Source organism: Conger conger, chromosome 7 (genome assembly GCF_963514075.1).
Source record: "Conger conger chromosome 7, fConCon1.1, whole genome shotgun sequence".
NCBI classification, from domain to species: domain Eukaryota; kingdom Metazoa; phylum Chordata; class Actinopteri; order Anguilliformes; family Congridae; genus Conger; species Conger conger.
The window spans coordinates 29,603,934-29,724,179 of record NC_083766.1 but is presented as its reverse complement, the minus strand read 5'-3'; the positions used below and the strand labels follow the sequence as shown (position 1 = coordinate 29,724,179).

At 41.9% G+C, this 120,246-nt stretch overlaps 5 protein-coding genes, 1 long non-coding RNA gene and 8 other non-coding genes across 34 annotated transcripts in view; 2 read left to right on the top strand and 12 right to left on the bottom strand.

Annotated features, from left to right (window-relative positions):
* Positions 1 to 17,350: 17,350 nt before the first annotated feature.
* LOC133133955 (uncharacterized) lies at positions 17,351 to 21,847 on the bottom strand. Its single transcript, XR_009709226.1, has 11 exons — positions 21,817 to 21,847; positions 21,211 to 21,245; positions 20,233 to 20,293; positions 20,015 to 20,053; positions 19,697 to 19,737; positions 19,152 to 19,212; positions 18,933 to 18,971; positions 18,700 to 18,742; positions 18,262 to 18,356; positions 18,009 to 18,072; positions 17,351 to 17,563 (listed from the first exon to the last, which is right to left on the bottom strand). It is a non-coding gene; the product is annotated as an uncharacterized LOC133133955 (long non-coding RNA).
* LOC133134184 (small nucleolar RNA SNORD31) lies at positions 17,641 to 17,713 on the bottom strand. Its single transcript, XR_009709293.1, has one exon. It is a non-coding gene; the product is annotated as a small nucleolar RNA SNORD31 (small nucleolar RNA).
* LOC133134182 (small nucleolar RNA SNORD31) lies at positions 18,524 to 18,596 on the bottom strand. The gene has a single exon (XR_009709291.1). It is a non-coding gene; the product is annotated as a small nucleolar RNA SNORD31 (small nucleolar RNA).
* Positions 18,810 to 18,879, bottom strand: LOC133134180 (small nucleolar RNA SNORD30). Its single transcript, XR_009709289.1, has one exon. It is a non-coding gene; the product is annotated as a small nucleolar RNA SNORD30 (small nucleolar RNA).
* Positions 19,040 to 19,103, bottom strand: LOC133134179 (small nucleolar RNA SNORD29). The gene has a single exon (XR_009709288.1). It is a non-coding gene; the product is annotated as a small nucleolar RNA SNORD29 (small nucleolar RNA).
* LOC133134185 (small nucleolar RNA SNORD31) lies at positions 19,509 to 19,581 on the bottom strand. The gene has a single exon (XR_009709294.1). It is a non-coding gene; the product is annotated as a small nucleolar RNA SNORD31 (small nucleolar RNA).
* On the bottom strand, positions 19,805 to 19,874 carry LOC133134181 (small nucleolar RNA SNORD30). Its single transcript, XR_009709290.1, has one exon. It is a non-coding gene; the product is annotated as a small nucleolar RNA SNORD30 (small nucleolar RNA).
* LOC133134178 (small nucleolar RNA SNORD29) lies at positions 20,125 to 20,188 on the bottom strand. Its single transcript, XR_009709287.1, has one exon. It is a non-coding gene; the product is annotated as a small nucleolar RNA SNORD29 (small nucleolar RNA).
* LOC133134183 (small nucleolar RNA SNORD31) lies at positions 20,621 to 20,693 on the bottom strand. The gene has a single exon (XR_009709292.1). It is a non-coding gene; the product is annotated as a small nucleolar RNA SNORD31 (small nucleolar RNA).
* Positions 21,848 to 24,877: 3,030 nt separating the features above from the next.
* LOC133133008 (N-alpha-acetyltransferase 40-like) lies at positions 24,878 to 32,885 on the bottom strand. Its single transcript, XM_061248897.1, has 8 exons — positions 32,516 to 32,885; positions 29,925 to 30,020; positions 29,057 to 29,109; positions 27,242 to 27,337; positions 26,857 to 27,015; positions 26,339 to 26,422; positions 26,093 to 26,170; positions 24,878 to 25,940 (listed from the first exon to the last, which is right to left on the bottom strand). Exons 1-8 carry the CDS (start codon positions 32,519 to 32,521, stop codon positions 25,796 to 25,798), a joined length of 717 nt encoding a protein of 238 aa, XP_061104881.1. The 5' UTR covers positions 32,522 to 32,885; the 3' UTR covers positions 24,878 to 25,795.
* A 3,902-nt stretch (positions 32,886 to 36,787) lies between these two features.
* On the top strand, positions 36,788 to 52,727 carry LOC133133013 (REST corepressor 2-like). Its single transcript, XM_061248904.1, has 13 exons — positions 36,788 to 37,132; positions 38,909 to 39,035; positions 39,458 to 39,514; positions 40,756 to 40,836; positions 40,930 to 40,982; positions 42,046 to 42,207; positions 42,802 to 42,926; positions 43,165 to 43,231; positions 46,705 to 46,944; positions 48,088 to 48,165; positions 49,988 to 50,045; positions 50,322 to 50,569; positions 51,348 to 52,727. The coding sequence occupies exons 2-13, from the start codon at positions 38,915 to 38,917 to the stop codon at positions 51,720 to 51,722; spliced, it is 1,665 nt and encodes a 554-aa protein (XP_061104888.1). The 5' UTR covers positions 36,788 to 37,132; positions 38,909 to 38,914; the 3' UTR covers positions 51,723 to 52,727.
* Positions 52,728 to 59,484: 6,757 nt separating this feature from the next.
* On the bottom strand, positions 59,485 to 99,837 carry LOC133133025 (serine/threonine-protein kinase MARK2-like). Of its 18 annotated transcripts, none has more exons than XM_061248957.1 (20): positions 98,602 to 99,836; positions 85,574 to 85,666; positions 82,065 to 82,238; positions 80,731 to 80,784; positions 80,126 to 80,174; positions 79,623 to 79,688; positions 78,745 to 78,815; positions 78,223 to 78,279; positions 77,720 to 77,956; positions 77,050 to 77,169; positions 76,036 to 76,174; positions 75,523 to 75,635; positions 74,117 to 74,249; positions 73,772 to 73,911; positions 72,495 to 72,583; positions 70,768 to 70,914; positions 67,968 to 68,231; positions 64,929 to 64,955; positions 61,409 to 61,447; positions 59,485 to 59,943 (listed from the first exon to the last, which is right to left on the bottom strand). In XM_061248957.1, exons 2-20 carry the CDS (start codon positions 85,577 to 85,579, stop codon positions 59,487 to 59,489), a joined length of 2,382 nt encoding a protein of 793 aa, XP_061104941.1. In that variant the 5' UTR covers positions 85,580 to 85,666; positions 98,602 to 99,836; the 3' UTR covers positions 59,485 to 59,486. The 18 variants fall into 18 exon arrangements, with proteins under 18 accessions (XP_061104941.1, XP_061104943.1, XP_061104942.1 ...); XM_061248959.1 differs by having other exon boundaries at positions 99,132 to 99,836; XM_061248958.1 differs by lacking the exon at positions 98,602 to 99,836 and adding an exon at positions 93,248 to 93,450.
* si:ch211-284e13.6 (uncharacterized) lies at positions 99,404 to 113,584 on the top strand. 4 transcript variants are annotated; one of them, XM_061248966.1, is made up of 3 exons: positions 99,404 to 99,733; positions 108,107 to 109,089; positions 111,187 to 113,584. In XM_061248966.1, the coding sequence occupies exons 2-3, from the start codon at positions 108,136 to 108,138 to the stop codon at positions 111,196 to 111,198; spliced, it is 966 nt and encodes a 321-aa protein (XP_061104950.1). In that variant the 5' UTR covers positions 99,404 to 99,733; positions 108,107 to 108,135; the 3' UTR covers positions 111,199 to 113,584. The 4 variants fall into 4 exon arrangements, with proteins under 4 accessions (XP_061104950.1, XP_061104949.1, XP_061104951.1 ...); XM_061248965.1 differs by having other exon boundaries at positions 99,404 to 99,793; XM_061248967.1 differs by lacking the exon at positions 99,404 to 99,733 and adding an exon at positions 105,727 to 106,020 and having other exon boundaries at positions 111,190 to 113,584.
* Positions 113,585 to 120,128: 6,544 nt separating this feature from the next.
* LOC133132983 (zinc finger protein 184-like) overlaps positions 120,129 to 120,246 on the bottom strand; it is a 3,135-nt gene continuing 3,017 nt past the window's right edge. Inside the window, exon 3 of the mRNA XM_061248844.1 lies at positions 120,129 to 120,246. This exon is cut by the window's right edge and continues 847 nt beyond it. The gene's annotated coding sequence lies outside the window, so the exon portion shown is untranslated.

Below are 120,246 nucleotides of genomic sequence, written 5' to 3'. Positions count from 1 at the left end.
GTACACGGTCTTAGAAAACACACAGAAGAATTGTTGCAAAATTTCTGTCCAGAAAAACTCAATTGTAGGAAAAAATGCACTGTATTTTCATTACAATTTTCATTTAAATTATGTATTTAGCAAGCTCTTATTCAGAGCAATGTATACATACAATGTATAAAATATGCTTTTATGATTACCACTGTAGACAAAAATACGAACAAAAAGCATTTTCATAAGAAAAATCAAATACAATATATTACTTAATGTGAACAATAATACTCGGACACACAAGTTTAATCAAATAAAACATTTGAGTGCATGGAAACCATGGGGCAGCTCAAATTTGGTGTGCTGATATTGGTTCATTAGAATGCTCTGTACACGACATGCTGTGCATATGTGGTTCAGGGCTCAAATCTGGGGTGTCCTGGTTCATTTGGGACAATTAGCAACCCATATGACACTGAATTACAGGCATTTAGAAATACATTTTGATAGATTTATATAAACTATTTTTCCGTGAAAAAAGCTGTTCTATTATATTTTAAACCAAGCCTGTTGTCCCCTCTCTCCCAACAAGATTTACACCTTGATGCAATTTACCATTCCACCTTGATGCAAAATTGTTTTAGGATTTGTTTGATTGTAGCCGGCTTCTCTAAGCTTACTGTTCAGGACGTTTATGGTTTCCTTCAAGGGTTATGTTTGTAAACTGCTGCCTCAAATTCAAACTCCCTCTTTCTCCCTTATGACATCCAAGCCCCAATATGATTGTTTTGGTTTTATGGTTTGTCCATACTCTGTATAGTTGATATAGCTATCTTATATATGCTGAAATAGAATAAAATAAGTCATTTTGCTGCAGTTGCAGAAACTGGGGCTGCATGAACCTGTGACTCATTGGTGAAGGATTCAGAGCATCGTAAGCTGGAGGTTTCTCTCCAATCCAGAAGAATCCGTGAGCAGGATACAACGTGTTCAGCTTCACAAAGTTGGGAATGCGTGGGTTTCCTCCAGATACTCCGGTTTCCTCCCACAGTCCAAAGACATGCAGGTTAGGCTGATTGGAGAGTCTAAATTGCCCGTAGGTATGAGTGTGTGAGTGAATGGTGTGTGTGCCCTGCGATGGACTGGCAACCTGTCCAGGGTGTATTCCTGCCTTTCGCCCAATGTATGCTGGGATAGGCTCCAGCCCCCCTGCGACCCTGTTCAGGATAAGCGGGTTAAGATAATGGATGGATGGATGGATGGATGGATGTTGTAGTGTAATAGAAAAACAACAGACCCAACTGTCATGCATGCTGCTTGTTCTGAGTAATTGATTCATTCATTGAAAGGGGCGTGTTCTGTGAAGAAACAGGTGTCATTAGTTGTCCTTTATTAAGGAAGAAGAGAAGCAAATGTTTCACACATTGTTATAAAATATATTTCCTTCTGAATTGCTAAGTAAAATGGGCCGTTACATTGTTTGGATGAACACCGTCATTTGATTAAAAAGTTGATTGGAGAGGGGAAAACTTATAGGATCCTCAGCTAAAATGATCTCAAATGCTTTAAAATGGCAACAAAAACCTGAAACAAGCAGAATAAAACGAGCAACTACTGTTAAAATGGATCGAAGAATAGTCAGAATGGCAAAGATTCAGCCATGCATCAGTTCCAGAAAGATCAAAGATGATCAAAAAATTACCTGTAAGTAATATTGTTCTGTTTGGCTCTAGTGGTCGTCGACAGTACATCAGACGACCCCGGGTTCTGAATTCAAGCCACAGTACACTGTGAAGACAGTGAAGCATGGTGCCGTATTAATCATGGTATGGGGATGTTTTTCATATTACGTGTTGGGTTCGTATACATACTTGAAGAGATTATGTTGCCATATGCTGAAGAGGAAATGCCCCTGAAATGGGTGTTTCAACAAGACAACGACCGCAAACACACGAGTAAGCGAGCAACATCTTGGTTCCAGACAAAAAGGATTGAGGTAATGGAGTGGTCAGCTCAATCCCCTGACCTCAATCCCATTGAAAACTTATGGGGTGACATTAAAAAAGCAGTTTCTGAAGCAAAACCCAAAAATTCACAGGAACTTTGGAATGTAGTTTGTTCATCCTGGGCTGAAATACCTGTTTCTAGGTGCCAGAAGTTGGTTGACTCGATGCAACGCAGATGCGCAGCAGTTAAAAAAACAATGGTTATGCAACAAAATATTCGTTCATAATTTAAAGTGAAGTTAAATCTTGAAAAATTCCTTCAGATTATACAGATTGAAGAGAGTTTGAAGAGAAAAATGTCAACACTGCCATTTTTTTAAAACAGATTAATATTCCTTTTCTTTGCTCCCTGTAAAAGAATAATGCAGACTTGATAAAAATTTGCTAATGCTTTGATTTGGAATAAATTTGTAATGTTTCCACGACACTTTAAATATTGAACTGAAAGATATCAAAAGCTAATAAAAGCAAAAAAAGATTTGCACTTTATTCACTCTTTTTAACGCACTGCTGTTTATATGAACACAACTGTATATGTGAAGATTTTTTAAATGAAGATTTCACTGTGTTGCCATGATACTGTGGTACGATGTGATATTCACAATAGAATTACATATTTTTCATTAATAGCTAATACTGTACACAGCAGCAAGCATGAAATGGCACAACCTGCCATTTTCCAGTCCCTATGTGGGCTCTTTTTTATTATCTACTTAATTAAGACCTTTTGTTTGGAGTTTATATGTGAAGAGCATATATTGACACTTCAAATGTCGGTATAAAATAACATATTTTGTACTCGATAGAATTTTAGTGATGTTAATTTTATTATTAGCACATTAAAGATGCATTTCAGATGTTTTTCATTCTGGGGGTTTTAACAAATATTCAGTAATTTATTAACTTTACAGAAAAGAATGCAGAAATGTTTTTGAAGCACATGGTCAAATCAAAGGAGATCAGTTCTTTCAGTCAACTCATTCAGAAAAGCGTGTGTGCTGTATTAGCCGCTAGCATTGCTTCTATCCTGACAGCACATGGAAAAGAGTATTTATTTCTCTCTGTGGAAAATCACATTCGGAAGGAAATCCTGCAGCTCGGTGGGAGTACATGGTTGCGATGTGGTCACGGCTGTGCTCACACCTATTCCTCCTGCCCCGGGACTGCCACACTGGGTTCATATTGGGTGAACAGGGAAACCAGGCCTTCCCATTCACAATGTTCAATCATGTTGAACCGTCATCAATTGTGTGATCATATATTGAACTTATTCAGCAATGTCACAAAAAACAACTTTTATAGTTGCCTTTCATTGGTTCTCTCTCAAGCTGGCACTGAGAAATTGATGCACGTTTTAATCATCAGTACCAGGTTGGACTACTGCAATGCCCTCTTCTCTGGTCTATCCAAGGTACACTAGGTCAGCCTCAGCTTACTGCATAGAGCACTGCTGTCAGTGTTTAAACTGGGACCGAAAGAAGCATTACAAGATCTATTACAATCCATGTACTGGCTTCCTGTCATTTCCGGAATTGACTTTAAGATTATTTTATTTATTTTAAGTCTACATGGCCTTGCCCCATGATTGTTTTCAAGGTATCTTCCTTGCAGATCAATTTGGTTCTCTAGTTCCAGCTTTTAGTCATTACCAAAACCAGAACCAAAGCATACAGCAAGGTAGCTTTTTGTTCTTCCAAGGCTGTAGAACATTCTACCTGAAGACTTACGATATTTATATTTTATATTGGATGATATTTTCATGATGTAAAATATGCATTGTAGCATGTAGCCTAATAATTAAGGTACATGACTGGGACCCTGAAGGTTGGTGGTTCAAGCCCCGGTGTAGCCATGATAAGGTCCAAGCTGGACCCTTCAGCAAGGCCCTTAACCCCACATTTCTCCAGGCTTGTCCCTTGTCTAATCTACTGTGAGTCGCTTTGGGTGAAGCGTCAGATAAATAACAAAGTGTTATTACAAGTAAGTCTATTTTGATTTGTTTATATAGTGTTGCACTGTGAAGGATATATCAATAGATTGTGCAGTCTCCATTCATATTATATTGGAGCCCTTATTCCAACCTCCAACAGATTGATAACCAATATTCATAACAAATCACATGAAATATTTGAAGGTGGTTCTCAAGTGATTCAAACATAAACCACGAACTATACTGAAGCGGTTAAATTCCGGGAGGATGTGTGTGTCAAATACATCAAACTAGCCCGAATGACCCCTCGGAGAAGCTGACCTTATGTCTAAGCTGCCATGTCCCTGGTGTGCCCTCTTGCTGCTACAGTAAATGCTGTTCCCAGATGGTGAGGCAATGCACTGTGCTGCTCCCCACATCTGTGCAGGACTCTCCACATTCAACATGTAAGGTTGAATTGTGACATGTGGGGTGTGTTTCATATTTTTGGAGCCCCTGACAGACCTATGTCTGTGGCCTCACAGTGCATCTTTGCACTTCAACATCACTTCTACATCATACGTGACTCTTATGGTATCAGAGCCCATAGATGAAATAGTAAAGGTAAATTCTTATGACAAAGTTTTTTTTAGTTTTTTTCAGCAAAGCTGCTCATTCATGGAACAGCTTGCTATTATGTAGCCATTCAGGTATTCAAGTTTAATGCAGTGCTGTATACTCTCTAGTCTGTAAGTAAATTAGCTAGCTGGGCTGAATAGGCAGTTCTCATGATTACATATTGTTACTGTATTTTTCTAAGGCTTGGCGGACTTGATTTATTTAACTGATGTCCAATAGTGTCTGACAACCCTAGACATTCATATTTTTGTATCCAAGCTTCCTCCATTCTGCATTAGAGCAGTCATGATTTCATTTTCCTAGTCATAAATAAGCAAAGCTTTATATGCCTGTTAATTCCCTGCCCACTATTAGAGGTCCATAAAAATGCCAGCAATAAAAAATATTTACATTTGTTCATGGATTTGTAAGACAGGACTTTGGTGAAATTATTTTTTTAAATAAATAATGAATATGTATTATTTTCAGGAAATATTGAATCTTAAATGTTAGTTGTTAAAACAGGCATAGCCAAAACAGTAGAATCTAGAGGTAGGTGCATCCAACTTTCTTCTTAGCCATATATTAAAGGTAAATTTATTTACATGCTTTATCAGTTATGACATTACCCATGATCTGTTGCCAATTTGCACGTCTGCTGAACTGGGATATTACACAACTCTTACACAATTTGACTTAGAGGTCCATGTTGTAACATAGATTATAGTCTTAGAATATTATGAATTGTAGAAACAAACCTAAAAGTTCCTGCCTTCCTTTGTTAGTAAGCAAATACATTTTATGTGAAGCTTACCTTATGGCATTTTGAAACTGAGTTCAGCAATGCACTACTTAAATTCTGGCCACTGAGGCTCAGTTCAGTATTTCACTTATCCTCTCGAGGAACTCCTTCTGTTCAGCCAGAGAGGGAAGAAGATATCCCTCATTTCAGACTATGCTGGTTGTGACTCCCCGGGGCAGCAAGCAAAGATAAACATATAAAGGAAGTGGGAAGTCTATCAACTGGAACGTTTGGTTACATAACAGGCTAGTGGCTTCATGCTGGGGGTGAGGGTCACTGCCTGTACAGTGCAATAATTTACAATGCACGTGTTTCTGCTAATGAGAAAAGCCCGGTAGCCATCAAACTACGGTTGTCAGATAGTACAATACGACCCTCAGAGACCCTGGGAAGCTCCAGCCATATCAGGTCTCTGTAGCTCTGGCCCCTGTTGCGTTCATAATTGGCACCATTCAAAGGTATGCCTGGCATTCTTACCTGTACCTTTACTTGACATTGATTTAGTGGGAGACGAGTGAGAAATTGTAAGCTTTTGCTCTGGCTTTGTAGTAATGGATCTCCATCATCCCCCCGGCAGCAGGAATGTGCTTCACCTTTCCAGCGTTGCGCCTGGGGAAAGAAATCAGCAATGCTACAGGACATGTGAGCCTCCAAACAGCCGCCATTTTGTACTATGTGCTGCTGGACATCATCCCGAAAGAGCCCCCCCCCCCCCCAGTACAATAGCATTACATGAAAGCACACATCTGAGAAGCATTGCATCCAGTGTGCCTTAATGTAAATGCACATATGGTTAGCACATGTGTGCGTATTCACTTTACTGCATGTATCACTGTGGCTCAGGAGTCCACTGACAGACCCTGTTGAAAACTGTTGAAAACCAAGTCCAACTGAAATATTTCAGCTGTGACGTATACTGCCATATTCTGAGCTTCTTCCTGTTTTCAAATATTGTGACACAGTGAAAAAATGTGACATGCGTGGAAGTAGTATTTTTTAGCCATATTAAATTGTAATTTTGTCACATTTAATATTTGTTGATATCCACTCATAATTGTATTCCTGTTGAAAGGAATACTGAGACGACATTTCAGTAAAACATTTGTCAGCTCATGGAAATTTTCCGTCAGTCTACGAAAACCTCCATGGGTGTATGAAAACAGTCCTCGGTTTATGGAAAACAGCTATCATTTGAATGGAAAACGGCCCTCAGTTAAAGGAAAACAGCCCTCAATGGAAGGAAAATGGCCCTCAGTGGAAGGACAACAGCCCAACAGACATCGGATTTCTTGAGCGTTTTATTAACATTGCCAATTGTGATTATAGGGACAGTAAAGTTATATTTGTACCTGAAACCATGTATTTGTTTATTTCCCAATGAAGCACATTTTCATTGAAATAAGTTAGTGAAAGCTTTACCTTCAAAACCTTTTATGTCAGGTCAATCAGCCAATTATGGCAAGTAATTTAGAAAAACTGAACAAAAATTAATTACAATGTACAGGGTATAAAACAGGATAATTCCCAGTAATAAAGATATTGATTTTCCTGAGAGATAACAAAGGTGGATTAATTCTATTGAAAAGGGAATGATGACTGTCATTGTAATTATATACTGTTCATCATTGATACAGAAGGAAAATAACATTTTCTAGCAAATATTCAAAGAAGTACAGTATAAGTATTGTTAAATGTTAACATTACCATAACTTATTCCAGGAGATGTTACAACAACATTTCAAATGAATGAGGTCATCTTCAATTAATTTGGTACACGCCTGCCTGTCATTCTGATTGAAATTAACTGGTAATAAAAACAAGTGAGTGATTGAGTCATCATGAACTTGTTGATATTGAATTATGTCAGTGACAGTTACTAGCAACATTCAAATTTGTCTTCATATTTCTCAGAAATCAAAAATTGAGCTGAATTTGTTGAAGGAAGGCTTTGACCCCCCTTTTGTAAACTGATGTGAAATAGACTGTGAACGGTGAAAGGGAGAGCAGAGCTGCACAGACAAACAGATCTAGCAAACCTGATAAGGTTTGATTCCCTATTAAAAAGAGAGAGAAATTGTAGTTTTTTTCTACCTGAATGTGCTTTGAGCAACAATGAAACGGCTTCTTTAAAACCAAAGTGCTGTGTTCTATCTGCTCCAGCTGCTTGCCCATATGGTAAGGTTAAAGTGCACTCATATTTTACTTTGCAGGCATCTTCCAAACACAGAGACATTCTCATGAAATGCTTTACGAGGGCCAGTAAATGCAGAATTTGAGTGCTTATGTAACTCTATAGATTCCTGGAAGAGTCAATTATGTTTGACTTTATGTTGTAGCTTACAGGCAGTTGACAAAAAAAAAAAAATGTAAAGAAAGAGTCATTCGCATGTAATCCATCTACCAACATCCGTATTTTTTAAAGTCAAACTCAGAATTAGGAACACCTCCCTCTATACAAATGAAAAAGAGACATCTATATTCATTGATGTCTGAGTGGAGGGTAACAACATCATCCTATGGCTAGCTTCCAGCTCCCTGTCCATGATAAAAAATACATTAGATGTCCCTAAAGTAATGTACAGCCTGAGGAATTTAAATAAAACAATGTTCTATTATTTTGTGATATTGTATGAAAATTATATTCTCCATAATGAGTACATTGTTGGAGGTTTGTTTCTGAATGGTGTTAAATACTGTAAGCATTGTCTCCAGTCTTCCAGATAAATGGTTCTTTGACCATTGATCTTGCCTGGTGCAATTGAGCCAATCAACAGGACCAGAAGGGGTTTGCACTTTGAGAGTGTTTCTCCAATACACCAGGCTCAGTAAAGTACAGAAAAGTATTTGAATCCAAGACATTTACACATTTGACCAAGGACTGGTTAGGACCTAAATATTTGCCTTTCCAATATTAAATCATTTCAATATTTATATCAGGGATCTAGTGGAAAAGGGTGATCTTAAAATTATATTTGTAACTTTTTACACATTATTATGACATAAAAAGAATATCTCATGTTTTACGTTCATTTGTTTTTTATAAAAGTATATATTTTTATTTCTGATATAATTAGTTCACTTTTTGTCAATCTGTGATGAGTCACCAGAGGGCACTGATTTTTTACTGGGGTTCTGGGGCTACAAGTTTAAGGACCACTGACTCAGACTTATGGCTGGCCATGGCTGTCTGTTATTGTGCCTGTGTGGATTGAAGGCCTGACTGCCTGCTTTAGCATTCAGGATCCACTGGGATCCACCAAGCTGCTGTAAAAAAATGGTCATTAGAAACGTGACCAAGGAAATTTGCAGAATGTTTTATTCATTGCAAAGCACTTTGCAGTGCTAAACACAGGCAGTGTACCTCCAAAGAGCTGTTAGAACCCATCTGCTGTTCCTGCTGAGTCACGTTTCTGAGCATGCACTGAAGCACCAGAGAATTTTGCAGAATTTAACAAACATTTTAAAAAACTTGGTAGAAACTTGAAAGACCTTAAGAATAATTTGGCTTTACAGTGACAAATTAACCTATTTTATAAGCCAAACGTTTAGGGCCCCCAAAAGCTCAGGTGCACATAAATTGAGTTCCTGGATGGTGTATCCAGGAAGAGTTTCATGATTTTGAGGTAGTCCAGACTAAACTAATACTAACTATCACGAAGGGCGGTTCCAAACAGAGATAAAATAAGGGCTGAATAAAACAGTGGTAATTCACCTATACATTGAATATATCTCATTGGAAATATCTACATGTTTCCATATATTTATTTTGCTTACAGGGCACAGCTGACAGGATTAATAATAGACCTTTCTTTTAAATATATCTTGTAAATGTGCCCCTCTACTCATGCACTATATACTCAATGGCCAGTCTATTAGGTACAGCCATAAATTCTTCACATCATGGATTCACCAACATGCTGGAAACATCATCAATGCTGATTCAATAGCACCCTGCAGACCTCCCATTCTACATAATCACACAGGTGCTCTATTGGATTGAGATATGGGGGACACTGGAGTCACTATCAAGTTTGTGAACCACATTGAGATGATGCAGGGTAATTATATCTTACCAGAAGTATCCATTTGAAAAAGGGTAGACTGTGGCCATAAAGGGATGGTCAGCAACAATGCTTAGGTATGCAATAGTCAAAAGATGCTCACTTGGTATTAAGGGGCCTAATATGCGCCAAAGAAACATTTCCCACACCATTACACCACTGCCAACCTGCACCATTGAGGCAAGGCATAATAAACAATCGCACCATGGGCAACAGATTCACTTACAGTAGATTACATGTTTTGCCCATTCCATTGCTTGGCCAGACAAGTAAATCTCTCCACCATGTCTGCATGCTTTATTTGAGTTGCAGGCACATAATTCACTGTTTGGATGAACAAGCTATTTGCATTAATAAGTATACATCATAAAGTGCCCAGTGTATATGTACACACAAAAAGTACAAAATAAGTGCTGAAAACATACAAAGCATGTTAAATGAGAAATGTATTTAAAAGAAAATGAAATGTATAAAAGAAAACAGGCCAATATCGTCTTTAGATATGAACTTTGTAAAGAAATGTCCGATAACTGCAACACAACAGCAGCAACTTGATTGTGAATAATTCTGACAGGCACTCCCCTCCTCCCCAACAGTCATTGCTTGGCTTGATAAATATGATATTTATGGAATTTGTTTAAGCATGTCCTGGATTTTGTTGTGATAACACAACACAACAGCACCCAGACTGAACGTGTGTGCTTTAAAAAAACAAGCACTTGTAGAGGCCAACCTCAAATCAGCCCAAATTCCTGCTGTTCACATAGCTGGTGGCCACAGAGGTCAGTGCCATAACAACCATAAATATTCTCTGGCAGTCTTCTGAGCACCAGCGCCGTCATTTCTCTAGCAATGTGTACTCGTAGCTAGAAAACCTTTAATAAATCTAATCCACTATTTCAAAATGAAAAAGCATAACAGATCAATAAAAACTGTTTCAGAAAGCATTTTCCATCTATAAAAGCATACCTTTGTGAGGACTAAAGCAGGAGATGTGGCAGGCATGTGGAGTCACACATAAGCCAGACCAGTTTGAGGTAGCCATCTCCCCCCATGACAAGCTAAATCACACAGTGAACACCTGCAGAACACATTTCTTTAGCAAAAGTGTTTTTTAATCAACTGTGAGTCTTTTGATCTACATTAGTATTGAATACTTTTTTTATTTCATCAATATGTTTCATCTTTTGTTGTGGCTGACCTTAAAAAATAAGAACCCAAATAGGAATAAATATTTGTATCGTGATTTTCATGCTGACTGCCTCTCAAAAGGTTTTTGTAATCAATAAGGAAAGAAATTGAAAGCAAATTAAGTCAAAAGAACAACACTAAAAATAGAGATGAACATATATGAAATATGAGTTTTAAGAGCTCCATTGATTGGGGAATCCACAGGTGGTCCAACACAGCATTCTGGAGACAAGGGAACAGAAAGGATGACCCGCTATATGGACACTAGTCTGAGATGCAGGAATCTGGAATCTAGAGCTGCTAGAGTTGCACAGATCCATTCTGGTAGGGCTTTCCTGTAGCAGGGCCTGGTTTTGTTCAAACTAACCATTCTGCCTATATCTATCTACATGGCTTTATACATCAAAAGTAGTTAATCCTTTGACCAGTCTGCTGCTCAATCTCATTACTTTATTATAAATGTAGTTGAGTGATGATGAAATCATTAAGAACAGAAGTTGAAATCCCCCAAAAAGACATCAGTTTATTTTGTGCATGCCTGACCTGGGTGAGTGTGGGTTCTGAGACTAGTTCTAGGTAGTTAGGGTTCAGTGCTTTTCAAGCTTCACAGTACAAGAGAAAAATATTTTAAAAATCAAAGCATTTTGACTCACAGCCTGTGCATTTATTTTAGGATCTTGGTAGTACTGCTTGTACAAGATGTATAATTTGTATCATGCATAGATATTTGGTGTAGAGAGTACTCAGATGTGCACAGCAATAATCAGCCCTAGAGAAGAAAATAGCATGGACAGGTTTCTCAAAACTAGGTATTACGTTTTGTGGGTCTAATTAATGCAAATGTCAAAGGATTAAAGTAAATAGGGCACAACGGATTAAAAGTGCATGTCCAAAGAAGCAAATTTCCACAGTTGAATTAGCAAGCTGTGAAGTTCCTGCTATCAATATTGCAGTTTTACTGCCATTTCACTGGAAAAATATATACTTCCTAGTTTATCTCTTCCAGGAATTCATCTAGGTCATGTGCAAGTAATATATAATTCATATAAAACAGTCATCTTTAGTAGTGGAACAGAATTTCACATTGACTGATTAACAGGCCGAGGGGAGTAACAAGATTTAACTAATAAAAAAATATGAGTAGACAGTCTCACAGGATTCCAAGTTACCAATGTCGTTATGAAGGTAGACACAGCCTCTTAAAAGGTACCGCAATGCTTTCTATTTGAAATGTGGGAGAAGAATCATTTAAGATGTCCCCACAGAGACCTGCACGTTCTCATAGGCGAGTGGAGAGGTTTGAGTGATCTATGGGGCTAAAAGCAGCTCTAAAGTCAGGAAGGAATAGCACACAAGGGCATGCAGAGCCAGCGGCCAATCATATGTCATTTGCAACCTTTTCCAGAGACATCTCAGTGCTGTGCACGCGGTACACAGGGGTACATTGCTCCAGTCCCGGAAGACCAGTGTGTACACTGTTTTTTTATTCTTCTGGCAATGTATGCAACAATGATGTTTCATTCTTTCTGTATCTCAGACCACACTAAAGCCTTTTAAAGTATGCATGTGCAATCTGCAGCTACATCTCCCCTAATGTACAATTATGGACCCGAAAATAAATAGCAAAAAGTGAAGGCAATAAAAAGGCACAGTATATCTCCATCAGTATTGAGCCCAATAGTCACTTATAAGTGATTCAGCTTTGAGGTTAGACAATGTCTTTTACAACAACTAAGGCACTAGTTTCTACCATTCATGTTCTTAATAATAATAATAATAATAATAATAATAATAATAATATTCTCTAATAACTAATGTTTAATGTGAGATATGCTCTGAGTAAATATGCTCTAAGTGCATGAACACTGGACAAACGTTGTATAAGGCATAGCAAAAAAACAGTTTTTGTTAAAACTCAAAATGGTGGGAATCTCAATATGGCAGTTACGTTAGTTATTGGAAGAGCTCACCATGAACCAAGGATTATGGGCATTTTTGCAGTTGAATTCATAAGTGCAATTTTGGCGCCTCTTTTTGATAATTAAGTCCTTCATCAATTTTAATTGGCTGTTTATTCATCCCTTTTGTAACATCAATCATTGCCAAACAATTATTAAAATATACCACTCTGTGCAAGTTTGCTTAATTACTGTAGTGCACCTTATCGGCTAATTCTCACCAAATTTAGCAAGTTTTGCCAGTATCACACATGGACCAAATTTCAAGATGAGAGGAAAAACATTTTTTATTTCTACACCAAATGAGTGAAATGTTATGACCACAAATGCACATTTGACCTGTTGGCGGTGCTAGAGAGCTTGGGTTGCAGGACCCAAAATAGGCGATAAGATTGACTGGGCTGACTGGACTGAAACTCTTTACCATATGGTTCTATGGGCTGCCATAGAGTCCCATGGCGGAAGAAGAAAAAAGTAACGATTCCAATAGGTGCCTATGCATCTTCAGTGCTTGGCACTAATACTAATAATAATAATAATAATAATAAATCAATAATCATAATAAAAATATTATTATTATTATTATTATTATTGTTGTTGTTGTTGTTGTTATTGCTATTATTATTATAATAGTCAGTTATTATCAATTATACTGTATTTAATTTAAGTAGCATTTTTTGTAATTAATTCTAAAAATATTACTAATAATCAGAATTATTATAATAATATCCAAAAAGAACGTTTTGAAATAATACTATTATGTTATTGTATACTTCAGCATTTCTAAGCGCTGTCGTTTCCAGGAAAGGAATGTACTGTCTGAGTAATTATAACATTACATTTTGTTCACTGAAAGCTGTGTACAGTGAACTGTTTTGTCCTCATTATTTCACATGGTTGCATTTTTCAGAAACCGCAGGACAATTAGTGCAGCAGATGCCTCTCGGTGAGCTGGATAAAGATCAGAGATAATCAAGTTTAATTGGCTGTCATTTCTGCATAGAAATTTAGATTTCATCAAAAGTATTAGTAAAGCCCTTCAGAGACTGGGAAACAAGCCAACACATCAATAAACCTGCAGACTGGAAATATCATGTTTAAGGTAGGTGGGCATATACCCACCATGCCTTTAAAACTTAACTGACTGTGAAATTAATAAAAAATATTACATAAATATCTTACGAATATAATGATTTATTTTTCCTTCTCAGAACAGATGCTATCCTAACAGCTGGACTCCTCTTTCCTGCTGTAAATATGGCATCTTCTGATGTTACTTAACTGAGAATCTGGTGTACAGAGGAAAGGTATGGATATTGTACCCATATATATTATGTAATCTTTGAAAGCATTACAGTTTGTCTGTTTCTTATTTTAAAAATGTCCCCACAATATGTTGTCCATAAATAGGGATTTGCTGTTGGCATGCCTGTCCACAGTTGACTGTTTTATCATTATATTGCTGGGTAAGTCAAATAAGAAGGGAACTCACTTTTAGACTCTTGACCAGAGGAATCAAAGCCGGTACAGAATGCAAAAGAGACATAGGGCAATGATGAGGCATCCAGATGTGGTGGACCGGTTCTGTGGGAATTTGAGCAGGACACCAGGGTTAAAACCACTGCCATTTTGAACAGTGCCATGGGATCTTGAATGACCACAGTGAGGCAGGGCCTTGGTTTAGCATCTTAGCCAAAGAAAGGTTCCTTAACAGAGCAGGGTCCCATTATTGTGCTTGGACAATGGATTACCATTTTCGTCTCAAGGGAAGACTGCCTCCTTCTGGCCAAATATAACATTTTCCTGGACAAAGTCTGATTGAGCAAGTGTTGACCAAGCCAACCTATACTTACCTTCAGTAGTTTGAGTTTAGGTTACAGGGTGGTATTCAATATTCTATTGTGTAGAGAGTAAATCAACTATGTTAATTTTGCACTTACTCGCCCTGTTATCAAATTTCCAGTGATTTTCACCATGTTAACCAGCCTCCACGAATGTCGGGAAAATGTGCATAACAGTTGAGCAAGAGGTGTTTGTCATGAAGCTCTAAGTAAGCCCAGCTTTTCTTCTTTAAAGAAATGAACAGCTTGAGGCGGTAGCAGTGATTCCATCCCAGACACCAGGACGTGACACAAGTCTCTTTCAACTGTGACATTCTGTAAACTTCTGTAACACCTGTTCTGGAACAATAGGCCAATTGTACTACTCTACTATATATTCCTTTAGTGGGAAGTATCAAGTGAAATGAAAGCCTCACATCTTTGAGTACTCATGTCTTCAGTTCAGCTTCCTTTGTCCACAAACAGTCCAGTGACACTGGGGCTGGTGTTTGTCATCAGCTGGGTTTGGGTCTGGGCCTGGGCCTGGTCCTGACCTCCAGATGAAACAAAGTGGAAGTTTCTGTTCGCTAGTTTCACTGCTTGTATGAGTTGAATGGGTAGATAGAGACATCTGGTGGAAGTATAACTTTCGGAACTCCATTTCGGAACAGGTAACACTGCTTTTTCGGTAGCTGTGTCCAAAGGGTTGTCAACCAGTCATCTTCCACTTTAATAAGGGGACCAGGGAGGTCTCATATGAAAGGCAACAACATAAACAGCAATAATGCTAACATAATTGTTCAATCTACACTGTAAATGAGCATTTGATTTTCAAGTCAAAGTCAACACCAATAATTACATTTCAATTTGATTCAGTTTTAGCTCTTTGTACAGAAGACTGTCAAGATGTTTTAGAGTAGCAGAAGCACAGTAGTAAAAGAGCAAACAGATTGCAAAATACATCTTAGTTTTTGTATATTTAACAATACATATACAAGTATAATAAAGTAGTGACATCACATTCAAAAATATCCATCCATCCATTATCTTAACCCGCTTATCCTGAACAGGGTCGCAGGGGGGCGGGAGCCTATCCCAGCGTACATTGGGCAAAAGGCAGGAATACACCCTGGACAGGTCGCCAGTCCATCGCAGGGCACACACATCATTCACTCACACATTCATACCTATGGGCAATTTAGACTCTCCAATCAGCCTAACCTGCATGTCTTTGGACTGTGGGAGGAAACCGGAGTACCTGGAGGAAACCCACGCAGACACAGGGAGAACATGCAAACTCCGCACAGAGAGGCCCCGGCCGACGGGGATTCAAACCCAGGACCTCCTTGCTGTGAGGTGGCAGTGCTACCCACTGCACCATCCATGCCATCCCCATTCAAAAATATAAAGATTGTAAAAAGAAACTATTCTACTATTATGCAACAGAAGGATAAGATGTTACAACACTAAATCAAATCATATCAAAACAGAATGAAAAATAAAATAATTTATTGGGACTGAGGATAAAAATAATTTTCCAAAGAACTGCATTTCTCCTTCCTCCAGAACTGTGCACTGATCTTGCAACATAAATTAAAGGCTTATGGAAGTCTCATCTCAGAATACAAATCATACCACTGGCAGCTACCACAAATCCAGAGACAAAAATGTTTCTATAAAGTATATGTGAACTCCTTTCAGATACACGTTTCAAACTGAAATTTCTCTGAAGGAATTATGACTTTGTGTTGTATACTTCTATAAAAGCAATTTTACATATGAATGCCATCTACATTTTCTATAGAACACAGTACACGTGCAAGCTTCTTTGACCATTAACTGTAATGCAATTGATAAGTATAGGCATTCACCCGAAGAGCACAATCGATTACAGTAAAAACCAACTGTGTGCAAGTTACTGAAGTGACTGAATAGCATTTTAGCTAATGACCTAACATTTAGTGGCATGTTAGGGTTGCATAAAAAAAAAAAAAGTTGCCTGTGTGACGAAACATTTTCACTGTAGCGCTTCAGCAAGAAGTTTGAGATTTTGCCAAAAAAGGTTGACATTTGGCAAGAAAATTATTTTTGCAATGCCCCTGTATTAAAAGGACTTCCAAAGAACATTTGAGGAAGACACCTTTGACTCAAGAGGGCATTTTCAGTGATGCAACCCCATTTTGTGTAGGGTGAGTATCTAAATAGTCAATATTGCATTATTACTTTTGAATAATAAACAGCACGCAAAGTTGCGGAATGGGTTTCCCGTGCCGATGGGGGTTGTGTATTCAATCAATGGACCACAATGGTTTGATTAGTATACAAAATGTTATTGCACTCATTTTATGATTGGGGGGGGGGGGGGGGGGGGGGGGGGAATGCATCTTTTCAGTCTCCAAATGTCCTTTGGAAAACAGCCTAGACAGCTTGGGGGTAATTGGCACTTGCAGAGGCCAGGCCTGTAGTCAAAAGGGTTCAAGAATACAGTAGGAACCATTTTAGTATTATATTTTCCAAAACAAATTATAGGAATAATCTGCCACTGCTAACTGCAAGCAGATATTTACTGCCCTCTTGTGGCCTGTATAAGCAATGGACTAAACAGGGCACCAATGCATTACCATGCCAGCATGAAACATGGGGTACCCATAACCCCCATTTCGGCTAACGTGCCATTACTAGTGCTTTATACTATATAAGGTTCAGGTTCCCTCCCACCCCAAGTCACTTTAACAAGTTCCCAAGCCACCAATCCAATTGCATTACAAAGGCTCAAACCAAATACTAACTAAACATTCAGGTTTGCTTAAGCCAACCAGCCGATTCAAGCATGGACTCCAGGCCTGGCATGAAGCCATGCACCGTCACTGCAACAATGATCAAGGACTACCGACCCCCTGAAGTCCAAGGACTGTGCATACAAACAGAACAAAATTGTCATTATGAATCCCACAACACGCTTTGGGTAGCTCCTGTAATTCAGATATTAGAAAAGCAATCATGAGCCAAAGTCAATTTTAACGAGTGAACAGCTTTGCATAAAATTGACTTTATTTTAGTTGATGCACATTGGTACACTTAAAGTACACTGCGAGAGCAGACTAGTAACCAGGGTGAAGCAAACGTACATGCCATGTGGCAACTATCAAACGGGTTACAGCCAATGCATTTGTTGCATGGTTCATTTCATTAGACGCAGTTCCTGATCTTCCACACACATCTGAGGTCCTGGAGAAAGAGAACAAGCCATTTTATTAAATGTATTAAAGAAACATCCCTAAAGCCCTGAACTAACAGCATTTACATGTAGATCAGAGGGGTACCACTCAGTCACCTGACATCAGACTGGGGCGGTAATCACAACTCATCACCTTTACACCAGAATGCCAAGAGCATAATCACCTAGCTGTATTGCATTTCAGGGACAGTGCACACTGCATTTCAGTTAAATCAGTGTAAATGCAGTAGAGTTAGCTAGTGAGCTTGAGCCATCTAAGCATTTCTTGTTTAACCCAGAGGCATGACTGGAGTTTGGCATATAGGCCTATAGTCAACTTGTGGATTACTCAATTTCTTAATTATCAAGAACATGCATTCCTTGGGTTCACATGTTAAATCCACAGAACTACTAGAAATCTAAATTTAGATGTAGCACTTGATTTGAGAAACTTACCGACAAGTCTGAACAGCACAGACTAATGGACAAGGAATTGTCAGGCAAATATCCTTCAGCACACCTAGGGAAATGGACAAAGCAAGCCATAAGTACAACAGTATACAAGACTGCAGTCCACTACAATTTTAGATTTGAGGTTCAGATTTTCAATTAACATCACCAAATTCAGGCATATGCTTGTCTTTTGAAAATTCATCATTTACCCTCAAATGACTGCCATTAAATGACTAGCCATTGCTGGAGGTCTTACCTGGAATTAGGACAGCAGGGAGGGACTGTCGTGCTAGCAGCCATCCAACCATTAGGTTCAATGGTTCACCCACCTCCCACACTGCATCTGTAACCCTGTAGATTAAGCACACTCATACAATGAGCTTGGAAAAGTAGTCAAATCAAGCCCATCACTGGCCACCTGCAAGTTAAGGTACCAGCAAAGGCAAGCCACCAATATTTACAGCCTATCAGGAAGCCACACTTTTGGCTGCTGTATTCTGTGGCTAACAATGTGCAGGTGTAGATCAGAGGGGTACCACTCAGTCACCTGAAATCAGACTGGGGCGGTAATCACAACTCATCATTTATACACAGAAATGACCAGCTGTGGGTAGGAAACTAAAATCTACTTTTAATGCAGTGTAGTCACTAGTATAGGGCAGTTTGCTCAGAAATTAGCTAACATTTTACTCACCATTGCTACACCACAGCTGTTTTCAGTGGAGACAACAGGGTCCCTGTGAATACAAGATGATGGTTAGACAATAAATGTCACCATGTTAATTCTACCATCTACTGCACTCAGCAAGTCAGAAATACAATTCTCATCAAGAGTTCAGACGAACGAGATTCCAAAAGGTTGATCATCATTTGCAGAGGACTAATGCCAAAGCTTACACCCATATCTGCATTAGAAACTAGGCTTACCATGAATACAATTTTCCATGCAGCCTTCCAGTCAGACACCTGCAAATCAAGCCAGTAGTCAAGATAACAGCAATTTCCCAGAGCACAGTGGAGTTGTGTAATGTGCAGTCACTCAGTTGTTCATCTCGTTTCACATTGGTTCAAAGTGAGCTAGTTTTTTAATCATTGAGACTGTACACTATTAGCAACAGGCCTACAAAGAGGGTGGTAGTTCCTTACCTTTCAGCTACATGGTCTTTAGTACACCACTGAAGTTCATTTAGGGTGTGCTGGAGCAAGCCTGGAAAATAACAGCCATTATAGATGGTGCAGTCAGCTATTTAACTTAAATGAATACGCTGCCACACAACCCAACCAAATAAGGTGCATTCAGAGCACAAGTCAGCAGGCTCAAGAAGCCTGTGCAAATCATACATGAAGTATTTACATAATCTAGACTCATGCAGAAAGTTCATTTAGATTTTAATTTTTTTAATTTTTTTTTTTTTTAAAGGTTCCTCTCAGCCATCAACCACAGGCATTAGTCACTAAATTTGGGCAGTAGTGCATTACAGTTGCTGTATTCTGCACCAAACATGTAGATCAGAGGGGTACCACTCAGTCACCTGACATCAGACTGGGGCGGTAATCACAACTCATCACTTCTGCACAATAAAGAAAATTGCAGGTAGGAAAACCCCCCATAAACCCCTACTTTTAAAGTAGTACTACATTCTATAGTACAGGGCAGTTTGCCTTGAAATGGAAGCTTCCATTTTACTTACCATTGCTACACCACTGCAATCCTCAGCCGAGAACAGGGTCCCTGTGAATACAAGATGAGTTAGACCATAAATGTCACCATGTTACAATTCTACCATCTACTGCACTCTGCAAGTCAGAAATTAAAATCTCATCAAGAGTTCAGACGAACGAGATTCCAAAAGGTTGATCATCATTTGCAGAGGACTAATGCCACAGGGAGCAGTCTGGTCTATCCCAGGCTTACAGCCAAGGTTGAGAAACCCTGCACAACTGCCGTTTCAGGGCCAGTGTTGCTGAAGCTGGATATTTGCTGACAGTGCATTAGAAACTTTACTTACCGTGAATACAATTTTCCATGCCGCCTTCCAGTCAGACACCTGCAAAAAAAAAAAAAAAGTCAGGAGTCAAAACCAATTTCCCAGAGCACAGTGGAGTTGTGTAATGTGCAGTCACTCAGTTGTTCATCTCGTTTCACATTGGTTCAAAGTGAGCTAGTTTTTTAATCATTGAGACTGCACATTAATTTATGAACAGGCCAACAAAAAGAGGGTGGTACCTTTCAGCCACATGGTCTTTAGCACACCCCTGAAATTCATTTAGGGTGTGCTGGAGAAACCCTGAAAAAAAGAATTTATACATTTAAAAAGCCATTAGATGGTGCAGTCAGGCTCAGATTCCATTTAGCTGAAATTACTAATAAATTATATTCAGCAACACAACCCAACTGGACCGAATCAGGTGAATTCAGAGCACAAGTCAGCAGGCCTGAGAACCATGCACAAACCATACATGAACAGCCCTTGCATAATCTAGCTCCCTTTCAGACAGTCAAAATTGGGCAAATAATTTAAAATCCTGATACAGCCATGAACCAGAGGCATTAAAGACACTGAATTTGGGCAGCAGTGCATGAGGGTTGCTGTATTCAGCACCAAATAAACACACGTAGATCAGAGGGGTACCACTCAGTCACCTGACATCAGACTGGGGCGGTAATCACAACTCATCACTTCTACACACAATGTGAACAGAATTGTGGGTAGGAAGCCCAAAACCTAATTGTAATGCAATACTATATTTTCTCCAAGTACTGCAAAATTCTGTAGCTGCAGAAGCTCCTGTTCGGGACACATGTGGTTTCAGGACAACTCCAAGTTGTTAATTTTGTCATTGATAAGGGATTTACCCTCAAATCATGCCATGGCAGATAACTACAAATAATTCCCATGTTGATATTGCATTTGCGCTATATTGCAAGCCATTACCTAAAGGCAACTTAAACTAGAGGCCAAGGCGAATCTGAAATTGTGAACACAGGACCACTGAACCAACCATTCAAAGACCTGCATTGTGCTTATCAATTTTCAGCAACCTATTTGGTGCCCATCGGTGTTTGCAATATAGCGCACTAAACATGGCCATTTTATTCTTCATGGCAAGGAGGGGGCCCCCAGGACCAAGTTTGGGAACCACTGCCCTAAGGACAATGCCACAAAGTGCTTACATTTGCTTAAAGAAAAAGCAGCGTACTTACTTGCCTTTCCCGTTCCAATCGGCAAGGTCACCTCCCTGAAAGAAAACCGTATTAAAAATGAGCATGGCAGCATAGGTGGATTAGCTTGAACCGCACGTTTTTAAACTTTCTACGCGGTCCTTAAATGAGCTTGCCACGCATAGCGGTTTCTCTTCAGAAAAAATACTTTACAGTCACAGAAATTCAGAACAGGTCTGTGAAAGTTCTCATCACCGAGAAACGTTTATTGCGAACACGTGGAAGCTGCATGTCGCGCACTGAGGGCGATCGGGGTGGCTACTCCACGCATTTCAATTCTATTTTCCATACCACACCCTTAAAATAAAAATGACGACAAGATCCAACTTATCGAAATAATTAAACACGGTCGCAACAAAAAAGGGACAAACTGAAAGTGCAATATCATTGGATGGGTTTAGATTGAGTTCACTTCCGTGTATGCATGGTAGTATGTAGCTGATCACTTACGTACATTACGTTTGTAATTTCGCGAATGTTAGTTAGAGACCATAATTACGAATTACACCAAGAAATTAAGGTTTAACCGCATGACACAGACAATAAAATATTTTTAGCGTAAGGCCTGCAGCACGACAGCACACTTACCATATGTAGAGCGCGGCACAAAATGAATGACCGTCGCAACAAAAATCGTTTTTATCGTGCCTGTAAGACTTAACCCGGAAAGGTTCAAGAAAACTGGGCCAATCAGAGGCACGGGTAGTGCGAGAGTTCCGTCTAGATGGATTTTCTGACCGGTGGATTTTCTGACTTCGAACAAAAACTGACTGACTGACTTGCATGAATGAATGAATGAATGAATGTAGATGATGCAAAGGCTTTTGAATGGAAATCAGATTCTTTCCCCACCAACCTTGCCACAAGTTTAGGTAATTTATGATCTTTTTATATTGGTCATGGCAACGTGGTCAATAACATACTCTGCTGAAATTGGAGACCTGCCAGTAGTCCTTTTTCGATTTAATTTCATCTGGCACTAACTTCGCTGTGCACCATGCTTCCTCCGGCATAATAATGTACTCATGAGCATCGTTCAAAATACAAGTGGGTTGTGTATCCGACCCTGCTTTAAACCAGAGACAGTGCTGCATTTTAGTCCTCTGCATTATTTGCAGAAATAAAGAAGCAGAAAAAGCTATCCAACTATAAATGGTTTTATTGCTAGCAATGGAACTGGAGATAACTGATTATTATTTTACTTCAATTGCATTTAAATCTTATTTCAGTGTATAATTGTTATCATATGCATAAATAGTATGACAATAATTAACTCATGTGCAGTGTTGGGGAGTAGTTTACCACCTCTCTCCTTTCCCTCTAATTGGTGTGAAAACTATAATAGGCAATGGCCAACTGCCAATAGCAAGACATTGCTGATTCTCCCTGTGTGCAAAATGAAAGCATTGCTTACATGTGCATTATGTCTGGGGAACATGGCAATTTCAAAGTGTGAAGTAATTGGTAGTTTGCATATCTACACTTTCAGAGTAGTTTCCCCAACACTGCTTGTACACCCAGTGAGCACTTTATTGGGTATTTATTACTTCTTTTTTAGACTTATTGGTCTTGGTTGGCATTTATATAGCGCCTTTATCCAAAGCGCTGTACAATTGATGCTTCTCATTCACCCATTCATACACACACTCACACACCAACGGCGATTGGCTGCCATGCAAGGCGCCGACCAGCTCGTCAGGAGCATTTAGGGGTTAGGTGTCTTGCACAGGGACACTTCGACACAGCCCAGGCGGGGATCGAACCAGCAACCCTCCGACTGCTCTTACTGCCTGAGCCATGCCGCCCTCTTCTGCTGCTGTAGCCTATCCACTTAGAGGTTTGACATGTTGTGTGCTCAGAGATGCTCTTCTGCATACCACTGTTGTATTGTATGGTTATTTGTATTATTGTCACTTTCCTGTCAGCATTGACCAGTCTCACCCTTCTCTACTGACCTCGGTCATTACCAAGGTGTTTCTGCCCACAGAAACACTGGATGTTTTATTGTTTTTTGCACCATTCTCTGAAAACTCTGTTTGCATGAAAATCTTTGGAGATCAGAAGTTATTGAGATATTAAAATTACTCTGTCTGGCATCAATAATCATTCCAAGTAAATTAGATCACATGTCTTCCCTGTTCTGATGGTTGATGTGAACATTAACTGAAGCTCCTGACATGTATCAGCATGATTTTATGCATTGCACTGCTGACACATGATTGGCTGATTAGATAATCGTATGAATAAGTAGGTATATAGGTGATCCTAATAAAGTGCTCAGTGAGAACATACATAGCCTCCGGAAACATGATTGTACAAACAGCTTACTGTATTTTCTTGCTTTAGACCACAAATACCTGAATGTCCTGATACCAGCCATTGTAAAGCTCAGAGGTTGTCAAAATTCTTTCTAAAATATCCTTAATTGCACACAAAATCTTGGCCAATCAAAACATATACCAAAACTAAAATAAATGTAAAAAATAAAAAATAAAAAAATTTAAACTACACAAACCAAAGACATATCAGTCGCTGAGATAGATACAGAAGGCTTCAGAATTAGTGACATCCTTAAATATACACAAGAAGTGCTGTAAACTAAAAAAGTAATTGATCATAGTTCATATCACGGTTATTGATATAAGCTTTATTGTCCAACATGTGTAAAGTAATGTGCTTTATTAAAGATTCAGTGGAATCAACCAAAGCCTTACATTTCTTATTTAAAAAAATAAAATATTTCCACAAAAAAAGTTTCCACAAATATTGGCACCCCTGGCAAAGATGACAGCCATGAGTTTTTTTCTTTTCAGAATCATAGATATTCTTGGGATACCCCCCATTTCAGTTCAGACCACATGTTTTTCATGGGATTTAAGTCTGGAGACTGAGATGGCCATTGCAGAAGATGGTTGTTGTTTTCACTCACCATTTCTGTGTGGATTTTGACATATGCCGGGAGTATATTATTATTATATATACTTGGAGTTCTGCTGGACATATGGACAAGATGCTGGGTTTTGTTTATTGTGCTCAGTAAGGGCTGTCTTCGTGCCACCCTTCCAAAGTGTTTGTTGGTATAGAGATGCCTTTTTCTTTTGGAGACTTGGTGACCCAGTTGGTGACAAGACACAATCAATCTCTGCAATTCCTAAACTGTGATGCTTGGGTTACTTATGGCCTCACTCACCGTCAGTTCAGATCATGTGAACTGGCATCCTCTTCCTGGCAACCATTCCATGTTTTACACCTTTTCCTTATTGCCCTTCCATGCTGGTTACCTCATTTTTTTATACATTTTTATAGTGGAACAGGAAGTGAAGGATTGACACAATGTAGTTCCTTTGGACTGAGATGAACTAAATTGAAATAAAATGATCCATGTTTTTTTATATGCAACATTTTTTCTCCATTTTCATTAAGGGTTCCAATCATTCTGGAGCCCACTGTACGTAGATGAACAGGTCTCATCCAAAAGAACAGTTACGTATATGCCCCTCAATTACAACGACCCTCTGCCTTAAACAATTCACAGTAGCCCCATTCTCAAAGAATAAATGCAGATTTTATCTGAATGGAACACATATGTCACAATGCATTATAAGAATGCATGCATGTTAGGGGAATCCTATTTAAGACAGTAAGCCAGTTAGTTAAACAAGTTTTCTTTTATTTGTAACATACAAATAAAACACCTACAAGGCAGACATATTTCTGGTTCCCTTCATTTTTACATGAAATCTAACAAGCACATGACTGGAAGAATTGTAAACATTTCTCGCTGTAAATGTTTCATTTTTGCAGTCAATTGTTCATGTACAAAGGCAAATCAGATAAGAGATTCTTTCTATACTGTACACACCAAAAACTGAGTAGGCAGTTAGAAAAAGAATAAAAAGGTGAAACAAGGGACAAGGGTTCACAAAATAAGAAATAGTTTGCATGATTATAAAAATATAAAATGGAGGGAAAAAAATGTAACAGGCCCTTTTCTAAACCTCTCATGACACCCAACCACTTCACTGAATCACCCCCTTCCCCAATAGCTATGAACCCCCAAACTCTGCTTTCCCCCCTTTTTTCCAAAAACCTTTTTAAAATGTATATCCTGCATTTTCTTAACCTGAGAGATGAATTGTATCTGTAAAAATAGGCACAGGAATAAGGTTTCATTCCTGACATAAGATCCAGTTCTGGCTGTACTTACCTAGAAGCAATAAAAAGATTTTTGTGAAAAATTCTCTGTAAAATCCAAAGGGCATCTTCTTACTATAGTAAGAGAACGTTACCTCTTTTTTAATGAACTGCCAATCATACGTTTCCTGTTGTAATGCATGAAACTAGCAACTATTGCAGACTTAAAAATTCCACATTTAAAGGGATCAAACATCATTCCTTGGAAGGTGTAACATTTCTACATGTATTACAGGGGATGTAAGCGTGTTTTTTTGGGAACACAATTATCACAGAAGTTGGGAGAATTTATAAAGAAAAAATAAGAAGGTTATGGTTTGGTCTGAGGTGGGGTTGTTTCTATTTGAGAAATAAGGCACACCCTTCCCCTCACTCAATGGCAGCACCCCCCACAGTGCCCTCCAGCGTGCCCATGACCTGCGGCCTCCCCAAATTTTGTCCGTCGGCTCAGAATCTCGTAAGTGCAGTCATCCCCACAGCAGCCAGACATACTGGGCGAGGTGTCGTCAATCTCAAACCTAAGGTAGAGAGATGGGGCAGGGAGGCCTTTAATGACCCTAATGATGCAGATCATCCAAAAGAGCCAGATGAGGAGAGAGAGTACAATGAAGAGGAAGAGACGGGAAAGAGCCAGTGGTGGGGAAGGTGGTGAAATATGTGAAAGACTCACTGTAAGGCTTCTCTGAAGAACTGGTATGCACCATGGTTGTGTTTAAAGACCGTCAATGTCACCTTCCTCATCTGTGTGCTGGAGGGAGACAACAGAAAATGGCTCAGTCCTTCTGTGAATCTGCATGTTACTGTGTGAACTATGCTCCATTTGCTTGTGTAGACCTTTACATTACATTGCACTACTTTACGCCGCTCTTATCCAGTTGAGCTAGGTCACTGATACTGGGAGGTGTAGAGGTCATACCTGTTGGCTATGAGCTGCAGTATCTGGATCAGGAACTTTCCAAGGCCTTTCCTCCTCACTCGGCTCTCCAACTGAACCTCATAACTGAAACACAATGGTTGCAGCTCAACCACATGATCAAGGCTTATGGCAGAATGTATATACTACTGCTCTACACCTGCATTATATCCAAAATTCCAGCAGGTCAAGCCGGTTTAGGCTGTTTTCAATAGTTTTAGCTGGTCAACCAGCTAGTCAACCAGTTGTCCACCAGCTTATTCTACCAGCTTTCAGCAGCTTTGTCTAACTAGAGACTCGTCTCAACCAGCTTTGACCTACAAGTGTCAAAAACACATCTTAAACTAGCACAGACTCCCAGAATTTTCAGCAGGGGTGTCACCTCATTGGTTCAGCCTTCCAAATCTGTTACCTCAAGTGCTTCCATGCATTTAGCCTACCCAAGGATTTTGGTATCCCAACTCCTTAATATTGCTTTCAGAAAGAAACACATTAACTTGCGGAGCTGCCTTCGCACTCACCAGTACAGCACTTCCTCCCCACACTCCACGTCGAACCGAAAGTGAGAGAATGCAATAAGGGCAGAGTCAGGGTCTCGAGCAATGAGGTACCATGCTCTCTCGTCTTTCATCTCTTCCCTCTTCTCCCTTTCTTTCCACCCCCACTCACTCTGTTCATAACTAAGGAGAAGGGGCAAAGAGGTTGGATAAACAGACAGAAACCTGCACATTCCCAAATGTAACATTCCAGAGCATTCAAACAGACAAGGCAAATAAAGTTAAAAGTCTTGTTTGTTTTCTTGCTTGATCAGACATTCACTTGTTTGCTTTCAAACTTCTCTGCCTTTAACAACTCTCAGTCATTTCCTTCCTCTCTGTGTCTCCCCCCTGCCGTCTCATTTCTTACAGAGTCTGCATGTTAGCTCTGGTCAGTTCATAGGCCCACTCCACTGTAACGGCATCCAAAGACGAGACACGCTTGCATTCTATATGAAGGTTTAACCTGAAAATACAAGAACAACAAGGGATCAAGTGGATCAAGTTTGTGTCTTCTCCAAATGTCAAAGGGGTGTTGGTTCTGGAGTTCAGGGAACATCAAGAAACCCTCCACATACCGTCTCCTCCAAAAGTATTGGAACAGCAAGGTCAATTTCATTGTTTTTGCTATACACTGAAGACAATTGAGTTTGAGGTCAAAAGATGAGATGACAGATCCAAATTCCAGCTTTTATTTCCTGGCATTTTTATCTAGATTTGTTAAACAACTTAGACCTTTTGTATAAGACCACCCAAGTGGAATTTTAACATGTGACTGACAGGTGTTTCTTGTTGCCCAGATATGTCCAGTTAGATTGACTGGTTAAACAATGAATAGTTCTGAATGTCTACTCTTGGTTTTAACCTTGGGTTCTGCTTGTGAAGACTGCATTTGTGTCTTAAAATAAGACCAACATGAAGACCAGAGAGCTGTCTTTGGGAGAAAAGCAAGCCATTTTGAAGCTTAGAAAAGAGGGGAAATCAGAGCCATTGCACAAGGATTGGGGAATAGCATGTACAACAACTTGTAATGTCCTGAAAAAGAAAGAAACTGCTAGTATACTGAGCAACAGATATCGAACAGGTCGACCAAGGAAAACAACAGCAGTTGATGACAGAAACATTGTGAGAGCTGTGAAGAAAACCCCAAAACATCAGTCAGTGACATCACAAACAATCTCTATCCACCGTTCAAATAACATTTAGAGAGCAGAAATATAGAGGCTATACCACAAGATGCAAATCACTCATCAGTAGTAAGAATCGGAAGGCGAGATTATAATTTGCAAAGAAGAACAGAGATGAGCCACAAAAGTTTGGGAACAAAGTTTTATGGACTGATGAGACCAAGATTAGCCTGAGTGATGGAAAGGTCAAAGTGCGGAGAAAGAAGGGATCTGCTCATGATCCAAAACATACAAGCTCATCTGTGAAGCACAGTGGAGGAAGTGTCATGGCTTGGGCTTGCATGGCTGCTTCTGAAGAGAGCTCACTAATCTTTATTGATGATGTAACTCATGATGAATTCAGAAGTCTACAAACACATTCTGTCTGCCAATTTATTTCCAAACTAACTGGGAGGAACTTGATCATGCAACAAGACAATTACTCAAAACACATTGCCAACACAACAAAGGACTTCATTAGGGAAAGTGGAAGGTTTTAGACTGGCCAAGTCAATCACCAGACCTTAACCCAATAGAGTATGTATTTCACCTTCTCGAAAGGAGATTCAAAAGATTCAAAAGATTCAAAAGAGGCTGCAGTAAATGCCTGGAAAAGCATCACAAAAGAAGAATGCAAGTTTGGTGATGTCAATGGGTCACAGGCGTGATGCAGTTATTGCAAGCAAGGCATATGCTACCAAATATTAAGTGTTATTTACTTTAATTTACTTTAATCTGTGTTCCAATACTTTTGCTCACCTAGAAATTGTGTGGTCTGACACCAAAGGTTCTAAGTACTGTAGTTCCTGGTAGGTGTAAATACCAGGAAATAAAAACTGAAATTCTATACTCTTGTCTCATGTTCATGTTTTTATCTCATCCCCAAATGTATTCAGGGTATTGCATAAACAAAGGAATTGGCCTTGCAGTTCCAATATTTTTGGAGGGGACTGTATATATAAATAAAACTACACACGTTCAATTTTTATCTTAAAACCAATGTATATAAGAGTACTTACCCATTTCTGTCATATTTCTTAAACACAGGGAACGCGGCCAGAGGATCTTCAAGCTGCAGAAAGAACATCCTTTTATCAACTGTACTTTTGTCCATTTGCATACTCGGCATTTAACACTGAGAAAACGCAGAAAAATTTAATAACACGGTTCACTGTGGTGAATGGTTCACGTTCACATACACATACACATACGCAGAGCCACCAGTTTGTCTCCCCTGCCCCATGCTACAGTATTTTTAAATGTTGTACATAAAATATATCAGCAGAGTACCAAGTGGAAATTGGTTCCATTAGTTATATTCCAATGGTTATAATGGCAAAGATGTATATCTGTACTATATCCGCTATATTTTATTACAGAAACAAACAAAAAGTAAAAACAAACGTATCCTATTTGAATCGCAATATTCTTGCATTATATTAGATGACGGTATACTCATTTGGCAGACACTGTTAATTACCTGCAGATCACACGGTGGAGACAAACTGGAAGACATACAGCTGTCACCATTATGAAATTTGTGAAAACGAAGCAGCACAGTGAATGGTACTACCACAGGGAGGGAGGGGGGTGTAACAGCCCATTCAAACCACAGCTGTCTTGTTATCATTTTCTATGCAATTACAAATGAAAACATTGGGTGGAGCTGACTAGGTGGCTAGGATTCTTGTTCAACTACAGCTCTGTAAAACAAAGCTGAGAAATGGTCTACTTTTTTATTTAATTTAATTTTTTTTAAAGACATCATCTTGGTGATGGAAATTAAACTGTGGATTTGCATAACCGTTGGTATGACAGCCCTACATATGCAATGGGCCATGTTTTGCATTACTGTGTGTGGCTAGCAGCAGGAACCGGTTCCCTCACCTTATTGGCTGCCTCCACCTTCGCACACACAGCGTCCATGGCAGCCCGCTCCTCTAGACGTCTCTGCTTCTTCTCCTTCGCCCGATTCGATTTCCTCTAAAGGGATGGAAGGCCATGGAAGAGTTGGTCAAGACAACCCACATAACATTAAGATCTCTACTTAGCCTTTACACCTTAAATGGCAGGCATTTTATATAGCGCCTTTATCCAAAGCGCTGTACAATTGATGCTTCTCCATTCACCCATTCATACACACACTCACACACCGACGGCGATTGGCTGCCATGCAAGGGCCCGACCAGCTCGTCAGGAGCATTTGGGGGTTAGGTGTTTTGCTCAGGGACACTTCGACACAGCCCGGGCGGGGGATCGAACCGGCAACCCTCCGACTGCCAGACGACTGCTCTTACTGCCTGAGCCATGTCACCCCACGCTTTTACACCTTACACAGATGTGTAGCTAGTTCTAAAATATTTTGGAAGAGTACTATGCGTGAGTGTATTCCACACGAAGATTAGTTAAAATGGCCACATTCCGATATAATCAACGGTGTCTTTCCCAGCTAATACAACATGATTTCTCGATCATGTACCTTTGTCTTCCATCCTTCGTCACCAATTCAGTATTTACACATTAACCTAAGTCATGAACCCGCTTCAGAGTTGTTTAAATACAGTATGAGAAACTGCTAGAGACACATGATGCCATTGTCTAGACTGGGCATAGTAGCAGAAATAAAGGGCATGGTACCAGCTATTTTTACCCACAACTGCTTCCCGCACAAAGTTTCTGTGGCATCGTGCTAGCAAATACTGATACACAGTGTGTGAAGAAGTGGATAGTCTGTTTATTTTTAGGTTAGGGTTGGTGCTGAGAGTGTGAAGGTTTTACAGATGCCAACTATTTTGATTATCCTAGACAACTGTACTGTGTGTTCATACTACTTCCACATAGATGACTCTGAGGCATGCTCCATGGGTTAGGTTAGTGTACGGATGTAGGCCTATGTCATAGCTGGGCTGACATAAGCATGGGGCGCAACAGGAAACACACCGAGCCTACATGAGCACATTGCAATGAAAAAATTAGGGAATGTTGTGTGTGTGTGTGAAGGATCGCAGATCTGTCCAAGGTGTATTCCTGCCCAAAAGAAAGAAACTTGCCAGAACTGGAATCACATCTCACAGGTGCTTACAAATAGCATGTCCTTTCCTTAAAGCACTTGCCACATTATAAGATCCACACAGTTGGATATTATTATTGCAGTATTATTCCAGTATGCACGATTCAACAAGATACCAAGATCCAAGCTAACTGGGATAAAGGCATACTTACTGTGCATGCTCTAGGCTAAAATACAGCCCAATGTCTGGCTCCTGATCAGACTTCACTTAAGACATAATTATGCTTTATTGACCCTGTGGGGTAATTTGACCCATTCTAGCAACATAGGCAGCCATAGTGCACTGCCCAGTGACCAATTTCACACTTTTTTTCTTTTTTAAATGATTATTTCATTTATTTAATGAAAAAAGTTATCAAACACCCATATGAAAAAGTAATTTCCCCCATACTTGGTCATTTCTCCAAGGGTGCAGCCACAACTTATCCAAGAAGTCCCAAATGATCCCAGAAGAACTGCAGGCCTCTCTAGCCTCAGCTAAGGTCAGGTCCATTTTTGAAATAATATATATTTTTAATGATAGTTTTATGTTTACTCAGGTTCCTTTTATCTACAATTATCCCAAATATGCAACACACATGCAATAATAGAGGAAATCAGGAAGGGGGCAAATAATTTTTCCAAGGCACCGACCGTAATGTGCAACATCTGCCAACTTTACAAGAAATTGAAATGTCAAATAAGAATGTAGTCCACTTGAAGAGACAAACTAACGTTACTCCTTTTTCACTCAACAAAAACGAAAGAAATTTTGCATTAGCAGTCTAGCTATGCTTTTTAGTCAGTTCAATCAATGAGTCAGTGGTTTACAATGAGGATTTTGCAAAGGACGTGTCACAGTGGCAAGGAAAAACTCCTTGAATTAAACTGAATTGAAATAATAGAGGTTATACAGGCTAACACCAACCAATGAGTGAGAATGTGACCGCATACCATTGCGCTTGCACGCTGTCTAGATGATGTAGCTACCATGCAACTACAGAACTTGTCTCATTGAAATCAGCTTATTCCAATGCATTAAAACATGCCTTGTTGCATTACATCCATTTTATGAAAAAAAGACATCTCGCTATGACCCTAACAGCGCGCTTTTAATAGTGGCCCAACGCTACTTGAGAAAAAAATGGATTCCACCATAATGAGCAGCATAGGAAGTCAAAGGACATCGAGACAAAATGTGGAGGAAAGACGGAGAATTGAGTAATGAGAAGGAAGAGAAAGGGATGCGAAAGGAGGCGGGCAAAGAAAAACCTTAAAGGGGGGTTAGTGTTAGGCTACTTTGCAATCTTTGTCTCCCTCTCTCACATTCACTCACTCTCGGATCATGCTTTCTGAACGCACGTTCTTTGTTCACACTGTCGCACGCATTTCAGTCTCCGTTCAGACGGACATAGCAAGAGAAACTCACCCCCATATCTTGGTATATAAGCGATCGTCTCCACGCTATATGTCTTGTATTCAATAGTTGTTTTGTGTGTGGTGATTGTTTTGTGGAAGAATAACGAGTATAAATAAAAGTTGACTAGCTGGTTGCCGAGAGAAAAATAACAAAGCTGTAGTAGCTGGCTACCAAGCGAGCCTGCTACAAATCTCCCCTAATCGCGTTTTATTGTTCCTCCAAATTGGCGACAGGAGGAGGGACCAAAATAAACTATATTCCCCTTTCTTTTCCTCCCTCCTTTCTTTTTCTCCTGTGCCCCGTACAACATCAGCACGAGCACGAATGGAGAGAGAAAGCGTTTCCTCTTTCAGTCTCCAGTGTTAGGGAAATACGTCACGAGCTGTAGGGGTCAAGTTGTGTCTTGTCGTGCTTGCCTTTCCTTCCCGAATAACATTCTTCAATTTTAGGCCAGAATTTACGACTTTTTTTTCTCTCAAAATTGTGTAATTTTACTGGTTGCTGTCTGAATTGTGCAAGGGCTCAAAAATGTTGGGTTAATCCTGGGATTTTTGCTATGTAAATTATGCGTAACGGTCATTATTGCTTGCGACCCACCAAACCTGTGTCCTAAATAATGCCAGTAATTCATGAAAGTGGATCAGCCTGGATTCTGGCAGATTTTGAACCACGGATGCATGCTCTTGCATTTTATTTCGCTTGTTGTTACAGCACTCGGAACACTGATGTGCACAACCAAATACTGGTTAATACTATTAGATATTTGTGATCACTAGCCGCACTTGTATGATTATATTTCATCCTGGCTAAAGAACATATCTGTATTATTATTATTACTAATAATAACAAGAAGAACAACCATTGTTGTTAGTATTATTATAATTATCATTACTATCAATAATACCTAAACCAAGAATAAAAAATACTGAATATGGGGAGATTGTGTGCGCAGTGGGTGACAAGGTGATGCAGTGGGTAGCACTGTCCCCTCACAGCAAGAAGGTGCTGGGTTAGAATCCCTTTCTGTGTGGAGTTTGCATGTTCTCCCTGTGTCTGTGTCAGTTTCCTCTGGGTACTCCAGTTTTCTCCCACAGTCCAAACACATGCAGATGAGGTTAGCTGGAATGTCTAAATGGCCCCTAGGTATGAGTATGTGAGTGAATGGTGTGTGTGCCCTGTGCTGTATTGGTGGCTGTCCAGGGTGTATTCCTGCCTGCCAACGCGTGCTGGCATAGGCACCGACACCCACCCCCCGTGATGGTTAATGATGCACAGTCAATAGCGTGACCGACTTTCAACAATAGAGTAACAATGCGGCCGGGTAGTTTGATACCACTTTATGTCCAGCAAATTCATATCTCTCTGTTTTCCTTCTATCGGAATAAAGTAAATAAATAAATAAAAAACTGTCATCTTTCTTTTGAAAAGGAGTACTGAATAAATAAGTGCATTGTAGCATATCATGAAGCGTATCCTGCGACAGAATATCATGCTATATATAATAGAGAAAAATATAGGACAGTTAAGTGTGCATTTGTGCTTAGAGCTTCCTCCATGAAGATGAAGTAATTGTTTTTTTACTTTTGTTTTGCCGATTGCATTTCATAATGAAGCAGTCATGAGAATTAAAAATATATAGTCTACAGTATATGTACAGCAAAAAAATTAATCATGAAATCCGAGCCAAACACAGGACACTCATGTGAATATCAGTCATTTTGCCATGCAGATTATGTAGCTCTGCGTCAAAACAGGAAGCACTGTGAGGTCATACTCAGTAATGTCCCGCCCACAACTCCCTATTCTTTGGGGGCGATTGCTGTTCCATGATACACCATACACATAGCACATAGGACCAACCGATTAGATACATATTCTGTCCAGCAGCTTTCATGCTTTCACTTCAGTGAATAAAGTCAGTAGGTTTAAGTCAGTTCCTCCAGGTGGTGCCACATCTTTTTACATTTGGCATTTGAGGTCATGAACATACTGTATTGGGTTCTTTCAATCTGAGTTATGCCAAATTCACATTGATTGGATAACATTTGCTTGACTTCATTTTTTTTTTTTTTTAACACAGAAGGCTGCCATTTCTGCTGCATTTCATAGAGTATCTATCTATCTAATACAATTGATAGGGGTTGTCCATTTTAGAATGGTCAGTAAAGGTGAGTGGAGTCATGAACGCTGTGATAAAGTTCTGTGCTTTGAGTGAAGAATATTCTATATAACTGATAAATAATACCAAATTAGGGACCATTAGGAACTGTAGTGGCTATTGGCTACTGCCCAAAAATGATGAGATCTGATGAGACATTTATGCAGCTAGTCATTGTATTGTTTCACTGTATTGTACATTCTATTTGAATGCATCTGTGTGAAATACCGAACATATGACCAAGTCTGACAAATGCCTGCTTTGTTTGACTTAATCAACTTTACAGCCAGCACCACATGCAAGCTGACACCACAAGCATGGACATTTATGTTAACTAATTAACTCATTTGTTAGAAGGGAGAAGCAGTGAATAAAATTGTAAATACATATTTCTTTCTAGTAATCATCAAAATCATAAGATATCAGCTGATGCTGAATGCCAATATTTAGCATATAATCATAATCATGATAATAAGAATCATCATCATCAGCTTTACTTGAAAACCGCTTATCAGGCCACATGTTCAAAGTGATTTACAGCAGCAAAATTGCATTGGTATCTGCACAGTAGTTGTCTTTCCTCTTTTTAACAATATTCACTCACCAACTTTAAAATACCACCCATCCCCCCCACCCACACCTCTGCCTCAGGGACAGATGGTCCCCTGCAGCCCCGCCCCACACTCTTTGTCTGCGGGTCATATGTCTCGCAAGGAAGTGGCGGTGTGTGGAAGGAGGGCAGGGAGTTCCCCTAAGGATGAGGAGCAGCTAGCTGCACTCCCAAAGCCATGACTGTAAACTTTCAGATGCCTAAAGACACCATTATGTACAATATGATGTACAATATAAATCTGCTAATCGCAATTAGAGACATAATAGAGAAAAGAGCTTGTTAATGTATTATCTTACACATACCCAGAGATACTTACAAATGTCTAGTAATTATTCACCAGTATGAAATTATTCATGGCTTTCCTGAAAAGATGACTAGAAAGCCCATGCTTGATTCTAGCCTAGGCTTGAGAGAAGAAGGGGCAGGATGGCTACAGTTAGAATATGACACTTATAGAGAAGGTTAGAGGAGAGGGAAAGAGGAGACAAGGGCAGGAGGGGGTGATAGATGAGGAAATGAGAGAGAGAGAGAGAGAGAGAGAGAGAGAGAGAGAGAGAGAGAGAGAGAGAGGAGAGCAGAAGGGATTTTGTAACAAGCCTACCAGGATAATTGTTTTTAAATGGAAACATTAGATGTTGAATGTGACACTTTTTGGGATTTGGAACACTAAGCCAGTGTTCTAGAATGGCAATTGGCAGTAGTACTTGTTACAGCAGCATTATAATGCTCACTGAAGAACATTCTAACCACATTTGACTTACACCTTAAAGTGCTAATGGAAATATATAATGGATATACTCGTGTTAACGAACTGATTTCGTTAACGCACGAGAACACACCTTATTTCTCGTTAGGCCTAGCCTATTAATTTTACATAATTTGAGAAATAACATCAGATTAGCGTTTTCCACCTTCGATTCACAAACCACCAATCTAAAAATGCAATCTATTCTTAAATTCAATAGTTTCAGTGTTAATTACTAATTAGGTGAGTTGTTATTGAACATTATCGACGACTATAGTTGTCCCCTCGTTTGCTCTCTACTCGCAGTCACATCAGGATCAGGGCAGGTCGACCGACCTCATCACATGGCTCTGCAGCTGCCTTATCCTTTCGCGTTTGCGGAGGGAAGTAGCTCCGGGCGCCCGGCCGGTTAATTTGAAAAGGGTTCGACTGGTTAACTTAATTGGATTGGAATTAGTCCATATTTAAAAACATTGATAAAAATAAACACACACGTTCGGTTTAAAATTATAATGTGCAAACGAGCAATATGCACCTGCATAATTATTTCCAACCAAGTGTAATTGAATAGATCATTTGCTGTTATCATGCAATATTAAATGAATAAATCACAGTAAATACATTGACAGACAAAAGTTGTGCTACGCCAAAATCCGAAACGTAGACTATGCGCAATGTCTGGCAAATCTATTGTGCAATTGGAGAGAACTACTTTTTGGCAACGAAGTTGAGCAGGCGGCAAGCTCACAATAAACGTTTGAAAGCGAGTGCTGAGGCTCCCCGGCACAGTCACCCTTTACGCACGCTTTATGCTAGAGATTTCATTGTGCGAGTATTATAGTAGTGTGGAAGGTAGTTGGAATTAAACTATTGTGCATTTCATGTGTGCATGCTTTTTCTGCGCTACGGGGCATGTTTTGACTACTGAGCCAAGTTTTATATCGGACAACAATAACTCGAAGGGAATATGCTGTTTAAAATGGGCTAAGTGAAGCTAGCCTAGCTAGCGTCGCTAACGCGAATAGAAGAACTTAAAGCTTAAAAACAAAAGGATTCAAACTTATCACAACAGGCTGCCATCCGAAGGAGACAGGAGGGAGGATAGAAAAGGTGACTTTTTTTTCATCGTTTGTTTTTGGCACGCCTGCACAGACCCACGTTGGATTGTTGTTTCCCGTGAATTTGTTCAAAAAAAAAAAAAAACAATGGCAGGGAGTACGATGGAAAGAGGAATGGTAAACGAAAAGACAAAAGAATGACCAAAAGGACCGGCTCGGAAAATATTTCATTGGAAAAACTGCTAATCTAAACAAATACATTATATAACAAAACCGATATACAAGTGCTCAGTTTCAGAAAAGAGAATGCATTTGATGTTAAATGTCCTTACATAATATGTAGAACCCATGGAAACTTTCAAGGGAAACGTCCACCAAAATATAACTGACTGGCAAGTCATAGCCTAAATCCTCTGGCCAGCGACATAAGTTGCTTATATGCTTACTTCAACAATGGGACACGTTTAACGTTGTTTCAGCATACCAAATGATTTAAATCAGAGTTATGATTTCCATTAACTGTATCTTAAATGTATGCACAACAGACCCAAAAGTAAGCAACGATAACGTCTGCTTTCTTGCGACAGTAGTTACGGTCTCAGTTCTCAAAATTAATTTGGCTACGCTTAAATTATGCAGAAGCCAAAAATGAGACCCAATATCCTTTCTTTTTTTTAAAACCTAAACTGAAGATGTGTTGGTCTTCCACAGGATACAGTGTTGAGTGTGACACTTAATAACGCAGTCATCATTGGTTTGTCAATCCTTCAACTTGCTCATTGCCTTTGTTAAAACTGAGAAAGTCGTGGAACTCAAAAGTTGAGATTTCCCCTCTGGATGTGCTGAAATTAATATTGGCCACATTACTAACTCAATGGTGAACTTGTTTCCATTTTTAAAAGCAATATGGTTAACAAACTCCTCCTAACATGGGTTTCACTTTTGGAAAGTCTAAACACAGGAGGCTACGTTGTGCAGCTGTTCAACAACGGAGATCTAACAAAGGATAGCGGTAGCTTGCTAGTTGTCCTGTAACCATTCATCACAATGAATATGAAACCGGCCCGTGTGTTTATTTAAACGTAGCCAAGTATGTCATTTCTGCCGACTTGAAATTATTTTGTCAATATATCGTAAAATGCTTTAGTCTGGGTGAAGGCTAAAATACAGATAATAAGATCAAACCTCAATTATGTATTCCAAGTATGAAGCCTGTCTTCTGTATGTGTGGGAGTAACATGGTGTAGATGTTGGAGGTCAGTTCATGTCACAACCCGAGTTCAGTAAAATCTAAACTTTCGAAACGAAGAGTTACTATTTTTATTGAAACACTTCAAAAGACAGACCGCATAATTGGTATTTGAACAGGAAATACGTTTTAATATGTTAGTGGTTGTGTTTTTTGAAATAGCTTCTCTGTTTCTCTGTTGCCTTAAGGTTTATAGACCCTTCAAGAGTGCACTTACCGTGATATGCTTATTGTAAAACTCAATTATTGCAGTGCAATTGGTACCATTTATTATGACCATTCGGAATGAAAATGTTATAGGACAAAAAGAAAGTAAAGGGGGAAATTGATTATTTTGTTTTTGAGTAAGTGCTGTAATTACACTGTGGTTTTCTTCATCCACCAATGAGAGTTTTGTTAGTTGAAGTAGGTTATTTTTGTAGTGTAAACCTTGTGTGTATTGCATGCTTCTGTAGGTATTGCCTGCCCTAACTGTCAGTTGATACGAGCAGGCTATACTTCTATACGTACGAGTGTTTAAACACAGCCAAGTCAATTGGAACAGGTGCGCGTTTGTTAAACCGTGTGACTGTGTTGCAGGGCACCATGCCGTCAGTAATGGAACGTTCAGGTTCTGGTGTGCTGTCCCGTAGCAGAGCCAAAACCGTCACCAACGGCAGTAGCCAGCATTCCGAGGAGGAGAGCAGCGATGAGGAACATACACATGGTACAACAACATGTTTCCCAAACTCAGTCCTGGGGACCTGTCCTGGCTAATGTTCAACCCACAATTGCAACCTCTCAATTGAAACAAGCTGTTGATTGGACATCTATAGGGTGATTTACCATCCCCACTATGTCAGGCAGTGCACACTATACTGTTTCTATTATACACACAATTCTGCATTTAATCTGCTGCAGTTTATACACATAGTGCTTTTTTCATTCTACACTGTCTTTTTACATGGCTACTGAAGTCTGCCTTCAACAATTTAATGCTATCCGTAATATTTGAATTGAGTCCGACATAATGTCAGTAATCTGTCACCCCTCCTACCTTTAGCCTTTCTGCATGTCCATCTCCACTCAGTTTCCTTCCTGGGTATTATGGGATATTATTTGAGCCACTTCTTTCTTTTCTTTCCACAGACAGTATGATCCGAGTTGGGGGAGACTACCAAGCCCAGATACCTGAATATAAACCTGGTATGAGAGCAGGAGGGTGGGAAAGGAAAGGGAGGAGGGATGGAGGGGAGGGTGGTAGGAAATTAACAGATGGAGTGGTAGAAAGACTAAGGGATCCATGATGTTGGGATATATAATTTGAATGGGAAGGGACTGGAGAAGGGAATAGTAGGGAAGGTAACGCCATATCTAACTTGAATCACAGGTCTGGGGTTCCGGTAAGAACAAACATCTATGACAGAAATTCTATGGTATCAAAAAGAGAGGGAGCATGTGAGTGAGAGAGAGAAAGATAGGGAGCGTGAGAGTGAGACAGAAAGAGGGAGCTTGTGAGTGTGAGACAGAAAGAGGGAGCGTGTGAATGTGAGATGGAAAGAGGGAGCGTGTGAGTGTGAGAGACAGAGAGTGTGTGTGTGTGAGAGACAGAAAGAGGGAGCATGTGAGAGACCGAAAGAAGGAGCGTGTGAATGTGAGAGACAGAAAGAGAGGGAGCGTGTGAATGTGAGAGACAGAAAGAGAGGGAGCGTGAGAGTGAGACAGAAAGAGATAGAAAGAGAGAGCATGTGAGTGTGAGAGACAGAAAGAGAGGGAGCATGTGAGTGTGAGACAAAGAGAGGGAGCGTGTGAATGTGAGATGGAAAGAGGGAGCGTGTGAGTGTGAGAGACCGAAATAGGGAGCGTGTGAGAGACAGAAAGAAGGAGCGTATGAATGTGAGAGACAGAAAGAGAGCGTGTGAATGTGAGAGAGAAAGAGGGAGCGTGTGCGTGAGAAAGAGGGAGTGTGCGTGTGAGAGACAGAAAGAGGGAGCGTGTGAATGTGAGAGATGGAAAGAGGGAGCGTGTGAGTGAGAGACGGAAAGAGGGAGCGTGTGAGTGAGAGACGGAAAGAGGGAGCGTGTGAATGTGAGAGATGGAAAGAGACGGAGCGTGTGAGAGACAGAAAGAGAGGGAGTGTGTGCATGTGAGACAGAAAGAGGGAGCGTGTGAGTGTGAGAGACAGAAAGAGGGAGCGTGTGCGTGAGAGACAGTGTGTGCGTGAGAGACAGAAAGAGTGAGAGCGTGTGTGAGAGACAGAGTGTGCGTGTGTGTGAGAGACAGAGAGGGAGCGTGTGAATGTGAGAGATGGAAAGAGAGGGAGCGTGTGAGAGACAGAAAGAGAGGGAGATGGAGTGGGGGGAGGGAGACTGGCACGGCAGATGAGGAAGACGTGTGAGCGTATGTCTCTGTGCGGAGTCTGAAATGGTGTCTCTGGGCATTTGCAGACAGCCCAGCTCGATACGCTGAGAAGGATCACAGAGGCATGTTGGTGTGGTCGCCCAACCAGCTGGTGACTGATGCAGAATGTAAGAAACACTCCACTTCCCCTTTCAATATTTTGATGATCAGTGATTGATAGATTGCTTTGATTCCAATATTTAGACCATTTATTCTTTCAGTGGATGAATACATTCTCATGGCAAAAGAGAAACATGGATACAATATGGAACAGGTAAATAGTATTTATTTACTGTCGGAAACATCAGTATTGTGTACATTTTATGCAAATCTAAAATTGCATTCCTTCGAAAATAATATACAGCATTATTGTGTGTGATACATACTGCATGTGATGTGATAATGAATTACACACCATTTACTTCCTGTAGAAAATAGGACATTTTAGGACATATATGGGGCGTGTGCTGGATCTATTGTTAAGAAATAATGTTTGAAACCTATGTGTATTTACAATACCTTGCAGTATATTCAATTTGTGTAAGTTATGGCCTTTCTGTTGCGAAGATTAATACCCACCGCGTTGTCATGTGGAGCGACATGTCTGTGCTGAGAGAGTAGTCGCTCATTAAAATCACGCAGTGCCCTTCGCAGCAGGCTCTGGGCCATAGCTTTAGTTAGCCTGCAAATCTTCCCACCGAATGCATATATGGGTCTTCAGCATGGATTATGGAACAAACTACAGCCATTACTACGTGGACTGTTATACAACATTTACCCGTTTCCCATTTTCCTTCCTTTCCTTGCTTCACCAACAGTGGCTATCTTTTCACACTTAAGGAAAGAACTTGTGAGACAGGTGATGAGTTGGCACGGTTCCTGCGAATTGCAAGAGCCACCTGACATCTTTAAAAAAACAACATTTGGCACCCAATGTGGGGCTGAACATGTCCAATTACCTGCAGCCGCAGCCGTGTTCATGCACAAACCCCAGTGTCGACTTGGGGTGAGTGTAGACGTTGACGGTTCTCCTCTGAAACGCGTGGCCTGTGGCTTTAACGTGCAGTACTGGGGTACCCCATCGAGCAGCGGGGGTGACTAGATGGCGAAGAAATGTGGACCCCGAATACACTGAACCCTTGCATACACAGGGCGATGCAATCGATCTCTAAGGAGCTCCCAGCCACAGTCAACCACTGGCACGGTCTGGATTCAATCCGATCCAAGAGCGTGGGGCTCACCCTCACACCACTGCACAGTGCCTTAACCAAATGAGCCACCCAGCAGCCGTTTGTGACATCTTAACCGCAACCCCCTGTCACCCCCACCTCATGCAGGCTCTCGGCATGCTTCTCTGGCATAAACACGATGTGGAGAAGTCTCTGGCCGACCTGGCCAACTTCACCCCCTCGCCTGAGGAGTGGACGGTGGAGGACAAGGTGCTGTTTGAGCAGGCCTTCAGTTTCCATGGCAAGAGCTTCCACCGCATACAGCAGATGGTAATTCAGTCGTTTTCTCTCAGTGCTGTGAAGTTCACATGATTTTTCTAATGTTCTTGATGAACCTGGGAATGATTCTCAGACCCTAGCGGTCTCAGTAGAGGCAGAGCACTGGGGTATGTTCTAAGCACAAACGTTTAGCGTATGCACTGTCTGGCAACTGATAGAAGACAAGAATGTTCAGCTGCAAAACCAAATACTGGTGGTCCACAGAGACATTTAGGATATGAAAATCAGCATTTGTGATTCTCATGATTACTTGTCATGGGAAGTGACTTCATCTCCCATCAAGCATTGAATTGTAAAGAGACAATGAACAGTTCATACACACCTGCATTAGATACCAAAAACCTTGCTGTGCAAATGTAAGTGATGCAAGCAAATTTTCTTACAGATACGTTAAGACGTAAATAAATTGCCCACAGCTGTTATCTATGCTGCTCATATTAATCCATAAAATTGGTTATACTACTGTACCATCTGTGCTATTGTTATAGGTGTTACGTAAAAGGGAAGAGGTTTGTAAAGTTTATGTGAGACTACAACCAGCCACAGAATAACTTGTAACCTGCAAGTGAACGCCATGTTTCCTAGTTGCCTGACAAGCTGATCTCCAGTCTGGTGAAGTACTATTACTCGTGGAAGAAAACTAGAATGCGCACCAGCGTCATGGACCGACAGGCTCGACGACTGCTGAGCAAGAGGGAGAAAGAGGACAGGTGAGAGAGGGAGAAACGTGCCTGTGTGTGAGTGTGTGCATTTGTGTCTCGGCATGAGTGCAGGGGTGTGTGTATTATGTTCACAGTGTATCATTGAGTACGTGCGTTTATCATTTTGATAGATAGATAGATAGATAGATAGAGAGAGATTTGGGGATGTATAAGGAAAGCTGGATTTTCCTGTGCTCCTAAGCTGTTGCAGTTAACACTCCCTGTTCTTTCTTCCCTCCCCACTCAGCAATGAGGATGCAGAGGAGGCAGACGCAGGCAGCGACAGCGACTTTGAGATCGACACCAAGAAAGAGGTGAACTTTCCATACTCTAAACCACCAATAAAGAGGTGAACTTTCCATACTCTAAACCACCAATAAAGAGGTGAACTTTCCATACTCTAAACCACCAATAAAGAGGTGAACTTTCCATACTCTAAACCACCACTAAAGAGGTGAACTTTCCATACTCTAAACCACCAATAAAGAGGTGAACTTTCCATACTCTAAACCACCAATAAATGGGTGAACTTTCCATACTCTAAACCACCAATAAAGAGGTGAACTTTCCATACTCTAAAACACCCAGAAAGAGTGAACTTTCCATACTCTAAACCACCAAAAAAGAGGTGAACTTTCCATACTCTAAACCACCAATAAAGAGGTGAACTTTCCATACTCTAAACCACCAATAAAGAGGTGAACTTTCCATACTCTAAAACACCCAGAAAGAGGTGAACTTTCCATACTCTAAACCACCAAAAAAGAGGTGAACTTTCCATACTCTAAACCACCAATAAAGAGGTGAACTTTCCATACTCTAAACCACCACTAAAGAGGTGAACTTTCCATACTCTAAACCACCAATAAAGAGGTGAACTTTCCATACTCTAAACCACCAATAAATGGGTGAACTTTCCATACTCTAAACCACCAATAAAGAGGTGAACTTTCCATACTCTAAAACACCCAGAAAGAGTGAACTTTCCATACTCTAAACCACCAAAAAAGAGGTGAACTTTCCATACTCTAAACCACCAATAAAGAGGTGAACTTTCCATACTCTAAACCACCAATAAAGAGGTGAACTTTCCATACTCTAAAACACCCAGAAAGAGGTGAACTTTCCATACTCTAAACCACCAAAAAAGAGGTGAACTTTCCATACTCTAAACCACCAATAAAGAGGTGAACTTTCCGTACTCTAAACCACCAATAAATAGGTGAACTTTCCATACTCTAAACCACCAATAAAGAGGTGAACTTTCCATACTCTAAACCACCAATAAAGAGGTGAACTTTCCATACTCTAAAACATCCAGAAAGAGGTGAACTTTCCATACTCTAAACCACCAAAAAAGAGGTGAACTTTCCATACTCTAAAACACCCAGAAAGAGGTGAACTTTCCATACTCTAAACCACCAAAAAAGAGGTGAACTTTCCATACTCTAAAACACCCAGAAAGAGGTGAACTTTCCATACTCTAAACCACCAATAAAGAGGTGAACTTTCCATACTCTAAAACACCCAGAAAGAGGTGAACTTTCCATACTCTAAACCACCAAAAAAGAGGTGAACTTTCCATACTCTAAACCACCAATAAAGAGGTGAACTTTCCGTACTCTAAACCACCAATAAATAGGTGAACTTTCCATACTCTAAACCACCAATAAAGAGGTGAACTTTCCATACTCTAAACCACCAATAAAGAGGTGAACTTTCCATACTCTAAAACATCCAGAAAGAGGTGAACTTTCCATACTCTAAACCACCAAAAAAGAGGTGAACTTTCCATACTCTAAAACACCCAGAAAGAGGTGAACTTTCCATACTCTAAACCACCAAAAAAGAGGTGAACTTTCCATACTCTAAAACACCCAGAAAGAGGTGAACTTTCCATACTCTAAACCACCACTAAAGAGGTGAACTTTCCATACTCTAAACCACCAATAAAGAGGTGAACTTTCCATACTCTAAACCACCAATAAATAGGTGAACTTTCCATACTCTAAACCACCAATAAAGAGGTGAACTTTCCATACTCTAAACCACCAATAAAGAGGTGAACTTTCCATACTCTAAACCACCAATAAATAGGTGAACTTTCCATACTCTAAACCACCAATAAAGAGGTGAACTTTCCATACTCTAAAACATCCAGAAAGAGGTGAACTTTCCATACTCTAAACCACCAAAAAAGAGGTGAACTTTCCATACTCTAAAACACCCAGAAAGAGGTGAACTTTCCATACTCTAAACCAGGGGGTGCTCAATCCTGTGAGGATTTTCATTCCAACCAATCACTTCACCAGCTTTCACACACCATTTCATGAAATAGTTCTCTTAGTTAGGCTCTCTCTCGTTGAAGATGTGTTAATGGTGCAGTGGTAGGTTGGAGTGAAAACCTGCATACCGTAAATCCTCAAATTGTGGCCGGGGTCTTTTATTTACTTAGGCTGCACAAAGCACAGGCCTTTATTTGGGGGAGGCTTGTATTCGAGGCAGGCCTTTAATTCTTGTTAGGCTTCTGTTGTAGAATTTTATTCTTAAGGATCTTTTTTCCTAAAGTGCGTTTTATTGTGAGACATATGTTTCGTTTGGAGCAGCAGACCGGTAGGCTATCAAAAGATTTTTGCTTTGGTTTGGGATTTAATTGACTTGACTGTTTGATTCTATTGCTAAATGTTGGCACTGAAATCTGGGGGGTATTTGATGGTTCACTGTTAAGCTTTATGTAGTTGAAAGAGTGTTGGGATTTCCACCCGTCTGTTTATTGCGAGCCAAGGCAGCCGCTTTCATTCATTCATTGAACATTCATTACAGCTGTGCTGTAAATACATGGAAACCTTATTGCGTAGTCAAGTAGCCTAAATTGAGTTAATTTTTAATTTTGCCTGATTTACTTTTTTATTAAATTTGTAGGCTGGAATGCCTCGTGGCAACAATTGCGTTTAAATATATACTGCTTCAGCCTTTGGCAAGCTACTCAGAAGGGGGCGGCAAGCGACTGGTAGCTTGAGAGCAACGTGTTGGAGACCCATGGTGTAGGACAACGACTTTTCATTGGCAACAGTATTAAACCAACCAACAATATAAAATATTAAGAAGAGCTCTTTTATTTCATTGAGTTAAATCGAAACAATGTCTTCTAGTGCTCATGGACTGATATTACCCCGGCTTGTATTTGGGGGCCGGCCTTTATTTGTCCGGATTGACCACGCCCCTGGCTATTATCCGAGGCCCGGCTTCAAATAGAATCCCGGACAAAATTTGAGGATTTACGGTAGTCTTGGCCCTCCATGGCATATAATTGGGCACCCCTGCTGTAAGCCAACACTGCAGGATCATGGACTTAGTCATTGTGCCCATAGTCAGTGCCCTGTACTCTCTCATCATTCCTCCTCCATCTTGTCAGTCTTTCCAGATGGGAATGCACCATTTCTTTAAATATTTTTGTGAATGATTAAATATTTATGAAGTCAAATTTAATCCCTGCATTACTGAGCAGTGTTTCCAGGGCCTGTGGTGAGGATGTTGTGGATCAAATGGCAAAGGAGAAAGCAATGAAAAAAAAAAAAAAAAAGTGTAGCCAGAGAGAGTGTTCAATTAGGCTTTCATTTCCACAACCATTATGGATGGAGAAACACAATGTTAAATTGCAGATATTGTTTGTGGCTATTATTTACAGGTCAAGAGATTAAGATGAATTAAGATTCAGGCCCATGGCTCTTAACATGTTCTCTCTCTCTCCTTTGTCCTCTCTTTCATCCCTCTATCCCTCTCTCAGACTCCGAAACCGAGTATAAGCACTAGAGGAGGGGAGAAGGCCAGCTCTGGGAGGCCGGGCCCGGTGCGGAAGGAAAGCCTGGGGTCGCAGTACAGACACCACCCCCTCCGCGCTCGTCGACGCCCCCCAAAGGGCATGCACCTCATCCAGGAGGACCTCACCTCGCTTTCTGCCAGTCCTGACACGGGGGCAGTGTCTCTGAAACAGCTGGACACACAGCTGGTGTCGCTTAAGAGACAGGTTTGCACATTCTCTTCATGCGTGCTCATGTCGTCCCAGCTGACAAGAAGTGCTTCAAGAACATAGGGGAAAATTCAAGCTGTATTATCATTAGGCTGTGAGACAAGGTTTTTTCCAGTGTTCTTGAAATGTTAGAGAACACCCAGAACTTAGTCCAAACCCAGAACTTAGTCCCAGCTAACACAAATGTGTTTGTATTGCTGGGGAACAGATCCTCATTTTGGTTGGGAGATAATGTCAGGATTTAGAATTTTTCCAAACTATCTTGGAACATATTTATTATTCAGAGTTCTGTCCAAGTAACATTCAAGGCATGGTGCATACAAATTTACTGGCAATATCCCCTGATAATTATTATTTAATATGGTAAATTCCTGATTTTAAAACTACTGGCCAACAGTGCAATTTTATTTTCACTAGTATAAAACCAAGTAACATTCAAAGGCGATCACTACTACTTTCAGTGTGACTTTAAGTTAAAGCTAATGTTCTAGAGACATTCACGAAACTAGACATGTAAATACATGTTGGCTCATCCTATTAAGGTAGTGTTCCAGTATATGGATGGAACCCAGAGTCTGGTAGCGAATCTGGCCTGTGCCAGTGCCAGCCGTGACCAGCAACTCCACAGCTGCTGCGAGTGTCACCCAGGGAAGCAAGGGTTACAGTTGGCTGGGAGTTGGCCTCTCATGGCCCACAAGCAACCTAAAGTTTCCTCTAACTTTCCTCTAACGTCTCTGCAAGGCCAGCTGTTGGACTGCATTGTGATGAGCAGTGCCTGATGTCACATGCTTCAGAAGAGAACACATACTTATCTCTTCTCTCCCAAACCAAAGAGCACTGATTTAATATGAAATGGTGGAAAAGCATTACAAAAGTACATAGGAGTGTGTACAGGAGAGATTGTAATGTACTGGGAATGTCTCGCCATTCAAACATTGGGTTGGGGTTTGTCTCACTATGAATGGAGACCATGTTTCTTGAACTGTAGTACAGAATCCAGAGCAGGAGCTAAAACACCTACTTGAAAAGGTTTCTCGTAGGAATGAAACAGATCAGAGCAATCAAGTTCATTTTTAAGGTGATCTCACAATGGTTCAGATCTGTTACACAAGTGTAAGCTATCCGTCTCTTGGGTTGCAGGTTCAGAGCATCAAGCAGATGAACAGCAGTCTGAAACGTGACCTGGAGGAAGGGATAGACACCCTGCGCCCAACTGAGGTAGAGCACTGATACGGTCACAGACTGCACTCTGATACTGCACAGACACACTGATATAGTCATAGACTGCACTCTGATACTGCACAGACACACTGATATAGTCATAGACTGCACTCTGATACTGCACAGACACACTGATATAGTCATAGACTGCACTCTGATACTGCACAGACACACTGATATAGTCATAGACTGCACTCTGATACTGCACAGACACACTGATATAGTCACAGACTGCACTCTGATACTGCACAGACACACTGATATAGTCACAGACTGCACTCTGATACTGCACAGACACACTGACACAGTCACAGACTGCACTCTGATACTGCACAGACACACTGATATAGTCACAGACTGCACTCTGATACTGCACAGACACACTGATATAGTCACAGACTGCACTCTGATACTGCACAGACACACTGATATAGTCACAGACTGCACTCAGATACTGCACAGACACACTGACACAGTCACAGACTGCACTCTGATACTGCACAGACACACTGATATAGTCACAGACTGCACACTGGTACAGCAGAGACACAGTGACACAGTCACAGACTGCACTCTGATACTGCACAGACACACTGACACAGTCACAGACTGCACACTGGTACAGCAGAGACACAGTGATATAGTCACAGACTGCACACTGGTACAGCAGAGACACAGTGATATAGTCACAGACTGCACACTGGTACAGCAGAGACACAGTGATATAGTCACAGACTGCACACTGGTACAGCAGAGACACAGTGATATAGTCACAGACTGCACACTGGTACAGCAGAGACACAGTGATATAGTCACAGACTGCACACTGGTACAGCAGAGACACAGTGATATAGTCTGACTGAACAGACATTGCATTAAGGCTTGTCTACAGTCAGATCGCACACTGAGTTATGAACTCAGAAGACCAGACCAAACAGCCAGATGAGGGCTTCTTTTTTTGAAGCTCATGCTGAGAGCCCTGAGAGACCGAGCTCACTAGAGCCACTGTGGTTGGCTCCAGTTTTGGTCATTCAGATCTGTTTTCCATGTAAAGTCAATGCTACAATTGCGGTCAAAATGCATGTCATTTTTTACGACAAGAAAATGTAGTCGCAATCTGCGTAGTCTGCAACTCATGTCTCCCCATGTGCTAATTATTGTGTTATTGTTATTGTGTTATACAGAGAGCACAGCAATACTTTTTTGATGAATCAGGGACTCACTCACACACGCTTAGTGGAGGAACCGCATTGGCTTCCATTCTGTGTAGTCTCTGGCTCCAAATGTAGAACATGGTGACGCCGGTCAAATTTTTTGACAGTCTATGGGCTAGATTGATTGGGAACACTGATAGAACACTAACACTGAACAATAGACAATGATCTGAGCCTCTTGTCCTCACTCTCTCCATCCATCTCATTATCACTCTCCATCCGTCTCCTTATTATCTCTCCATCCATCTCCTCATTATCACTCTCTCCTTCCATCTCCTCATTATCACTATCTCCAACCATCTCCTCATTATCACTCTCTCCATCCATCTCCTCATTATCACTCTCTCCATCCATCTCATTATCACTCTCCATCCATCTCCTCATTATCACTCTCCATCCATCTCCTCATTATCACTCTCCATCCATCTCCTCATTATCACTCTCCATCCATCTCCTCATTATCACTCTCTCCATCCATCTCCTCATTATCACTCTCCATCCATCTCCTCATTATCACTCACTCCATCCATCTCCTCATTATCACTCTCTCCATCCATCTCCTCATTATCACTCTCTCCATCCATCTCCTCATTATCTCTCTCCAGCCTGCTCCCAAGATCAACTCCCGCTGGACCACCGAGGAGCAGCTTCTGGCTGTACAGGGTAAGACGCTGTCCATGCATTTCACCTGTATCTGTCATTTACCAAAAATGCAAGCCCACTACAACAGGGATCATCATCTCTGTCCAATGAATCCAAATCCAGCCCTAGTTTTCTCCTTTTTTTTTCATGGGCATTTAGTGCTACTGATTGGTCAGACTGACTACCAGGTACAGGAAGGATGGAAAACCAGAAGTTCTCGGCCCTCGAGGACCATGAGTTACTGATTGCTCCATGAAAAGGATTCAACATTTAATTGTGTCAATCACCTCTCCCCAGCCATCAGGCGCTACGGCAAAGATCTGGCAGCTATCGCCGAGGTGATTGGCAACAAAACCATCCCGCAAGTGAGCTCGTTCTTCGTCAGCTACCGGCGGCGCTTCAACCTGGACGAAGTGCTGCAGGAGTGGCAGGCGGAACAGGAAGTGCACCAGGGGCATGCCGGGAGCCCTGAGGACGTGAAGGATCTGGCCGGGGCTAGAGGAAGAACGCTGTCCGCAGGAAACGGCAGTGCTGAAGACGAGGAGGTGAGGATGGAGGGAGAGGGGAAAGGGCGGTGCAAGAGGAGGGAGAGGATGGAGGGAGAGAGGAAAGGGCGGTGAAAGAGGAGGGAGGATGGAGGGAGAGGGGAAAGGGCGGCTCAGCTATAAGAACTTATTATAGCTTTTTGTTTCTATGCTCTGATGTTGCACCATTTAAGTGAAGAATAATTGTTTAAAAAAATATTCTGCAGTAATAGTAATTTACTATGTAATCATAAATAGTTATTTACTGTTGAAACTTTCATTTATCTTTCTGTTGGATAAAAAAAGAATGTAATTCTACACGTTTTTTTTCATGTTATCATTTGCCAATTTTAGAAAGAGATTGACTGCACACTCGAGTTCAGAAGTGGTAGAGGCAAAATGACATCTGCACATCTCATCCAATTTCACAAGCCATTATTCAGTTATTACATGAAATATTGCATATTATTCTTGAACAAACGCTTGTGAAATTTGCAATGAGAATTTGCATAAGAATTTATCAGCTGCCAATTTTAAAATGAATAAAAACTGACTTGTTAAACCAGTGTTTAGCACATATTGGCATATTAACTTAAAACCAGGACCATAAAAATATTTGCTCACCTTTTTTTTGTTTTTTTGCCTTAATAACTTAATTACTGGACTCCCTCCAGGACTAAGATCCCTGCTTTAAACTGTAGATACAGAAAGGTGTTTGGCATGGCTACATTCATCACTGGAGTTAAAAAGTGCTTAACATGATTTCTGACCACATTCTCATCTCCTTTCCTTCCTTCAGTTGCCAATGACCGTAGAGACTGAGGCCACATCAGCTCCCACTGGTACCAACATCAGTAACTTCAGCACAAACCAGGGACCCCCTTCCCTGTCCCAGCCCCCACCTCTGCTTCGCCCCACTCCTCCTTTAGCCCCTCCTAGCCTGCACAGACAGCCCCCGCCCCTGCAGACTCGCCCAATCCAAACCCGCGCCCCTCACAATCACCCACCTCCACCGCTGATCCGCCCCGCGGTTGCATCCTCCCGCCACCAGGGGCTCCGAAACTCCCTCAGCTCCATTTCAACTTCTGGCTCCTTGTCGTTGTCCACTTCTTCCTCGGGTCAGTTGCCACCATCCCTAGTGGGACTGAAGGTGGAACAACCACATTCTCACTAAGAATCTTAGGCAACCAAGGGCTGTAGACAGTACCCACAGGCACACTTGTTTTTGCTACATGGTGAGGACACCCACACAGACACACACATTGCAGATGTTGTGAGAATAGTGAGGTGTGTGAGAGAGTACTACTGATACCATTTTCTCCCCCCTACTAGTGAGTGCAGGGGTCTGCAACCCTGGTCCTGGAAAGCTGCAAGGTCTGCTCGTCTTAAAATGAGTAACAAATTCAGACTTAAGTTTGAGTTAACTGTATAATCAACCGTAAAATGGATAAAGTGCTGAGTAACAGCAAAAAAAGAGCAGACGCTCTGTGGCTCTCCAGAAACAAGGTTACAGACCCCTGCCATAGACATAGACAGACTCCTCTGAACAGAACATATGTATGGACAGAAATACCCAAGTTAACATAACACATTGAATCTTTCTCCCAGCACAGCTATACACACGCTGCCTCATGATACATCACCCATGGTAAAGCATTCTCCTCAACCATTGGCTAAACATTTAGCGTTCGGGATGACACAATGCTGAAAACTCAAACTGTGACCTCAGGTGAACCCTCTCCCAGTCTTCTGGCATACAAGCAGCTGCTCTGTGCAGTGAAGTGTTTGGATTGGACTACCTTGATAGGGTAGCTTCTTGACATGTTCAGCCCCCTGCTCGTCTCCATGGCAACATTGGGATTGTGAGAATGCAGGTAGGCAAGCAGAGTAATGTGGAGAGACGATGTGCTCATCTTTCTGGACAGCAGTCAGTCTGACCAAAAGTCGGAGGGGAAGAGGTGACCTGTGTAGTCATGCACAGTCATTTATGATTTAGCAGGTTACTGAGAGGAAAACAGAATAGCTGCTTTTTTTACTTGTAGTTTAGAGTAGGATTAAGCACTAAAACGGTAAAATACTTGACAGTTTTTTGACATGTTTAAACATGCAGGCACTGAAAACTGCAAAAGCGAACACTGGCACTAGGAAAAAAATAGAACGAGAAATTTCCCCCTCTGTAAATGTGTTGCCATTTGTTTTTATGTATTTCTTTGGAATGTTTTTGAATTTAATAAAAATTGGATGTGAATTTTTTTTACTGAACTGAATGGTTATGTATTTTTCCTTCAATGTATTTTGACAATAGTAATTTTGTGAAAAACAACCAGCAGTGTGGGAGTTGACCCCTCCAATTTTGCTCAAACTTTGTGATGTTCTTTATAAACTCAAAATATATGTGCAGTTGTGCTCATAAGTTTACATACCCTGGCAGATTTTGTGGGTTTTTTTGGCCATTTTTCAGAGAATATGAATGATAATACAAAAACTTTTCTTTCACTCATGGTTAGTGGTTGGGTGAAGCCATTTATTATCAAACAATTGTGTTTGCTCATTTTAAATCATAATGACAACAGAAACTATCCAAATGACCCTGATCAAAAGTTTACATACCCTGGAGGTTTTGGCCTGATAACATACACACAAGTTGACACACACAGGTTTAAATGGCTATTAAAGGTAACCAACCTCACCTGTGATCTGTTTGCTTGTAATCAATGTGTGTATAAAAAGTCAGTGAGTTTCTGGGCTCCTGACAGACCCCTGCATGTTTCATCTAGTGCTGCACTGACGTTGCTGGATTCCGAGCCATGGGGAAAGCAAAAGAATTATCAAAGGATCTGCGGGAGAAGGTAGTTGAACTGTATAAAACAGGAAAAGGATATAAAAAGATATCCAAGGAATTGAGAATGCCAATCAGCAGTGTTCAAACTCTAATTAAGAAGTGGAAAATGAGGGATTCTGTTGAAACCAAGCCACGGTCAGGTACACCATCAAAAATTTCAGCCACAACTGGCAGGAAAATTGTTCGGGATGCAAAGAAAAACCCACAAATAACTTCAGCTGACATACAGAACTCTCTGAAAAAAAAGTGGTGTGGCTGTTTCAAGATGCACAATAAGGAGGCACTTGAAAAAAAAAGGGCTGCATGGTCGAGTCGCCAGAAGAAAGCCATTACTACGCCAATGCCACAAAGCAGCCCGCTTACAATATGCCAAACAGCACAGAGACAAGCCTCAAAACTTCTGGAACAAAGTTATTTGGAGTGATGAGACCAAAATTGAACTTTTTGCCCACAACCATAAACGCTACATTTGGAGAGGAGTCAACAAGGCCTATGATGAAAGGTACACCATTCCTACTGTGAAACACGGAGGTGGATCACTGATGTTTTGGGGATGTGTGAGCTAAAAAGGCACTGGGAACTTGGTCAAAATTGATGGCAAGATGAATGCAGCATGTTATCAGAAAATACTGAAGGAAAATTTGCACTCATCAGCCCGGAAGCTGCGCATGGGTCGTACTTGGACGTTCCAACATGACAATGATCCAAAACACAAGGCCAGGTCGACCTGTCATTGGCTACAGCAGAAAAAAGTGAAGGTTCTGGAGTGGCCACCTGTCTCCTGACCTCAATATCATTGAGCCACTTTGGGGAGATCTCAAACGTGCAGTTCATGCAAGACAGCCCAAGAATTTACAGGAACTGGAGGCTTTCTGCCAAGAAGAATGGGCAGCTTTACCATCTGAGAGAATAAAGTGCCTCATCCACAACTACCACAACAGACTTGAAGCTGTCATTGATGTTAAAGGGGGCAGAACTAGGGTATGTAAACTTTTGATCAGGGTCATTTGGATAGTTTCTGTTGTCATTATGATTTAAAAAGAGCAAACACAATTGTTTGATAATAAATGGCTTCACCCAACCACTAATGGTATGTAAACTTATGATATATATATATATATACAGTGGTGTGAAAAAGTGTTTGCCCCCTTCCTGATTTCTTATTTTTTTGCATGTTTGTCACACTTAAATGTTTCAGATCATCAAACAAATTTAAATATTAGTCAAAGACAACACAAGTAAACACAAAATGCAGTTTTTAAATGAAGGTTTTTATTATTAAGGGAGAAAAAAAAATCCAAACCTACATGGCCCTGTGTGAAAAAGTGATTGCCCCCTGTTAAAACATAACTGTGGTTTATCAAACCTGAGTTTCTCTAGCCACACCCAGGCCTGATTACTGCCACACCTGTTCTCAATCAAGAAATCACTTAAATAGGACCTGCCTGACAAAGTGAAGTAGACCAAATGATCCTCAAAAGCTAGACATCATGCCGAGATCGAAAGAAATTCAGGAACAAATGAGAAAAAAAGTAATTGAGATCAGCCTGGAAAAGGTTATAAAGCCATTTCTAAAGCTTTGGGACTCCAGCGAACCACAGTGAGAGCCATTATCCACAAATGGCGAAAACATGGAACAGTGGTGAACCTTCCCAGGAGTGGCCGGCCGACCAAAATTTCCCCAAGAGCGCAGCGACGACTCATCCAAGAGGTCACAAAAGACCCCACAACAACATCCAAAGAACTGCAGGCCTCACTTGCCTCAGTTAAGGTCAGTGTTCATGACTCCACCATAAGAAAGAGACTAGGCAAAAATGGCCTGCATGGCAGAGTTCCAAGACGAAAACCACTGCTGAGCAAAAATAACATTAAGGCTCGTCTCAATTTTGCCAGAAAACATCTTGATGATCCCCAAGACTTTTGGGAAAATACTCTGTGGTCTGACGACAAAAGTTGAACTTTTTGGAAGGTGTGTGTCCCATTACATCTGGTGTAAAAGTAACACCGCATTTCAGAAAAAGAACATCATACCAACAGTAAAATATGGTGGTGGTAGTGTGATGGTCTGGGGCTGTTTTGCTGCTTCAGGACCTGGAAGACTTGCTGTGATAAATGGAACCATGAATTCTGCTGTCTACCAAAAAATCCTGAAGGAGAATGTCCGGCCATCTGTTCGTGACCTCAAGCTGAAACGAACTTGGGTTCTGCAGCAGGACAATGATCCAAAACACACCAGCAAGTCCACCTCTGAATGGCTGAAGAAAAACAAAATGAAGACTTTGGAGTGGCATAGTCAAAGTCCTGACCTGAATCCTATTGAGATGCTGTGGCATGACCTTAAAAAGGCGGTTCATGCTCGAAAACCCTCCAATGTGGCTGAATTACAACAATTCTGCAAAGATGAGTGGGCCAAAATTCCTCCACAGCGCTGTAAGAGACTCATTGCAAGTTATCGCAAACGCTTGATTGCAGTTGTTGCTGCTAAGGGTGGCCCAACCAGTTATTAGGTTTAGGGGGCAATCACTTCTTCACACAGGGCCATGTAGGTTTGGATTTTTTTTCTACCTTAATAATAAAAACCTTCATTTAAAAACTGCATTTTGTGTTTACTTGTGTTCTTTGACTAATATTTAAATTTGTTTGATCTGAAACATTTAAGTGTGACAAACATGCAAAAAAAAAAAAAAAAAAGGAAGGGGGCAAACACTTTCACACCACTGTATGTATGTGTGTGTATATATATATACATATATATATAATTTAAAAAATCATATGACTTCTAAGACAAGTAGATCTTTTGATTTAAGAATGGCCCAAAAAGTGTTAAATATTCAATCAAGTAGTTGGTGAGGTGGACAGTTTCCGATCAACATGAAACTTTGAGTACATAAAAAGGTATAATAGGCCTATTTCTGTACAAAACCAAATGAGTTGTTACGGTTATGGCTTGGCAGGTTTTGATCATTTGTTTACACTGAAACATACTTTGACTTCCTATATCAGCGCCACTTGGTGTATGGTATCCAGACTTGAAATACTCGTAAATATGCTGGTTAAAAGCAGTCACAAACAAAATGAAGTCAAATAATTTATTCAAAGATTATACAATGCCAAAGTTTGGTCTGGTCAGAAAAGTTTTATTGTTCAACCAAGTAGATGGTAAGGTCGGAAGTTTCTAATCAATATGAAACTTTGTTCTTCTTCTGCATTGTATACCTCTGGTTGATCCAATAGTATGTTGTGTGCTAATGGACAGTAGGAGTGCAGACCTAAAAGTAAGTTTCTCCTGTCCATATCATCATCATAGCCTAAATGACAAAACAGATCTTAGATGAGCTCTCCTACCCAACACTTTACGAAAATGGAACCAAACAATCAAATTAAGTTCTCTACGCTTAAACAATAGGGGTTTAGCTCCAGGTTCAAATTACTTTGCATCATCATTGATTTTGTTTGCGGACTAAACACAACTAGCTTTGTCTTTGATGCAATTTATTTTATGGTAGAATTAGTGGTTTCTTTTCACAAAAGATGGACAAAATAAATTCTGAGTTTCACCAGCAATGCACCAACATTTTAAATGTAAATTACAATGTACAATGAGAAATTCAACCCAGTAGAAATTCCCAGCAGCCTTGTAACAATCATCTGACAGCATGTGCAAGATTAGATATTCAGATATGCACAGGTGGCCAATCTGTACGGAGGTCAAAACCGCATACTCTGCCCCACAGCAATCTCTTGGCTACGGTTAAATGTAACGGTTACAATAAAATCTTTTCTTTATTCACATTTTTACACTTTTAAACACTCTCCAAAAAGGGTCAAAAGTCATTTGATTCCGATTGGCTCAGACAAGTGCGCTGGAGAGTTGAATCCATAGTATGTTCCCTGAAAGGAAATGCAAGTTGAATATACAGCAAAGAGACCATGTTGACTGCAGCTCAGCTCACAGGGACACGGGGGGGGGAAATGGAGGGGCTGACTGCCAGTCTTCCTCACTCCACCGTCATCCAATCCCTGCCCTGGTTACAGTGGGACGGCCTCCTGTCCAGAAGTCCATTTGACCAGACTGCACGGACTGGAGTAGCACAGTTGCGCACCTCCAGCAGTTTGGTTCAAGCACATGAAGTAAGTCACCAGTAACCAGCAGAAAGAGGAAATGTGCTGTTCTACGCTTGGATTGGAGTTTCCACTCAAGGACAGGAGCTACTCCTTCTTCCCCCTCCCTCAGCGAGGAAAAGGTGCACACAGCAGAAAAATGTAGAAAGCACACCTTAAATAGAAACACGCGAGTGGATGTATGTAATTAGGATATGTACAGTACAGGGAGTCTGTGGTAGCCAGCCAATTCTTGTGGTACTAAGAACACATTTTCAGCTGATCTTAAAACCACATTACCAAAGTAGGAAGAAGTTTGGCAGACTTTGGGCACCCCGAAACTTGGCTATTCAACAAAGCACTGCCAGTTAACAAAAGGTTAAGCATCCACAAAATAAAAAATAAAACACTTTTTAAACTCCAGAAACCTGACATTTATGATGGGTACCCGATCTATTCATTACAGTTGGAATCTTTTTGGAACAAACAGTGCAGCGTGACAAAACAAGTAGAATTAATAATTCTACATGATGCATGTGTGTCAGCAACCCTGCAAAAACTCCATGATGTGTAATGTACACTGAATCACAATGTAGTACACAGACAAATACTGTTTGGGGGCAAACAAGACACATTTTAAGCTTGAATTAAGTCACTTAGCCATTTTACTTGCTCAGTCAAAATGAAATTCAGGAGATAGAAGGACCTCAAGTCCATTGATTCTACATAAAAAAGAAACATGGAAATAACCCTCCTTTTCCAGTGATATACATGAATAGACATTTCATCTCCCTATCTTCGCTTTGGGACGTGTTGGAGAAATATGGGGCACACCCCATGCAGAGGGTGAGACTCAATCAAATAAAACACAAAAACAAAAACAAAAATCATTCAACTTTTGTTTATTCTTATAATATTAATAATTTTCTCCAGAAAGGCAACAGAACCGACTCACTCCAGTGCAGCACTTTGAAACCAACCAACAACTCTTAATTACAATACAATCCACCAATAATTACTTAATTGGCCCTTAATTAGTTAAATCAGAAAACAAAATAAAATAACCCCTGCTGTGGAAAAGCAACGTGGGAGAGAAGGAGGAGGGCAAAACCGAGGATAAGAGGTTCTTCGGGTTCAAATCCAAACTGTCAGTTGAGCCTGGGTTCACACTGCTCCTGTACTGCAGTGACGGAAGCCTCACAGATCATTGAATGGGATGAGCTGCCGTATGCGGTCTGGTCTGAGCCAATCCAACACCTGGAACTTCTGAAAATTTATAAACGTGGAATTGCCCATCATGGTTGTACATTCAGTGTCATTTTGCAGCTCTCAGTTTGTTTGCAAGATAAATGGATCCAGGAGTGAGTGATACTCAAGTATTATGGTACTTTACCATAGTTTGGGTTAGAGCAGAGTAAACGGGGGGGTGTTTCACAATGTTCAGCGACAGAAACTGGTTTGAGTTTATAGTGTAGAAAGGGAAACCCACATCATTATATTAACCAGTTAATACTTCCCAGTTAACATTCCACGCTTTCTGAAATGAGATATGAGGCGTAACGAAGGAATCGCACCAGGGAACAAAAATATCCATGCAAGAGGACATCCCAAAAAAATAAAGTGATGGTACAGGTGAAGCAGAAACCCCCCCCAAATAAAAAAAAAAAAAAAAAAAAAAACCTCTTCAAAACAAACCACCCCCTCAAAATCTGTACACACCCAAACCTCTTCTGCCCTGTGAAGTCTATGCACACTAGTTTAACCGAAACCTCTGGCCGCCTGCTCAAAGTGCCAGCTCTCTTGGTTGAACCCTTGGTTGAAGTCTCCTCCGCTCCTTCCATTTCTCAAAGCTGGAGTTCCGCCTCTCCTCCTACAGGAACCTTGGGGAACAGTCTCTCCCCCATCATTAGTCCTCCTCTTGAGCCGCCCCCTCCCCCCCCCCAATGTTTAAGTCCTCCCCCTTTCCCTCGCCTGTTCCCCCGCCCGCCCCAGCCCTCACAGTTTGAGCTCGTTGGCCACCTTGGAGGCGATGTTCTTGAAGGCGATGGAGGTGCCGGAGATGCGTTTGAAGCGCACGCCGTTGAGGGAGAGGCGGGGCAGCTTGCACACCTCCATCTCCCACTGCACGAAGTCGTCGCGCGCCGGGTTCCCCGACACGCACAGCAGCATGAAGCGCTCCCGCGCCTCGTACTCGCAGCTGTTGGAGTCCAGCACCTTGCGGATCTCCTTCATCATCTCGCCGGGCTCCATGGACGACGTGGTCTTCATGCTCCAGGTGAAGCGCAGGGAGCGGGGCTTGGTGTCCCGGCCCAGGTGGGAGTGCAGCGGCGGAGGGGTCAGGGAGCTGGGCACGTTGGACGAGGACGACAGGGAGTCCTTGTTCTCGTCCCCCACGGGGCCAAGGGTCGCCAACGGGGCCTTCTCACGCTTATCGGCAGTGCTCAGCATCGGCCTGGGGGGGGGGGGGGGACGGACAGAAAGTGAGGGAGCGAGAGGGGGGGGGAAAAAAGAAAGAGAGAGTGGAAAAGAGACAGGGAGGGACAGGGAAAAGGGAGAGACAGAAGAGGAACAGGTAGAAGATGGAGAGAAAAGGAGAGATTAGAAACCATGGAAAAGGGGAAGGGGGAAAAAACAACAGTTGGGGAAATGATGGAGGAGGAAGAGAATGTTTAGGAAAAGCGATGGTAGTTCACAGGGAGGTGGAGGGTGATGGTGAGAGAGAACACAATCATGAGTCCTGAACATTCTGTGCACTAACCTGCTCTCACCCTCTCAAGGGAGAGTGTGCTTTAAAGAGATTCTTAAATAGTGACCGTCTGTCAGTCCTTCTCACACACACACACACACACACACACACACACACACACACACACACACACACACACACACACACACACACACACACACACACACACACACACACACACACACACCCCATACTTTAATAATATTACAGAACCTTGCTCTACTAATCAGCCACCATTCACTATCCACACACCACTACCGTGGAGTGGCAACAGCAAGCATTGTGGGAGATGTTATGTTTTAGCTCACTGTCTGACAGCTATTTAAGGCCAATGGAATTCACAATGAGGCCAGGAGAGTGTCAAGTCTTGTGTAAGCAGTGCACAACCTAACTTACAGTACTGTAATCGCACTGAACCATAATGCAGTGTGGCTTTGAACACAGAGTACAGTGGCTATGCAGAAGTGCCCTCAAAGTATGGTAACGGTAGTGTGAAATGTGTTATTTCTGCTAACAATTTAAAAGGCATTTGGATTTGAGGTCAAAAGATTAACAGACAATCAGCTTGTAAACGTACGCGTCGATACGTTTCACCATTTTACAGAAACAGCTGTTTTTGTGTCGACTCTTATTATTTTTCACACATAATGGAAGATGGCAGCAGTAAGATGAATTTGGAAGTGTACAGACAGATTTTAAAACAATTTCCCCAACCTTGGCATCCTGCAGCAAGACAATGGCCCCCAAAGCACTGCCTATGCAACCAAAGCATTAATCCATGGGAAAAAGTGGAAGGTTTTGGACGAAACCCAAAACTAAACTAAAACCCAAATACCTGAAGTACATAGCAAAAATAACACATTTCACTCTACACTTGCCATACCTGCAGTACCCACCTAGGCCAACGGAGCATCTTTAACAATAAAAACCTATACCTCTGCTATAGGAACTAGCACACAAATACTGACATCACATTGAAAATGACTAAAATTAGAATAGAACCCACCCACCCCCACCCCAAATCATTTTGGAACAGTCTCTCTTTCACCAATTATTACCAAATTAAACAGCCCTTCTCCAAAATAACCATATGCTTAATTAGTGTCATTTGGTCATTGATTGAGGGACGAATTGGCGGGTCGGCCAGCCAGTCGGGCGGATTTTTCCTCACCTGCTTGCCTCATCCCGACCCTCTCCCTCATACGGACTCCTCGAAAAGAATCGGCACAAGTTTAGTCTCCCTTGCCACACCTTTATCACCTCATTCAGTGCAGATTCATTAGTGGAACCCAGGACCGGACAGGCCGAGACTCTCCCTGCTCCAGTCCCCCAGACTGCTCTCTGCTCGTCTCCCATGGAGGGCTTCATTAACACGCCCACTATAACCTCACGAAATAGGGCTCCCCCACTGCCCCATCTGCGGGTCTATTCAGGGCATGCTACACTCACAGATCCTCAACTGCTCAGAGGCACACAAATTCATGCAATTCAAGTAATTCACTAATTACATTTCATTTAATTTCCAGAGGAAGCTATAATGATTTTACAATACAACTTAAATAACTGGTCATTCTGCTTGTTGTATTACCAGTGAATCTAGTGAATGTTCTTTCTCAAAGAGGAACTACATGCGATAGCAGTAAAACAGATTGTATCAGTTTTGATGCCACAAAATGGGAGGCAAAACAGAGCAGTGTTTCAGGAACGCTGAACTGAAGGGGTGAAAACCCCCTGCTAGCCGACCTCTACTTCACCCTGATGGGACTGAACAGGAAGAGTCAGTGGCCGCAGGCCAAGGGGATCCTGGGTAATGCATCACAATCCCGTCTCAGCTCTTATAATGGCACATCCCCATTACCTACCATTCCCTCTGCTTAGCACCAACACACACATGACCTACCATTCCCTTTCCAACACACCCATCACCTACCATTCCCCACCAACACACACCCATACACACCCCCATCACCTACCATTCCCTCTGCTTAGCACCTAAACACACCCACACACACACACACCCCCACCCACCCACCCACACCCATCACCTACCATCACCACTGCTTAGGAACAACACCCACACCCTTCCACACGCAGACGGACCAGCAGACAGACCAACAGACAGACAGATTCTTAAGCCTTAGCCTCTCCACACAAGTGCTTTCCCTAAAATCGGTTCATTGAAAGAAATTATGTTTCATACATTTTATGTTTGAGGTTTTGGTGCTTTTAAAAGAATAATAGGCAATAGACAAAGTGCTAATGTGCCATTAAAAATGAAAGAAAATACGTTTGAAGTAAAATGTTTGCGAGACTGCCCAAAATTGAACAAAGCTGGCAGTCGTGTTGATGTTGATTGTGCTGGACGTTACTGTGGACATCGCAGCTCTTCCCATGCCATAACCGTTCTGAGAGAATGTCAACAAAGGACACGAGCTGCAGAGGAACCGTCGAGAGACGCCAAAGAATAGCTGTGAGCCAGTTCCATTTCAGGCAATTTGAAATTAATTTAACTTCGAACTGGTTTTATAGCATTTTTAAACGGTTGCTGTGTCTCACTATTCGCTGTCATTGTCAAAAACCGACCTGAACTAAAACGTTGCAGTTCCCGGCCTAAAAACTTGGGATTCTCTAAGCTACGAAGCTACGAGAGTGATTCACGCTACCAGATTCTGACCACCAGAGTATGCCGTGCTCATCGGTTTGGTGCCGACAGCATTAGTACTAATCAAGGTTTGCAGGGGAAAAACAAAACAAAAAACAAAATGAAAATGGAAAATAAAAAGTGCCATCTGCTGCCCAACTCCGGTAATACATATTGTGGCAGAAATACTCATTTGTAATTCAACACCAATATCTGTATTGACCAATGGACTCGCAAAACTCTACAGCACATATACAAGGACAGACTTAATCAGTGGATATACACCAAGCAATAATTAGGGCTTCAGCTGCCATTTTAACACGGTACAGACCATTAAGCCCAATTTCCTGCAGCATGGAACAATTCATTTTCACACTCCTCTTTCCCGAATCAAATTTTAGATGGTCTGTGCAGATCCCTGGAGGGCAGTAATGTGGCTTAAATTCCTGATTTAAACCTGTGCTTTGACGGAGTCATTCCCACACTTTTTTTCTGCAGAGTATGTGGACCCAAGCAGTCGCTGACTCACTGAAGCTTCCCTGACAACAGAGCATGCCTGCCCTGCCAGCAGCAGAAATATACATATGGAACAGGGAATTATGGGATTTCTGAAGCTGGCTGTATTTGATACACTCCTACTGTCCGCCTGCTCTCTTGCTGAATGCCGATTAGAGGCAAGCCTTCGGTCGGTTTAATATGAATCCTCTAAATGCAGAGGACTCAGTGACTCATGCACGTCCATCGAATTGGGGGTGTTGAAGGGGGTGGGGGCTGAGTTCCGTGAGCGGGGCTGAGAACCAATCACAGCGAAGTCAAGGACAAGGAAGAGGCGTGGCAGTGGGAGGGCCAGGGGGTTAGTGCAAACATACGGGTGCTCCAGCCCTGTTTGGGAGTGAGGAACGTTCTGATGCAGAACCCAGAGAGCGAGAGTGCCACAGACAGATACCGCCCACATCCCATCCCTCTCCCATCAACCCATCACTCTAGAAGCACTGGAATAAATCATGTCAAATATGATGGTAGTGGAATTTTTGTACCATTTCTGCTTTTTCTTGCCTAGAGAAAGATGTGTAGCTTTAAAGTGTCTTATTGCTGCTTCCGTGTGTTTTTGTTTACACATCATGACGATAAAGATGTGATTTAAGGATATTCTGACACTAACATTTCTAGAGGCATCACAGTCAGGAACCTTACAAAGCAGTGGAGAAATGAGGAATCGATGGACTACATTTTCCTTCTGGACTTCATCTCCCATCAGCCCCTGACAGAAAAGGGGGTTGTCCATTCTCATTGTAAAGAAGAACCAGGTCATAGACCTCAGCCTACTTCGTACTAATGACTGGCAAAAAAAAGAAAAGAATGAGCTTCATGAAGCATGACACCAAGGTGGAACCACAAAAGAAGAATTCCACTCAATGCCAATGAAGTTCAAGATGTTGCTCACAGATTATATCAAAAGGGCGGCTGTTCGATTCGTTGCTCCAATTGTTCTTGGCAACTAAATTCATGGTTGGTGGAGCTCCTCTCTTGTTTTCTACCAGTAATTCTATGCAAAAACATTCGTAACCGAGTAAAAATGTTTCGTTAACCTGCTGTTCCAGTCAGGGCGTGGTGTTGCTGGCCCGACATTGACAGCTCGAGCACGACACGACAGTCACACACACACACACACACAAATGGTGTTTCTGTTGACGGCATTCTGGGACATGCAGTACAGCACCGCCTCACACGGGCAACAAGTATACAGGCGGAGACGAATGGAAAAGGGGGATGGGATGTGAGGAGAGAGAGAGAAGCTGGCTGTTATTCACCGAGCTAGGCAGAGGGGCTGGCGGAGGGAGGTGAGTCAAGCAATGGAACGAGAGGAGCGTTAGTACCTGCCAACCGCAAGCTGACCACTCATCGACAAAAAAAAAAAAAAAAAGAAAGTAAATTCAACCACGTATAAACAAAGTACAAAGCACAAAAAGAACCACAAAAGAGAAGAGAAAAATAAAATAAAATAAAAACAACAAAGAGTCAAAGGTGATTCATTATTGTCATTGCCTACCTTCTGGGGAACCTGAACGAGAGATTTCTACAAAAAGAGGGGAGGGGGAGAAAAAAGAAAAGGTATGTACACAAACGTGCACACAAACAAACCACAGCAGAAATCTTCATACAAATGCATTCTGGCTCTAAAAAGTTCACTCATGAGCCATTGTTATCAAGACTCAGCAGTCCAGCAAAACACAAAGTCACAACATTACACTGCAGCAACGTTATGCGTCAGCTGGGAAGTCAAACTTGGACCATGGACAGAATTCAGATTAGTGTCATCAATAGATGGGTGAGGCATGCAAATGGTATATGTTATGGTCAAATTTTAATGTCAGAGTTAACAGGAAGTTTAATGGAGTATTGCTGTCAATGCAATGTTAATAACTAGGTACTAAGTGCTATACTATGAAGCATATGTCTGCCCCTAACCCTCTCTGATATGGAATGCTGTCCACAGTCACGGAGACCTTTAGCCACGTCAAACTAACGACTCCTAAAAAAGGCCAAATATTAGTCAAAGCCCTGATTTTTTTCAGGTCACGCAAACACACACATATACAAACACACACAGATCGCACATATACACACGACAACAGGTAGTGCTTTCCTGTCTCAGACCTGAGGGTTCAGGACAAGTTAGCTGATAACCGTTTCAGCTTTTTCACAGTAAAAATCATTACTCTCAGGGGCTTTACTTTCAGAGTGCTCCCTCCTGAAGAGGCACCGCCCCAGGGTGTGGACAGGACCCACATTCTGGTATGGAATCCAGGCCATGCCAATACTGCACAGCCCATAACACACAATGCTATACATAACTGGCATTGAGATTCTTACTGGGAAGTGATTCATGTGAATAAATTTTGTAGTCGGTGAGAAAACAATGATCCATATGAAGATGCTGAAAGGCTGCTGGGTGGCTAGTCCTGTTAAGGCGCTGTTCTAGCGCATGAACAGAACCCGTGCTCTTGTTTCAGATCACCGCGCCAGTGCGGACTGTGGCCAGTAGCCCCACAGGGGGAGCCACAACTGGCAGTTTCATTGCCCAGTGATGGGAGGGTGTTGTCGCAGAAGGTCATCTGGTGAGCAGCACATAAGGCATCTTCCATCGACTAACGCCTGTGTGAGCCCTACTGCAGAGCCGGAAGAAACGGAGGCTGCGGTCAGTGCTGCAGTGTGAGCTTGACTGGGCATTTCAAATGGGGGAAAAAGCATTGAAAAATACTGACACTGAATAGACACAAAAGGCTAAGAACCTTCACTCGGGGGTATCCATTTCACTGTGGGTGCATGCATGCCTATGTATGTGTGTGTGCGCGCATTTGTGCACTCTGAATAATGTATGTCGTGTGTGGTATATGAACTCACTTGAGAGGGTGTGAGTGCCTATGTGTGCATGTGCACACCTCTTGGTGAAGTAACACAATTGGCTCATGTCATGCGGTTCAGAGAAATCTATTTTTGAAAACCAGCAAGTGCGTTAGTAGATTTCAAACAAGAACCTTGGCCATACGTATAGTGAGACCACCTCGCTAGGTGTAACCATGGAAACCGTGGCCACAGAGGGAGGCTCGGCATTCCAGAAAGTGATCGGTTATGTGTGAATGATATTTCTGCGGAACGCGAGATCCTCAACACGCAGAGAGGTGCACACTTCCCTCTCTGCTAAAGACCCGACACAACCCAGAACTGGGAGCTCCTGGGGTCTCAACATTGAAACAGCCGCCTTACCCTCCACTACACGTTCAGTTTGTAAAGGAACCCTAGTACATCACCATTCTTACAACAACACTTCAGAGACAGCATGAGAAACACCAAAAATACCCTTTACAAGCTGAACACTCCACCAGCCATGAAGGAAAAAGCTGTGGGAATAACACATTCATACCATTGCCTTATACTAATACAGTATCTTCACACAGCTGCTAACAGAGGCGTACGAGTAGGCAGAAATTAAACGCCATCTTCATTTCTATGTGCTGTTAAGAATAATTCAACAAGGTACATTTGATGCGAAGCTACCCATTTTTTCCTGCATTCAGAAGAGAGGTGTGAAAGTGTGTAATCAGGGTTTTGTGCACCTCTAGATAAAAAAAGAAAAATGTTCCCCCTTTTCCTGCGCACTTGGAATGCCCGGTCATGCTCACACTGTACTCACGGGTCCTTCTCCGCGTTCTGCTCCAAAGCACGACATCTGCCGACACCTCTCATCACACCACAGTATGCATGTAGGACTCACACAGACTCAGTTCATTTACAGCTCTGAAGACAAACGTGTGGGCATCCGACAAACCAGCAGGGGTCACTGTAGCTACAAGTGCTGTCCCAGCCAACCGAACCCTCCCACCCCTGGGCAACACTGGGGCCGATTGGCAATCGGCACCCACTTGGACAGGGCTTTAAGACATCCAGTAGCCCCTTCACCTGCAACCTTTTTGTAAGTAGCTAGCTGCTTACTAGAATTAAAAAATGGCATGTTTCATATCTAATTTATTATAAACAATATTTGTATATATTTAAGCAACAGTATTTATTTACTGGTGAGGAACTACATTCACAAATTATACTTTGTATAATTATACAAATTAAGTCTAAATGCCCTAATACTTGTTAAGTAACATTATATTAGCCACTGATAATAACTCAGGGTTGGTGTGAACCCCATTTTGCAGTAAATCTACAAAATGAATTGAATTTCAATTCATGAACTGTAAGATCTTCATAGAAAATAACTCTTCAAGTCACAAACTGAACTTCACTAGGAGTGCTGATCAAAAAACTGCCTTTCCCCATCCCTACCGCAACATGATGCATTATATGCTAAATAGGCTAAACTCATCCTAATCCTACTTCAAGATCCATTAGGACTAGGAACAGTTTAGCCCTTTAGCTCATAATGGGCAGGTTAAGACTTGGACTGCGGACACCTGACCCCAGATCAGTTACTCTGCTCTGAGGCGCTGCATTAATACAGACCCTGAGCTCCACTCTCTCTAGCCCCGCTGCCCTTCACCGCCATTCATCCCGAGAATCGAGCCCTGCTGAATCTCACCTGCGCACAAACTTGGAGGTGAACTTGCTGAAGATGCCGGAAGCTCCGGGGCGGCGCGCCTGGCTGTTGCCGTGGGAGAGGGAGGGTGACGCAGGAGGGCCGTTGTAAGTGGAGGCGTGCTGGTCTCGTGTCGCCCTCAGCTGGCCGGCGTGGAAAGTGCTTCTGCTGGCAACCCCCCTGGGGAAGTTGGTGCGGTCCGTCCCAGCGGAGCTGCTGATGTTTTGGGCAGAGGGAGATGCTACTGCCAATCTCTGTGGGGTGGTGCTGTTTTTTTTTTATTAAAAAAGAAATATACAAATAAAAATGTACTGTTTATATACATTTAGGGATCTTTAAATCATGCAATTAGGAACTGTGAGAAAACTCCACCTTTATGGCAAGTCTAAAACCATTATGTAGGTACTGAAGTACAAATACTAAGTGCTAGTTTTGTCGTGTATCCTATAGGTTCTGTCTGCATTTTATCATCACATTTTCATATTCCGTTTTAATATAACTGATGAACTTGGCTGTGTTTTACCAGAAATGTACCAATATAGTTCAGTAATGTTTTGTACGTTAATGTGTAATGTAACGCATGATTACCATGAATACCTTTATCTTCACACTGTCCCTGATTAATAAATATAAGTAACTGTGGCAGAGCTAACAGCTAACAGACTTCACACTTGTGTCCCAGTAGGGAAACACAGCAACACAGAAAGAAGTGAGAACAGAATCATGTGTAGAGGAGGAACAGCTAGGCGCACACGCTCCCTTCCCAACAGTGAGAACAGAAGGACCGTGCCAGCAGGACCCCGGTAACAAGGAGGCGCACCGGCAGTGCTGGTAATGAGGAGGCGCATTGAGCAGTGTGGGTAACGAGGAGGCGCATGGGCAGTGTGGGTAATGAGGAGGCGCATTGAGCAGTGTGGGTAACGAGGAGGCGCATGGGCAGTGTGGGTAATGAGGAGGCGCATGGGCAGTGTGGGTAATGAGGAGGCGCATTGAGCAGTGTGGGTAATGAGGAGGCGCATTGAGCAGTGTGGGTATCGAGGAGGTGCATTGAGCAGTGTGGGTATCGAGGAGGTGCACTGAGCAGTGCGGGTATCGGGGAGGTGCATTGAGCAGTGTGGGTATCGAGAAGGTGCACGGGCAGTGTGGGTATCGGGGAGGTGCATTGAGCAGTGAGGGTATCGGGGAGGTGCATTGAGCAGTGTGGGTATCGAGGAGGTGCATTGAGCAGTGTGGGAATCGGGGAGGTGCATTGAGCAGTGTGGGTATCGAGAAGGTGCACGGGCAGTGTGGGTATCGGGGAGGTGCATTGAGTGTGGGTATAACCATGTTTAATTACGGTTTTGTTCCTTCAAATCATAAAAAACAACTCACTGTTCCCAGTTGTTTATTCCAAGCTAAAATTTCAAGCACAGCTAATAGATTCAGTAATGATTAATGTTAATAGTCTGTTGTTTCATGAGTTCGTTTAATAAGATGGCATTGTATTGAACTGGAAACAATGTGTCGGAGCCAATTCAATTTCTGTTGTTTTGGATTGTAATATAATAATATAAACAATTACAATTTGTTCTAATTTTGGTTAGTTGGTTTTATTTTATTAATAGTATCTCGGTACCTCTATGTAAAAACAGGCACAGATATCTGCACTGAGCACTGATCTGCACATCTCTGGTTTTCATTATATTAACATTCGTAGATAACCTTGGTCATATGAGTGAAAGAGGAAAGTGATTGGCAATTGGCTTTAAGCTCGAACAGCAGCAATTGCTGGCCAACAGTCACATCCTCATAACAAAATGTCTTGCATATTCTGGACAGTCATTTCATTTGGAAGTTCCTTAGCTTGCCGGTATTTTGTAATGAAGCAGCTAGACGGCTCTCGTAACGGGGTTTCCTGTATCAGTTCAGAGAAGAGTTCCCTGGCACTCCAGCCGTCAGCTGGTGTGTGTTCATGTACTTTCTCACAGTCTAAGTGTGGGACGGGGGAGGACGGTGTGTGGGTGGAGGAGTCTTTCGGAGGAACAATAAGATGGTGGATAAGGGGTGAGGGCATTCAAGCAGGAGACAGGGTTTGATCATGCTGCTGAGCTGAGAGACAGCAAGAGCCAAGCACACACCACCAGAGCAGGGCTGGAAAACAGGACACACACACACACACACACACACACACACACACACACACACACACACACACACACACACACACACGCACACAGAGTATAAGCTCTCTTGGACTCAGTGTACAGTGTGGAATGGCTGGTCGCGTGATATGAAGTCATCATTACAGAGCACCTGAAGGCCACCTGTGATTGGGTAGAGTGCGAGTCATGTCAAAGTGATGTCATAGAGCAGGGGTCTCAATGAATGGAGAGTGGGGGCAGAACATGGCCAACTGTTCAGCAACTAAAATAATTAACAGGACAGGGCCTAGGCTTGCCATCCTCACAGTGCATCTAGCTAACCATATTACAATAGATACAACCCTGGTTACCACATCCCATAATCTAAATAATCTCACTCTCAAAGATGCATCCCATTAGGGCGCCCATTTTGATTGTGGTCCATTGCTGAACTGTGGTTTATTGAACAGGAGACATACTGCATGAACTTTTCAGTTTATCACTCTATCTCCCAAACGAGGAAACTCATTCCCAAAAACATCCCTCCTGCTAACGTTCTCCACAATGCAACCTCCCAACTTTACTCTCTTTCTACCGATGAAGCCGCCTGAAAGAGGACATCCTCCCTGTGAGGACTGGAACACCTCCCTCCCCAAGTGGTCCTGCTCCTCTCCCCCACTTGCCTGGGGAGCTGTGCGTGGAGGTCAGGGGGGCTGGGGTGGGCCGAGGTGGACAGGGACTTGTGGTGTCGGGAGCGGGAGGAGGAGGAGGAGGAGAGAACGGCGGAGGCCGGGGCCGTGGAGGCGCGGGACCCTGAGGTGGCCAAGCTGCTGGAGGGAGAGAGGCCCAGGAGGGAGGGAGAGAGGTCCAGGAGGGAGGGAGGGAGGGAGAGAGGAGAGAGCGAGGCCCAGGAGGGAGGGGAGAGAGAGAAAGAGGCCCGGGAGGGAGGGAGCGAGGGAGAGAAAGAAAGAGAAAGAGAGAGAGAGAGAGCCCAGGAGGGAGGGAGAGGGGGGGGGGGAGGCCAGGAGGGAGGGAGGGAGGGAGGGAGAGAGAAAGAGAGAGAAAGTGAGAGAAAGAGAAAGAGAGAGAGCCCAGGAGGGAGGGGAGAGAGGGGTGAGGGAGCGGGGTTAGGGAACACGCACACCAAGCACGCCGCAGAGGGCAAGGAGCGAGCGACTCAGAGAATGGAGACAAAATCCTGAACATTGTCACGGTCAGACATGTACACACAGTCACACACTCTCGCACTCACACCCACAAACACTCAAAAACAACATCTTTTAGTGAAGGGGAATTAAAACACACACAGGTCTGCTTACCAAAAAAGTAAAAGCTTAATCACACCAAGTATTAAATTTTAGAAAACCAGTAAGGCAGAAATTAACACCACAACAGTATATACTGTACTGTGGACTGTTACACTGAATATACAGTAAATAAACACTGTATACCACACATACAGTACATGTTTGCATGCACATGCACTAACAGTCAGGTCCATAAATATTGGGACATCAACACAATTCTCATCTTTTTGGCTCCATACACCACCACAATGGATTTGAAATGAAACGAACAAGATGTCCCAAAAAGAGGAGAATTGTGTCGATGTCCCAATATTTATGGACCTGACTGTATATCCGGAGATAATTCATGAATATGGGCCCAGATCAAGGTCTGACCAAAATATTGAACCAATCAAAATGGGATGCTTCAGGTGAAGCATGGGCCGAAGCTGAAATGGAAGAAGAGGATGAAAACCTCCACAGCTGGGAGTGCGAGTGTTCTGGTGAATGAAAACCTCCACAGCTGGGAGTACGAGTGTTCTGGTGAGGGAGGAAAGCAGCGCTCTGCCACCAGGGCTTTGTTTCTGGGAGAGTCGGGGGGTGCAGCTCCTTGTGTGTAACTGCACTGTGTGTGTGTGTGTGTGTGTGTGTGTGTGTGTGTGTGTGTGTGTGTGTGTGTGTGTGTGTGTGTGTGTGTGTGTGTGTAACTGCACTGTGCGACAGGCGTCTGTCGCGTGGCCTCCACACCACTGCCAACAACAGCGTTACGACACAACCTGCATTACAGGACGGACCGTGTGCCAATCAGGACCGTGTCCAAGGAACGCTGTACAGCGTGTGTGCCAGGTCCTGAGTCCGCCCACAGCGTGTGTGTGTGTGTTCAATGTCAGCACCAGCTGATGCGCTTACAATACAGGCTGCCAGTCCCAGACATTCAGATTAAATCTTGCACAATGCAGAAAAGGGGTTTTAGAGACATCATTGACGTCACATCTTAATGTAATATCCTGTAACCAGTCTGAGAAAACAAGCAAAACATCTTTAAAATACAAGCATGTGGAAATGTGTAATTCTGCACATGCCTGCACAGGTCCTGAACATGTGGGTTTGCGGTAGTGCCGTACCTGTCCTTGCCGTTCTGAACCCCCAGGGTGGCTCGCTCAGGCAGAGGAGAGTTCCGATTGCGACTCGTACCGGTGGACAGGATGCTGTTCTGTAAACCACGGCAGCGAGGACAAGGGCTCACCCCGTGTTCAGGGAGACATGGTGTGTATGGTGTAGGAGTGTGTGTGTGTGTGTGTGTGTGTGTGTGGTATATGGGGTACAGTACTCACCGAGGATGGGGTAGGAGTGTGAGTGTGTGAGTGTGTGTGTGTGGTATATGGGGTACAGTACTCACTGAGGATGGGGTAGGAGTGTGAGTGTGTGTGTGGTATATGGGGTAGGAGTGTGTGTGTGTGTGTGTGTGTGTGTGTGTGTGTGTGTGTGTGTGCGCGTGTGTGTGGGGTATATGGGGTACAGTACTCACTGAGGATGGGGTAGGAGTGTGAGTGTGTGTGTGGTATATGGGGTACAGTACTCACTGAGGATGGGGTAGGAGTGTGAGTGTGTGTGTGTGCGTGGTATATGGGGTAGGAGTGTGTATGTGTATGTGTGTGTGGTATATGGGGTACAGTACTCACTGAGGATGGGGTAGGAGTGTGAGTGTGTGTGTGGTATATGGGGTAGGAGTGTGTGTGTGTGTGTGTGTGTGTGTGTGTGTGTGTGGTACATGGGGTAGGAGTGTGTGTGTGTGTGTGTGTGTGGTATATGGGGTACAGTACTCACTGAGGATGGGGTAGGAGTGTGAGTGTGTGTGTGGTATATGGGGTAGGAGTGTGTGTGTGTGTGTGTGGTATATGGGGTACAGTACTCACTGAGGATGGGGTAGGAGTGTGAGTGTGTGTGTGGTATATGGGGTACAGTACTCACTGAGGATGGGGTAGGAGTGTGAGTGTGTGTGTGGTATATGGGGTACAGTACTCACTGAGGATGGGGTAGGAGTGTGAGTGTGTGTGTGGTATATGGGGTACAGTACTCACTGAGGATGGGGTAGGAGTGTGAGTGTGTGTGTGGTATATGGGGTACAGTACTCACTGAGGATGGGGTAGGAGTGTGAGTGTGTGTGTGGTATATGGGGTAGGAGTGTGTGTGTGTGTGTGTGTGTGTGTGTGTGTGTGTGTGTGTGTGCGCGCGCGTGTGTGTGTGTGTGTGTGGTATATGGGGTACAGTACTCACTGAGGATGGGGTAGGAGTGTGTGTGTGTGTGGTATAAGGGGTACAGTACTCACTGAGGATGGGGTAGGAGTGTGTGTGTGTGTGTGTGTGTGTGTGTGTGTGGTATAAGGGGTACAGTACTCACTGAGGATGGGGTAGGAGTGCTCTTCTTACGGTCTGCATTAAGGGGACTCGGCGGCACTTTGGCGGAGCTGCCAGAGCCTTTCCTCCCAGAATCCTCAGCGCTGTGTTTACTGTCCTGGGAGCGCTTGGAGTAGGAGGAGCCTACGTAAGAGAGGAGAGACAAACGACCAGTAGTGTGAGAGGGAAAGAGGGAAAGGATGGAGCAAAAAAGTGGAAAAGGGAAAAAAAGGTAGCAGGGATAGGAATACAGTGAACGCAGTCACAGCACAGGGAATCCAGAGAAGGGAAGATTAAGAACAGATCAAATAGAACAAAGAGATAGCATTTTATTTCTGCAAAAATTAACCTTGGTCGGTGGATCTCCTGGGCTTCTGATTGGAGACACTGCGCTGTACCTTCTGGGGTGGCGATTGGACATTGCTGTTTGTGAGGTCGTTTCCGTGACGGGATTTGATTGACAGGTTGATTCCCTCGCCCATCTAAGAGGAAACGACAACAGCAGGCGAGTGAGAGAGCACGTGTCAGAGAACCACACAACGGCGTAACAGAGCTCTTCCGGGCTCTGGAGACCTGCAGGCTTGAGCTGGTGCCTTGGGTGCCACCGGCCACACAGACAGAATTGTAGCATCGCTGCTGGGGAACTTGGCCATGTTTATCCAACCTGAGTGGCTTCAGTAACCATCTCACTGCATAAATGGACTGTATGTACAGAATCTAAGTAAGCTACACACTGAACATGAAAATGTAATGGAACAAGGGGAGGGTACTATCAGTTAAAAATGTGAAAAGTGAACACCTACCCCTTGGTTTGACCCGACATAATAACTTCCCCATAGGTCAGGTGCCACATGCTAACTGCCTCTCAATCTCACCCTTAACTGCCACAGTTTGGTTCTACATGCAAACAGCCCCTCTGTCTCACTCTACATGCTAATTGCCCCTCTGTTTGCATTTTCATGCTAACTGCCCCAGACTAGCTCTAGACACCAGCTGTTGATACAGGACAGCACAGCAGTGTTTATTTTCGCAATGAGTGCAATCTATTTACAATTTTGTGTGAGAGCTATGCTGAAAAATAACGAGATTGGGAAACAGCAGGAGAAAAAGCTATTAAGCTTCTGCCTGACTGGAAAATGTTGCTTCCATTTAAGAGAGCTCCTCTTGCCTTTTACCAATGACTGCAGTCGTACTCAAGCTCCAGCTAATTTTAGATAAGCTGGCGGTAATTAAAGCATTCACACTGTAATTAGCTTTTGAGTGAGACAACGTTCAAATGTAATTTAACATTTTATATGAGCTTAGATCTATTTTTTTTTTTTTTGTCGTTGGGTTTAATGTTAGGATGTCTGATAAAAGCATCAAAAGACTAATGGCCGAAACTTCCCCAGGAGTGAGATTCTATGCAGTGGCTCTCACTGCAGTGTATCCACTCTCCACTCAGCACCTGCAGAACTGCAAAAGCCATGAGTCTGGAGAAGTGCGTATTCTCCGGTGAGCTGGGAAAGACCATTTATTAAAGGTGTGTGAAAGCAGAGCAGAAAAGGCTTTCCTTGGCTGTGCTGTTGCACTGATGGGGGGATGGGTTAAACACAGCTTCACGGATCATACTGTAGCTAAACTGGGGTTTGAACTCACCAACCTTCGGAGTCAAGCAATTTAGAACATTTTCTGTGTGCTTGTGTATGTATGTATGTATGTATGTATGTATGTGTGTGTGTGCAAGCGTGCGTTTGCATGCGTGTGGCTGGATACCTCTGAGTTCCTGTAGTCCAGTAGGAGGTATGTAGCCATGACCTCGTTGTATTTTTGGTTAATGAGAGAGTCCTGGATCTCCTCCTGAGAGTAACCCATCTGCAGCATCATGTCTGAGGGCAGAAGAGAGATGGAATTACCACTGGAACCACAGCACTGACCCCAACATCCACATCACACCCACACACCAGGGGCAAGGCCAGTATTCATCTCGGGATCAGTAACGTATGCATACAAAGGCATGCACATGGACAGACACACAAGGGCAAACTCACACACAACCTCACACAGAAAATCTCCCAAACAAAGAAGGGGGTGAACCAAAGAAATGCCCACGCACAAACACACACACACACACACACACACACACTCTGTATCTTTACGAAGTGGGAAACGGAATCCTGCTCCCACCCCCCCTTTCCCCCCCAGAGAGACCCACGACCGCACCCGTGCCCTCACACCACACCCCACCCGGCCCAGAGTGCAGCGCCCCCCGCAGGACGCCGGCCCCACCTCTCTTCCAGCCCTCTGCGCCACCGCGCGGCTGACCTGTCCTCCTGGGGTCCTTATAGTCGGGCTGCGGCTCCAGGTACGGCTTCAACTCCTCCTCCTCATGGCCCACGTTCATCCAGCGGTCCTTCATTATCTGCTGCTGAGAGAGAGGGGGGGGGGGTGAGAGAGAGAGGGAGAGAGGAAGAGAAGGAGAGAGAGGAAGGGGGTAAGAAAAAGAGCGTAAGAAGGGTGGAGGTGGAGAGAAGTAAAGGCACAGAGGGAGAGAGATGGAAAGAGGGTGAACAGGATGGAGAGAGGGGGAGAGTAGGGGTACACAGGGGGAAGGGTGAAAGAAGGAAAATGAGGACAGGGGAGGAGAAAGGTCAGGAAACGGCATGGAAGGGTTCAAGGCTGGGGGGCTCACCACAATGTAATACAGTCCAATCCCAGAATGTGAAACTGCCCCCTTTTCCCAAAGTAAAAGGCACTTAAGTTTAGGGGCATATATTTCCCAATGTGATCTTATTTTTTTAACGAGCTTGTGAGCCAAAATAAATGATGCTGCCTCTCTCCCTCTGCTGTTGCTACACTTCATCAAATTAATTGAACAACTTCAGAACAGAGTAGTGACTAATGACTGAGTCTGGATGGAGACTTCCTCATTCTCCCTTTTGTACTGTCTCCCATCTTGTAAGTACTCTCAGTACCAGGCCAGTAGCTGGCCCAGTGAACCTTGTGGTTTGAATATGCCATGACATTGGGCTGAGAAGCACCATGGTACACATACAGCAGGAAAATGCATGGAAGATGCCTTTTGAAATTTTGATGAAAAACTTGGCTTTAAACAAAACCGATATAATCCCAATTACAATTTGTATAAAAGGTACCTGTGAAATACCCTCATGGGGTTCAGTTAAATTAGGGGTTGTGGACATAATGTGATGTAATTATAAAAGGGGTGTGTCAGTGTTATAGACTAAATGATGTCAATGTGAAGGGGCATGGCTAGCAGCCCTTATATGGACGGCCACTGACCTCTAGGCTTCCCCTCTTGGTTGGATTGAGGATGAGGAACTTCTTGAGCAGGTTCTCGCAGTCTGTGGACATGTAGAAAGGAATCCTGTACTTCCCCCTCAAAACTCGCTCACGCAGCTCCTGGGAGGATACGTGAGGGAGTGCGAGGGAGAGAGAGCGAGGGAGGGGGAGAGATGGTTGGAGGAGAGACAAAACAGAGAGGTTTTATGTTAGTTGATCCCAACACACTCTTCCCCTCTCACCGATAACAGGGGTGTGATGTTTGCCCCTGATTTTTCTGAGTAATCAGGATAAAATACATATTTTAATAACCTAAAGTATTTGGAATTATTGTATCCTTGCTGAACATCATTCTCCTGCCATCAGCGGAGTGTGAAAGCTTGGAATTTGTGTTCTTATGACACACACATACTTTGGTTTAAGACATTTCCAGTATGAGATGACAATTTCCTGATTAATTAAGAAAAGTCACTGAAGAACACCTCCGAAAACAGAAGCAGGAAATGACCATGGTGCTCAGACCATTACGACAGAGACAGACCATTACTACAGAAAATAATTCCGGTCTGAAAAAATCCTGAATAACCAATCAGGAGAAACCAATAATAAAAAGGTCCATCCCAGCTCAGTACCCCCGCCCCCCCGTCCCCACCACACTTCTCTGCCACACCTTGAGGTTCTGCCCGTCAAAGGGCAGGGAGCCGCTGACCAGCGTGTAGAGGATGACCCCCAGGCTCCACACGTCCACCTCGGGCCCGTCGTACTTCTTGCCCTGGAAGAGCTCGGGGGCCGCGTAGGGGGGGCTCCCGCAGAACGTGTCCAGCTTGTTCCCCAGGGTGAACTCGTTACTGAAGCCGAAGTCGGCGATCTTGATGTTCATCTCCGCATCCAGGAGAAGGTTCTCTGCCTGAACGAGACAGAAAGAGAGATTGAGAATGACGGGATAAGAGTTGCCGTGGCGCATATTTCAGAGGGAGGTCATCATTGCGCACCGTCATTTTCCCACACGCCACACCCCCTTACTAACTCACCTTCCAATCAACCCTCCTGCCCTCACCTATCTCATCTCACCTGCATTCCTTTCTCTTAATTCCCTCATCCTCACCATCCTATCCTTCTCCTCCACCCTCTAACCTGTGTCCCTCTCCTCCACCCTCTCACCCCCAATCTCACCTTCAGGTCTCTGTGTACAATGCACTTCTGGTGACAGTACTGAACAGCCGAAACGATCTGGAGAGGGAGGGGGGGGGGGAGGAGGGAGGGGGAGAGAGAGAGAGATGGTTAAATGAAGAAAAATAACATGATTTTACACGGCAGGTTAAAACCATCCAGTACTGAGTCTGCAATCTATTACAACACTAAAAATGTCGGATTTCGCAGAAAGGCAGATATTAACACTAATATGAATAGCGTTATAGGGACAGGAATGACAAAACCAGTCACGATCGATAACACTTAGCTTACTGCGGACTAAGGAAAGCTCTTGTTTGAACAGAAGTGGAATATTGCACCAACGATGTGTCATCTTATTTTCACAGTCCGTGCCCTTGTGGAGCTCCACGCGCACTCCTGACGCGTGTTAGCTTTCAGGAGCGCGTCAGCACTCCGTGCAGCCAGGTACTCTCCTGCGCGCGGATCAGCACAGAGACGGACGACGAGGCATCTGGCCCACTGACGCATCACGCGGTGTCTCACCTGTCGGAATTTGGCTCGAGCCTCTTTCTCTTTCATCCTGCCATGAGCGACGAGGTAATCGAACACTTCACCTAATGGGGAGAGGAGGGAAAGAGAGGGAGGGAGAAGGAAGGAAAGAATGAGGGGAGAGAATGAGGGAGGGATTAGATATAAGAAAGGATGCGATATATAGAAGGGAGGTATTGAAAGGAAAGGTATTGAAGGGAAATGAAAAAAATAAGAAATACTGTTAACAGAACACAAAATGGTCTGACGAATGACAGGAACTTCATGCGGGGAAAAATGCTCATGCCCAGTGACAGTACAATGGGTGAACAGCATTAACTGGTCCAGACTATTTCTACCCTTAAAATTGCTTCAGTATCACACTACACATATGAAATATGCTCGATGCCTTCAGTAGATAGCAGCAGTAGTCGATGACCAAGACTAACGTAAACCTGTGCTTCTTTGTCTCTCACACCAGAATAACACAGCTGCAGGTGTTGGGAGATTTATACTGCGCTATCTGCTGAGCCAATCAATTATGTAATCCCAAGGACAACACAGAAGTCAGGGCTAACTCATTCAACACGCAGAGAAAGAGGGCACATGTATGAATGAAAAGTCTTAATTTTATTTACATTCAACTCCTTATTTTCCCCTGATTCACCTTGATACCATTGTATGTGTATCCACTAGTTATCCAGATATACAGCACAATCATATCCCTAATGACAGCTCATCACAGAGATCATTAGTGATTTTTAAATAGCAAATTGTTCATATTATTCTGAATTTTGCGTTTGCCCCACGATATAGTTATTCCTTTGTATGATAGAGCTGTCCGTAATGGTGTGTGTCCCTGGAAATAAAGATGGAAAGAGAGAAGTCCTCACCTCCACTAGCATACTCCATAACCAGATACAGTGTCTTCTCCGTCTCTATGACTTCAAATAACTTAACTTGGAGAAGAGGACAAACAGAGAGAGGTTATAATCATTTTCATTACCACAACAAAAACATCCCACATTATTCACACACCCTTTTCATCCACACCTCTCCCCAATATGCATCTGCTTTTCCATCATCCTAAGTAGAGCGACAATAGCGACTGTTAATTCTGTATGCTGGGAGTGCAACGGAAGGGTTAAGCGCGAACGTTGCACTTTCAGTTTCAGTTCCCTGGAGCACACTCAATATGCAGAAGAGCGGTTTGATATTCAGAAGGTGTGCACCCATGAATCCCATTATGAGGCTGGCTCATGGGGTGGGCCCGCTCTGGCCGAAAGAACTAACTGTACCGAAACTGCAGGAACCCATAAGAAATACACAGGGGAGCGTTGTACTGAAATTGTCTCTACTCATTGAATCGAATGGGGGGGGGGGGGTAAACACTCACCAATATTAGGATGATTCAGAAGCTTCATGATCCTAACTTCACGAAACAGCTGGAGGTTAAACAAATGGGAAAGAAACAGGGAGTTAGTCTTCAGAAAGCGCGTATGAAACCGTACTATGGAAACAAATTTCTGCAGTTTTGTCCATGCGTGTACACCTATGCGTGTTGTCATCTGGGCGTGCACCCTTTGGGTTGGGCAAAGCTGGAGCCCTACATAACATTTTTGGAAGGGAGTGTGTCTGTGGGGTAGGGGGGGGGTCTTTGCATCTCTAATACAGTGCAACCACACCCCTCTGTACAGGAAGTCATTGAGCCTCATTTCCTGTAATTACCCCCGTCTGCCCAAGACCCCAGGGAAAGCAGAGAGAAGTAAACCAAACCAGCCCGACCTAGAGCTTCAGAGGACAAAAGAACGTATGAAAGAAATGGCTATGTGTATTTCGGCGACTGAAGGTGGGGGGTGGCGGCCAGGGTGGAGAGGGGTGATGGAGGAGGGGATAACATTTGGGGGTAGCCCCTGTTGCACAGGACAAGAGTGGATATAGAAATAAAAGCCCTTCTCGCTCACCCCTAAAAAGCTTTACAGTCACAGACACGCCACTCACCTTCTGGAGACTGGAAGAGTTGAGCTGAGTCTTGTCTATGATCTTCACAGCCACCTGGACGATGAGAAAAACCGACCAATGAGCTGGGCAACGCATAGTATTTAGGAGTACAGCATGCAAGAGGGGGTTGCCTTTCAACTTTTGAAGGCAGCAAATACAGACCAAATATTGAAGAGAATGACACAGTTGACCGTTATCAATCGGCTTTGCTGAGGTTTACTTTGACTTTGTACCAAGAGGAAGAGCTCGTGTTATGTCTGACTTTGCATGGTAAAATGGAACAGCACACCAACAGGCTAATCACCAAATCCAAATCCAATTCAAACCTGAAAGGGAGCAACCAAACATATTTTTTAGAAACTATATTTTGCCAAGTGTTGGCCAAGTGAAACTACCATGAAAGAGTTGTACAAACTGCTAATTAGCCTACTTCTTACTGAAAGAAGTTGAACTACAGCAAAGCTTCCTTAAAGAAAAGTGTTGAATTGAAGGCACAGCTATACAAAAACTAACTGAAAACCTCAGAATTTAAAAATACATAATGGCTCCCCCTTTACCTACAATGCAGAATTTAAATAAACAACACCTTGAAACCTCCAGAACCCAGATTTTTCAATCAAATTCAAGCTATTTCAATGTTTTGGAAAACCACGGCAGCCCTCACGGCTGCATAAGCTCAGAGGGCCAAGCAGCCAGATGAAGACTTAGTCCAACACCAATTAAATTACTTAGACCACTGGTCCCCCATGTATGCTGGTTTTAATTTTAATAAAGTTGTTGGAAGCATTGGTTCCAAAGTTCCAAAATTGTGTTTAAACAGATTTTAACATATCAAGCCACACTCGCAACCATTTACTTGAACACCACACTATGAACACCACAATTTGACTTCTTTTAATGACCAGGTGCCAAAACTGAGTTCCCAATTTCAGCAGCAGGTCTACCAAAAGTTGAAAGTTTTTGGCCTTTCAACACAATATAAAACTGAATCCTGAAGTCAGTGCTACTGGAAACTGCTCTAATCACCCATTACACTTCTCTCTTCAAACTGCTGTTGTTAGCTTATAACCCCTTCCTGCTAGGCAACCAATAATAACAGTCTCACCATACCCGAGGCCCATCATTCGTGCACACACCTGTCAATCCTTTAATACAGGATACCACACACCACACAGTCTGCCTACCGTCAGCAGGAGCCTAGCCTCCCCTGGAGCAATGCAGGGTTAAGGGCCCTTGAGCAAGGGGTCTAATCAGCTGTCCGTCACTCTGGGTAAGAGTGTCTGCCAAATACCATTAATGTAATGTAATGAAAGCATGACCACGGATCCACGCACCTCTTTCCCAGTCAGCACGTGTCTGGCCAGCTTGACTTTGGCGAAGTTGCCCTTGCCGATGGTCTTCAGCAGCCGGTAGTTGCCGATGTGCGGCTGCTCGTCTGCCGTGGTCGCGACCGAGGTGCGGCATCGCGGCATGCTCGGTCGCCCCCCCGCCTTGGAGTCCGAGTGAGACTGAGAGGGGAAGACAGGGCAGGACCGATTCACCTCAGAGTTAAGCCCTCAATTCACCACCATCGAAAACAAAGTGACGTTTCCGTTCACTTCATTATTTCACTAGGTTTTGGGCATGAGGGATGGAAATTCTGTTACCAGTAAGTTGACTAATAATATGTTCATAGTAATGTTATTACAGAATCAGAGATACCAATGGGTGGTGGAATTGGAGGAAGTGATAGAGTAATACCCGCAGGCAATGTAATAACTATAGTGCTACAATGCGGCCAATTTGCACTATATTTTAACTTCACTATATGGTAACCTGCCACGCCTAACAGGTAAAGGTTATTAGAGGCCATGGGGGGGAGAATAATAAGAATAGTGGCACCAGAAATAAGCTAATATTACAAATAAAATACAGTTGAATGGGGCTTCTCAGCATTTAATCGAAATGTTAGTCTATGCCCTGATATTGGATATATGGAAGCCACATTAGCCATCGCACTGTACAGAAGAAGTGGGCAGAGCCTTCCAATACGCAGATAAAAAAATTATCCGTCTCGTATACATGCCCCTCCACACATTCTCTGTCCAGACTCCAGAGGCAATGGCTGCATCCTGAACAGGTGAGGCTCGTTTTACTCTTTATGTGCAATGACAGCTGAGTCGGCCATCTTTAGGTCTCACCCCCTGTAAAAGTTCCCTGGGTATTACCTTTCTTACAGCGTTTCCTTTGCTGCGCACACATATGTAAGGTTAACCAATTAAGTTGCAAGACACTGTGAAGAATTTTCTAAATAAGGTAAAATAAGGTGGTATGGGCATCTTGGTCAATTCATATAAAAAGGTACTACTAGGGTTATCTCTATGCTTTAAGACCACCATGGGGAAAAACCATGAAGAAGAAAAAGAATGACTTTTTACCATTAAGTGTGAAACACTGATTTACAGACCCAATGAGCCTCTGGAGGCCACGAGTAGGCCATTAGGCTTTACTGCCGAACATTATCAGCTAACAGCTGTCAAGAAGGGTCAGTGGCTCCTGCATGTGCTCATATCCCCTGAGCCTCAGGGTGATACTTTCAGGTGTTTGAAAAACAGTATTACCTGAGAAGCCAGGGAAAACCTAATCACTGGAAACAGAAAAGGGAGACGACTAGGGTGCTTTGATCTTGGGTCAGCGAGTTAGACAACCAGAAAGAAGGATTCTGTCCCTCAGGATGCCCTACCCCTCGGTCCCCAGTCTTCTGACCCATATAGACAGGTGACACTGCCAGACTTTCTGTGAGAGGGGCAGCAGGTGATAGAGAGTGAAACGGAGAGGTGGTTTATTTATATTCCTAAACCACACTGTGAACCTGTGATTATTCCACATCTACAGACTGTCCAATTAATTGTTCTTTTCTCAATCCATTCTGTAAGTGAAGGGAACTTTTATGGAGAGAGCAGATGAGTTGGTGTTTGGAATGGTTCAGTTCACAGCAGTGGAAATGTAAATCTCTGCCCAATATGACAGTAGAAAAAAACTGCAGTTAAATTATTTTGTGGCATTCAGTAAAGTACAGGTACATTCTGGGCCTGTTTACTTTATATAATGACATATTCTGAGAATAGTGTACTTTCTGCACTCCCAAACCCATCATACCATAGGTTATACTTTATCTACAGAGACACAGAAACAAGCATTTCACCAGAAATAGATTAAATAAATGCAGAAATATTACAAAATTAGGCCTAAACATATCCTCCAAATGTCTACGACAGTTAATCTCATGGGGAGCATGAAGGGCTCTGATTTGACAAGCTTCTGTCTGCATTGAACATCAAAATATTAGCCCTGACTGTTTGAGTGCAATGAAAGGTATTTTCTATATATTTGCTTTAGACTACAAACTCCAGAATACCTCCATATCAGCCATTTTAAAGCAATCACTAAAATACACTAAAAATGAAATACAAAAACAAAAAGTGAACTTGTATACAACAGGAATTATATAAAATGTGAGAAACCATACCAAATTAATACAAATTTCAGATGCTAACATTAATTTAAAGGGAAAACATAGAAAATACACAAAACTAATACGAGTAACTTTGCTCAGTAAAAGCATTTGGCTGAACAATTTCACGGTCGCCTACTGCCATCGTGGAGAGAAGGATGATAGCAGTGGGTGATGTCATCCTGACACCAGAACAAAATTACCAATGTCTTAGTAACAGCCCTCCACTGAGAGCCACTGCTGTTAGATTGCATAACTCTGTTCATCTACAGACATGAGAGGAACAGGACAACTAAGGAAGATGGACTGACTCATCTAAAAGCTTTTCAGCCAAAAGCTCGGTCTCAGAAAATCTGTGTGGGAAACGTGCCCAATTTCATATAAAGGGACCTGCTTCAAATTCTGACTGCTAAGGTTTGAGGAAAAAAGGAGGACATCTTAGAAGTCTGGCTAACAGCTAAAAATGCATTCAAAATAGTCCTTTAATTACATCATTAACCTACCCCAGTAATAAAGACTAGTAACCAGTTCAAAAGTGGTCAGTTCATTGCCTGCCATTGCAAGAGGGGGCAATTATTGCATTCTTATAAGAATAGGAATGTGAGCACAATCTTAGCCCAAAAAACCTATTCTACAATTTTGTACATATCCATACAAATTAAGAATTTGCAAAGTACAATTATCATTTTTGCAATCCGACCAATCAATACTTGAAAACCCCCAAAAAATCTAAAATCTAAAAATCAAAGGGGTTGTCCTGAAGCATTTCAGCTACTTAGTAAAATATCTGCTGTTCCGCACTGGTGCAGAAGGGAACAAGAGACGAACCTGCAGTGATATAACCATGGAATTTAAATCAGCATTTTAGAGTCAATTTATGTGTATTAACACTTTACTGTGCTGCACAGTGAGCCAAAAATATCTAGCCAACACGCACTGCTGAGCTGTGCTGGCCTGCTCTCTATGGATGTGCTCCAGGGACAGGTAGTGCGGGGAGCTGCTACACATGCAGTGAAGATGAGGCTTTTGCATCATTTGTATGCATCTTCACAAGGGGGGAGTACAACGTCCCTAAAGGGAGTGTGTAGTGTACACTGCATATCGCATGTGTGGCCGGAAAGAACACAATACCATGTGTGAACAAGAAGAGAGATAAGAAAGCCAACACCAGCTTGACAACCGCAAACATAAAAAAATCCCTGCTGCCTGTGCATAAAAGCAGTCACCAGAAGGAAACGGGAGGACTATACGGCTTAGAGAAAATAAGGGCAAACCCAACAGACATCCCAAAAGCTTAATGCAAGAGTTCCCAAAGCATACAGTCCAAGGGAGGCAACGTGTCCAACTTACATGCATCCCAACCTCTTCAAAATAATACAGGTCAGTGGATAGGTCCGATGTGATTTAGGGTGGTTCAGTAGTAACTAGCGATCACTGCCAATTCTGTAAAGAGAGATTAAAACAGTTCCATTTTAAAAACTGAGACGAAAATCCTGAAGAAAATCCTTCTTCTTGTCATGTCTTTGACATTTGCCTGGCTATGGTCATCTTTCAATTCCCATTCAACCCAATGGCGAACTACTGAGCAGTGCTTGGCTCATCTTGTTCCTTATATTCCATCCCTGCCAATATCGGTTATTGCATACATTTATTTAATCTCTCGTAAAATGTGAAGAATTAAAGGTACAATAGGATTCCTAACGGTCAAGAGAGGAATTGCAGCAACAAACACCCTCAAACCACAACGATGACAGTGACAAATGCGACAGAGCCTGCCGCCTTTTCTTGGTGTTGTAATAAGAAAAAGTTTGGAGAACAGGTGACATTATGAAATGTTGACTTTAGAGTGCTGCACAACACTTGATACGTTTTGCCTTTTTGAAGTTTTCACTTTAGCTGACCAACTATATTATGAGCAAGCAACTTATTTGGCTACGGAACTAGCTGGCTATATAATGAAGATATGATGCAAACGATGCAACTGCAACTTACAGTTTGAGACAAACAAAGGTTTAGCTCAACGCGCATGACTGAACACGTAAAGAGATAAAAGGATTGGGTAGCTGCCCAAATTGAACTCCAGACAATGATCACTGAAACTCTGTATACTATTGCTTATTATCTAAGCGAGGAATACATATCTAGTTCTAAAACGATACCAGTTTGTTATCGGTAGCAACAAGCAAATTAGCTATTAGTTAGCGTGCTGAATTTACAAATATCCACCTGAGACACAACCCGTGTGTAACAATCCTCGCAACTCTCGCTACTGTTTGTATTGCCACAGGTGGATATTTGTAAATTTGTTGAACTATGGCTAATTTGCTTGTAGCTACCGACAGCAAACTGGTATTGTTTTATAACTGGATATGTAGTCTTCACTTGGATAATAAGCAATAGTATACAAAGTTTCAGTGATCGCTTGTCTGGAGTGCAATTAGGGCTGCTCCACACAAATAATCAGAATAAGCCCCGACGCAATTGTGGCAATTAGAACCATTTTTCAACCAATGAGCTTGAATTATTGTACAGCCGTGCAATATTTTGGTACAGAGTGACGGCCCATCAACTGTATATTTTGAAACCAGAATTTAGGGACTATAGACACAGGCAGAGGGTGAGTCAACATGTCAGTGAGACTTTTTCAACAATTGGAATGGGACAGTATTTACAATGTTCTTGTAACAATGTTTTAACACAAAAACTTTACCTATTGTCCCTTTAAGCTGTACGTTTACCCGCTAATGGATAATTCAGATCATTGGCACACAGTGTAATCAAGGAAGATTAATGAACAGACTGAGACCAATGCAGTTTAAAGGGAAGATTTCCACCCCACCTATTTTCAGCTCACCAGCCACTTAAAGTAAAATGAATGAAAAGCGAGATTAATAGATTTGGGTAATTTACCTGAGTGTAATTCATCTCACCACCTTTAAGTTCACACTTTCTATGATTCTTTGCTTATTCAGTTGGCCTGTTGAGTTTGTTTTCAATGCCGATGCCACCATTTCATTTTGATACGGCTGTTGGTAATGCCGGTATCAACAGTGTTTAAGAGGGAAGCTAAACCAGTCAAATTGTTAACACCATGACAATCTTACGGTCCACATATTACGGAAGTACGATGCAGAACATCACTATAAAAAAATACAACTGCCACTTGCCTGTGGTTCAAGTAACCACAGTGAATGACAGTGTGGAAACATTGCTGTCAATCATCGCCAAGTTTCAACTGACTTTACACTGATGACAGGGGAGCTGTAATGCAATAACTGATTGACAGGATCATAGAAGGCTCTACTGGCCTGGTGTTAATGGATAAATGAAATGCAGGTGAGAAAACCAAGTTATGAGGTGTCAGGCGTTTGAGGAACATAGCTAATGTGTAACAAAGGAGGCCTGCAGTCTCCTTGACATTCGCAAAAGGAAAATGCTGTGCAAGTCGTAATTATGCACAGAAGACTATATGAGTATATCTGCATGTCCTGACCCTTGTCGCTACGAGCCTTGAGAAGACCCTCGGCTTTCGTGGACAGTGATGGTCACACACTCATTCTCCCATAACATTGCAGCAACATTGTAAGAACACTTTGCAGTTTAGATGGTCTGTCGGTCTGCCCCCCTCCCCTCAAGAGCAAGTTCAGAAGGATCATTCTACTGTCCCACACGTCTGCAGGAAGCTGTGGCAAGCTGAGGAAGTTTTGTAATTAAACTGCTGCGTCTACGGACCAATCCCCTGCGAGGACAGGCGCAGCGGTGGGAGGAGTCAGTGTGCGAGTGCGTGCAGGAGGGAGAGCGAAGGCTGCAAGCCTCCAGCACAAGCGCTGACACGAAGAGACAGCTGTGCGCCATCACACCAGGGACCAAAGACACCATTTCTCATTTAAACCCAGAGCAGCATCTGAGGGGAACGGTTCCCAAGGCGACCGCACTAACGCCAGCCCACACCAAGTAAACACACAGTTGACCTTGTGAACAGGGGAAAGCGATGGCCACCATCGATCTTGGGGAAAAATGCTTTGATTCAGGGGTGCTACACACGTCCAGGCGATCATGAATGGCTTTCTGGGTACCAAAATGTAATATGATCAAAAGTAAATGCAGTCTCTGATTTACTGATCACATCTGTAAATTTCAAGCATAATTTGGCTCAATTTTACACTCAAACTGAGTTTTCTCCGGTCCTGCATAATGCATGGAAGTAGTTGCAATACAGGACTCTCCCAGACAAGCGATGGCACACTTCAGATGCAACAATTACTTCATAGCTCAAGACTGTCAGATCAACTGACGTGAGACTGATTTTTTGGTCAACAACACGGCCTCAACAAACAAATGAAAAAGCAGATTTAAGCAAATAAGGGGTCCAAGCATCAAACAGGGAAAATACCATTTCACTCTTACCTTTAAAAAGTGCAGTTCTATCATTTAATTTTACAGAAAGGAATAAAGGCAAAAGGTGGACCTTGGACCTTGCAGACAAATGTTTTAACAGCCTGTGCCATGCTACAATTCACAAACAACAAAATTCAGAATGGATGACCAGTCCGTTCACAGAATTTAGCTCATATACAATAGATATACAATAGGCTTTATGGAAGCAATACATGACTGCAAGTCCAACACTGCATTTCTTCCATTAAATGAGTAACATGGTGGTTTGTTGACACTTTCTAGGTTCTTATACGCAATTTGTACGCGAGGACATTGAAGAAACACGATGAAAGTATTAAATATATCCGTTCTTTATTTTTGGAGAAGTAGGCATTTTAAATTTATCGTCCTATTTTCAACCGGCTGAATGTTCCCCTCACAGAGCGTCACACGGGGATAAGCACTCCCCTTATCCCTCCCCTATAGCTTGTGTCCCACAGTTTGTGCCGCTGGCCTGTGAAAATCTGTCAGACCAAATCTGTGAAAATTAACAGCTTTCATGAATGCGATATTCCAATGAACAAATTAGTGTAAGCTGCATTTCAATATATCAAACAGTGCAAGAGGTTTTTTAAGTGTTTTTCAATTACTCTAAACGGTGAAAATAGTGTTACAGGCATCATGGGTCACTGAGCCAAAATGTGTTTGTGAGGAGACTGACCTACAGACAATGGTTTCACATTTATTGGACAAAGAGGATAGGAGTCATTGGTATTCATAAACAGGAAGTTAAATGTTCTTCTTAGTGCTATGGTCTCACTCGGAGACCAGTCAGCAGCATGATTGCTCATTGGCTGCAGTATCAGAACAGACGGCATCCACATCATGACAAGGCCACACCCACAGCAGGAGAAAAGACCGCATGCACCATTGACCTTCATTGAGAATGTGCAGTCTTCACCTTAGACGAGCAAATCTTGTAGGTTTCCTCTCAAATTTGCACTTGTATAACAAATAATATCATGCGCGTCTACTTCGATAATTTGTTCCCTTTTCTTTTTTTAAATCACTTTTGTAAGGATAGGCCATTCCACGCTGCACACATTGTACTTGTGTAGCTAGCTGATGTTGTTCAGGTAGCTGGCTTGTTGGGTCCATTCAAATTTCAAGAGTAAACATCAAAGTAAATATCAAAATATGGTCACAATCCCATAAGAGATAGTTTTTCCATCTTTACTAAGGTCAGTCGATACACAGCCGGTGTATGTGCAATGTCAGGTTAATCAAACAGTAACTGATGCCACGTTCATATCCAATACTACAATGCGCAACAGGATTAGTTTGGGAGCTGGCCAAAGAGTGCATGTTCCACATTTCAAGTCAATGGGACTTGCGCTTCATAAGAAATCAATCTTTAAGTATTATTGTTAAAATTGAAAAATTTGGAATTAATTATAGCGCCTTAAATGGATACAGCCAAACGGGTCAATTTCACAGGCTTGCCATAAATCTGTGTTTTAGCAAAGCAACTTCTGCTTCACAATTTAGTTAGGGACCGGCAAGTAATACATATCAAGTTACCAGCTAAACGGCAGTGCTTAGACCCTGTTCAAGGAACAGTAACAGTGGGACATTTTCTGCACTCACATTTTGGCCTATCTTCGAATAAAGGGGGGCAAACTTTCTTTTTACAGACACAAACAAAAGACCGCTCGGTGTTCCACTGAAACGCGGGCTATGCCAAGTAAACAGTGTCTTTTCAACACCAGAATATTTTTAGAGAAAAACTGTTGTTTGAACAAGTGGTGTACTCACTGTCATGCTATGCCACTGCAGTGTGCCAGTGCTGAAAGCATGTAATTGCATAGAAAGAGGGAGAGAGAAAGAGGGGGAAGAGAGAAAAAGGGATATGTAGAGGTAGGCAATAAGACTAACAGCAGTACAGTTCTCTCACACATGCAGTCACTCAGGAGACGTTTGGCCACTTGAAGCACCACTTCAAATTCTCTAGAGAATTAAAAAATGCATTCCCAAATATTAGTCTGCTTAAGCATACAAGCGAGAAAGCATCTGCAAACTTCCTTCCCATGAGTAGCATCGGCCTTAAAAAAAAAAAAAAAAAAAAAAGGGTCCTTGCAAGTAAAAGCAAAGCACCAATTCCAAATGTTTCCCTCTTCCTAAAGACGCAATATGAAACTATTTTTACTGTAAAAATGAATAATTCAAACGGTTAACAGGGGAACATTTCCACTGTAAAAACCCAAGTAATTCCTGGTGCTGGCGTGTGCAAGTCTGATCAATCAAGGGGACAACAGAACTATGAAGAGAAAGCTCTGTCCAGTGCTAGTCTGCGCATTACCCTGAGGTTCAGTCAAACCCTCGATGCTGCTCCCTGGGTCCTCAAACCACAAAGGGGAGCTCACTTGAGCGGATCAGATCTTACTCATAATGAATGACTAATGATGAAGAGACACACAGTGGACCAGCAACAGGAGACACTATGACAGGCAGGCAGAAGGGAGTACAGGAAAGGACGGAGATAGAAGAGGAGGGAGGGAACGACGACAGAATGGAAGGCAACCTCGGCGCACGACAGCAACACAGAAGGTCAGCGTAACTGTGGGAGAAACGCATTACTAACCGCGACGATAACCGATTCCTCACTCGAAGCCATATGAGGCCATGGAGGTTCTCTGAGGAGGCCGGAGAGAAGGGCATGGAGGGGGTGGGAGAGACGGAGAGACTAACAGACAGATGACAGGTGGGGCACAGTAAATCCCAGCTTCAGTTAAAACCATAACAAACTCTGGCGCCCGTTTCAGGCCGTGGGTTCTGACTGCAGATTTGTCTCAGGTTCTGCAATGCCCACCTGCTGTTCGTAGTGGTGTGAAGCGGAGATCTAATGCACTTTAGCGAAACACAATCTTGCCATTACTGCTTTAACAACTCTCCCAAAATGTTACACCACATCTATAGCAACGACCAGTCAAAAGTCAAGAGGTTAGGCTAAACTGTTCTCCATCAAAGAGCTGACAAGCTAGTAGAAGAGCCAGTATCTCCAGAACACAAATTCAATGAAGCTAATGTTTTGGATGTTCTTTACTGAATAAATAAAGAATATTTACACAAAGTTTGAACAAAACTGGAGTCAACTCCCACACCTCTGGTTGATTTTACACGGAATGACTCAAGATAAATCCTAATAAAGGAAAAAACCATCCCCTGGTAATTTTTATAGCACAGAAATGTGACACCCCCCTTTAGGAAAAATAACCACACTGCCAAAACATAAAATTAGGGCCTACATTACGACCAACTTAGGTGGCCACCACAGTGAAAGGAAATATGAGTTCATGTTCATATGTTTGGATCATATTTTATCAGTCTGGTCAATTTTCATCAATAGAAAAATGACCCACACCCTTTTTCTCTGGGGGTCACTATTATCTGACACCTGCAGGTACTCTGCTTGCAATTCTCATAAGGTCACAACCCATTCGCCTCCCCCCCCGCCCCCTCACTTTCTCCCCCTCACTTTCCCCCCTCTTACAAGTGTTTGTGCTGCCCAAGGTAGCCTAATAGCCATTTATAACTCTGCATACGGCCTTTGCAGGATGACTTTCGACAACGTTTAGACATTAATTGCAAAAAGAAACACCGCCGTACTGCTGGATTTGAGGATTGATTTTGTTGAGGTTCCTATTCTTTGTCTTTAAGGCGGCATGAAGAAAACTTTCACACGTCGCGTTCTTAAACACAGTCATTTGGGCTGTGGGGAGGACGTGGGCGAACACGCAGCTGCGATGGTGGTTTTCGTCTCCTGCGGATAGCGGCACACGGCGTGCAGTGTGTGTGTGTGCGTGAGCGCGTGAGTGTGTGTGCGCGTGAGTGTGTGTGCGCGTGAGTGTGTGTGCGCGGGCGACGCGGGGACAGGCTCCGCCGTGCACGTCTCATAAGGACCGGGCCGTGCTTATGTAACATCAGAGCAAATCTGTGCTGCGCACCTCTCCCACCACACCCGCCCATTCTGCTCCACACCAGCAGACATCTGGAAAAACTGCACCCGGATGCGTCGAGGTCTCGGACACGCACCCAGGATAAACAAGCCCTGACGGCCCTTTCCGCACAAACGGGCACGCGCCCACTCAAGTCAATTCCTACGGACGACGCGATCGATTAAACACACGAATGCGGGCGCTCCAGTGGGAGATACAACTGGCATTGCATCACAATCTGACCGTTAAAGACAAGGAACAAACAAATCATTTAGACATGTTCTAACTGACACGCATGTACACACGTTGACTGAAGGCAGCAGGTGAACCGGTTCCACGGGTTGCACAACTCGGTCCTTCCTTCCTTTTTTTCTCCTCTCCATATCTGCTTTAGTTTGTTCCTCATACTTGGGCCGCCCTGCTCGCCCACGCACACAGCTGCCTTCCTCCACGCTTCCATCAGCAGACCGTGTTCTCTGAAGTGTTAGCCCTCCCCAGTTCACCTCCACCTGCCTGCGCGACTTCAACAGAATCTGAGAAAATTAGCCTGTGTTGCCACGGAAACAGAGAATACCAGCGCCGCGTGCTTCCAATCGCTTTGCCGGTTTCCTTCACGCGGGTCGCGCAAAGCAGGGAAAAAAGGGTTTCTCACCGCTGTCGACATGGACATTTTCACGCCCGCCGCCCCCAAACCGAACTCATCAGAGAAAGAGAGGCAGAGGAGGACTGCAGCGGCACATCGGCCACAGCAGGAGTGGAGACGGCGACGACAGTCATCTCGCTGTCACCAATTGTCTGACATGACATGTTTCAACTTGACGGTGTGCGGCGGTCAGGTTACTCCTGTTCTTCAAGTGCGTGGCTCTACGGGAAAGCACGAGGGGAGAGGACGGAGAGGCGGAAGGAGAACGCCTCCTGGTTGCCATGACAGGGTTGCCACGGAGACCTGTTGCTCAAAACTGCCCAGTTATGCTTTGCTGTTCTGGTCTCTCTGGCACCTTCTTGTTAACCCTGTTTTACCACTCAGCAGTCACAACAAAAATGGAGAAGAAAAATAAAAAATAAAAAAAACACTCAGCCGTCTGACATGACTGGTTATACACAAACATACACATACAAATACATCAGACATTTACAAAGAGACATTGTTCAAGCAGGAGAATACAATAAACATCCCGCCTCATGCATACATGCACGCACACAACAACAACAATGGAACATGACACTGTTGTGATACACCAAGCCATGAATTGCTCAAGGGGGACAAATGTGCAGGCATTAATCTATAAAACCATGCACTACAGCTGGCCTGTTGGCTCTTCAGTTTTCAGGCATTACTGTACACAAAGAACAGGGCTTTGGCAAAACCGAATTTAACAACATAATCCGGTATTCCCAACACTGCTCTGCAAATTCGCATTCCAACAATCGCAGGAGGAAATAATTTTTTAAGCGGTGAGATACAGCGACATACACAGAAGGGAAAGACTGAAAGGAGGAAAGACTGAAAGGAGGAGAGACAGTTAAAGGAGGTGCGGGTAAGCCTGCAGGTCATTCATCAGGTTATAAATATCACACAGTGTCTATTTCCAGGGAAGGAAGAGACAGCCAGGAACACAAATAGACACCAGCTGAACTCTCCCCCGCTCTATCCCCAATCTCCCTCTACCCCTGCCCCCAAGAAACCTCCTCCCTGTAAAGGGTGGGACGGTTTACCCGAGTAAACGAGGGCTTGCTGGGAGATTGATTGTGTGTGTGTGTGTGTGTGTGTGTGTGTGTGTGTGTGTGTGTGTGTGTGTGTGTGTGTGTGTGTGTGTGTGTGTGTGAGAGAGAGGAGGGCACACAGGTTTTTTGGGGTTTTTTTTTTTACATTTGCCCACTCATATGGTGTATTCACATTTAGCACCCTCTCCCCTCCGGCTAAAAATGCTTCTATTCATTATGTCTCTGCCTTGTAATGAAGGCATCCGTGTGTTATGGGGCAGCCGCAAATATTCCAGTACAGCTCACCAGTTTTAATCTTTTTATTATTTCCAGGAGAAATGTGAATTTATGCTTGTGTAACACATTTCAAGGTTATATCAATAACCAAGCTGAAATACTGAACTGTCATAAAAATAAGTTCATACCTTATCAATAGTTAATTTCAGTAAGTAGCATCCTCGTGATAGCATTAGTCGCATTAGGTAGCACATTTACTAGGAAGGTTTTTTTCGTAATATGTGATTATATGCCTGTTCTTTTATTGGCCTAAAATGAAAAACTGTATTATGCATTTAATCCTGCAATGAGTATCGACTTAAATGACACTCCAATGTCAGAATACATGATACGATATTGCCAATTTGTAGGCTCTCGTTTGGAGCACACATTTACTGCTTGTAGGCCAAAGCAAGCTGCATATGCAGGTGCATCACGCCCCTTACAAACTGGGATGCATCACCCATTTGTATTCCTAATGGTTTTAGTTTAGCACAATTCCATTTATTTTACCGTTTTCATTGAGTGCAGCACAGTATGAGACATGAAAAGAAATCCAAAGGACAAACCAATGTCCCTACACCCAGTGTCGGTAACTCAGGCTCTATGCAACAAGCTGACCACTGCCAACAGAAAAACTGAAAGCCGAAGCAGAATGGGAGGAGAAAAACTATGTTTAAAGAACTACTTCCTGGGAAACCTGGGAAACCTGGCAACCCTGGATCATGGAGAGATGAAAAAACTGGATTTCCAGCGTAGGTCGACTTCACAGGCAAAATGAGGTCGTTGTTTGATCATTCATCACCTTTTTTAAACTGCCATGTCAAAGCTGAACTCAGACGCCAAAAACAAGCCTCCCATGCATGCCGCCTGCAGTGGCTGGTGCGCTGGCAGAAGGAAGGAGAACATTTCCCCATAAACTGCTCAGCAGCCTCAAACTATCTTCCTCAATATCCTAGCAATAGTCATCCCACTTGAGAAAGAGCAAAAATACAGGCGCAGGCAATAGGTAATTAAGTGAGCAGTGAACACAGGGAGACAGCACTTCCCCTCCTGCTCCATCCTATCATTTCTATGGACTGATTTTGTTTGTCATTTCTTTTTTTAAGAAGAAACAACAGAAAGATACAATTTCACCATCTGCTTCAAAAACTAGAATGAGAGGCACAGAGCGAGAACTGATGGTCACTTTGAGAAGGGGGGGGGGGTCTACATTTCAAAGAAAGCGAGGAGGAGGAGGAGTCAACACAAGCTTCTAAAGCAACCACTCTCCTCTCACACCCCTCATCAGCTATTTTTAACTGAGTGTGCATGAGAGGGGGATGGAGAAAGAAAAACTTGAAAGGAGGAACAGAGAGGAACAGAGAGACCAAATGTGTGACAGGCAAGATTCAATTACCATGCCTAAAATCTGAATGACCAAAACATGGTAAATATGAAAGCTGCTCTTAAGACTTGCTAACAATGATGGGCATGAACACTTAGAGAAACAAGTTTCATCACAAAGATGACACGCAAACCACAAACATGTCACCACACCACTGTCACACACACACACACACACACACACACACACACACACACACACACACACACACACGGCCTTGATGAGCCAACAAAATGGAGAGCAACATCAATCCTGTCTGCACTGCTCCCAAAGCCGGCTCATCCAGAAAGGCTGGTTTTCAGAGAGAGAAAGAGAAAAGGCATACGGTATATACAAATTTGTTGATATTAGAATAAATGTCATATACCATCTGCATTCAGAAAAGGTCCTTTTGAGATGCCTGTGCATCTTTGTCAAGCCAATATTCAGGATATCTACTATAAACTACTAAACTACTCTTGACAACCTAAGCTTCAAAAAGACATTATTTAGTTTGCCTTTAACAGTACAATTGTCCAATAGCAACCATACGCATCATATAAGGGACTTTACAGAGCAATTTTCTTCAGCGATACAGAATACACACTTGATGTTCATAGATACTGCACTCTATGGTGAGATTTATACGTGTTCTTCATACATCAGTGCTGAAAACCTTTATTCTCATGCTTCTTAGTGCAGTTGTTGCTTTCACTATAAAGTTATGGTTTAGGCAATGGTAATAACATCAACTCGAAGATGTTAGCAGACATCTAGATAACATCAAATTACAACCATTTTCAAAATCAATGACTGAATGTTGAAATGCTATAATTTTTCAGTAAAATGGGTTTTAAACTTAGTTACTTGATATATACCATCCTGCTTGTTTCCTGGCAGGTCAAGGTAGCCACAATTTTTAATTTGTTCTATGTTGGGATTTTAGTGGAATATATTTAACTCATGTGAACCTTCCAGGACCAAGAGTCACTTCACTGCCCTGTGTTGTACTCAACTATACAAAGACACAGACAAGACGCAGAAATAGCGTGTCACTGTTAAAAGACTGTAAATGCCAGCTGTTCACACTGCAAGCTACACTGGCAGCGTACAGCAAGAAAAAAATCCCTGACCCCCTGACGAACTGGGATGGAAGTGGTTGGTAATGTCTGCATCACGCACTGCACAAAAAAGGCCAATACAAGCTTGGCGGACTGTATACTTTACCAGCCCACAGAATTAACCACTTTGAGCTTATCAATGATCCTTTCAAATCCAATTCTGGAAGTTAAAGCTGTGTGAACACTACACTGCCACAAGCTGCTGTCCCGCTTCCAGAATAAAACTACAGGGCTTCTGTGTCTACACTTGAGCCTGATATAACTTAATTAACGGTTCAGCGCAGGGTTGCAACGGTTGTTTCTTTTGTAGACCATGGGGTATTTCCTACACCAGTCATTGGGATCCACTGTTCGAATTGGAAGACACAGTAGCAAACAGTTAGCTAGCTACTTTCTCACAATTCGAACACTGGATCCCAAGGACTCGGGTAGGAAATACCCGAGATAAATAAATAAAACTTTAAATATTTGTAATTCATTCAATTAGCTATACAAGTAACGAATAATCTTGCAGCATGTTACTGAAGGCTCGCTACGAATAACAGTAGCAAGCCCTCAACCTAGCTAGACAGTTTTGAAATGAAATGCAAACTTATCTAGGATAACGTTAACTTGACGTTGACCCAGCAATTTAGCAGTTTGCGGTAGCTATTTCGGTCACAACACGACCCTTGTTAAATAGCTAGCTAACGTTAGCCTAGTGAAGCACTGCATGGTAACGATAGCTAGCTAGATAGCCAACAATAGAAATGGCTAGCTGGAAAATGTAGCGTTTCAATATAGAGCTAGCTGTTGTTAGCCACGTCTCAGATTGGTCAAATCAACCAATGTTGCAAATAAATGTTTACATAACTCGTAAATAACCGTTTAGTATGCCAAGATAATCCAGTTAGTCTCGATACAAAATACAGTTTAACGTTAGTGCTCGCTCGCGATTGCACTAACATTAGACAGTGAAGTTAAAATAGTAAATATTAGCACAGAAAAGAAACCAGTACGGGAAGTATTAACAGTTTACATCTTAACACAACAACGTGCGACCGTTATATTAAATAACGACAAACGTGGCGTGTTCAACGTTATATCCGCCACATTTGAGTTGCTGGAGTTCCCATACGTTACCTGCTAGGCGCTAGATATATGCTTAGCCTAGGAGGTTAGCTAGATAGCCAGTTAATGTAGCCTAGTAAAAAAAATATAGCCTAGCTATATCTGCGGTGCTCACCAGACTGATGTGGTGAGCTTCCAGATAAGTGTTTTAGCTAGCTAGCCTTGTGCAGCTACTTTCTGTTATTTATATCAAGACAGAAACCCATGGCTTAGTAGCTGACATTAACTTAATGCAATAAGCAAGATTTATATCCAATATGCTAACTAGCAACTGTAACGTTAGCTCGCGTTAGTTAGCATGCTCAAGTAGCAGCTAGCTACGGGCTAGCTAGTGCGCAAATTCGATAGGCGAAGTTAGCGGTCTCTTCGCATTCAACAAGCAGCCAGACACTTTCAGTTCTTATTAATCAGCTAACGCGTTATTCTTACCTGGTCTGACGAAAGCTCATTGACTGTTAACAATGGCGTCCGTGCTGACATTTTAAGAAATTCTCAAAAGGGAGGGGGCAATGGGGTCACGAAACTGGAATTCAGAATCTGACGCACATTTGTTTGCAATGCCAGTCTGGAAAAAAGTTGAAAGCTGGCAGTTATAAGTTAAGGTGATCAACAAGTTGAAATCCTCATTAGTATATTGCTGGTATCCGTCCGTCCGTGTCCGTAATGGTGTGGCTGCTAATTAGTAGCCAGCTAGCTGAAGTTTTTTTTTTTTTTTTTTTTTTTCAACCGTCAATGAAAATATACATATCTATCTTGTAATAACAAATATATAGCCTTGCTATGCTAGTTATCGGATTGCTAGCTCGGTCAGAAAAATAAAAATCCAGGGAACTTGATAAAAACTGTCTGTTGTGGTTACATCTGTGTAGGTTAGCTTTTAGTTGTCCATTTCTGATAGAGGAAAACGAATGACTTCTGTACCCGAAGAAATTACTTAGCTAGCAGCAAGCCAACACTACCTGCCATGTGTCAGAAATGAGCATCTGCTAAAGCAGAGTGCATTTCCCGGTAAGGTCTTCAACTCGAGCCTGGGGATTCACACTTTAGGCCAGCCTAGTGGGACCTGACCCACCATCGCCGAAGAAATAACAAAACAAAGCCAATCAGTTAGCTCTAGCTATAGTTGGCCATTTAGCCAATCATAACCCAACCGTGGAGAATTAAGTACATTTCAGAAGCCAAAGAAATCCAATATGGCCCAACAGCTGGGCTGTCCGTAACTTATGAAAAACAATCCAAGACGCTCGAATACCCAAAAACAAAAAAGAAAAGTCGACCAGCTTTCCTGGCTAGAGCTAGCTTGCTAAACTGAAAGAAAAAAAAAACGTCGTGTTGCAGTAATGAGGCGGAAGAGGCTGTGATTGGGTGTAAGCCAATGTTTCTGAAAGCATCCGATAAGGTTCCGTTCTCCGTCTTCTCGGTGATTGATTGGGCTCATAGGCTGTGGATCGTCTGATCTTTGGAGGTGGACGACGGTTGTTCCTGTGCTCGAAAGGAGACTGCTGTTCTGAATCTTGTGCGCTAGGCTAGCTAGCGTGGTACCGGAACAAGCGCCAGCCAGGTAACATGGCCGCCGTATAACCAAGAGGAGTGTGAGGGGAGGCGGAGAGCACAGCAGAGTGTACGTATGCTGTATCTAACTGTTCTTCGGAAACGATCGGTGGCACTCGGCCGACCGGCTTTGGACAGCACTCCGTCAGAGTGATTATCTCAAACTTGGTCCTGGGGTCCCATGTACACATGCCGATTTTGGTCCGACTGTAATTGCAATCCCAAAATTTTAGTCATTTAGTCATTCATGTTTTTTAAGTATGCGATTTCCATGTTTAGAGGGATTATTTACCCTTAAGCCACACAATGTCAGAACGATGTAAGTCTCATGTTCACATTGTGCTTATTGTGCTATATTACAAACAATTACATACAAAGAGGTACCAAAATGTTTTAACTGATCAAATTAAACACTGAGGTGAATCAATTGGCTCGTATTTAGATTTTTGAACAATAAATTAACTAATTAGGTTGTGTTCCATTTCTTACAGATTTTCCCCCCTTAAACACATTCACACAATGCAGGTTTGGCTTGTTATTATTTGCTTTGTGTTTAAATCTATCAGATGGTTTGTTTTAGAGGCCATAGCGCCACACTTTCAGGAATTAGTGATTCAACTCTAATTTTAATTAAATTAAAACATATTTTACCTTTCTGTGTAATTGTTTGCAATATACCACAATGTGAATGTGGGACTTTTATTATTCATGGAATGCGTTGCTATTTCAAACACAATGTGTTTTAAGAGGGTAATCCCTCGAAACATACACACACACACACACACACACACACACACACACACAAAACCTAATTAAGAACAAAGACATAGAAAAACAGTTTCACAGACACAGAATAAACATAATTCAAAATAGTACTTAGTCTAGGATAGGGGTGTGAACGGTTAAACATTTAAACAGTTACAAATGCACAAATTGGTTGGACAATTGAAAGAAAGAATCTGACTGCATTATAACTTCCGTCAGACTAGTCCGAGCAAGCAGTCTTCAGCTATTTCAGGATGTTAAGAATGCAAACACCACAGTGAATTGAATGCTGCAGTATTAGAGTTATCAAATAATTGTGTTTACATGTAGCTGTTGGTTCACTTATGGCGTATTGTATGGCATTGTTTCAGCTTCACAGAGGACTCTGTTTATTCCTTGACAGGCAAATTCAAACTCAAACTGAATGTAGCCTTCCACTATGCCGTATATATTAAAAACAAATTAAGCAATACATCATTCCAACCATTTATTTTTTCTAACTTACTTAGCCTAATATTGAAATCATTATCCAGCGTTTTTTTTTACATTTGTGTTCTATATATCTCTGGTTTACCTACATTTTCCAGGACCGTGTGGTTGAATTATTTCTAAAATGAGGTCAAATTGTTGGCATAAAAGAAAAATCTTTAGACCAGACTCGAAAAAGGATCACATTGATCCTGTCACCACAAAGCTTGCCCTGCGCCATATAAAATCAAATGCATTGGCAAAGTTACCTAAAAATCTAAGCCAAATTGTATAGAAACCATTCCCATAAAAGTAAAATCATTAGACCAGTCAACTATGGTATCTGTAGGAAATCCCATTTTTATATTTACTGTTTTGCATTTCCATTGGATTCCCTGCCTAAAATAGACCAGATGTATCATGTAGCTACCATGACACAGTGTTATAATGTTACTGCATATCAAGAAAATATTGGACATTGTGTGACCACAGAATTTTGAGTGCATAATCCTGTCTGTAACAAAGTTCTCAGCAGATTGGAGAACATTTCATGCAATCCAGTCTGTCTGGCAGAAGCCAAAGGGAAGAGGGATGAAAACACATTGAATTATCATTTTAACCAATGTATTAAAATAATGATGCCAGCATTTCTGGGCTTTAACTACAGACTGCTGGATATCAGTGAACATGAAAATGTAAATGTAAATCGCTAATTTGGCAATTAGGCTATTATTATTATTATTATTGTTGACATTTAAATTAAACTATTTTAAGATGACCCAAAAAGTTTGAAAATGCAATTACATTTTTGTCAGTAAACTGTTTTCAAGATGGGGTGGTAACCATTTACAAAAACTGATTATTTGTCACGTCCCTAGTCCAGGACTAAGATGAAAGGTTTACGATGCAGAATGTGAGCCTTTAGAATCTTTATAATCACAGATTTTAAAGACAGGACCACACACAGAAAATTGCAAAAAGACACACACAGTAAAGAGCACCACGTCCAGAAACTTCCCGAACACATTTTAGAATAACAAATACAGGTAAAGGAGCATACATTTGGCAAAGACGGTGTGCAAAGACAGAGATTTCCAGTGCACTGGATATGCCTTAACATAGTTATTTTATGATATTTTCAAGGTAAAAATCCTGCAGAGTCTGCCTTTTATGTGTCTGTGAAACTGACCCACAGTGGCTTTGATGCAATAGCACCACTCTCACCAATTCCAGCTACTTCAGTGCTAATATCTCCCCCTTGTGGAGAAATTAGCAAATCCTTCAGTCAGTCAGTGAGTGAGTGAGTGAGTGAGTGAGCGAGCGAGTGAGTGAAAGAAAACATAAAAGTGATTTATTTTCAAGAAACAAGTTACAATTTGCAGATCCATATTTGGCCAAAGTAGAAATGACCACTTACTATTTAATGTTATTATGAATAACCAAAGCCCAGACTATAGGCAAAATATGCTATAGTCTATGATCATTGAGTTCTTTGTAACTATCCATTATATTGGCAGATGGCAACACCATCTTTGAGACTGCCTTTCACAGAACACCATAATTACCCATCATTTGTTCACACCTTGACGTGATTTGTAATGAGAAAGGGCCAGACAGTGGGCTCCAGAATTATTGGCACCCTGGAGCCAGAATAAACTAAATTAAGAAAGTAAGTAAAAGTATCTAGTTTTCCTGTATGTTTGAACATAAAATGTAGACCATTATCCATGTTTTTTTATTATATGCAGCCTTTTTTCTTATTTTTATAAAGGGTGCCAATAATTCTGGAGCCCACTGTATATAGTTATAATGAACCTCAATGGACATATCTCCAAAATACTACAATAAAACCATTTAATATTTGGTATGTATTATATTCTTGTCCACCAGAAAGCAGTCGAAAGTGTGAACTAATTATGGAAAAAATCCAGTGTAATCATGGACACACAAGAATACTTTTGCAGGCATTTAGATTTGAGATCAAAAGATGAATACGCAACAAAAGCACAGATGATCCAATTTTATTTTATTTCACCATTTTACAGAAACGGTTGTTTATGTGTTGAGTCCTGCCATTTTTATCTTAATTTAAAAATTAAATAAAGGGTTGACTGGCAGGCATTAGCTGTTAGCTGTTGCTCAGACTGTTGCTCTTGCATGGATTGATCACACATAAAAGAGCAACATGTCTAGTCTTGTGGAGATTGCATTCAGAGTCAGAAGGAATACACACTGAATTTGGGCACCGCTTGGTTATCATGACAAATGCCTTCCTTCAGTCTCAAATTTCTCAGGAGGGATATTTTTGATTGGGTTCTTATCTTGTCCCTTTTGATTTCTTGGTTGTCACTTGTGAGTTTGTTTTTTGTGTTCAAATCATAGTGTTGAAAACAAGAATGATGAAAATGCATATTTTAATTATAGTCTACTTACAAATGAATATTCACTTCATTTGGTATGTTAATGGTCAACTGAATTGGGAGTAGATTTTGGTTTGATCTTATGTGATACCGCAGTATACAAAATTCTGACCATAGTTTGATTTTATGTATATTGATTTATCGCTGTAAAAGTTTGAGTTGCACTGGGTTTGATATGCCTACAGTATACATAGTAAATCTATCAGTGTGATTTGATGCATACCTTGTTGTGTCTAGAAGGTGTAGTGGAGTGTGTTGATTCAGTACTGGTGTTGCAGGAAAATTCTGAACATGCCTTAATTATGCCAGTCAAGTTCAGAATGTCTCTGCAGGTGCGGAAACTTGTGTACAGCTCTATCTAGGGATATAGTTCTGTACTGCAATGATGTCCTCTACAGGCTGACATTTAGGTGAAAACCCACTGATGTCCTTAGAAAGGTCTCAATCATAATTAAACTGATAGGAAATTTTATTTGTGTCAACATAAATAACTGATTTAACAATAAACAAAATGCCAATCTGATTCTAAAAAAACATTTTTTTCAATGTATTTAGAATAACAATTTTGTAAATTATACGTTGATGTTCCTTGTATTGTTTCTCTTGGGATGAGATTGTATCAAAATCTGTTAATTGCTTGTTTTGGTTTTAGTCAGTTTACTCAGTCAGTCAGTTTTAGACTATGTGTGAATTACTTTCCTGAGGATAAGATTGTGTTTTCTTTGTTCAGACGGATATAATGCATTTAAATTTGTTAATTGTTGACTGTTTTGTCATTTGTTTTGTGTTGTATCTTGTGTGTTGCAGGACAACCCTCAAAAACAAGATATATCCTGCTAATAATAAAACATACTGTATACCAATGTCAGCATATTGATAATTAAGGTTTTAAGTTAGTGATTATTGCAGTGTAATGTAACATTATCTGCCTTTCTGTCATGGGTGGAGCTGGGGTCAGAAAGCAATAAAAGGGACTTCACATATTTTATTGTGTCATTGTGCATTGCCATTTTTGTAGCAAAGTTATTTCCAAACCTTAATCCACACTCAGTGTTGCAGATATTTTGTTTAGTTGTTCTATTTTTCCTGATGTTCTTTAATGTTGATAACATTTTTTCCCACACATCACCTCAATTCCATAGCCTAACTGGACATTGTCTATCTTTCTTGGGGGTAGCGGGGTGACAGTTAAGAGTGCTCATGTCACTCCATCAAACTGAAAGCATCTACAGCTATTTGTTTCTGTAATTATAATATGAATGTAGTAGATAATATACTAATATACTGCAGGTTATAATTAATGGTTAAAGGCCCTGTCAAAGATTAAATCAAGAAGGACATAGTGTTTTTGTCTGTTTTTATTATTATTATTATTATTATTATTATTATTAGTAGTATGGATTTGTTTGTTGATTTTTATCCTTGATTATTTTTCTCCCCAAATATTTTACCAACAAGTTAGCATGCTCATTTCTGACATGTGGCCAGAGAAACGTGTGCTGGTTCATCATCATTCTTTCAAACATAAAGCAGCTAACAGAGAAGCTAAGCTCGGACATAAAAGTTCACACTTTGTCTGTAATTAAGCCACACAATACTACAGTACTTTACAGTATTTTAAAACATAGGTTAAGTATTAGCACATTGGCCCTCTTTCTTATTTTCTTCGATTTTTCTACTTGGTTTACTTTCACAGTAAACAATGTAATATTTTGTCTGGGATAAGAGAGAGAAGTAAAGATATTTAAGTGAGTAACCTGCTAAAGGAGTATGCTAGTGACTTTCAACTCTTTTTGGAATCGTGACCTGAAAATGAATTTTGAATCTCAGGTGATATTGAGTATCCCTAGACTATTAATATTAGTTAATTGATATACAGCGAAATTTAGTTAAATAACAAAGGCACTACTTACAATTCCTGTTAGCACCAGATTGGCATCTTACTTTAAGCTAACTTGTCACTCGTTAAACAGACTGCATTGTAATTGGACTAGAAGTAGGACATGCACTCTCCGCCTATTTATCCTCTTCGCTTTTGGGATTGGATAGGAACATGACACTGGGAGGGTGCGTGGGCGAATATCGAAATATCCGAAGACTAACATTTAAATCTGCTTGCCGTGCAGTTGGTCGCACAGCAGCTTTTTTACTTTTTGAAAATCGCAATGTATTTAATATATTACTAGATTTTGTCCAAATGTAAAGTTAGAAAATTGACCGCTTCATTAATTTACTATGGAAACTTCGCCAAATTTCCCCCCTCGGGGGTTGGGCTTGGACGTTTTTGTGGGCGTGCCCTCGCTTGCCGACTGTATCTATTAACTGCTGCTGTATTCGTTTCGGAGTTCAATCGGTGGCTTCCCGACCGAAAACGCTAGCCATATTGTGTGTCGCCTCTTATGAGGAAGTGTTATTAACGATTCACAATAAACGTATGCTATTATGGTCTGGAGCTCTACTGGTTCATACCGAAATTTGCGTTTTCCTCACCAACCAGAATACACATCTGCTGTAAACACGAAACGTGTATAGCTGTCTTGCTTTCTAGCCGAAATTGCATCGCAAAGCATGCAGAACACGACATCAACCTGGAGAGGAGTTATTGCGCATTCCACGGAGTTCCAGGAACCACGATAACATTAAGGTAAACCTACAAAAATATAAAATGTATGATTTAGAAAAATCTCATATCCTGTCTAGCTAACGATGTTATGTACAGTCATTCATGTAGCTATAGCTAGCTTGTTTTACGGTATTAGCTCGTGTATCAGTCATCATTTTTGCTCGATGTTAGTGTTGTTATGTAGGGAAATACATTTTGTATTATCAACATTTATTACGCTACGTCATTATTTGCCATTTAAGTAGTCAGCTATTTTCTGACGACGACTGTGATTCTGCCGTTTGCTAACCAGACAAGTTACGAACTTGACATTTGAATGGCCTATTAAATATGTGATATGAAAATAATTCGTTACTTTTAGCTTCGCTTACTTTTGTTAACTTAGGGCGCGATTCGTGTGTACTAGTCTTCGGCGGTAGAAGCAATGGACCAGTTATAATTGCAGGAGTAATGCAGAGAGGGTGGGCGGGGCTAGCCCAGATATATGTGGTGAGGGAAAAACCAAGACAACAAACCCTTGAAATGTAGGCCATCGCGCGTGACCCAATTCCTCTGTACAACAACATAGCGCGAGCAAATGTGGAACACCATCTCGGCACGGTTCCAGGGCAGGCTTCGCTTACTGTGTCACGGATGTATGGATGAATAATTAAACAAAAAAAAAAAAAAACTACCATTTACTTTATTCACTTCTTAGATTATTTTTTATTGTTCACAACATAACTCTTTTTTGTGCATATTGGCAAACTATTTCTTTAAGGAAATTGTAACTTAATCTTAACTGTAAACCCAGAGTAATTATATTAATTTGACACATGCTTTCAGAAGAATTTCATAAATTGCTGTAATTCCATTTCTAAGGTTATGGTAGTTTTCTTATTGTCGATCTGTATTACAACATTTGGGCTAAAGTTAATTATTTTGTTTTTGTTTGTGAATAACAGTAGCTATTAAAATAATAGTGTTCTTTGCTAATATCGTACAAGTAGCCAAAGTACGTTATTTTTCCTCAGTGCCTTCAATTTGAATCTTTCATAACTAGTCTAAAACAAGTGAGCCCACCTGAATAGCATTCAGTCCCTAAAATGAATATTTGAATCTAGTTTAAGAACAAGTGAGCCCACCTGCATAGCATTCGACTAGTTACTGTGAAAGTTTGGCAAGTGTAGCTTATGTTAGTGGGATTTTTAGGGTTTCTTGGTTCAAGCTTGGCATGTGTAACAAGGCCAGTAGATTGTGCTGTGTGACAGATATTTAGCTGTGTGGGCCCCTGGCTGTGTGAACAGTCAAGCTCTGACCTACTTTTCCTCCTTACTTCTTACCTGCTTAGCTATTTTTATCTCTGACACAAGGCTGTGTGAGCAGCCAGCATCTCAAAATGGTCTTAGTTTCCCATCATTAATGCTGTACAGTTATTGATCTTGAGGCAAACCAACCATGTTAAATAACACCAGCTGAGTACCCCTTTCTCCCTTGAAGGGCATCATCCCAGTCCGTTCTTGTCTTTTCACGGCTGTTACCAAGGTGATACCGCTCAACTGGAGTGTTCGTTCTGTACAGTTCTTTCTGTTTTTTGTTCTTGAATCAAAGTGTGCCTTCTCTTTCTGATGTGGGAGAGGAAGTCTATATAGAAGGTCCATAGAACACAATCTCAGAATTAGGGAGTACAAAACAAGGTGTACAACAATTTTTTTATTTCTGTTTCAGGTTTCTATTCAACTCAAGCATTTTTTATTTATTTATTTTATTCCATAACTCCTGCAAACTCCCCCGAACATCCTTTACTACTGAGGCTCAAAAGTTAGTGCATTTAAGTTTTAGCCATTTAGCTGAAACTCTTATCCAGTTCAAGGAACTGAGCCTTGGAGTCGCAAGCCCAGCTCTAATGTCTAAAACAAATATCACATTTACTCTTTGCATTTTAATCAATCGTTTTGTCCTTCCAATTGGCTGACCAATGAAAGCATAGAGAAATGACAGCTTGCTTTCAATCAGGTGGACACAGGCAGGTGAACAGAAGTCATCATGGCAGGAACAAGAAAGTCATAAGGGGATATCCCAGAGTATCTTTAAATCTGCTTCTTTTTTTTTGAAATTTTATTTGCAGGACAGAGTGACAGCGGTTGAGGTCCAGCAATGGATGGGTGGAGGGGTCTTGCTGAGCCAAATGAGCCGAAGCTCAAACCTGTGCCCATCAAACCCCAGCTGGACAAAGAGATCCAGCACAGCAGGCAAGAGGGGGAGGTTGAGCCCGTTGAACCGACGCCTATCATTGTGAAAAAAGAGGACATATCCGATGTGCCTTGCAAGGTTCCCAAATTCCAGTATGTGGACTTCCCCTCCTTGCACCAGTGCATCCAGCAGTTAGCCATACCCCCGCTAGAGAGCTGGCTGGCGAGATGCCCAGCGGGTTGGCCTCCGAGCGGAGGCTCCAGAGACGCTACGGAGAGAGTCCCGAAATTTAAGTACGTGGACTACCCTTCACTGCACCACTGCATCCAGCAGCTCTCTGTGCCACCCCTGGAGAGCTGGAGCTCGGGGCTGCCGCGGTCAGTGGGTAGCCGTGGCCACAGGCTGGGAACAGAAACACTGGCTCCGCCTGGCACTGCGAGCCAAGAGCGCGGCAGCCTGGTATCAGGGCACAAACAGGGCACAGACGCTGCCCTCCCAGGGCCCAGTCCTGGTCCCGTCCAGAAGAAGGCCGTCTCGGACACAAAGTCCCGCAAGCCCCAGCGTTCACTGCGTGTCATTGACAAGCCCGAGGCCAGACCGCTGATTGGCTCAGACAGAGGGCAGCCCTGCACAGAGGTTACCAAGGGCACTGAGTTCCAAAGGCCTAACGTTCTGGCCTCTGGCAGGGAAACGGCCCAAATGAAGGCCGGTAAAGGGAGGCAGCCCACTGTTAACAGCATGTATTTGGACCTGGAGTCAGACCAAATACAGCTGAGGGCCCGACTAGAGCCCAGAGACTCTGACAATCCTGAGGAGTCCTTCTGGAGAACCGTTACAGAGTCTGTTTGTCCATTTTGCCAAAAGATGTTCACCGATCCGGAGGAGTTAAGAGTTCATCAGAGGATCCATCGAGATAAGGTCTGTCCATGCCGTTAAGGAAATATTTTAGTCGTTTCTGGTATGCAGGTTACTTGACGTTTTTCCCCATTGTTCTTCTGAGCAAGATTCTTCTTTTGAATTGGGGAGAAAGAATGATACAGTCAGGTCCATAAATATTGGGACATCGACACAATTCTCATATTTTTGGCTCTATACACCACCACAATGGATTTGAAATGAAACAAACAAGATATGCTTTAACTGCAGACTTACATCCAAATCAGGTGAACGGTGTAGGAATTACAACAGTTTCTATATGTGCCTCCCACTTTTTAAGGGACCAAAAGTAATGGGACAATTGGCTGCTCAGCTGTTCCATGGCCAGGTATGTGTTATTCCCTCATTATCTAATTTACAAGGAGCAGATAAAAGGTCTAGAGTTAATTTCAAGTGTGCTATTTGCATTTGGAATCTGTTGCTGTCAACTCTCAATATGAGATCCAAAGAGCTGTCACTATCAGTGAAGCAAGCCATCATTAGGCTGAAAAATCAAAACAAACCCATCAGAGAGATAGCAAAAACATTAGGCATGGCCAAATCAACTGTTTGGAACATTCTTAAAAAGAACGCACCGGTGAGCTCAGCAACACCAAAAGACCCGGAAGACCACGGAAAACAACTGTGGTGGATGACAGAAGAATTCTTCCCTGGTGAAGAAAAACCCATTCGCAACAGTTGGCCAGATCAAGAACACTCTCCAGGAGGTAGGTGTATGTGTGTCAAAAATCCAGAGAAGATTTCACCAGAGTGAATACAGAGGGTTCACCACAAGATGTAAACCATTGGTGAGCCTCAAAAACAGGAAGACCAGATTAGAGTTTGCCAAACAACATCTAAAAAAGCATTTACAGTTCTGGAACAACATCCTATGGACAGATGAGACAAAGATCAACTTGTACCAGAATGATGGGAAGAGAAGAGTATGGAGAAGGAAAGGAACTGCTCATGATCCAAAACATACCACCTCATCAGTGAAGCATGGTGGTGGTAGTGTCATGGCGTGGGCATGTATGGCTGCCAATGGAACTGGTTCCCTTGTATTTATTGATGATGTGACTGCTGACAAAAGCAGCAGGATGAATTCTGAAGTGTTTCAGGCAATATTATCTGCTCATATTCAGCCAAATGCTTCAGAACTCATTGGACAGCGCATCACAGTGCAGATGGACAATGACCCGAAGCATACTGCGAAAGCAACCAAAGAGTTTTTTAAGGCAAAGAAGTGGAATGTTATGCAATGGCCAAGTCAATCACCTGACCTGAATCCGATTGAACATGCATTTCACTTGCTGAAGACAAAACTGAAGGGAAAATGCCCCAAGAACAAGCAGGAACTGAAGACAGTTGCAGTAGAGGCCTGGCAGAACATCACCAGGGATGAAACCCAGCGTCTGGTGATGTCTATGCATTCCAGACTTCAGGCTGTAATTGACTGCAAAGGATTTGCAACCAAGTATTAAAAAGTGAAAGTTTGATTTATGATTGTTAGTTTGTCCCATTACTTTTGGTCCCTTAAAAAGTGGGAGGCACATATACAAACTGTTGTAATTCCTACACCGTTCACCTGATTTGGATGTAAATACCCTCAAATTAAAGCTGAAAGTCTGCAGTTAAAGCACATCTTGTTCGTTTCATTTCAAATCCATTGTGGTGGTGTATAGAACCAAAAAAATTAGAATTGTGTCGATGTCCCAATATTTATGGACCTGACTGTATGTGATACAATAACTGCTAATGTTGTGTCTTGCCAAGCTCCAGACAACCTGTGGTAGAACATGCTGTATTCAGGTAACAGGCCACCTTCAATTTAAGACCTGTATATGAATATTATTTTCATCTGAATGTAGCAATTTTTTGTGTTCTCTGGGTTCTCTAAATTTCAAGTATGCATTGCATTCTTGAGACCTTTAAATAATGTTCAAGATCTAACTTACATTCAATACTAATGATTACAGTACGTTCAATATGGATGGCTGAAAGCACAATCCAAGATGCTCTATCATGAAAAAAGGCATTGATCACTCTGAACTGTTTTGTTTACTTGAATTGTCCCTCCTCTTTAACACCTCTTTTCAGAAGGCACACTGACATCTTAACCACAGACCCACCCCCAGCTGACTGCCTGCGAGGACCTTCACACCACGCCTGCCTTGACTGTGGAAGTGCACGATGAGCCTGGGTGGCACCCAAACAAAGGCCCGATGTCCCAGCAGCCTCTCAACACATGCAAGAGGACAGGCCGCAGCACTCCTACGCAGATGTACACCCTGCTGTCTCTTAGGGGAAACTGCACCCTAATCTTACTGTACTTTGACGATAACAACATAAATCACACAATTTAATTATCGTAAATAATTCCACTGTGGTATCTTTTTTCTTTTTTTTTTTTTAATCAGTGAAGGTGCCGCTTCCGGTATCTGAAGTACACCTCTTTGACTCAGCCATGTATCAATAGTATTGCGAGTGGGTGTGATTGTCCCAGTGTTGAAAGCACATGAGTTTGGCAGAGTTTTCCACGATGGGAGATTGATATCTAGAATATTTGTATTTGCAATTTGATTTGATATTTTACCATATTATCAGTGGGCATCTATTTACCATCAAACATAGATTTTAGTGTGACGTTCCTCTTTTACTGTTGACAGATGATGCAAAACTCCTCTGAAATGTTTGAGGGTGGCTCATGAAAGGTTTGGAGATGGGGGCTGCTTGGTGTATTATCCTGTTAAGCCACTGTTCCTGTGCATGTACAGGCTACAGTCTGGTATGAAATTTGGACCGTGTCAGTGTTGACCTTGGCTGACAGCCCCACCAATTTTGCATCACCCAGGGTTGGGAAGACTTCAGTCAGCTAGGATGCCATCTCATCCCGCACCAATGATGCCCACTGGTCCGTAAGTCCACCTGAAACCTGATACTACGTTTTGAAGTATTTTATAATACTTTTTTTTGGTTGCAGTATTTTAGTTTTAGTGTATGTTGGTCATTGGCCCAGAGATTGTTTTGTGAGAGAAAGGATATTACAGAGGTTTTTGATGGCCTGACCGCTTCACAATAGTGGGTATCGGGCCTTTCAGGAGTTTCTGGTAAAGCAAGAATGTACAGAGTAACTGCAATGGAGCCTGTACAGCAATGTTTTGCCTCCAAAAGTTGAATGTGTATATTTCCTGATTACCTTTTAAAATATATACTTGGTTAGAAATATTTCTGATGGAACATGCAGCCTGACACCATTGTGCTCAACGAAAGAAGTGGTTCAGCTTCCTTCAGGCCAAATAAATATGTTGCTGAAACTTTGTTTTGTTTTATTTTATTGAGAATTGAGAAGGATAGAATTTTCAGAACAAGTATTTAAGTATATTTGAAGTGGACATGAAACTCCTCAATGCCCTGATACCTAGCCAGCACAGTAAAGCCAGCAGGTTGTTTGAAACTTATGTAAGTATTAAAAGTTTCATCATTGCACAATGTAATTGTCTGGGAATATCGGAAAGCATACACAAAAAAGTAAATATTATCCTGAATAAGTTATCCCTTTAAGCTGCACATTAAGTTTATTCTGACTCATGTCTATGTGACCCCCTACTTGCGAACTGCGGTGTTATAAGGTACAGTAGTTGATATCTAAAACATCTAAAAATGACTAGAGCAGGGGCCTCCAAACAAAAGGGCCATGGGTGCAGGTTTTTGTCTTACCCCAGCACAAGGCACCTGATTCTGCTCAAGGTCTTGACTCAAGATTAGTTCATGATTAACTAATTAGTTGAATCAGATGCCACAGCGCTGAACTAAAACAAAAACCTGCACCTACACCTGTCCTTTTTGAATAAGATTAGACTCCCTTGGTCTGGAGAGCAGTTCCTAACAATAAATTATGAGAACAGGGGGAGATGACTGTAGCTGCAATCCTGGGACACACATATCTTTATTCACCAAAGTTTCTTTATCCCTAATTTGGCTTGTATGACAATATGCCATCGATTCTCATGTCTCAAATGTCAAAAACTAAAAAAAAGAAACTTACATCTTGAATGGTATAATATTTGAGGATTTTGCCAAATGTTTCTTTAAAGATACACATTTTGTTTTTCTGTGTATGCTTTTGTGGAGTATATTCAGCCAATCAAACAATCAAATGTTATATCTTGGTGGCACTCTTGAAGACATTTTACCTTACAGCTTTGATTAGATGACAGCCTGATATTCTTTCAGAAGTGTTGAAAAAACTATTGGAAAAAACTAAAACAAAAGGGGTGCCTCTGTAGCCATGGGTTTTGCTTACTCCACAATAAGCTAAACAAGGAAAATAATCACAAGCTTTAGGACATGTAATCTAATGATTTTTTGTTTATATTTTAGTATTTTTAATGATAATTCAGCCATGCTTAGTCTAGATTAATGTGCGCTTTTGTTTAGTGTTGTTTTAAGATGTTTCATTGTATGTGTGCATTAAATACAGTTTTTACAAAACCAATAGCCTTTCTGAATCGGTCCCATTTTGGAAACTGAATGGCCCAAACACTATTAACATGCAGAGAAACCACAAGAATAACCTTATGGTGACATGAACTTCATGTGAATCAAAGTAAATTGCATGTGATCGATGTGCTTGTTGGACATTTTATGTGAAAAAATATATATTACATCCCTTCATCACAAAAATAATCAGTCCTAATGTCCCAACTGTTTACATAAATCAGTCAAACCCACATGTTTTAAATAACTAAATCGCTGTTTGGAAATCAACAAAGTGGTAAACATTCATGACTTGAAACCCGGAGTGGAGCACAACTTCAGGAAGAAGTTAATTGAAAACGGAATGCTTTCTAAAGCAGTGATCCTCATTCCTGGTCCAGGTGGGCCACATGATCGGTGCCTTGCATGGCAGCCAATCGCCATTGGTGTGTGAGTGTGTATCAATGAGAAGCATCAGTTGTACAGCACTTTGGTTAAAGGCGCTATATAAATGCCAACCATTTACCATTTTTACAAATTCCAATATAATTTCTGCGAACAATTAGACCTGTCAAACAATTAAGAATTCATGTTCATTACTTATTTTTAAATACAACAATTGAACTACATCCATGTGTTAAACGCAGCCAAGAGCTGCCTGATTCACGCAGATATTTCCAGACATTTTCTCTGTACCTGGCCCATTGCAGTGCTGAATGGCCCCTTGGTCCAGTAACTTCCAGAGGGCCTCTGGTGTCCTAACCGCCTAGATATTTTTAGTGCAGGCAAATCTGAATTGAAATACCTGTACTTGTTTGCCCACAACAATGCTTTCACTGCTTTGGATAATGAGCACTATTTGTCTTAATTCCTGAAGGGGCTGTCTCAGTAAAATTGCAGTCCCATATGAAAGCTAAGGTGGGTCAGACATGGCTATGAATCACCTTCCATACACCCCCAAAGCTGGATAGCTACAGACTAGTACCACCATTAGAAATGTAGCAGTAGCTGATGAAATATCTGAATACATCTTGTACATGCATTTTCTTTCCTATTGGGTATAGGTTGATGTACACGGCAACAGAGTACATTCTGTATGCCTTCCACATTCTGAAATGCACATAGACAACCCATAACTATTAGTAGAATACCACCATATCTACAAGTTATGTCCACTTCTTTGATACTGAATAAAATCACAGTTATAACTAAAAAGAGATCCAACAACACAGGATGTAGGCACAGATGTTTGAAAGACTATACCAGCATAACCTCAGAGGGTTCACTGTAAGATGTAACCACTGATACGCCTGAAAAGCAGAACAGCCAGGTAAAAAAAAAGAAAAAGGTAAATTAAAAAACTGCAGTTATGCAACAAAGTCTGATAGCCTGTACAAAAGTGATGGAAAGTGTTGCGATGGTGCTAATGATCTAAAGCACCCCCCTCATCTGTGCAACATGGCGTAAGTAGTGTTGGCTTGGTCCACCACTGGAACTGGCTCACTTGTCTTCATTGGTGATGTGACTGCTGATGGCAGCAGCTGGATGAATTCTGAAGTGCACAGAAACATCTGCGATATCCAGCCAAATGCCTCAAACCCTTTGGATGGTGCAGCAAGACAATGACCCTAAACACACTGCAAAAACAACCAAGGATGTGTTAAAAGGTAATGGTTTTAGGGCCTGTGTGGATGGGTGTCATGTTGCCAAAGCTCTATACAAGTGTGTAGATGGACCCGGTGGCCTGGTAACCACTAAAGCACTGCTCCAGTGTGTGAATAGAACCCATGACCTGGCACTGTATATGCTAGCTAAAGCACTGTTCCAACGTATAGAGTCTGGTAGCCCCACAGTGTGATACCTAATTGGCCATAGCGTTACCAAGAGAACAACCAAAACTATAGGTAGGTAGTAACTAGCCTCAAAGCACAACTTCTTAGGACATCATGAAATGGTGGTGGCATGTGATCCAGAAAAGGTTTATCTGACAAGTTCAAGCCTTTATGAAAAATGGAAGGGAAACTAAAATTTTGCAATATCTACAGCTGGGCTAGAGAATAAAAAAAATGGGTCGATCAATACTTTTGTAGGTAATTTCACAATCGCAGTCAGGGGTGAAATCACACTATGGGTCCCTGGTTCTGATTCTGAAGTGGAAAACAAACATTGTTTTTCAGTGCAGGTGACAATCATATCCTTACAGTGACAAAAATTATAGATTATACAGTGAGCGCATTATTGTTATATGTACAGTAGTGTGGAAAATTTGGGCACCCCTGGTTAAAAAGCCTTTTACAATTAATATCCAAGTGAACAGAAGCAAACTTGACCTCAAAATGGTACAGCGTTAAATATACTTCAAATTTTAAAGTAGGATTACTTTTTATTTTATTCTCGCTTTTGGAATTTTTCCCCCTTCTTCCTAGCAGAACACCTTTCGCTCAGAAATATTCTTCGGCCTCCTTACAAGTACAGCATGTTCGAGATCTCACCACAGATTTTCAATAATATTCAAGTCTGGAGACTGGTGGCCATTCCAAAACCTTCATCCGTCTTTCCTGGAGGTACTTCACGGTTGATTTTGAGGTATGCTTTTGATCATTGTCTTGATGGAATACCCAACCTCTCTTCAGCTGGACTGACCGTTGAACATTAGCCTCTAAACTTTCTTGATATTTGGTGGAATCCATTCTTCCATCCGCTTGCACAAAACGCCAAAGCACAATGGATCCACCTCCATGCTTCACAGTTGGCAAGGTGTTATTCTCAACAAAGGCTTCACCCTTTTTTCTCCAAACATACCTTCTTTGGTGGTGGTCAAAAGGTTCAATTTTGGTTGTCAGTCCAAAGCCCATTGTTCCAAAAGGCTTCAGGCTTCTCAATGTTTTCTTCTGCATACTTCAGAGGCTCAATTTTCTGTTGAGGTCATTCTTCCTGGCAACTCTGACCTGTGTTTCCTACTCTTTTTTGCAGCTCTTTTGCAGTGATCTGTGGGCTCTCTGAACATTTCTCACCAGGTCTCAGGCCATTGTGAAACCTTTCTTGGCCTTCCAGACTTTGCCTTGACTTGAACTGTTCCATTTCCTAACAATATTTCTGACAGTGGAAATAGGTCGTTTGAAAAATTGAGTTTCCGTAGCCATCTCCTTCTTGGTGAAAATGAACCATGTTGTTAATACCACACAGAACAGCCACTGCAGTTGGATGGAGTTACTTCAGAATAAGACATTTCAGCCCTGGAAATAAACTCACCTGACTCATTGAAGCCCTAATGAATAAATCACCTGGTTCCGGGCCTTAGTAGTCATTTTTTAAAAAGGTTTTTTCAGAATGGTCTCATGTTTGTCCCATTTAGAATTTAGGTTTGCTTTCGATAACATATAGATTCATTGTAACAGACATTTAAACTAGGGGTGCCCAAATTCTTCCATCCCACTGTATAGATTATACAAGTGGTTAAAGTGCAGATTCTCAGCTTTTATTCAATTGTATTTTCATACAGTACATTTAATAATCTATAAATTACATTTTTAGAACCTCATCAAAAATAATCAGAAGCACTGATGAAGCCATTTGTTCCAAATGATAAGGTGTCCTGAAATGGGGGGCTATGTATAAAAAGTGCTATAATGTCTACATGGTGAAACCAAAATGTATAAGAAATACCCTTTAATAAAAGCTGAGAATCTGCACTATGACCACAAGTGAATTTAATCATTTTCAAATTGCAGAGTACAACCAAATCAAGAAGAACATGTCTTTATGGAGCTCACTTAAATACATATATATAGCCTACCATTATTTCTTTCTTTTACAAAATCCCAACAGAAGAACTGTAAGGTATTGTGATTGAACTACATGCAACCAAACAAGAAAAAAAATGTTGTAGTCGTTAGCATAATTAGTTGTTGTTTGGTGGATGCAGGGAAAGTATATTTTTAGTACCAGATTTTAGAGTAAGCCAGACATGTACTGCAGACCCTGTGCAATCACCACAATTTGTTTTCAATCTTTGTTGTAATCTTTTTTCTTTTCTTTTTTTTTTTTTTTAAATGGAGCCATTTTTACAAACAAATTCCACCATGCTGATCGGTACTGAGAATTATTTTGTCACACCTTTCTTTGTGGAGCTTTGGTCATCCCAAACCTTTAGTACTGCCATTTTAGGTCAGCCAAGTCAATGTGAACTTGATTTTTATTAGAAAAAAAATTCAGGAATCAACAGAACTTACAGAACATTGGAATAAGAGTGGCAATATAAAAACAGACTACTGCCATGAATCTACAAGATGAGACAAACTTCCAAAAAAAACAAAAAAAAAACATGGGGGGGGGTTCCCCAAAGATAGACAGTGACCTTTGTCCTGTAAATGCTGAACCTGTATTGGACTTCAGTCCAAAACTTTGGAGCTGATCTCAGGCACAGTTCTGTAGGTGGTTCAAGAAAATATGAAAGTCAGACATTATTCCAGTCTGGCATTAAAATGAAAGCAGTCCTATTTTCGACTTGATAGGGGTGGAGTTCTTCAGATGTGCAGTGACTTTAATCAAGTTCAGAGAGGGTGAAATGGTTCTTTTCTCAACACAACTGCCAACAATCTCTTTGTTGATCCCTCGTAATATATCCACATCTATGCCCTGTTGTTTTATTCCCTTATGTCCAAGACCGCTCCCAATGAAGTCCTACAAGCCCATTAAAGCCCCTTCCCCTTACAACACTAAAACTCATAGCACACTTATCTTCCATTGACTCCATTAGGCTTATTTGAAAACTGGACAGACAGCTCCCAATGTAAAAGTTGCAGCCGCAGTCTGAAGACTCATCTCTTCACGCTGTACTCCTTTGCAGGAGTCCCCTAATCTATTGTCACTTGTTTTTCACCTGTGTTTCCTTAGCCCCTTGTATTTTATACCTTAATATAGGACTTTTGAATTTTTTATTTTTCTCGGTACTGTAGTTCCTGAAGTTGTAGCTGTCTTCGTATGGTAGTTACTGACTTGGCCTATCTACCTTGTGTATTAGACATATGTTCATGCCCTGACAACCAATCCTATAAAAATTGTACCTTGATATGCACCATTTTGTACGTTGCTTCAGATAAAAGCGTCTGCTAAATAAAATATAATGTACAGTGGTAGGTTACAGTATAGGGCAATGGTTATTGAACTGGACAGGATCAATTCCCAGGTGGGAGCACTGCAAGCAGCCAAAACCTAAAAGGTTTTTTAGGTTGCACCAATGTGGTTGGTCTTTCAGCCCCCGTTTTAATGCAGTCAGTGGTACCACTACGGTCAAAATACAATTTGTTTTCGTTGTTAAATGTCTCCCCATGAGCCCATTTAAGTTATTGTGCCAGTTGGACAATATTTTCATATTTTGTGGATGAAGTTTTGATCACTGGCAAATGACAGCACCTCATTCCGAGGGCCAGTATCTCACACACTTTGTGGACCACCCAGACTTAATGACCATACAACAGCAACAACTGTGCAGTCTCTGTCCTCAATTCGTAAAACAAGGATGCTGCACTTCCGCAGTTTTAAAACAGTTCTCTCAAGCCCATTGGAAAGGTGTTATCACAGTCACTTTGTCCATAATATTTCTACAGTATATGGGACAGTCATTGCAAGTTTGAACAAACTACATAACCTGAAAAGCTACAGTAAATATCCACTTGTACAAATAAATGGACTGTAAAAATTGAAGCTGTTAAATGCCCATGTTTAAAACCATGTTTTGGCAGTGCTGTTCCAACTGGGAAATGCATGAAATATAACCACAGTGGTGTTATAGTTACAGTAATATAGCTACAGTTAATTTGTTTAGTCCAGTTTGCTTTTTCCTTGTGGGGAGAAAACAAGGATAGATTTGTACAGATACAGAAGAGAAGTTGGGCCTGATTGAGGACAATGTCAAACATGACACAAAAAAAAAATTATGGAAGTCTAAAAGACTGAAGAGAGAATTAGAAGAGCTTATTTGATCTACTACTCAAAAATGAAAGCATACATTTAAAGTATTTTTAATCGTCTGTCCCACTGTATTAATAAAGTGATCCTGAATCAGTCCAGCTGAAAAGACCATTGAGAAAATAAATGTACAGTAAAATGTATGTCATGAACACTGCAAAAATGTTCAGACAGGAAGGCAACTTGGGTTTCTAGAAGCCTTGGGCCAGGAGTGCAGAGCTCCTGTCCTGGAGAGCTGCTGCGTCTGCTGGTTTTTGTTCCGATCGATCATTCAAGCTTCATTTCCTAAACAGCTGGATACACTGGTTTGCTCCTATATCAGACTAGGGTAAAACATTTGTCACCAAGCATTTATGGACAGACCTTTAAAAAATAAAAATAAACTTAATGAAAAAAATGTATGATTAAATAAATGATTAAGACAACTCATTAAGAGAATTAAGAATAAAATTGTATAAAAAATAAAATAAAATAAAGAATGGCCCTCATTGAGCACCCCTGCCAGCCGTGATCATGGCCCATTGAGAGTTACCTCCACAGCAGGATCTGTCTGCCCTTTCTCGCATTCTCTTCAATGCACCTTCTCACACCCCCCCCCCCCCCCCCCCCATCTATCTATACATCTGAGACTTGTGTGAATTCCCAAGTAGTATCACCACAAAGTATTCACCAATCGCTGTGAACTTTTGGGCTTGTTTCACAATTTGTTTC

What these genes read in the sequence shown, in the direction of transcription:
- LOC133133008 (XM_061248897.1), bottom strand. An exon ending in GGGGAGGAAGTGCTGTACTG is followed by an intron (nt 26,423 to 26,856) that starts GTGAGTGCGAAG and finishes ATTGTGTTTCAG; the next exon opens with TTATGAGGTTCAGTTGGAGA. An exon ending in TTCTTCAGAGAAGCCTTACA is followed by an intron (nt 25,941 to 26,092) that starts GTGAGTCTTTCA and finishes TCTCTACCTTAG; the next exon opens with GTTTGAGATTGACGACACCT.
- LOC133133013 (XM_061248904.1), top strand. Translation starts at nt 38,915, where the DNA reads ATGCCGTCAGTAATGGAACGTTCAGGTTCTGGTGTGCTGTCCCGTAGC. An exon ending in GCTGGTGACTGATGCAGAAT is followed by an intron (nt 40,837 to 40,929) that starts GTAAGAAACACT and finishes TTATTCTTTCAG; the next exon opens with TGGATGAATACATTCTCATG. An exon ending in ACACCCTGCGCCCAACTGAG is followed by an intron (nt 48,166 to 49,987) that starts GTAGAGCACTGA and finishes ATCTCTCTCCAG; the next exon opens with CCTGCTCCCAAGATCAACTC.
- LOC133133025 (XM_061248944.1), bottom strand. Translation starts at nt 98,652, where the DNA reads ATGTCAGCACGGACGCCATTGTTAACAGTCAATGAGCTTTCGTCAGAC. An exon ending in GTTCAGAACGGCAAGGACAG is followed by an intron (nt 70,915 to 72,494) that starts GTACGGCACTAC and finishes CTCTCCCTCCAG; the next exon opens with CAGCTTGGCCACCTCAGGGT. An exon ending in CTCCACGCACAGCTCCCCAG is followed by an intron (nt 68,232 to 70,767) that starts GCAAGTGGGGGA and finishes AAAAAAAAACAG; the next exon opens with CACCACCCCACAGAGATTGG.
- si:ch211-284e13.6 (XM_061248966.1), top strand. Translation starts at nt 108,136, where the DNA reads ATGGATGGGTGGAGGGGTCTTGCTGAGCCAAATGAGCCGAAGCTCAAA.